Source organism: Oculina patagonica, chromosome 7 (assembly GCF_052425735.1).
Source record: "Oculina patagonica isolate OP01 chromosome 7, crgOcupat, whole genome shotgun sequence".
NCBI classification, from domain to species: domain Eukaryota; kingdom Metazoa; phylum Cnidaria; class Anthozoa; order Scleractinia; family Oculinidae; genus Oculina; species Oculina patagonica.
Genome location: NC_135764.1, coordinates 30,612,475 through 30,751,093, shown reverse-complemented (window position 1 = coordinate 30,751,093; position 138,619 = coordinate 30,612,475). Strand labels below are relative to the sequence as shown.

The 138,619-nt window shown below is 39.5% G+C and overlaps 12 protein-coding genes, 1 long non-coding RNA gene and 14 other non-coding genes across 33 annotated transcripts in view; 12 read left to right on the top strand and 15 right to left on the bottom strand.

The window, feature by feature from the left end:
• The window catches only part of LOC144660375 (chordin-like protein 1), an 8,193-nt gene extending 5,562 nt beyond the window's left edge, over window positions 1–2,631 (top strand). For all 3 annotated transcript variants that reach the window (XM_078520984.1, XM_078520983.1, XM_078520985.1), the window contains 2 exons: window positions 2,064–2,235; window positions 2,472–2,631. In XM_078520984.1, the coding sequence (XP_078377110.1) occupies window positions 2,064–2,212 (149 nt within the window). In that variant the 3' untranslated portion in view covers window positions 2,213–2,235; window positions 2,472–2,631. The remainder of the gene's footprint in view (window positions 1–2,063; window positions 2,236–2,471) is intronic.
• Window positions 2,632–6,041: 3,410 nt separating this feature from the next.
• LOC144659795 (kielin/chordin-like protein) lies at window positions 6,042–15,277 on the top strand. Its single transcript, XM_078520305.1, has 10 exons — window positions 6,042–6,199; window positions 7,183–7,268; window positions 7,507–7,549; window positions 8,081–8,404; window positions 10,286–10,531; window positions 11,289–11,525; window positions 12,286–12,516; window positions 13,433–13,666; window positions 14,566–14,700; window positions 15,132–15,277. Exons 2-10 carry the CDS (start codon window positions 7,185–7,187, stop codon window positions 15,134–15,136), a joined length of 1,539 nt encoding a protein of 512 aa, XP_078376431.1. The 5' UTR covers window positions 6,042–6,199; window positions 7,183–7,184; the 3' UTR covers window positions 15,137–15,277.
• Trnat-agu (transfer RNA threonine (anticodon AGU)) lies at window positions 11,634–11,707 on the bottom strand. Its single transcript has one exon. It is a non-coding gene; the product is annotated as a tRNA-Thr (tRNA).
• A 3,811-nt stretch (window positions 15,278–19,088) lies between the features above and the next one.
• Window positions 19,089–27,828, top strand: LOC144660046 (uncharacterized). Of its 2 annotated transcripts, none has more exons than XM_078520601.1 (8): window positions 19,089–19,364; window positions 20,676–20,764; window positions 21,383–21,410; window positions 21,579–21,887; window positions 23,333–23,548; window positions 25,447–25,623; window positions 26,899–27,056; window positions 27,676–27,828. In XM_078520601.1, exons 2-7 carry the CDS (start codon window positions 20,702–20,704, stop codon window positions 27,042–27,044), a joined length of 939 nt encoding a protein of 312 aa, XP_078376727.1. In that variant the 5' UTR covers window positions 19,089–19,364; window positions 20,676–20,701; the 3' UTR covers window positions 27,045–27,056; window positions 27,676–27,828. The 2 variants fall into 2 exon arrangements, with proteins under 2 accessions (XP_078376727.1, XP_078376725.1); XM_078520599.1 differs by having other exon boundaries at window positions 19,093–19,364; window positions 26,899–27,054; window positions 27,672–27,828.
• A 131-nt stretch (window positions 27,829–27,959) lies between these two features.
• LOC144660811 (uncharacterized) lies at window positions 27,960–32,657 on the bottom strand. The gene is made up of 6 exons (XM_078521538.1): window positions 32,524–32,657; window positions 31,264–31,285; window positions 30,372–30,545; window positions 29,479–29,601; window positions 28,526–28,599; window positions 27,960–28,210 (listed from the first exon to the last, which is right to left on the bottom strand). The coding sequence occupies exons 1-5, from the start codon at window positions 32,602–32,604 to the stop codon at window positions 28,532–28,534; spliced, it is 468 nt and encodes a 155-aa protein (XP_078377664.1). The 5' UTR covers window positions 32,605–32,657; the 3' UTR covers window positions 27,960–28,210; window positions 28,526–28,531.
• A 4,070-nt stretch (window positions 32,658–36,727) lies between these two features.
• Trnag-gcc (transfer RNA glycine (anticodon GCC)) lies at window positions 36,728–36,798 on the bottom strand. The gene has a single exon. It is a non-coding gene; the product is annotated as a tRNA-Gly (tRNA).
• A 473-nt stretch (window positions 36,799–37,271) lies between these two features.
• Window positions 37,272–37,342, bottom strand: Trnag-gcc (transfer RNA glycine (anticodon GCC)). The gene has a single exon. It is a non-coding gene; the product is annotated as a tRNA-Gly (tRNA).
• A 381-nt stretch (window positions 37,343–37,723) lies between these two features.
• Trnac-gca (transfer RNA cysteine (anticodon GCA)) lies at window positions 37,724–37,795 on the top strand. Its single transcript has one exon. It is a non-coding gene; the product is annotated as a tRNA-Cys (tRNA).
• A 220-nt stretch (window positions 37,796–38,015) lies between these two features.
• On the bottom strand, window positions 38,016–38,086 carry Trnag-gcc (transfer RNA glycine (anticodon GCC)). Its single transcript has one exon. It is a non-coding gene; the product is annotated as a tRNA-Gly (tRNA).
• A 1,038-nt stretch (window positions 38,087–39,124) lies between these two features.
• On the bottom strand, window positions 39,125–39,195 carry Trnag-gcc (transfer RNA glycine (anticodon GCC)). Its single transcript has one exon. It is a non-coding gene; the product is annotated as a tRNA-Gly (tRNA).
• A 2,191-nt stretch (window positions 39,196–41,386) lies between these two features.
• Trnag-gcc (transfer RNA glycine (anticodon GCC)) lies at window positions 41,387–41,457 on the bottom strand. The gene has a single exon. It is a non-coding gene; the product is annotated as a tRNA-Gly (tRNA).
• Window positions 41,458–41,897: 440 nt separating this feature from the next.
• On the top strand, window positions 41,898–41,969 carry Trnac-gca (transfer RNA cysteine (anticodon GCA)). The gene has a single exon. It is a non-coding gene; the product is annotated as a tRNA-Cys (tRNA).
• Window positions 41,970–42,599: 630 nt separating this feature from the next.
• On the top strand, window positions 42,600–42,670 carry Trnag-gcc (transfer RNA glycine (anticodon GCC)). Its single transcript has one exon. It is a non-coding gene; the product is annotated as a tRNA-Gly (tRNA).
• Window positions 42,671–43,210: 540 nt separating this feature from the next.
• Window positions 43,211–43,281, top strand: Trnag-gcc (transfer RNA glycine (anticodon GCC)). Its single transcript has one exon. It is a non-coding gene; the product is annotated as a tRNA-Gly (tRNA).
• Window positions 43,282–43,894: 613 nt separating this feature from the next.
• Window positions 43,895–43,970, bottom strand: Trnac-gca (transfer RNA cysteine (anticodon GCA)). The gene is given in 2 exon segments: window positions 43,895–43,930; window positions 43,935–43,970. It is a non-coding gene; the product is annotated as a tRNA-Cys (tRNA).
• A 759-nt stretch (window positions 43,971–44,729) lies between these two features.
• Window positions 44,730–44,800, top strand: Trnag-gcc (transfer RNA glycine (anticodon GCC)). The gene has a single exon. It is a non-coding gene; the product is annotated as a tRNA-Gly (tRNA).
• Window positions 44,801–46,019: 1,219 nt separating this feature from the next.
• On the top strand, window positions 46,020–46,090 carry Trnag-gcc (transfer RNA glycine (anticodon GCC)). The gene has a single exon. It is a non-coding gene; the product is annotated as a tRNA-Gly (tRNA).
• A 2,884-nt stretch (window positions 46,091–48,974) lies between these two features.
• On the top strand, window positions 48,975–52,105 carry LOC144659997 (uncharacterized). 2 transcript variants are annotated; one of them, XM_078520538.1, is made up of 4 exons: window positions 48,975–49,098; window positions 49,482–49,567; window positions 50,717–50,749; window positions 51,179–52,105. In XM_078520538.1, exons 2-4 carry the CDS (start codon window positions 49,501–49,503, stop codon window positions 51,826–51,828), a joined length of 750 nt encoding a protein of 249 aa, XP_078376664.1. In that variant the 5' UTR covers window positions 48,975–49,098; window positions 49,482–49,500; the 3' UTR covers window positions 51,829–52,105. The 2 variants fall into 2 exon arrangements, with proteins under 2 accessions (XP_078376664.1, XP_078376665.1); XM_078520539.1 differs by lacking the exon at window positions 48,975–49,098 and adding an exon at window positions 49,295–49,407.
• Window positions 52,106–53,683: 1,578 nt separating this feature from the next.
• On the bottom strand, window positions 53,684–56,592 carry LOC144659924 (uncharacterized). The gene is made up of 3 exons (XM_078520453.1): window positions 56,474–56,592; window positions 55,709–55,810; window positions 53,684–54,667 (listed from the first exon to the last, which is right to left on the bottom strand). Exons 2-3 carry the CDS (start codon window positions 55,803–55,805, stop codon window positions 54,057–54,059), a joined length of 708 nt encoding a protein of 235 aa, XP_078376579.1. The 5' UTR covers window positions 55,806–55,810; window positions 56,474–56,592; the 3' UTR covers window positions 53,684–54,056.
• A 1,531-nt stretch (window positions 56,593–58,123) lies between these two features.
• On the bottom strand, window positions 58,124–60,087 carry LOC144660032 (uncharacterized). Its single transcript, XM_078520578.1, has 3 exons — window positions 59,955–60,087; window positions 59,580–59,651; window positions 58,124–58,808 (listed from the first exon to the last, which is right to left on the bottom strand). The coding sequence occupies exons 2-3, from the start codon at window positions 59,641–59,643 to the stop codon at window positions 58,402–58,404; spliced, it is 471 nt and encodes a 156-aa protein (XP_078376704.1). The 5' UTR covers window positions 59,644–59,651; window positions 59,955–60,087; the 3' UTR covers window positions 58,124–58,401.
• Window positions 60,088–61,692: 1,605 nt separating this feature from the next.
• Window positions 61,693–63,852, bottom strand: LOC144659647 (uncharacterized). Its single transcript, XM_078520133.1, has 3 exons — window positions 63,765–63,852; window positions 63,329–63,428; window positions 61,693–62,746 (listed from the first exon to the last, which is right to left on the bottom strand). The coding sequence occupies exons 2-3, from the start codon at window positions 63,420–63,422 to the stop codon at window positions 61,908–61,910; spliced, it is 933 nt and encodes a 310-aa protein (XP_078376259.1). The 5' UTR covers window positions 63,423–63,428; window positions 63,765–63,852; the 3' UTR covers window positions 61,693–61,907.
• A 4,329-nt stretch (window positions 63,853–68,181) lies between these two features.
• On the bottom strand, window positions 68,182–79,551 carry LOC144659840 (uncharacterized). Of its 2 annotated transcripts, XM_078520370.1 has the most exons (8): window positions 79,444–79,551; window positions 78,944–79,100; window positions 74,174–74,797; window positions 73,410–73,733; window positions 71,640–71,678; window positions 70,865–70,939; window positions 69,798–70,019; window positions 68,182–69,353 (listed from the first exon to the last, which is right to left on the bottom strand). In XM_078520370.1, the coding sequence occupies exons 2-8, from the start codon at window positions 79,041–79,043 to the stop codon at window positions 69,025–69,027; spliced, it is 1,713 nt and encodes a 570-aa protein (XP_078376496.1). In that variant the 5' UTR covers window positions 79,044–79,100; window positions 79,444–79,551; the 3' UTR covers window positions 68,182–69,024. The 2 variants fall into 2 exon arrangements, with proteins under 2 accessions (XP_078376496.1, XP_078376495.1); XM_078520369.1 differs by lacking the exons at window positions 78,944–79,100; window positions 79,444–79,551 and adding an exon at window positions 75,744–76,811.
• Window positions 70,443–70,516, bottom strand: Trnag-gcc (transfer RNA glycine (anticodon GCC)). Its single transcript has one exon. It is a non-coding gene; the product is annotated as a tRNA-Gly (tRNA).
• Window positions 79,552–80,719: 1,168 nt separating the features above from the next.
• On the bottom strand, window positions 80,720–101,003 carry LOC144659715 (116 kDa U5 small nuclear ribonucleoprotein component-like). The gene is made up of 34 exons (XM_078520211.1): window positions 100,850–101,003; window positions 100,260–100,328; window positions 99,662–99,712; window positions 99,515–99,551; window positions 98,277–98,355; window positions 97,697–97,772; window positions 97,088–97,153; window positions 96,428–96,463; window positions 96,223–96,313; window positions 96,002–96,084; window positions 95,794–95,868; window positions 94,886–94,977; window positions 93,602–93,729; window positions 92,720–92,786; window positions 92,432–92,522; window positions 91,986–92,034; window positions 90,821–90,907; window positions 89,953–90,011; window positions 88,687–88,755; window positions 88,493–88,580; window positions 87,255–87,331; window positions 87,142–87,170; window positions 86,793–86,904; window positions 85,799–85,939; window positions 85,619–85,712; window positions 85,250–85,340; window positions 84,551–84,637; window positions 84,298–84,424; window positions 84,006–84,093; window positions 83,634–83,752; window positions 83,217–83,311; window positions 82,741–82,894; window positions 82,162–82,269; window positions 80,720–81,397 (listed from the first exon to the last, which is right to left on the bottom strand). Exons 1-34 carry the CDS (start codon window positions 100,958–100,960, stop codon window positions 81,302–81,304), a joined length of 2,922 nt encoding a protein of 973 aa, XP_078376337.1. The 5' UTR covers window positions 100,961–101,003; the 3' UTR covers window positions 80,720–81,301.
• Window positions 101,004–101,050: 47 nt separating this feature from the next.
• Window positions 101,051–105,788, top strand: LOC144659709 (putative ATP-dependent RNA helicase DHX37). The gene is made up of 2 exons (XM_078520202.1): window positions 101,051–104,189; window positions 104,844–105,788. Exons 1-2 carry the CDS (start codon window positions 101,180–101,182, stop codon window positions 105,326–105,328), a joined length of 3,495 nt encoding a protein of 1,164 aa, XP_078376328.1. The 5' UTR covers window positions 101,051–101,179; the 3' UTR covers window positions 105,329–105,788.
• Window positions 105,789–106,246: 458 nt separating this feature from the next.
• LOC144659712 (integrin alpha-4-like) lies at window positions 106,247–125,862 on the bottom strand. Of its 2 annotated transcripts, none has more exons than XM_078520206.1 (32): window positions 125,609–125,862; window positions 123,233–123,369; window positions 122,361–122,479; window positions 121,261–121,405; window positions 120,886–120,993; window positions 119,878–119,958; window positions 119,739–119,783; window positions 119,594–119,637; window positions 118,571–118,645; window positions 118,253–118,305; window positions 117,898–117,979; window positions 117,457–117,568; window positions 117,129–117,217; window positions 116,844–116,934; window positions 116,496–116,541; window positions 115,629–115,739; window positions 115,280–115,335; window positions 114,743–114,927; window positions 114,503–114,631; window positions 113,470–113,549; window positions 112,314–112,476; window positions 111,450–111,545; window positions 111,101–111,171; window positions 110,620–110,703; window positions 110,171–110,276; window positions 109,582–109,695; window positions 108,964–109,014; window positions 108,708–108,776; window positions 108,348–108,461; window positions 108,052–108,147; window positions 107,423–107,548; window positions 106,247–106,945 (listed from the first exon to the last, which is right to left on the bottom strand). In XM_078520206.1, exons 1-32 carry the CDS (start codon window positions 125,776–125,778, stop codon window positions 106,871–106,873), a joined length of 3,123 nt encoding a protein of 1,040 aa, XP_078376332.1. In that variant the 5' UTR covers window positions 125,779–125,862; the 3' UTR covers window positions 106,247–106,870. The 2 variants fall into 2 exon arrangements, with proteins under 2 accessions (XP_078376332.1, XP_078376333.1); XM_078520207.1 differs by having other exon boundaries at window positions 111,450–111,542.
• A 12,343-nt stretch (window positions 125,863–138,205) lies between these two features.
• The window catches only part of LOC144659723 (uncharacterized), a 31,725-nt gene continuing 31,311 nt past the window's right edge, over window positions 138,206–138,619 (top strand). The window contains exon 1 of the long non-coding RNA XR_013571950.1: window positions 138,206–138,300. This is a non-coding gene — a long non-coding RNA (uncharacterized LOC144659723). The remainder of the gene's footprint in view (window positions 138,301–138,619) is intronic.

The following is a 138,619-nucleotide window of genomic DNA, read 5'->3' as shown; positions in this document are numbered from 1 at the left end:
AATCTGGTTGTAAGTGAGCGATTTCATTCGAAGATTTTAGATTTGTAGCAGGCGGAATTGGTGAGTTGTGAATTAACCCCGGATTTGAAACGTATTTTTCATCACGCTCGCCTGCTTACAACGCACACGCCGTCAGCAAATTGTTATTCGAGCGTTCGTAGGACGGCCAACGGGCTAGTTTTGCTGACCGTATTACAAATTGCATAAACAATTTGCACAAAGCAGATTTGAAGAAAAATGTTCGCATTGTGATGTTAATAATGTGGGTATATTTACAAAGAGTCGTAAAAATGGTAACGAATCTTATTCAGAGTGTGTTGTGGCCTCTTGTTTAAGAGTTTAATTGTGACAAGGAAACTTCCTAAGGCTGCATTCATTATGTATGCTACAGGGGGGGCAGAAGATTTTTTTTTTCAGCGGCTCGTTTTTTTATATCTCTCCCCCCAAGGTCCATACAAATTTTCATAAACCCCCCAAGCAATCAGCCGAAAAATGAATACCCCCACCCTCCCTCACAAGAAATATCAAAATAAATATCTGTATAAAAGTACACTATATATGCTTGAAATTTCAAGAGACATGTTTAACAACAACATCGAGAGAGCTTTGACTGTTTATGTCATACCTATGCCAGCCAGTCTAAGTAGCGCGAATTAGGTATAGATAGCCTGCCAGCTCGTGTACGAGTACTACCAGGAGTATTGACAGGAACCTCCGTTTCACTGTCACTCTCGTCGACAAAAGCAACAACATCATCATCATCACCACTCTCACTATCACTATCACACTCATCCACGGATTCATCTCCGCTGTTGCCATCCTCTTCACCCTCATTTTCCGGCCGTTCAGCATCATTCCACTCAAGTGCGACATGTGCCATTATTCTCCTTATCTTATCATTTTGCTTCCCAAGGAGAGAAAGTTTATGATGGTCTAAATATTTGTTAATTTAAGTTCTTCGACGTATAACTTGTGCATATTTGCAAATGTAGATGCGATAGTTTTCCAGTCATATTTTTCGTATCCTTTCATTGAACATTTAAGTGCGCATTTGTTGTTCAATTTCATAAAACTGTGCACTGAATTACATTGTTTAATTTTGCATTCATTGATTCAATAAAGTTGCACTGCTTAGACTGAGGTTGCATTAAATGTTTCCATTTTAGATGTTTTACTTTCTATACTGTATCGAAACATTACATCTACAGGCCAGGCACACTACTTGAAAAACTTCAAAATAGGTACTTTAGTCTCTCAGAATAATAGAGGTACCCTTGTTGCTTACGATCCTTGAAAGAAGCTGCTGTACTTATCTTTTTTTCACTTTTTAAAACTATTACAAAAGCTAGACAGAATCTTACAAAAAATAAGCATCCCCCCAGGAAATACATTTAAACAATTTTCATATCCCCCTTTTTTTGCTCTAAAAATTTGAGAACCCCCCTAAAATCCTCTGCCCCCCCCCCCCCCCCCTGGCGGATACATAATGAATCCAGCCTTAAAAGCTTTCCAAAAAAAGTGTTCTTTTATTTGATTCATTTATTACTTCGTTTGTCGTCTCTGTTCATCCTAAAAGCATCAAACTTGGTCAAATGACCAATCTCCCCGTGATCTTATATGTGGTGGCGTCAGATTATCGATTACTTAAAATTAAAAACTCGCCCCAGTTCCCTGCGCAACCTCGGAGTGGTCAATCACGTTACAGTTGTAAAAAAACTAGCAACAAAATAAGCTCTAACAGAATAACAATGTGCCATTTCGTAACAAATTGACAATTAAATTAGTTCTTGTTTTTAAAAATGATAAAAAAATTACTATTGAACGAAAGAGGTCTGACGTAGCAAAGTGCAAGTACAAATTGTTTTGTCTGAAAAATGTCTCCTAATAGTAGTAAGGGCTATGTAGTCAGTGATGCACCATACCCATGACCCAACTCCCAGTCTCACCCCAAGCCACCCCATAATTGAAAAAAATAACTCCGGCACGCTGAGCGTGCCTATGTTTTTTAATTATCCCAAGGTATTGATAATTCTACTCATTAAAACACTATCACTTCTGCACAGCCACTACCACAGAAGCCCCATTCACGATTCAGCTGACCACAGAAAGGCCGCCGCCAGTATTTCCCTTTCCATTTGGCAAGAAAAAGCGTGACGTCACTGCACTTGATAAACAGTTTGATGGCGAAGAGTATGACGAGACGGAGCAGTAAAAGCCTCGTGACTAGTGACGTAGGTTAGTAAAAGACAGATCTAGAGGAAACTAATTCCCAAAATGATTAGCTTTAGCTCACTTATTCCAGTAATGGCCTCCTTTCTGTTCTAATAAATGCTCTCTTTTGAAAGTTGGTTTTTAATAAGCGTTCCAGTTGTCAAACAGACATCCCTATCCAATATTAGTTTTTAACAGCTTATAGCATTTTTTCTTGTCTTCAAGCGGTTAAAATTAGTAACGTTTTTTCATGCTTGCAGGTAGTTCAAGATACTGTAACAGGAAAAGACGCTTGGACAAAGACAGGAGTCATCATAATTTTTGAAAACGAAAACTTTAGGGAAAACAACTTGACATGTGATTTCGTAGCTGTTTACTACTTAATTGAATAAAATGGCAATAAACGTGGGTTTCACAGTTGTCATGGCCTGTGCCGTATTCTTGGTATCCTTTTATACTACAAAAATTTACAGATTAAGCATATGGTCTTTGAACGTCTGCTACTCTGAGGTCCTCTGAGACTACTGCAAAATTTGTCGAAGTTTGATGAAATCTACAAGGTACGACCCCCAGTGTTTGTGTTGTGGTTTAAATTTATCTTTGATTGAAAAAAAAAAAACCATACCGGTTTGACTTTTATTTTACATTGTCTCAAATTTATTATTATAATCTGAAACAAAGAGAATGAAAATCAAACTAGTTTGAAACATTTTAAGCCAAAGATAAATTTAAACCACGTGCACAACATCTACATTTACCAAATCTGTTGGGATTGGGCTTCGAATACATTGATAATTGCAGTCGCCTACTGGACTTGGCAAGTTTTTTGTGAGTTTTGAAATAAAAATCAGACGAGCACTAAGCAATGGCAATAGGACTGAGTGGATGTAGTAGTCCAATTTGGGCCGTAATCATACGAATGACTATCAAAGTTGGACGACCGCGAAGCGGAAGTCCGATTTGTTAAATCAAGAGTATGATTACAGACAGAATTGGACGACACAAAGTCCTATTACCATAACATTCCAGGAAAATAAATTGACAAAGCGAGGCATGTTGACAATTTACCCTGACAAAAAAGCCATTTTTGAAACTAGAGGTTTTAGCAATCTCTAGCAGTATTCAGTAAATAAAAAGAAAGAAAGAAAGTGCGCGCCCATGCGCATCAGGCGACCCTTGTTTTTGGACATTGTAATTGGACACTTTAGCTGCGCATGCTTAAATTTGGTGAAAAATAAGGCTTGCTAAGAGTCAATCAGATTCGAGAATGTTGTTATAGTTATGATTAAATAACTATAGAAAATTGTATTGATTAAACATTCATTGTCAGCAAACGTTCGCGGCATGCAGTGGCTAAGTCACGCAGTTATACTGAGCACTTTCCTTAAAGTTGAACAAAGATTATCGGCCAGGCATAACTAAGTAAACTAACCCAAGATTAGGTCTATTTAAAAGAAAACATTTTTGTACAGTGTTTCATAGAAGCAACTCAGTGAGACTAATTCGTAAGAGGTTTATCTTCGGGTACGTATTGCAAAATTGGGACGGCTCAGGAACCCTTTTACTAGTAAAGTGAATACGTGGTTTTACCTATAAAATTAAATTTTTTCAAACATTTAGAACATTTTCGAGTCCAGAATTACACTCAAGTTTGCTTTGAATTTAAAGGTTTATTAACTCGTTTTTATGTTGAATTGCACTCCCCATAACTTGTAAATTGTTCCCTATTTTAAAATGTCTTGTCTCTTTCACGTGGTCGTCACGCTGTCACACATTTCACTGCCATTTTATAGAATGGCACGCGTGACGCTTCCTTGATGCTTTCTTTGTTGTTGTGTTATAACGTACCCCGGGAAGACTAGAAAAATGCAAAATTCAAGTGGCATCTACTCGGGAAGACTTAAGGCCTCCATTCTGTGACACGCTAATTGTTTACTATAACCAGAAGTGGAAATGCTCTGGACTGTTAAATGAATTTGAAACGTCGAGAGACCTTGGGCACGAGTTCTTGCAATTTATTTTTTGAATAAGCTAGATTAATATTAATAATGGTGATAGAACTAAGCGAAGTCCTGGTCGGTCCGTAATCATATAACCTCAAAGGAGCTCGATTTTGTCAAGCCGGAGTATGAATACAGACCGAATGGGACACCAGAAAGTTATGATACCAAAATTCATAACTGTTGAAAAAATTAACAGAAAAAAGCAACGAATAATTTAATTTTTTGTTGAGGAAGACGAGGACAATAATTGACTTGTTTTGGAGATGCATGAGCCGAAAAAAAGCCAACTGTCCTAAACATGTAAAGCGCGCGAAACTGACGCGTACTGTCTAAGCATGATTCGTTAACTGTCTTATCGCAGTGTACAAATCGGAGCTACAAATCACCATTCAGATTCAAGAATATTGTCATAGTCAAGATGAAATTGTACCTAAAGTTGGGGAGCAATTTGCCATTCATTCTATTGCAAATTTACTGCAAAAAACTGGAGGGAAAGTCTCCAATCTTAACCCGTTTCTAAGCATTTTTGTGAATAAAGTATTCGAGGCATATCGATAGGATGATGCCACAAATAGAATACACGAATGGTGTCCTGTCTTTTCATTTTTTTATTTTAAATGATTCTGTGCAGCTGTTAAAATAATTGTGTTAATTTAAGCCCCGGTAAATGTGGCTGTTTTTCGACAAATCATAATACAATATACGGGTTAGTTATTTCATTTTCGCACTGAGAGGCTTAAAGGGAAAATTTGATTCGTTTATTACGCCTGTCCTCTTGTAATCGGCCATATGCGGGCATTGGATTTCATTTTGCAAGAGGAAATCTTATAGCAATTTTTTTTAAGAAACGACTCAAGGTAAGCAAACAAAGTTACTACTGAAAATTTTAAATCGAACTAAAATCGCAACTAAAAGGTGAATGTTTTTGTGGCCGACTTGCCTCGCTGCGAGAGAACTAATTTTAACTACTTGATTTGTTCTTAGCGTAAGGAATTTTCTTTGGAATTGATCGTTAAACAATCGGAAGCTTCTGAATAAGGGCCAAGAAATATTATCATTTAGAAAAGAATCTAATTTATAACGTGTTCTAAATTTTAAGTGGAACTAGTTAGGCGCCCGTCCTATCAGGTTTTCCTGTTACATTTAAGTGAAGATTCCTTCCGTTCAAGCCGTCATTTTCTGTCAAAAGGCAAACCAATTTCCTTTTGTTTGCCTCTATTCATTTACGTATAATAATATTTATCATCTACTTCCGATATCCCAATTATTTTGGGGGTTAACGATCGAATTTAAAAACATACGCTCTCACAAAAATTTCTAGAATCAAAAAAAAAAATTGAACTCAAAAACTAGTGCTAAATTATAACTGACAAATGGTTTTGAGAAACAGTAAAATACAAATTATAGGCGAGTAATTTTTTTCCAGTCTCAATCGAACCGGAATTCATTTAATTTGTTTTCTTTTTTACTCTTCTAAGACAAATAATTAGTGCCCACTCAAAATGCTTTTCATAATCATCACTGTTATCCAAAGAAAACCCCGATTAAATCAAATTATAATCGCTCTGCTTTTCTGTTAAAGATTTTTATGGATTAAAAATTGATTGGTAGCTGAGCCCTCTTTTTAGAAAGGCTTTTATTCTTCAATCCTCATATCATTTTTGATGCGCCAATTTTCTGTTAGCTCTGGTGAATTAGACATGTTATAATAAGATGTTTGTTTTACAAAGCAAGTGTTTTAATATTTGCCTTCGAAAGGATGGTGCTTGTTTGGTGTGACAGAAAAATAATTTTGTCTTAAAATTTAAATTTCCTGAGATTTTGAGTTTGAAACGTGCTTGTCATAAGAATTAAAGTACTCTGACATCTTTACTAAAGGCCGGTTATTCAGACGGGATTCACACCTGATTTTTGCCAAGCTTTTACCTTTTCACGAACTTGACGAAAACCTCAACAATCCGCTGCCGATAAAACTTTGAATTCCGGTAAGTGGATATGAGATCTCAATTCAGGTGGCTGAAAATGAATTTATTACTGATCTATTCAATGTACCAAATCTTAACAATAATTACGAACAATTATTACTTTAACAGTATTAGGGCTTTTGACGGAAATCTTTTTCACCCCTTTGCGGTAAAATCCTATTTGCTCACTACCTTTTATTGTTGCAATTTGTACGCCTGTTTACGACCTTTTTTTTCTTGTTTTTCAGCGATACTTACTAGCATTACAAGAAAAAAACGTTTCAATTATCAGCAAGGTGCTTATTAAAATGTTCGCGCCAAGAAACCCATTTTCAAAAACTGAGATTATTTACCAAAGTACAACTGTTCAATTTTTGCCCCACAAACAAGCAAAATAATACGCTTAAAGGGATCAGCGTGTCGTTGCGGTTTTATAGCAGACCGGCTATAACATTTCTTTACCCTTTTTTTCTTGCCTTTCCTTCTTACAGAATTTCTTAAAAAAATTCCTAAAAACAATTCGAAACCGTAAATTTCTTTTTAAAGGTCAGATGTAGGAACGTTTTTTTTTTCCTACATAGCAGTTAAACACTGCAAATTCATAAAAAAAAGGTAAAACTAACGAGCCTCGCATGTAAAACAGAACTTATCATTTCATATGTAACACATGGGATAATTGTATAAGTAAGTTTATTGCATTGAAGTTAAGCAGTTTGGAACATTGACGTTTAGGATATATTATGTGGTAATTTTCCAAAGGTATTTTTGTGAACCAACCAAACCCCACTAGCCGTGCTTAGGTGTCAGAAGTTATTTCAATCCGGACACATATCTTCCAGCTATATTTCACTCATTTATCCAAAATTTCATAATTTAGGTTGATTTCTCAATTATGTCACCAGAAAAGATAGTAAAGTTTTTCATCTTCATGAATGGGCACACGGACAATTTTTAAAAAGGATAGATATTCCAAGAATAAAATTATATTCCATGTTTTTTTTAAGGTATGGACTCCAGAACTTTTCTACAAGCGTGCTTGGCGATTTGCTTCATGGTTTTATTAGCTGAAGGAGAACAGCACAAAACAATTGTAAGTAAATTTATGTGAGCGGTGCTGTAGTCTATAAGCAAGTCCGTTAAATTAAGATGAGTGGTGGCCTTATCGTTACCACGGTGGGCCGGAATGTTTAAAATACGGTTAAGTTAATCCAGGATATAGGTGAATTTTGGTCCGAGGTACGAGTTTGACATACGAACAGACTTTACATCTTGACAATGTTATTAATCAGTAAATACAGATTTGAAATTAACTTCTGTCAATTTTTTAGGAGGCTGAGGAGGTGAAGGTTAGAAGTGTCAGAGACGTGGAGGGTAAGAAAAAATATTTAAAGAAGTTTTATTCAGAATAATAACTAGCTGTTGCAGAACTTCACAATGTGGCTAGCATGAAAATGAAATAACTAATTTACACATTAACATGTTCGATGAAAAATTGGAGGCAAAATTTTTAAATTCCGGCGAAAACTTTGTCATGAATAAATGATATGTTTAAGACTTGTTTCACTTTTTGCACGTCGTAAAAATAAGATGGTATACTTAACAATTATTCCACGAGCGCGCGTTGTTTATGAGATGGTAGATAGCCAACGATCTCATATCCAACAAGCGCAAGTGGAATAATTGTTTTATTAAAAACGCCCAAAGAATTGCACTATTTGTGCTCCCCAGTGTTTTTTTGTTGACACGTATCGGCCACCATATTTGTGGTAAATGGTATATGAGCTCATATACCATTGCCTGTCAACCAATCAAAACTCAAGAATTGCAATAAACCATGGCTAGTTTTTATTAATAGCACGGATGGTGCTCAGAGAAAAATATTTTGTTGTTTTTATTTTCCAGTTGAAATCGACTATGAGCCAGTCGGTTGTTATAAAGACAGACGTAAAGACAGAGCATTGGAAAAGATGGTGAAAAACTACAGAAAGCCAAAGAATTTGGGCGGCAAAAAAATTTGGGAATATTGGGAAGACATGAGTTATGTCATTCAGCTTTGCGCTGAAGAATCCTTCCGTCAAGGCTTCACGGCCATGTTTGGAATGCAGTATTATGGGGAATGCTGGTCGGGGAAAGATGCCGAGAATAATTATGAAAAGCATGGAAAATCAGGGAACTGTGTAAACGGTGTTGGAAAGTCGAGCACAAATTATATTTATCGTATTAAAGGTTGGTAGGTTTTTTTGGCATTTTTGTCAACTTATAATCTGCATTTTAGAAGGCGCGCTTTATCTTGAGCACAAAGCGAACCAACCTATGAAGACAACAATCTGTTTTTGCTTGGTATAGCTATAGCCTTGATGAAAAGCTTACTGAAAGAAAAACTAGCTTGTACATATCGTAAAAAATGTTGTTGTTAATCATCGTGGTAGAGTACAATAATAATAAAGTATTTTTCGTTTGTCTCACGACGTAGTGTCACTTGTGATGTAGATCGCGACGTTTCGACTGCACACTGCTAGTCTTCATCAGGCGATAAGGTCGACTGGTTGTGCGTGAACTTATAAAGCACGCTGCTGCGCTGTGATTGGTTGGTTTTCAACAGCTGTGATTGGTGCATTTCGATCCTCGCTGTTTCTGTGTCCTGTTGTTCCCTCTGAAACGGCGGAGGTCTGGATACGGGCGAGTCGGATGTCCGACTCGCCCGTATCCAGACCTCCGCCGTTTCAGAGCACACCCACAACACCGGACACTACCCGCTTTGGAATGAGGTAAAGTTTATTGATCGTGAACCACACTGGTACACACGCAGGGTCAAAGAGGCAATTCACATAAGACTTCACCCTAATAATATCAACAGGGATAGTGGAATTGAAATTCCTGAAGCATGGATGCCCACGATCAAAAAACACAACAACAGGAGAACTGTACGACAGCGGACCGCTGAGGGAACAACAGGACACAGAAACAGCGAGGATCGAAATGCACCAATCACAGCTGTTGAAAACCAACCAATCACAGCGCAGCAGCGTGCTTTATAAGTTCACGCACAACCAGTCGACCTTATCGCCTGATGAAGACTAGCAGTGTGCAGTCGAAACGTCGCGATCTACATCACAAGTGACACTACGTCGTGAGACAAACGAAAAATACTTTATTATTATAGCTTGTACATATTTTGGCCAGGAATAGGATGCCACGAGCTCATATTATTTCCAGCCGCGCGATACACTATGTACAAAACAGACCTCTTGGTTGAGCGAAGCTATGTCCCGGGGGAGCGGGGTTGTCCCTATAAAAAGGACGGGGATAGTCTTTGGAAGGTTTAATTTAAATCCCCCTATATATCTATAAGGAAACCAATATGGGCGTGGTTCTAGCTTTTTCCGATCCCTAAAAGAGACCATTTTTCATGCCTGATTGGTCTAGACAACCAACCCGGTGTGACGGCGTTTTATACTTTGTGCATTCCTAGACGATACCTTGACGGCTAAAATATTGGCGGTCTTTTCAGAACAACCAAAAGACCAACATCCGTAATTTACACCCCTAAGCGAGGCGACAAGCATTCCTGTCCCTTTCATAGGAGTCGCCCCTGGGGGGAAGCTCTGGACGCCGTTTTGAACGGCGAATAGTCTGCAACAATCCATGCATGCAGAAGATTCACGTTGCTCGACCAAGTAACACGGCATTTACATGCATGTGTTTAACGACGTCTAAAACTCGAAAATTCAGTGCGATGACATGAAATGATAGTTCTCAGTTAAATAATACAGAACGCACAAATCGAACAAAAGGCGGTATTATTATCTAAACATCACATGAAGCTAATTTAACAGCAGGCTCGATGAAATTGGTACAAGAAAGTTAAACTTTGTAGAAGCCATAGCAGTCTTTGGCGAAATGAAATCAAAAAAATGTCATAGCCGAGAAAGATCAACATCATTGTATTATCTTTCCTGAACAGTTTTAAAAAACAACCTGGCCGTGAATGTTTCATGATCAGATCCTGCCCTTCGGAAAGACCAATTAGAAAGCTGTAGGCATACCTTGTGATAGAATTAGCCAAAAACAAAACCTTAACTTTCAACGTATTATTTTTTTTTCTAGTAAAGCCGCTTCAAGTGAAAGCTCCGGCTTCGAAATGTAATGTCGGCGGTGACACATACGACGATGGCGACAGCATGCAAGTGTACAAAGGAGACCTGGTCAGCGGTGAATGCCATCAGTGCACGTGCAGTAAGGGGGAGCTGATAGACTGCCACCACATTTTCCACTGTGTTTTAAACGATTCAAGCTGCAACAGTTACTCGATGTCTGATTCCCGCGGACAGTGCTGCCCAAAATGTGAACGAGGTATTGCCCAGCCCAGTCGGTTCTTCCTATAAAGGAGTATTCGGGGAGGCTCCGCCCGAAGGGGGTAACTTTATTTTGGCTGTACGTATATTTAAAGAGTAGGGGTTTCACGAGTTGGAGAATACAAACGAGTAGGGAAAACTGTCATTTAGGTATTTAAAAAGACCTTCTAAAATAGCGAGAACAGATCCGCCGAACGATTGATTAGGTATGAGAAAGAGGTACTAATTTCTTTCGAAGGTATAGGAAAGGGATACGTTTTCTGTCGAAAATGTTATATGAAAGGGAGGGAAGGAGGAAGGGAGGGAGGGAGGGAGTGGGGGAGTGGGGTACTTCCATGTAGACTGTTTACAGTTCCCTATCGTTCCGTGTGTTCGCGAGATCGCATGCGTTACTTCAAAGGGTCGCTATCTTGGTTTCAGTGCAAACTGGGCAGAGTACCTTGTCTAACACACTTCGCCCCTCGATAGATTTGGAACTCTCCTCACTTCCGTTTGAAGGTTAGATAAGATCACGATAAATAAGTAGAAATAAGGGACTAGCTGTAAAAAAATTACTTCTACGACTTTATAAGCGCATTTCGTTGTTATTGCTTTAAATACAGTCTCCTGTCTGGAGCAAGGCGAGCGATTGTCACAACCATGCCCTTTTCAGCATCAGAAATACACTTTTATGTGTGCACAACCTATTCGTCCTTTTCAGTGTGTAATCTGAGTTTTAAAAAAACGTAATTTCATGCCATTTTTATTCACCACAGATGTCCCCAGTAGCGCGCCGAAATGTAAAGTCGAGCCTGATCGTATCTACGACCAAGGTGACAGTATAGAGGTTCTGCAGGATTATGACGAGAAACAGATTGCCGAATGCCACCAGTGTACGTGTAAAGATGGAAATTGGGAGCAATGTCACAGAATCTACTACTGCGAGCTTAACAAACCCGGATGTACCAGCTTCACTAAAAAGCCAGGCCAATGTTGCCCTTCTTGCGCCCGCGGTACGTGATTGATAAAATTATATACATAGCCGATTTTAAGCAAATGAAGGATCATCGCAGTAATGTGCTCAACTTAAGCAGTTGAGAAAAGCAAGCCTGAAAAAATTCAGGCTTGAACGGGAATCGAACCCATGACCTCTGCGATACTAGTGCAGCGCTCTAACCAACTGAGCTATCAAGCCAACTGGGAGCTGGTCACTTGTGAGTACGTAATATTCCCGTGGATGGAGAAGATATGAAATGAATATATGAATTTCAGATATTCATTTCATAGCTGATTTTGTTAAATTATATTTTTATTTTCATAATTGGCTTCTTCTATAAATGAAGAATCTGTAATGAAAATTAAGTTTTTAAACTTTCTTTTAAGAACCTTTTTATAAAAAAAGTTAAGGCTGAGATTTACCGAATTTTACGAAATTGCCGCCCATTTGTTTTCTTTTTAAATGAGCAATAAAATTAAATTCAAAACTGTGGTCTAACAGTTCAACTAGCCCAATTCTTAAACGGACATACCTTAACATTAACAATGTGCTTTTTTTTCTTGCATTTCACACTGTGCAGAACATCTCAGTTTGAAGTCCAGCTGAGGCTTTCTTTCTTTATTTTTGGTCAGGACTAATGAGAGGATGAACATAGCTCTTTGATACGTTTCCTGGTCACATATACATTGATTTACTATAACGTGTAAAAGTTCCTATAAAAAAAAAAGCTATCTGCTTTAGTTAACATCTTTTTATTTCTCTGTTCTACTTTGTAGTGATACCCAAGCCAGCCCCGCCCTATTGTGAAGTAGGAGGACGAACGTATAAAGACGGAATGAGCATGGAAATATTGCACATGTCCGCTGACCAAAAGACTGCATCGTGCCATCAGTGTAGATGTAAGGGAGACCAAGTGGACGGATGTCATTACATATTCAACTGCACGCTTGATGACCCGAAATGTGCACGCTACGAGCAGCGTCAAGACCAGTGTTGCCCCGACTGTGGTATGTCAATATCGTATATGTAGTGGTTTAAAATTGATTTATAGTTTAAAATTGTTCAAGCTTGTTTGATTTTGTTATAAAATGATAAGTGGAATGGAAATTTGGTAAAGTGAAAGAAATGAAGAAGCGTTCTCAAATCAAATTACTCAGGAAATAAAATTTCTGAGGCCTCTAACAAAAGTCCAACCCATAACCTTTCCGAATACGGGCTGGAAGCTCTAACCACTGAGCTATGGGAGTTTGATTTTGTATTTCCCATCGTCTCATATTCATTATCATAATCTTAAACAATTGCAAAGGGAATTGCGAAATAAAATTCAGACTGGTTGAATTTTTTCTTAACCAAAGTTAAATTTTAAATAAAACGTAAACAGGTTCAAAATAAAAATATTTTTAAAAAATAAGTCACTGTACATAACACAGCAACCTCGTTCTCAGGGTCCTCTCTCTTCCTCCCTCGAAGACGGGAGGACCCTGAGAGGCCCAACCGGACCGTCACGCATTTCTTCCCAATGGCGAAATCCATTGCGTGATATGTCCAAAGAGCGCCTGCGTAGGATGCTATTAAAGGGCACTTCAATATCAATTTATTCAATTCTTGTCAAAAAACAGAACGTACAGTAATAACAAATAGACCCTTAGCTTGGAAGGAAATCCGAGGGAAAGCTTTGTTTCTTGCCATTTGAAATTCGAAATCGAGATGGAGGCTGGGAGCTCGACCCTTGACTGTTGGTCTTGTGTCCAAAAACATACGTTTTAGAGGCTTTAATGAGCTGTTGGCTCAATTTGAAATAACCACACCTGGATTCAAGGATTTGGTCCACCCTTTTCAATAGAAAACCAATAGCCCCGAAGGGAGTGTGATTTACCCTTGTTATCTGATGTTTCCTAATTTTTTCATTTTATTTATTTCCAGTTCCAGCTGAGCCAAATCCGCAAGCTCCTAGCTGCAAAATAAATGGCCAGCTGTTCGAACATGGTGAAAGTGCCGAAGTTTTGCAGGAGTCTGCTGACAAGACCAGCATAATCTGTCAGCAGTGCAAATGTGACGCAGGAAAACACACTTGCCACAAGATCTTTGACTGTGACATTCAGAAAGTAGCCTGCGAAAAAACCGTCAAATTCCCTGGACAGTGTTGTCCAGAATGTGGTACGTAAGCGGATTTTCTAACTTGGACTGAATTATGTTATACCTTGTTATAATTACATGAAATAATAGTAAATAATGACAAATTTATATAGCGTTAGATCCAAAAGCGCTATTACATAAAAGGTGAAGTTAGAAGGGCGTACAAGAATTTAGCCTGGGCTAGCGTTATCCTGTGATAATCAGGGAGGCTGCTTACTAGCGATGTGTCAGGTTCGTACTGCAATAAAAACAACAAAATGACGAGCTAGCTTGTGGAAGGCTTATCTGTTTCCGTATTCCGTTATCCAGCGGCCCTGCGGCCCAGGACGGTAGCCCACATTTTCGCTCAAGGCCGGTTTGGCGTTAACGGTGTAAATCGAAGCTAGTGCTGTAATAATCAGCCTCTTTAGAATTGCCAATTACCCCCGATACGTAATTCTTGCTTGAAATGGCACAGATGATCTCAGAAGTATTTTCTTTTAAGATGTGTCACGATCACGATTTAACTTCCTTCGGTGAATTTTTAAAACAGTACAATACTTATCTTAATAGTAGGCAAGGTGTCCTTATGGTTAGTGCGCTAGACTCCGGCCGGATCAAGCAGTTTGGGTTCGAGCAATAACCGGGGCACTGAGTTTTGTTCCTAAGGCAAGACACTTTAGTCTCATAGTAACTCTCTCTACCCAGGTGTATAAATGGATGCCACCGAATTTAATTCTGGGGGTGACCCTGCTATGGACTAGTATCCTATCCGGGAGGGAGTACAAATACTGCTAGTCGCTTCATGCTACTGACAGAATTAACCTGGATTAGCTCGGCCTGATGGGCCATTAGGCTCGAACGCAGACTATACATACCTTAACAATACCTATTTCAGTGTAATCATTGAAAATGGATTAAACTTTTTAATTTCCATCAAGCTTGTTACAACAATGGACAGCACTTGTCACCCGGAGATCAATGGCAAAAGGTTTCTGGAAACGACTGTGTAACATGCACGTGTTCAAATGATGGCACTGCGAAATGTGCAAGAGTCCCTGGAAGCTGTCAATCAGGTCAGTTCTAACCAATAACTGGAGTCTTTTATATGACGTCACGGCGGCCAGTAATGGTGTTCAAAAATTTGTCTTCTTTTACAAACATTTCATCAGCTTTCTTTTTCTGGGAGGGAGGCGGTATATATGAAGACAATTATGCATTTAAAATAAGAGAACATATTTTTATTCACGCATAACTTTACATGTCTGGTCGCGATCGCCCAAATAATATAATTATATTTACGCCCAACCACAACCCCACCCAACCAAATACTATTACATCATTTTCATTTTTGTTCTTAACCTGTTTCCCCCAGATTTTAAATGCTTACTTTACTTTTTTCCGTTCTTTGTTCCTTAAAATTCTCTTTTTATCTTTCACAAAATTAATTCTGATATTGGGCTTTTCAGTTTATTGTTAATTCATTCTCTGTTTTTGATATTTTCAGCTTGAGGTGGACTGTTCGTGCAATGTCAATTATGCAAATACATTGGATGGGAATCAAATGAGTCTTAATTAAATTCTACAGCTGTGTTTAAATCTGTAAAATTAAAATAACTGCAGTCAATAAGAATATAAATGTTTGAAAACTGATTGAATATATCGTGTTGATTGGTCTTGACGTATGTTACGAAAACACCGCCATTTCAGTGAGTCGTACCCAAAACAGTGATCACTCGTTTGGGATTTTGCGTTTGCTTTTCGCCACAAGTGGTTAGAATGTTATCTAATGATGGAATCCAGTCTGATCGTGCAGTACGGCCGGGTTCAAACAGTGGTCAGAGTCAATATTCTTGTATAAATGGGTACCAACGAGTTCTTAAGGTAACGTGTCAAAATGCTGGGTGATAAGTGAACCTGTAATGGATCTATCCCATCCAGGGGGGGGGGAGCAATACTCCTAACCGGTTCGTGATATGGAACCTTCTTATAGCAACTTAGCTCAAGCGAGGTGAGAAATTTTCACTTATAGTCACCAGCCGGAAATGTTTCCCAGAAGCTCTGGTCAGTGATCGGTTCTTGAAAGTCAATTTTATTCTTCACTCTGACTAAAGGTGGCTTACATCGCTGAAACTTATAACGGTTTCGTTTCATTTAGCATGAGGCTTCTAGTCCACCTAGTGTCGCGTCTGCCCCTGGATGAGATGATATGACCATTGTGTTTATAATTGCCTTCAGTTGGCCTCATAGGTTGCCAGTACTCGGGCGACGGCACGAGAACGTCGACAAACAAAAGGTTTAGTAGCAGTACAATAACTGTCCACGTGCGTTATCGATGTTTGTACATTTCTTAGTCGTCCTCTGCAAAAAACAATATAAAATGACCAAATTCTGCGTAGTCAAGAGAACGTGAACTACGACGGGGAATATTTCATGTCTCTCGTTTAATTAGCTCGAGTTCTGACACCTATGAACGCACTCAAGAAATTAGGATAATTGCGTGATTCTTAAAAGTAAAATAAAAATTCATTTTTCAGTCGACGTTGTCGTCAGTGTCGCCGTCGTCGTTTCGTAAGGTGCCTAATACTCCCGATTGAAATGAGGCACGCTCAGAGCCCAAAAACATCCCACAATGACCGTGACCAAACGTTGGAACTCGGTCCTCTTTCGATCCGTAGTCCAGCACATTTGCCATTAGCGACCACGCCACCCACTCGCCGAAATACATAACACAGGAACTTCAGTCGGAACTGATCAATAAAACACGTCTTACCTTTTTGAACTGCATTCTTGTGTTTATTTTCCGATTAAGCACATCATCTTCGAAACCAAATGCACTCATTTGCGGCGGTCAAATGCTTTAAAAGACAACAAAGCCGGTGCGATCGTTCCGAGCGCCATCATTTTAAAAAGTATCGACCGCTGACTGTTGCGACCGTGGTCTTCCATTGGACTTCACGGAGCGTATCGACCACGGTCGCACCAATCAGCGGTCGATACTTTTCCCTTCGAACGATCGCACCGGTTTTGTTGACTTTTGAAGCATTCATCTTCGCGAATGAGTGCATTTAGGTCCGCAGATGAGGTGCTTAATTAGAAAAAAATACACAAGAATGCATTTAAAAAAGGTAAGACGTGTTTTATTATTAAGTTCTAACTGAACTCCTTTGCTCTGCGCCATGCACTATTGTCTGCAGACTACAGAGTGTCCTTTAAGATAACATGCCCAGTGTCACATAACAAGCGCACTGGCCTAGACAGGGCTCGAATATAGGCTTCTTCATCCACAACCATATAAAGTACATATAAATCGCGGTTGTTAGTAATCGGCGTAACGGCGGAACAAGAATCGGCGTAACGAGATTTTTTTCTTTTTTGTAATTACTTTAATAATTTATTGCTATCACGAAATTTTAAAATTAATAAATTCTCACTTTCCAGAACTGCAGACAGCGGTACCTGGAACCTATTTTTTTTTCTTTTATTTCACACACATAGGCCGCAATATCGTTTATGGCTTATATCGCTGTTATATGATCTCTGGACTTAATTACCTAAAACTGGGCAAAGAAACAAAGAAACAAACCGAGTAAATATATTCCACAACATAAAGGGCACCCACATCTTCTTAATCCGTCGAAGTAGATCTAGAGCCATTATTTCGAGTTTATTTCGAGTTAGGATTTCAGGGAGAAGCGCGACTGCCCTTCGGACTTTCTCGCCCGAATCGAGACAATGAAACGTACAAAGCCGAAGCAAGTCAATGAAGCCGTTGGAAAAAAATAGACAGGCCTGAAAAGTTGCTGATTTTTGCCGAAAAAGTCAATGAAGCCGTTGGAAAAAAAAAAGTTGCCGAAAAGTCAATGAAGACGTTGGAAAAAAGAAAGGCCCGAAAAGTTGCTGATTTCGTAAGAAAAAGAAAGAAAGAAAATGAAAAGCCCGCAACAAGGGGTATTTTCAGTTGGTCACCCATCCAAGTACTAACCCCGCCCATCAGGGCTTATCTTCGGCGATTGGACAAGAACCGTTGCTTTCCATGTGGTAAGAAAGAGTAAAAAAATTAAAATTGCTTTCTTATAATAATAAAACTAATTCTGTATTACGATTTAGATAAACATAAATATGCCGCTAATGGCCAAGGACTGCTTCATTTCCTGTGCTAAATGTGAATGAGTTTCCGTGCATTAAGTACAAATAAATTCACTGTCACCCACTTAAATAAAAAAAATCGTCTTAGCGCTGATGTTGCATGCTATTCTACACGGGAATAAGCATTCTGCCTTAAAAGGCCCTATGTGCCACGAGGTACGAGGAGGATAGGTGAATGAGCATTCTGCCACAACTGTCAATCAACAGCAAAAGTACAGCCGAACAGAGTGTACCTATTAAAACAAAAATAAAAACTGTCCGTAATTAGATGGGCTCTTCTTTTCAAATCATGAGCTCCAATGAACAAACAATTTAACAGTGTGAGAAAATTTTTTCCTGACTCTTGTCAGTTCGTATTAATTTTTCAAATCTTTTACTGATCTAGGAAATTATCCGTTAGGACATATAATAACACTTGAAGCCGCAGAAAACATTCAAATAAAATTCTGATTTAGTCTATTGAACCAACAAACTGAATTTAGAATTGATTCATGAGTTTATCTCTAACTTCCGTGAAGGGCAGTAAAATTGTTTAACAATTTTCTTTCGATTCCCCTAGAGAAAAAAAACGAATTTAATACTTTTATAGTAAAAATAATGACTGCATTATAAATGCTGTTAGCCTTGTTTTCAAACGTATACCTAAATCTCTGAAAGCAACTTAACCTTTGAAATAAATTATTTTTAATAATGGCGTTCAAACATGTAAAAATAGTCATAGCCGAAATTGGATACTGGGGAGTCGTTGAATTAAATTGGCTTTGCACTTGAACGCAAACCATTCTATTCAGTCAAACTTAGCCATGGTAATACAAAAAGAAAGTAATGTCTAACTCTCTAGAAAAAGAAGCAATTAACTTGCCTTTTCACACCTAAAAGTAAAAACGTAGAATAATTTTATTTTCCAATCTGAGTCATTTACAAAGTCAGAGGACTTAATGATTCAAACTAAGTCACTCCGAGGCTAAAACAAATTAATTTTACATGCTGACGATTTTAAGAACAAATTTAAAATGAAAATAGAGGTTATTTGTTTTCGCCTGCGTAATATTCCTTTAAGTGTTCATTTCTCTTTGTCCTAAACACAAAAGCTAACTCTGTCAAAGATCATTGTCTGACGTCACACATTGAAATCGATTAGTTCCACTGATTGATTCAATGTCAACTTTCGGCGCTGATTTTTCTATTTTAATTAAAATCTAAAACAATAACCTGAATAGATTTCCTTGATCGGAAATTTCCGTACATTGGGAAGATATTTATCCCCATTTACCAGCCGACTAATTCGTTCTTAATCATTATTCTGTCTCGCTTTAATTTGTGCAAAAGCCCGCTCCTCTTTCAGGTTCAAAATTAGATCTCGTTAATTAAGTCGATTGGACATTGTTGGCAAAGGAGGCACTTTGTTGAATCAAAAATTGCGTAAAGGTAAATACGAATCAAAAGGTCTATTTTTTACTATTGAACATACTTAACTAGTGAATGTGGTAGCTCGGCTACTGTGTTAAGATAGGACTCTCCGCACGCGAAGAACGAACACAGTTTGCGCCGAGAGAAGCCGGTCAAGAGCTGCTGCGAAGGACAAAATTAGGTAAGTTGGCTATCACCTTTACGGCATGCAATCATCCTGTTACAGATATCGATCATCATGATAAATTTTGCATTAACTGAAAAACTCGGGGAAAAAATCCGAGTTCCAGATGGGAAGATGGGATCTTTTTCCGAGTTTTTCAGTTAATGCAAAATTTATCATGCTATATTTCGTCAGAAAGACTCACTTGATAGACAGATATCATCAAAATGATATTTAATGCTGAGAACGATTTGATAAAACAGTTAATTGTTCAATAGTTAATCGTTCCGGGGGCAATGATAAAAGTTTTAAAGAAATCAATCTTTTTTTTCAAGCGTGACTATAAAAAGGAGCATGAAAATGACGCTAATTAAATGAGCACAAGTTTTATCGAAAAGTAATTTTAATCAATTTTGTCGTCGTCTTTCTTTTTCGATTTGTACATTTACAGACTTCAAAATAAGTTATTGCAGACATAAATATATTAGTGGTATTTTAGAAGGAAAAAGCTTCTCGCTTACACTTCTCAATCAGATTCAGCTATTTTTTTCGAAATCATAACTTGTCCGAGTTCAGGATTTTGCTGCAGTAATCGCGGTACTTTTTGTTTCTAGCACATTGGTTTTCTTACCAAGATATTAAGAGCATTTTGATATTAAAGTTTTTGACTTAATTTTCCAAAGATTAAGATGTTTATTTATCTAGGAGAAATTCAATTTCGAGGCTTATGTGAAAAATCACTGATAGTTTGTTTAAGAAGAATGCGCGTAATAGTAGATTTACAAAATAAACAGTAGATATTGACTGCGAGGGGGCAGGCGAGTGTGCGCAGCTGCAAGCACTGCTATAGAAAGATGCTAGATAATATTTGATACTGCATGAAATAAGAATCCGTTGATATCGAGTGAATAAGTAATATCCTAGAGACGCGAGACTCTGACAAGGTATCAGTGTCCGCGCGTAAATTCCGGTCTCTCACGGTAAAGTGTAGGAGGCCCTTTATTTTACTGTGAAGGAGGGGAGTGAGCGTTATCCCTTATCCCAATAATTGTGAGGGCAGTTATCCCTTACTCCCAAAGTTACCAAAGCTGTTATCCCTATTATTTTGATTTTCATTATCCCTTATTCCTAAAGCCTCTAACAGGGCCTCGTACAGCTATTATGTGAATAGAATGCTAGCCCATCCTAGTTTCCCCTGTATTTTTGCAGATTTTCTTTACAATTCATCGCTGTCATAGTAAAACTTTTTTTTTTAATTTCATCACTTGCATAATGCGAAGCTTACCTTTTCGTTGCCTTTTTTTCTTTTTTTTTTTTGGGGTCCGTCAGGACCATAGCAAGTTAACAACTTCACGATGGACTTTATGATAAAAGCAGTGGTTCTTGTGATAGCGTGCGTAACCTTTATGGAAGTACAGGTAAGGAAGCATTCTGTCTGCACCGAATTTAAGTACTATTCAGTCGCTTTTACCAATATAATGTTTCCGAATCATTATCTGGGTCAGGCTAATAAATAGTAGGGTTTAATTATGTCACTTAGAGACTTGAAACATTTTCGCTGAAACTAGGCCACGAAAATACTAAAACTCGTTTTCTATCTTTAATAACCGAGAATTGTGCGAGAAGGTCGTTCGATTTTTTATTTTTAGTATATTTAATACGATAGAAGAAACCTCGAGCTTGCAGTCTAATTGTTAATGGACAACAATGGAAGAACTGTATCAATCAGATTCAAGGATTTTCGAAAAAACACGTTGGGTGTCTTCTAATTAACAATTAGACTACGAGCCCTTCTATGAGCAAATAGTCACGGGCGCAGCCGAGTGCTCCTCAGCGGGGCGGTGTCTATTGTTTTGTGAACTCGTTGAGTCCAAAACCTTGCACTTTGAAGACAAAATCAAATTACCGCTTAAGGCTCGCGGCGCGCGACTGTTTTCTTCGGCGATGTCAGTGGGAGAACCAATCAGATTCGCGGATTTCCATTAGAACACAGCTGAGTTTCTACTAATATCTGTTATTGCGCATTAAATTTGCAGGCCGCTGAAGACATTTTAACAAGTCCTGGTAAGGAATGTATAAAACAAAAACTTAAGGAAAAATCCTTCTTTTGTTAGTCCGTTTAGGGCTTAAGCTTTTTTCTTTTCATTCATTTTTGCAATTTTACCGTTATTTTGTAATCTTTTTTCCCTTTGTTTGCCACTAAAACGCTGGCAATGCTTTCCTAATTTACAGAAGGTGGATTTCGTTACAAATATCTTGGCTGTTACAGAGACAGGTCATCGCCTCGAGCCCTCCCCGAGCGCTTATATAACGCCAAACAGTACGTTAACTGGAAAGTTGAAGGATATAACTTGAAAAAAGTGATTGATGTATGCGCTGCGCATGCGCGTAACAGAAGCGGCGTCTCTTTATTTGGTGTACAGTTCTATAAAGAGTGTTGGGGAGGTGGCAAAGGATCACAGTACGATATCTACAAAGAATCGAGCAACTGCTTCTTAGGAGTAGGAGGGGCTTGGACCAACGCTGTGTACGAACTCATTTGTAAGTAACTGCTTTTCGCTTATTTTTTAATAACTAACTCAACTTTGTTAAACGAAGGTCCGTCGGACGTAATTAACGGTCTAACAACTGTCGTACTAGCTTGCCTAGCAGACGAACACAAACAAAATAGTGATTACTTAAGCTCATCTGAGACGCAGACCTCTTACAAACTTCGTGGAAAACTGGAGAATCCCAAAAAAGAACGACAACGAACAACAAACTCAGCGCACATATAACGCGGGGGAGGCGAGCGCTCTCACCTCTGTGTCAAGTTTACCTGTAACTCTCATTAACGAATCCTTTCGCAGCCAGAATCAGCAGTCAATGATAAACACTCAGTTATTCACTCGGGCTTGAGATACATGTAGGATGGGTGGAAATTGACATGATGAGTAAAACAGCTGAAATAAAAATAAACAAAATCTATGGAATAATAAATTACAAGCAGTGGTGAAAACAAGCGAACCCACAAACTACAATCGGCGCTGTGGCCGGGAGCTACTCTGATAAACAGGCTGGACTGCAGAAATATGCGATTGTTGGAAAATAACGGTGAACACACGGTAACTACGAACGACGTTGAAAATTGAACAAAAATGCAAATGATGGCTAACACGCAAAACTCCTATGAGAGATTCCTTTGTACCTAATTAATAAACCAAAACTGTGCACCGGGTATTAGATCCAACAATATCTACTGCTTGGGCAAAACAACACAGGCTGGACATCGATCTCTACAAAAACTCAAAACAAAAAGAAATTGAGCCATTTTGGAGAAAACGCCAAACTGTTACGTCTGAGAAGTTGAATCAACTCTAAGACGAAATTAGAAAAGCCAACGGCTTGCGCCTTACTATTGTGGTTTCATCTCATATTTGATTGGTTGTGACTCGACATACCTTCCTGCTGCGAAGAAACATAGGGCGTGGCGCTCGCGTTGAAGGAGTACGCCTGCATTTTCTCTAACTCGCCTTTTGCTTCTCTTAATCGAGCGTCCAATTTATGCTTAAACGTGCATGCTGTGCGGACGTTAAACGAATCAACTAGCGCACAAACGTGGTTTAGATAGTTTAATTTTCGCACATTCTTGGGTAGCTTCTTACGCAGACGTTCTTTGGACTCGTCACGTCTTGGGGAAGGAACGCGTGATTGAGCCAAAGAGGAGTTGCCCAGGAGGCTAATTACTGAGAGAAATTCTCTTTTTTTAAATAGGAGACAAAATTTTTATGCTTTTATCCAATATTTCTTAAGGGCTATTGTACATGTGTTTAGGTATTTTATCAAATGTTTGTATTTATCTACTTAATTCTGTTCATTAGGACTGGAAAGCCTTGATTGGGAGAATTAATAAAGTTTTATCATTTATAAAATTTTTATCATTTATAAAATTTTATAATTTATGTCTTATAAAATAATACTAACTTGTTATTTTATCAATTCTACAGCTGATTGTGAAGTCAACGGTTTCACGTATAAAGATGGAGAGCCGTTTTACATTCCTCAGAACCCGATACAGAACGACGTCAACATAACCTGTCAATCATGTTCATGCAATCAAGGCGCTACAAGTTGTCCGAGCACAATCAAATGTGATTTGTTCTCTAAAGTTTCCTGTGAGAGGATAAACCCCGCGCCACAGGGAAAATGCTGCCCTACGTGTGGTAAGTTTATTTCACGAGTAAGGATGAGCCCCTCCTACGGGGGGGGGGGGGTTATGTTCCCTTGTTCCCCCAAAAACTCCCCTGTGTTCCCTTCTTCCTTGAAAGTATTTTGACAACTTTCTGACTCCTGTTCCCTAAAATATCAGAACCAAGCTTTGTTTTTTTTTTGTTCCCTTGTTCCCAATTATTTTATAGCTATATTCCCTTGTTCCCTGAAAACGCAGCGAGGGTCTAGAGAGATACCCACTGCGTGATATGAGCAACGCGCTGGACTCAGGATCGAGCTGTCGTGGGTCGGGCTCTGTCCGGGGTGTTGGTGTTGTGGTCTTAGACAGGGTACTTTATTTCTGACTCCAACAGTGCCTCGATCGTTTCCATTCAGGTTTATTTATGTTTAGTCAAAAAGTTTCCATCAGTAAGACAAAAATATCATCAGGTAAAAACCCACGAGGAAGAACCAAATTTTTAAAAACCCGTTAGGCTTAAATTTGTCTCTAACTGACAAATTTAATTAAGCCTAACAGGTTCTTAAAAATTAGGTTCTTCCTCGTGGGTTTTTACTATACTCCTAGTTGGTTGCTATTGAAATGTAAAACACCGCCACCAGATGGGGCCACAGAACGAAAACCCGGGAAAATTAACATAGTCTTGTATAAACTCTTTTTAAAATCCTCGCATTGAATTTTATGAAGCAAAAATACTTATAGATGCATGCCTCTAGAAAGAAATTAAATTTGTTTTTCCGTAAGCATGATGTTATTTTTGTCCTAGTGTGGAAACTTTTGACTAAACACAAATATCATCTGGAGCCCGTGTTTAGCGCGTTGGAACTGTGGGCCCAAAATAATTATATCACACTCATAATATGTCACACCTTAAATATTTTTCGCCTGTTTCCTAGACGCATTACCGAGTGTCTTGTATACGCAAATCCGTAGGTGGGTTTTCTGCAGAATGTAGAACAGGCCTTATGCATGATAACTTCCTATGCTTAAAATTCACCACCAAGCCTCGTTAACGCAAATTATTCTCAACCTTTCTCCTCCATCATTATGCAGTTTTCACGAGGGCATTCTTTTCATTTTTGCTGCTTTTGGAATTCGTTCATGATAATATTTACAAGTTTATACTTCGAAAGCGAGGCTTGGTGGTGAAACTAGCCAGTCTGACGTAAAATGCATAATTGCTATTGCGTTTAGGTATACATACAGGTATACTTGGTTGTATTGTTTATTTCCCTAAAGAATAAATAAAACAAGTTTTACAACTCAAGTAGTTCGCTAAAGTGTTGCTCACTGCCTTTACTTGTTTACAATTTTTTAACCCTCGGACGTACAAGGGGGGGGGGGGGATGCCACCCCGTAAGGTTTTTTTCCAATTTTGAAAAAAACATTTACCCTACAATGCTGAAACTTTGGGTAGTTGTTCATTCATCCTTTGCGAAAATTTTGATATGTCAACCATGTGTCCATGGTATATGACGTTGCCATGGCAACGTCATAAATACAAGCAGGTCTTGCCAAAAATCGTCATTTTTAACATTTTTCTTGATTTTTTCCAGTTTTTTAAAACAGAAGTGTAAGATTTGTTTTTTTTTTTTACATTTCATAAGCATTCTAGCTTGATTTTGCATCAATTTCCGTTATTTTGACGTCACAGCCAAATAAAATTATGTCAACTTGTAGAGTAAGCTAAGGGCTTTCTTCTCAGAACAAAATAATTCCGCTACGCCTAAATATAACGAAAACTCCGGGGAGGGGTTCCATCCACCCCCCTCCTTGTACGATGATGGGGGTATGAGTTTGCTTGTACGTCCGAGGGTTAATATCATTTCTTCGGCGGCTGGGATGGTGTATCGCTGGGGTAGCTTTTAACTTTATAGCGTTTATTTCTTTCAGCTTGTTATCACAAAAACACTCAATACAAAGATGGTCAGACTTGGGTTGCCAGACCGAATATAGGTGAATGTTTTGAGTGCACATGCGTCAAAAACGAACCAAAGTGCGAGCAAGTACACTGTCAGGCGGACTGCCCGAATCCAGTTTACGAGCCTGGGAAATGTTGTCCATTGTGCAGTAAGTATATATGTTGCAGGTTCAATTAGCCATGTTCAAAACGAGCAGGGGACTGGGTACGAATATTCAATATCGATTGCACTGAAAAACTGGGCCTGTCATCTGAAAGAGCATCCAAAAATTAGTAACTCAACCAAGTTTGAGAGTTATTGGTTAAAACGCAAAGGCATGGAACTCTTTTAAAAATCGTTAAAATAAGAGAGCTTAGTATGGCTGGATGGACAGCTGTCCCTCCAATCCACACTAAGCTCTCTTATTTTAGCAATTTCTAAAAGTGAACCATACCTATGCGTTTAAACCAATAACTCTCAAATTTGGTTGAGTTACTAATTTTTGGATGCTCTTTCAGATGACAGACCCAGTTTTTCAGTGCAATCGATATTGAATATTCGTACCCAGTCCCCTGCTCGTTTTGAACATGGCTAATTGGTTTTCAGGTAAATCCGTTTCCAGCCTTGTTCAAGGCTGTTCACAGTCCCCTATTTTTTTTCGTTAAGTGGTTGAGATCGATCGTTGAGTTCGAGGGGCCGCCATCTTGGTTTCTTAAAGCTGGGGAGCTGACCGCGTATAATTTATTCGGCTTCAGACCACCAAAACTTGCTGACCGCGTATAAGGAATTCAACATGGCCAATTCGAAACAAAGACCCTAAGATCCTTTTATCTGATGTGAGGGCCTCCTGTGGGTAGGAGCGCTGGGTATTTATAGCATTTTCAATGACTTTTGAAAATAGGAAGTGACGAAGATTTGTGAATACAAAACGTTTTTTGATGGAGCTGCCATTTAGCTGCCAGACAAGGAAACGTATTTCACGGGTTTAAGTGGACTTATCACGAATATAAAGTAACAGCTAAACAACTTACTTACTCTGTTCGATTCAAAGTTATTTTTCATAGACAGGAATAATGTGCATACTATCGACTCCTCTACACTGTGTACACTCTACAGATCCCATTCTTTGCGGCAAAGCATCATCATTTTAAATTGCATTCAAAAAATGTAACTTTAAAACAACTTTCGTGAAAGCCAATTGAACCGAAACCGTCGGGAACCGCTCTAAGCTGCTCTAAATTCAAGATCGAAAGTAACCAATAAAAAAGTTTCCAAAGACGCTCACATCTGCCGCAAGCTTGATGGATTTTTAAATTTTGTTTTGTTTGCATTTTTCAACGTTATTGGTTCCTTTAATTGTATCTTTAATTTTTCCTGTCGTATACTAGGGTATTACCCACTATCTTTAAACTCGTCATTTATTTTTTATTTTTTCTCTCTCCAGACCCTGGCGCGCCTGTCACAGAAGCCTCCTTTACAATCCCTGAAGCCACTACTAGACCTGCTCCGAAATTCCCGCCATTCCCTGGTTTCCCTGGCAACCAGAAACGTGGTCTGAAGATGAAGCATAGGGGCAAAAGGAGCAACTAAAAACAAACAGGTCTGTTACTATTCAGTGCAGTAAACGTTTATGCTATTACTGTTATTATTGTGTCATATATCAACCTAGTAAAATGGCCCTGCTCACAACGAGTCTCTCGTAGCTCAGTTGGTTAGAGCGCCCAAACGGTATCTGGGAGGCCATGGGTTCGATTCCCGTCGGGGACTCAGATTTTTTCTTTGTCCCACGCTCGTGTCATGTTGATTAATTTCTTCACTATTTTTAATACCACCGAGCTTGAAATTTACCATCTTTATTATTTATTATTGTTGTTGTTGGTAATTGCTGTAGATGTTTTTTGTTGCTGTCACGGTTGCTGCAACTTCGTGGTAGAACATTCTGAAGCCATTGAGGGCTCAAGTGAGGGGAGGAGAAGAGAAGATGTTGTCGAAATGTTTTTGGTGCCCAGCTTTCATTAACTCTGAATGAGCACGAGCAAGATTTTCAGAGTCTCGATACTGATATGGTGTTTTACGATTTAACGTGCAGCCCTCTTGTGCAGCTTTCTAATACTATCTATCAATTTTATCATCATTCTTTCTACCAGCCTTTTAGTTACGTCCAGGATTTTTTGTGTTTCATGCATGTTTTAACAATTTTTTGTTTTTCATTTGCAGAAACGGTTTTGTAAAAAATGCACCAGTCCAGTGGAACAGAAGACTTATACATTATTGTAATCATATACTATGTGCGTCGATGTTTGAAGAAAACAATATTATTCCAGGGAGCAATCTCGTTTGACTATGAAAAAATAAAATAACAATATTTAAGCCATTAAGTTTTGAAATTTTGTGTGTTTTTGATTGAGGGCCCTACCTCTGACAACCCAACCCCCACCCCCTGCCCCTTCCACCCACTCCGTAGAATGACTCTTACTGGTAGTTAATTAACACGTCACACTACACTTGTAGGCATTCACATCATGTTTAATGTAGTTGTATAGTTCTGTTAATTAACCATGACTGTACCACTTGCAAACCTTATCATAACAGAACCATTTATTGACCACTATTTACTAATTTTAATTTTCATCCTATTCACCATAAAATAAAATGACATCTATTTTGTGTCAAGCTATAACTCTAGATCTACGGCTATAATTATAATTTTAGCTGAAGACGTCAAATCGCCAGAAATCGATCCACCGAGGTTTCTCCTGCGAGAAAGAAAAGATGTTTTAGCAAAAAATAAGTCTACCTTTTTTAAGTGCAAATAATTATTATGCGAGCTTGTTGACCGCACGCAATTCAGTTCACAAATTGTCATGATTTGGGCTCGAGCAGTCAGAAATAGGAATCAACAATAAAATAAATTGTATTGTGCACATTCTCACAAACAAAATAAAAAAAAATACAAAGGGAAGTACTAAACTTATAGCGAGAAGCAGCTTTCTTTAGGTTTTATTTTTTGCTTCAATATTAAACTATTACACATGTGCTCTATTATTTTAAGTTTCCAGGCTCTTACTTACCGCGTCTCATTGGGGCGGGAATAGTCCGGGTGGAGGAAACACTGGTGGGGGCCTGGGCGGCTCCTTTGGTGGAACTAAGGAATGACCACACAATTATAAAATCACTCGAGGGTAGAATATCATTATATTTTATTTATTGTTCCCATCTGTCAAAATGGGAAGTGCAGCTTAAATAAGCGTTGAATTATCGACAATATTAGCATATTGGCTAGACTATCTTAATATTTAGCGTTGTACGTGTTATACATAAAAAAAGATACATACTTTAGATAATTAAATACTTTAACTATTTTATCTACATAATTTATTTAATTAATCAACAAATTTTATTTTTTATTTCTGACTGACCGACCGACTAACTGACTGACTGATTGCCTGCGTGCCTGCCTGCCTCCTCCTGCCTGCCTGCCTGCCTGCCTGCCTGCCTGACTAACTGACTGACTGACTGACTGACTGACTGGCTGACTGACTGACCGACTACGGACTGACTTACTGACGGACTAACTGACTGACTGACTGACTGACTGCCTGTCTGGCTGCCTTCCTGCCTTTCTGCCTTCCTGACTGACTGACTGACTGACTGACTGACTGACTGACTGACTGACTGTCCACTGACTGTCCGACTGACTGACTGACTGACTGACTGGCTGACTGACTGACTGACTGACTGACTAGCGGACACGGAAGGTTGGATGAGATAGTTTTGGCTTGAATTATAACTGTTGCCCCTTGTTAATACCGCTGTCCCCACCCCGGTAAATAAGCCCATCAGCATTTTGAGCACAATAAAACCACTTTTCTCGGATTCAGATTATTGTTCAGCTTGAACTATGCAAAACTGGATTTAAGACAGATACCGGTGACAGCATGTTTGGAAATTAGCATCTAGGATGTATGTAAGTATCTAATGGAAAACATTAAATGTAGTAAAAAAAAAAAATCCTGACACTTACCAGTAAAGATAGGTTCACATTTTGGCACTTCGTCCTCACCACATTTGCATTCCCACTGCTCGCGGTCTCTAACAACTTTGAATGTTTCTCCAGGTCCGTACTTGGTCTTGCCATCACCGCAGACTTTTAAAATATACAGACAGAAAATAAAAGGTAATTATAAATTAAATGGAATGGGAGTTTGAAACAGAATAGTTACTCGCAGCAAACGCAGGCATATGTAATTTTCTTTTTTCCATTTCGTTTTGTTACAGTTGCATTTATTAATGTTGTTACGTGAAATGTGTATCCCTAAAATATTTTAAAGTGCTCCCTTACTTACTTTTCATCATCCCATTTGCAAACTTTTTGGAGGCATTTTCTTGGTGTTGAATTGAGGCACGGCGCTAAAAAGGAAGGGCGGTGCAACACGCTTTAAGCTTGGAAAAAAAAAAAAAATTTTTAAAAAAAAAAAAAGGGGGGGGGGAAAAAAAGAGAAAAAAAAAAAGGGAATTCAAAAAAGGAGCGGGAATGGGGATACAAAAATTGGGCGATGCGTGATGCGGAGTCGGACTAGGTCGAGTGCGCTTCACGGCAGCAAAGTGAAAAACATGGCGGCGAGTGAGATTCGATTGCTGGTGGAGAAAAGTGATTGCTACGCGGAAACAGCAAGAGATTTCCACAAAATTATTTTGGGAATAGAATGACGATATGTTTCCTCAACTCTCAGAAGTTAAAGAGTAATCGATTCTGTGAACAGTAGTGTTCATTGGTTGCTTATTTGGTTAGCTATTTAGTTGGTTGATTCGATTGGCTGTTTGATTAGTAGGTTGGTTAGTTAATACGAATGGTTTGTTGGTTGGTTGATTGGTTGGTTTACAGTTGTTTATTTTGTGTTCCTTATCATTCCTTACCGCATTTTTCAGGGCAGCACGTCGCTGCTTCGTCCTTTTCTTTCATTGGGCAGCGAACTGGAAGTTTATTGCAGTGATAATACACGAATTCAGGTCTTCCATGTATTCCATCTGGACATGTTTTCTTGTTACATATTGGACTGCTTGAAAACACCTTTTCTTCACAATTGTATTCTGCATTAAAGAGATAAACCCAGTAGTGATAAATGAAAACCCATGGCTAATAAGAAGGGAGGTTTTCCGATATATTGTAGAAAGATTAACGTTCCTGATACTTAAGCGTTTTTTATGGGATTCCTAGCAAGTAGCGCAACTTAAAATCCTACTTTTTGAACAAAATGTATACAAAGCCACATTAAAGTACTTTTCCCGTTGGTCATCGTAACAGCGCAATTTTTTTTTTTGCGGATACAATCAATTTTTCGGGAAGTCTTTTTTTGCAGATCTCCGGGAAGATTCGTACGATATGGTGGGGTATCAAAAAAATTGGAAACAAGTTTTAAAGTTTTTTTTAAGCTAAATGTTTGTGAAGTGTAAAATTGTAAATTATAACAAACAGCACCCGTTCTTTGGTATTTCCTTTTGTATTTTTCTATTGTAATACGTGGGACAAAGAAAACAACTGAGTCCCTGACGGGAATCGAACCCATGACCTCCCAGATATATATACCGGTTGGGTGTTCTAACCAACTATCATTATTATTATGTCCATCCGTACTTCTTATCAATCGACGACAGTAACCGTATCCCTCGTAATGTCAGTTTTAAAAATGTCAGTGTGGGAAAATTGCCTGCACAACCGCGCTGCGGAACGTATCTCGACAAAAATGTATCCATGTCGGTCTCGTTTTGTATCGAAAAAATAACTCTTCATTTATCTTTCACTACTCACCGTATGATCTCTTTTCCCTGATCTAGAGGAGAAAAAAAAGAATAAATGAAATCATGTTAAAGACCGCATACCATAAAATTCCGGTTATAAGCCCTGAGTTTATACAACTTCTTAAGGGTTCTGGGTGGGCTTATAAGCGGAATAAAAATTTTGCTTTGAAACGAGCCACGTCAGTGTTGATCAAAATACGTTTTTAAGTTAAAACTCATAATAAAGAAACATTTAGTCATGTTCAGTACTGTCATCCTGCAGAGGTGGGTTTATAACCGGAATTTGTTTACGGTATGCTACAACAGCGTGTCAAAAACCTTAAGATTGCTTTTAATTAGGCCTCTTTTACGCACCTTTTCGGCAAGTCGCGTGCTGTTGTTCTGAGTCAACGTGCTACTCCATGTCCGCACGAGCCCTTTGCAGTTGATTATTTTGATTATAATTTTACGACATTCATTTGCAAACCTCACTTATGAAAGATGAAGGTTACCTTCGGGTTGCCATGACGATTGTAGGTCGATATTACATTGAGGTTAGTCAAGTAGCCCCTATTTCAAAGATGTATAGCTTGTATGGAGATCATATTTCGTCTCTTCCACAAAACTGAAACTGAATTCGGATTTTTTTGTTGTTTCTTTTTTCTATACGACTGTGACAACTCAGTTGTTTTAATCATTAATTCTTGCTTTTTAATTTTTGATCTCAACTAGCAGGAATGCCAAAACGCTGAAAAAAGGCCTTGCCTATACAAAAGAATCCTTAAGCAATAAAGTCAATAAACAACCATAAACGCGCCTGAAAAAAGACTTGCCAATTTTTTGATCATTTTTATCTTATCTTCTGTCATTTATTTGGTGAAACACACCGCGAGACCATTATTTCCCATCCTATTGTTCTGTTATATATGCTTCAGTCCTTTCAGCCTGCGGTTTCGAGTAACTAATTGTTTTTAATTGATCGAACAAAGCCCGCCAAAAATATTGGCTTTTCGGTGATTTGAACTGAAACTTATAAAAAGCCAAAAGCTTTCTTTCTTGATTCTCTAGACGTTTCGTTGCTAAAAAAGAATAAAGCAAGATAAATTAAAGTTTACATATGGACCAATGTAAAAGCTAAAATCGATTTCAGTTCTATCACAAGACCTTTAAACAATATAGGAGTCAAAACAATGATGTCGTATCCCTTTTTTAACCTTCCTTGTTAAGTTCCGCTTGTCGTATGGTTGATTGGCATAGCAATAAGTAAAAGAACGAAAGAGAGTTAACAAACCTTGTCTGAGATTCTTCCAGCAAACGTTGAGTAAACTGCAATGCTGGAAAACAACAAAACGATGGCAAACGGGAGCTTCATGTTGGCCGTCAAACTCAGATACAATTGTGAAGAGGTACTTCGCGCTAACTCGTTTTTAAATGATCAGAATGATAGATATATAGAATTTCTAATTACAATCTCTCTTTATTGTACAATGTCGATCATATTAAAAGACAGCTTCGATGACCGGAATTAATTTCCTTTGATGTTGTTAAACAGCGGTTTAAATAGTTAGATAAACTGCGATAATTAATTTCGCTTTGAGTAAATCTAATCCTTTTGCGTGATTTCACTTTTCGTTAATTAAAATCTAAAAGGCGGAAATTCTGAAAGAGTTCTTAGGAAATCAAATCCATCAGAATTCTGGTTTTGTTATTATCCAATTGTTCTCTTAAATCCGGTTCTAAATATCAAATATTGAAACTGATTAAAACTTGGAAACTGAAAATGGATATAACTACAGAGTATCGATGTTCTTAATATAAAGTGTTTCCAAAAAGCTTTGTCCCGACTAAAATATGTGTATATTAGTTTAAGTTTGGTTTTCTAAATTACTTTTAGCTTACTTGTCACAAATGAACATTTGATCAAAATATATTATTTTCGATATTGGTTTTCAATGCATTGGATAATTATCTAACTACAGAGAAAAAATACACGAATCGCGTATTTTGTTTTGGATATATTTATTTTGATTAGTCGGTTTTTGTTTAATCGTGATAAGGTGTGACTTTTCCTTTACGATTGTTTGATTTGCTGCCCTTCCTTTTTTGTGAAAACCTTACGCTCAACAGGCAAATTTTAATTTAATTGAGATGAAAAGTAAGGCCGGCGCACGTTTCCAAGGAGACCTTAAATTCATATTGAGCTCCAGTTTACTTGCAGTCGATTAAATGCTTGTTTCAAAATCATTCACACCGCCTCATGTGCGTCATAGAAGGGTAAAAATAAAAAGTAATAATGATTCAAAACAGTGACGACCTATTATCATTATTAATACGAAAAAGTACGTCAAAGTTAACTAACAAATAAAGCCTAGTGTCAAATGACTGTTTAAACAGATCCAAGACTGTCTGTAATCCGCGTACTACACATTTGCTTCTTGCAGACATTTCTCTGTATGTTATTACTTTTAGAAATATCATTAGCTGCGTTAATATCGAAAAATCTTTCCTGTTTCTTACAGTCAAAGAGTTTCGCTGCACATTTACTACATATCAAACAACTGAATGAAGTGATGTCTGTTACAAGCTCTCAGTCTACTGGCCTTCCTTTTAATTGACGATATTCGCACAAAATACATTAAGAGCATCTTGCACAGAGAACACACTCGGCTGTATGGAAGTCCAGTAAACGTGATGTTACACGAGGCAAATTTTAGGGGGCAACTGTATATGTTGAACTAGTCGATTTTCAACACTCAACATATCTAGTATGTTGCAGGTTTTGAAAGGAGTTTTACGTTGGAGCAACAAAATATTGCCGTTAAAAATCATTCAGTGCGCCAAATTACAACAAAATTTAGTTCTAAAGCATCGATGTTGCGTTAAAAATCGTCGCTTTAAATCGTCTCGTCTCCAATTTAACGACCAATTAGTCCGAACGCAGTCTGGGTTAAGATAAGACTTTCACAAAGTCCTTTTAATTTTTTTTCTTTGGTTGGTTGCTCGCGACGAGGTCGACTTGGAGCAAGTCTAAGTTAAGACATGGTTTGCGGCTAAAATAAGGTAATAAGCTAGCACTAGGCGAAGCCTAAGTTGTTAGTTTTCTTTTTACAGCGCGATTCACAGTTCACGTGGAACACGTCATAGACCCGTGACGTGGGCAATAAAGTTGGGTGAAACCCGGTTAAGACCACGAATTCCTTAAACGCTGTCAGGACTTCGTTTTAAGACTTTAAATATCGGCCCAAAGAGTCCCCAACACTTGGAACTTTCAATTCGAGCAGGGTTAAAAAGAGAAACATAATCCTTTATCTGTTAGTTTCCATGACTACACAAATTCTTTGACCGGAAGAAGCTTAAGGATCTGCTGACATTCAATCCCTGACTCATCCTTAGTCCCCTAAAGTAAGGAAATTGTGTAACGTGTTTAGAGTGGACTGGGAACAAGGCAGAATGACGGCAGAATTCAACCTCGGTAACTGCAAACTTCGGCTTTAGTTAAAAAAAAAAGTCACACTCGTTCTTTCCTTGGCCATTAATTTTTTTGTCTCTACATTTTTTTGTTATTCGCTGTTTTCACCGCTCCCATAATACATCTTGTTTACCCCCCTAAATTTTTGCATAAGCATTGTTTTCAATCGGTGAGGGTAAAAAGCGGAATGAGTTTGCGGAATGGCATGTGGCATGAGTTGCGGAATGGCATAATTATGCGGAATGTAATTTACGCGGAATGATTCATTGATATAAATTATACCAAAAAGCGCGCCAAATTTTAAAAAAGAAGCCGCCTTGTTAAATACTGCTGGACGAGGAAACTTCCATTGAACATCGTTGTAAAGATCATTTCCCCGTTGAAATCAACGATTTACGCCGAACAGTACCAGAGAAATTACTTTTGCTATATTTGCCGTGACGCTTCCGAGGACTTGAATTTTCGACTAGCTGGCGTTGGCTGAGTACAGTGTGAGCAGTTCTGTAAACGTGAATGAAATCTCTCGTCTATTTGCCTCAAAATACAGAACGATATTCGTTCTAAAGCTACGTACTTCAAGGCAAGACACACAACTGTCAATTTCAACCCATTTGAAGAGAAGTTTTTAAAAAGACAACGCATTTAAATAAATGAAAGCAAGTGACGTGTTGTTAGTCGCCTGCGAAATAATGTGTGACCGTGTCACTGCCTTGTTCCAGGAATCGTTTCTTTCTAAATGAAAACTTGCTTGGTGGGAAAAAGGTAGTGGCTTCATTGAAGACAACTACTTTTGGTATATTTCTAGCTTTTTATTACAGCGATGAAAAGATCGTGACACGGCTTCTCCGCTGGTGTGACACTATTTACACCGCAGTGGATTTTATCGTTGTGCGTCTCGTGATCTTTGCGGTAAAATAAAATGTATATTTAGCGAATGATTTTCTTTTCGTAAGAGAAAGCCAACAAGTAGGCAGTGATAATTACTCGCCGGATTCCTTATCGGTAAATCTGCAATGCGAGCTAGATCTGAAATACGATATAGCTTGTTTTTACCGTGCAGTGACTATAGTCACTATATGGAAGTTTCGCTCTACTCGTTCGGTCGGTTGCCGCTTTTTAAGTTTATGTTCAAGTCTTCCACTGAGTTTATATAGTCTTCATAATGGCAGGCGAAAAGCTAGTCTCCTTCGGAGCCCGGCACTCGGGCCGAACTGGGAGCGTTGCGTGATTTCAGCCCGAGCGGCTGCGAAGGAGACTAACGAAAAGCAAGGCTAGAAGACTTCTAACAAATACGCTGTAGTGTTCGTAATCTCTCTGCTTTGTACCCTGTACTTACTGAGGCTGAGATAACATCCGCCAAAACTCGGCTTTCCGTCTCGATGTTTTGTTTAACTTACAGTATTAAAGGGTCGCGTGTAAATGGTAACCGCTACATGAATATTAATACAAAGATGTATCCGAGGCATTTTTCGGTTCGTAAAAAGATCTACGGTCGGATGCTTTTCCGTCGCTGTTTTATCTTTTGACTAAAAAAGCGATAAACCGTCCACAGAATGGGAAAGCCTTAGCATTGGGGAAACACTGGCCGCCGGAATATTTTCGTTGAATCCGTGAAGAACATCATACATGAAGTCAAAGACTCTATGCTATCTTCAATCGATTGTCATCACTAAGCCCGCAGTATTTAATAAAGCGGCTGCTATTTAAAAATTGGCGCGCTCTTCAGTATAATTTATGTCAATACGTCATTCCGCGTAAATTACATTCCGCATAATTATGCCATTCCGCAAGTCATGCCACATGCCATTCCGCAAACTCATTCCGCCTTTTACCCTCACCGGTTTTCAATTTCTCTTGGGATTTACAATGACGTACAATCGTCCCAAGAGAAATTGAAAACAATGCTTATGCAAAAAATTTGGGGGGTAAACAAGATGTATTATGGGATCGTGAAAATAGCGAATTGCATTTCTGTATTTTTTTTTTACGAAAGGATCCGTAACAATTCTAGCAAAATGTAAACTCTTGCACTGGCCGGGAATCGAACCCGGGCCTCCCGCGTGGCAGGCGAGAATTCTACCACTGAACCACCAGTGCTAGTTGAATTTTTCGAAAACTAAGTAAAGATATGTTAAGTATAAAGCGCGAATTTATTTCCCATGCTTTAAATTTAACATGATATCAATTTCCATTTCCACTTTTACGATGGGGACTAAATAAAAGATCTGATTGGGGTTAACCGACCAGAGACAAAGGGCGAAAAATATAACTGACAACCGACAAATTAAAATAATTTAATTTTAACTGACTACCGACATGAGAGGCCCCTTTAATTATTTCAATTCATACCCGACTAGCGACGAAGGGCGAAAAAAAGAACTGACAACCGACAAAGTAATAAAAATTAACTGACTACTTTTCGTGTCCACGTCTGAAGAAATACAACTCAATGTGGTGGGCAGATAACTCTAGAAGCAGATAGTGAACCTTAAAATATTTTTCCTGTTAGAAAGGGTATCAATAAGAGTGTTAAGCTGGAGATTATTGGAACGTTTAGTAAAATAAGATTTTGCACTGGCCGGGAATCGAACCCGGGCCTCCCGCGTGGCAGGCGAGAATTCTACCACTGAACCACCAGTGCTCCATAGCTGACATTTAATTTTGTTTTAGAAGCTAAGACCTCTCTTCTTTTAAGCCAGTGTTTCAACAATAAGGAAAATATTTTCCATTTTTTTACTGACTGTAACATGTACGTGTGATTCCAGTTGTTGAGGATTTGCGCCCATTTCCATGTCTGCATGTAGGTGATCATCGCTAGCCTAAGGAATTTTAAATTTTGTTCACTAAATATATACTACGAGCGCTTTTGTTTTTATTAAATATCAAACTTAATTTTACAATGTCATATAATTAATGAAATATATCTAGATAGGACAATAATAACGACAGACGTTTCTAACGAAGTAGGAAGTATATAGAAGTTCATGTTAAATGCTGGAAGCCATTGTGCATCAAGTGTGCAGGGGGCATAGCTCAGTGGTAGAGCATTCGACTGCAGATCGAGAGGTCACCGGTTCAAACCCGGTTGCCCCCTTTAGTAATCGATTATCAAATTTCAAAAAGGAAAAAATTATTTTAAAAGGCTGACAATTCATGATTTTTCACGCTCCTAATTGTAATACGTCACGACGGGGTGCTGACATCAGTGGTCAGGCAAAATTGATAAACACCGCAATAGCTGATAAGTATTCAAAGGAATATTCATAGCTTTAATTGCAAATTAATTAATACAAAATAAAAAGCAAAATAAACCTTGCACTGGCCGGGAATCGCACCCGGGCCTCCCGCGTGGCAGGCGAGAATTCTACCACTGAACCACCAGTGCTTGATAGACTGAGGTGTTATTACTTAGAGAAAATATCTTCTTCATTCATGACAGTGTTCAGCAGAACAAACAAAACTATTCCTCCAGCCTTGCGTGCGACTCATGATCACAAGCTTTTATCACGATCTTTTCTAATTGACGCCACTTCCGTACACTCCATGCTTCCTTCAGTATACCCGATGTACACTGACATGTTTACTGACGAAAAAGGAATCCTGCTACAGGTCTATAAGACCCTTCTATTTTCTTGGCCTAGCCTGACGTATACTGATCCTTAAACGGTCCCTTATATACATCATGTCACGTCCTAATATATCACCCGTACACGACTTTGTGTACTGACTGTAGAAGACCTCAGATACGGGACAGTATTCGCATTATTTTGCGCTGTGATTTTTAAAGCATCGATGTTGCGTTAAAAATCGTCCCATGTAACATCACATTGACAATGGTTTCATCGACCGATAAGTTTTTGCAGTCAAGGTTAGGACTTGGTTTGTAGCTAAATTAAGGTAATAAGCTAACACCAGGCATAGACTAAGTTGTTAGTTTCCTTTTTACAACACGAATCATAGTTAACGTGGAACACGTTTAGACCCGGTGTAACAAATTAAAGTTCCTTTTGGCTGAAACTCGGTTAAGACCACAAATGTATTAAAAGCTGTCTACACTTCACTTTTTGTATCGTTCCAAAGAGTCCTTTATTTCGAGCAGGGTGGAAAAGGAAAACATCCACCTTTATCTGTTTGTTTCCATGACTACACAAATTACTCTTTGACCAGATGAGGGGACTGCTGTAAAGCTGACTCATCCTTAGTCCCCTATAGTAAGAAAATTGTGTAACGTGTTTAGAGCGGACTGGGACAAGGCAGAATCAACTTCGGGATCTGCAAGCTTCAGCGTTAGGTAGTTTAAAAGGATTCCTTGGCTATTCATTTTTCGTCTCAACATTTCTGTTATATCCTTTCTTTCTTTCTTTCTTTTTTTACAAAAGGATCCGTTACAATACTAGCAAAATGTTCGAAAAATGTAGGCTCTTGCACTGGCCGGGAATCGAACCCGGGCCTCCCGCGTGGCAGGCGAGAATTCTACCACTGAACCACCAGTGCTTGTTGAAATTATTTGGAAACTAAGTAAAGATATGTTAAGTGTAAAGCGGGAGTTAGTTTCCCATGCTTTAAATTTAGCATGATATCCATTTCCATTTCCACTTTCAAGATGGGAATTAAAAACATGTATTCTTAAGGGGGCTCACAATAGTTTTAAGGTTTTTTAGCACTTTTACATTTAAAGGATTCAATAAAACAAAATAACATTTCTTTTTACAATTTCTTGGGAATAGCTACTAGTTCGATCGTCAGTGAACCGAAATATAATCATATGACGTCATCACCTGTTACCATAGCAACAGGATATGGGTGTAAATGGGAGCCATCATGGAGCTTCTAACGGTAATAGCGCAAAAATTAACTCGGTGACCCCTATTTTTCTGAATCTTATCCAATTCTACATTAAAAGGGCAGCAATTATAAAGAGTTTAAAAAAATTCTCTGGAGCAGATTTTATGTAATTACTCAAAACCGTAATTTTTGACTGGCTAAAAATCCGGTCCAGAGAATTTTTTTAAATTTCACCTGTAGTTTTCTCTCAGGCCACATTACCTAATTTTGAAATAAAAAAGTGGGGTCACCGGACTTGTTTTTCAGTTAAATTTAGGCTTTTATAGATTGTGCTAGCATAATTTTTGGCATAATTGGAGCTAAAAAGCATAATTTGTGAAACGAGCACTGCCACGGCATAATTAGCAATTTTTAGCACTTTTTGGAGCATAAATTCATAAAATGTAGTAAATATGGTGTACTTTCTACAGAAATAAATGAAATTTAGGTAGTTTGTTCTTGCAATGCGTGTTTTAGCTATACAATTGTGATTGTTAAGTCGTTGGAGGCATTTTACAAACGGTTTAGAGATGCGAGCAGCTAATTTGGACAGCTGACGGCCGTGATAAACTGCCATAAACACAAATAAATTTACAACAACAGTTTATTTAAAAAACATCATAATTTGGTGTCGTTATTGCGCACCTCTATGTATAGAATCTACGTCATTTTGTGAGCATAATTTCGGAAATCAGAAGCATAATTTGGGAATTCTGGCATAATTTTTGCATAATTTGGCAAAATTTTGAGCACTGCTAGTAGCATAATATGCCACTTTTAGGAGCACAATCTATAAAAGCCTAGTTAAATTACTTCGCGTTTCAAGAAAAGCCACGCGTGATCCACGCGCGTTTTAAAATCTGGCCTTTACAAGATCCCATCTTTCGCATGCGTAAACGTTGTCCGCTGGTCAATGCCCTCGATTTCCTTAGAAGAGTCGCTTGCTCGCTTTAAGTTGGCATGTAAATCGAAGTGCCGTTAATAAATGCAGTAAACTAAAGCCACAGACAAGGCCGCTTAAGGAAAGATAGAGAAGTAAACGTGTATTGCATGCTTTAGTTTCGGGAATTTCGTAGGTTTGGTTGGAAGTCCACTCCGGGGTCTACACGATCGATCGCAGCGTATACATAAAATTTTCTCCTCGGCACCACGTATGCTGATCGACAAACATTTTTTTCTTCAGCTAATAGTAACAATAAAGACTCTTTGCGGCTAAAAATGTCGTGAAAACGCGATTTTCTCTGAAAACTGGATAAAAATAGACTTCGACAAAAAATTTACGCGCCGCCATGTTTGTTTTTCTTTTTCATGGCTGAAAAATCCCGCGAGTGACGCGCGTGATTCGCGAGGTTTCGACCCAGGCCTCAGGCGACCGTAAAACTATTGTGAGCCTCCTTTAATTCATTAATAATTCATCACGTTAAACAAAACAAAAATAAATCATAACCATAAAGGAAGTTCGGATTCCCGGTCTTAATTAGCACAGATTTTTAGATTTTTTAGTAGTTTTTCTTTCGATTAAGAAGATATATCAAACACTCGAAACATTGTTTCATTGGCTCTCCAAACACCTTGAATTTCGTCAAAAATACTCCGCTGCGCGTCATATTTTCAACAAAAAGAAGCGTTTAGTACATAAGAAAAGACTTGGTACACCGACATGGCCGCCGTTTTATTGTTTTGGAACACGTTCCATAGCATTCATATAAAGACTGAATTCATGTCCACGTCTGTATGTTTATTAACAATGTAAAAATTCTAGAAGCAGAAAGTGAACATAGGATTTTTTCCTGTTAGAGAGGGTCTCAAAAAAGAGTGTTGGGCAGGGGACTTTTGGAACGTTTAGTAAAATCGAAGATTTTGCACTGGCCGGGAATAGAACCCGGGCCTCCCGCGTGGCAGGCGAGAATTCTACCACTGAACCACCAGTGCTTCTTGGCTGAGACTCTAATTTGTTTCAAAAGAATTCTTATTCATATAAGCCAGTGTTTCAAAATAAAGGAAAATGTTTTCCATTTTTTGTACTGACTGTAAAATGTACATGTGATTCCAGTTGTTGAGAATTCGCGCCGGCATTTCGGCATTTCTGCATGCAGGTGACCACGTGTGATACTGATCGCCAGCCTAACGGAATTTTAAAAGTGTACCTAAATTTTTAGAATGCTATCAACTCGGTGAATTATTCACGAAATACACTACGAGATCTATTGTATTTTTTTATTGTCGAACTTTATTTTACAATGCCATAATGTTAAATATCTGGGTAGGACTATAATTATATAGACGATATTAACGTAGAGGGAAGTAAACAGAAGTTCTTGTTCAATGCGGGTAGTCATTGTACGTTAAAAAAATTTCCACTAAGTGTGAGGGGGGGTATAGCTCAGTGGTAGAGCATTCGACTGCAGATCGAGAGGTCACCGGTTCAAACCCGGTTGCCCCCTTAAGTTTTAATCAATCCAATTTTTTTTAAAAAAATAACTTCACCTTTTTACAGGGGCTAGGTCATGCAGTTTGTTGCAATTCCACGGGTCTTTGCTACATATTTGTCGCGCGTGAGTTGAAATGAAATTTAGTTGTGTTTAAGTTGTCATGATCGATAGATCTGCATTCTGAAATGGAAATGAGCGTGAATTCTTAACGAATGGAATTACATTTTGCACTAAATCTTTCTCGTCCCCATAGCCCTTTCGATTCTCTTAGCCGGCTTGGCACGAGAAAACGAAGGGCTCTGGAGACAGGATTTTTGAATTAATTTGAATTTTTGATTGGCTGTTTGAAACAAAGAATTCCTTAACGGAAGTCGAAAACGTAACGACTCTCTCATACATTCTTTTGAAACATCATGACTGCAAACATGAAGAACGGAAGTCCTAGAATCTAGGACTGGAAATCCTGTGTCCCCAGAGCCCTTCGTTTTCTCGTGCCAAGGCCAAGCGGGCTAAGAGAAACGAAAGGGTTATGGGGACTAGAATGGCACTCCCTCAGTAAACAAGGATTTTTTTCTTTATTTTAAAACACTGGCTTGTATGAATAAGAAGTCTTCTAAAACAATTCGTTTTGTTAGCCATCAAGCACTGGTGGTTCAGTGGTAGAATTCTCGCCTGCCACGCGGGAGGCCCGGGTTCGATTCCCGGCCAGTGCAAGTTCCATTTTTCTTTTTGTACCAGGAGCGGTCGCCCCTGTTTTGTACTAATTAATAATCAGCAAAGCTATAAATATTCGTTTGAATGCTTAGTTTGCGGCGCTCCGAAATTTTAGTAGACTGCAAAACAGTCGCATTTTTGCGAATGCGCTCGGAATTCGAACGAGAGGTCGGCAGCCAATGTCAAATCTGAGAGTGAGACTGGGGAGAGACGCTAAAAACTGAGACTACAAAACACTCGCATTTTTGCGAATGCGCTTGGTCTTCGAACGAAAGCTAGGTCTGCATCCAATGTCAAAACTATGAGTGAGAGAGTGCGAGACTTTGTGCCTTCGATAAGCGATTTTCAGATAAAGAACGACTGTTTTGCAGTCTGAAATTTTTGCTACGTTTTCTTTCATTTATTTTTCAAGTCTATTGAGCGTCAATTAAAAAAGATCGTGATACATGCTTATGATCATGGATCGCCAAAAAGACTGAAGAACTGCTGAACACTGCCCTGAATAAATACAATGTGTTTTTAATCTCAAAATACATCAAGCACTGGTGGTTCAGTGGTAGAATTCTCGCCTGCCACGCGGGAGGCCCGGGTTCGATTCCCGGCCAGTGCAATTTCAATTTTACTTTTTGTACTAATTAATCAGCAATTTAAAGAAAAAGCCATTGATATTCGTTTGAATACTCATCACATATTGCGGTGTTAATCAATTTTGCCTGACCAGTCAGCAACCCGTCGTAACGTATTACAGGAAGGAAAGAGAAAAATTTAGTTGTCAGCCTTTTCAAGATTTTTTCTCCTTTAAAATTTGGTAGTCGATTACTTTTTGAAAACCACTTTATATCAACATTTTTAAGAATTTTGTCCACACAGGCATTTTCCCAAATGTCATTTGACCGAATTTGGACCGAATTTGCTTTTTTAGTGTTTTTCAATCTCTTTAAGAAAAAATATTGTTATGTAATAGCTGACAATGAACAGCAGTTGACTATTTCACTGCGAAACCACAAGACTGAACTACATAAAAGCTATTGACAGGGATGTTGAAAGGACAGTTAATAAAAAGATTGTAAATGAATCGCAGTTAAGCTCCTGATATACAATGCCTTTCCCGAGAACGTTTAGTTAAAGGGGAAGAAATCGTGCGATATAAAACATTAAAAAATCGACGATTTTTAATAACAAGCGACACTACTTAATTAAAGGACGTCGAAAAAGTAAACTAAAGGGGGCAACCGGGTTTGAACCCGTGACCTCTCGATCTGCATGCAGTCGAATGCTCTACCACTGAGCTATGCCCCCTGCACAGGAAAGACGGTGCATTTAATTATCATCACTGTAACCGAAACCACCGAATTTCGGGTCACCATAAATTTATAAGTTCCTTCAAGTTGGTGGCATTAGGCCATTTCCGAGTTACCCTTTGCCTCTGTTTCAAAACGAGTGCAAGTGCGAAACCATTCAAATGAAAATGAGTTTGATTTGCATGAAAATGGACCTGTAGGCGAAACTCATTTTCATAATAATGGTTTCGCACGTAAACTCGTCATGAAACAGAGGCAAAGGGTAACTCGGAAATGGCCTATTCCAACCCAATCCTGTAATAACGATTTCAGTGGGATCGGGTTTTTTCGATCTCTTACTAACATTCATTAGAGAAGTACAAGATAATATTAAGTACTTCATATTCTCTTGAGATCAAAGTTTTTTTATTTCGGTGCGTAAAACTTGCCAGTCCGCTACATTGTTACAGGAAAATTCAGATTTCTTGAACTTCCCAGGGAAACGAATATTGGCTGGAGAAATCGGGAACTCGTGAAATCGGGGTTAAAACTGCAGTGTTCGACTTAGTGAAGGATATCCAAGGAGAACGACTTTTGGTTCAAGTTATGCGGAGGTTAGAGAAAACGAGTGTTCAAAAAATCGGGATTCCTTCGTATAAATACGTATCTATTAAAACAAATTTAAAAGGCCGTTCCTGCCATATCATCTTTGTAACAGTAAGAAAGCTTATAGCAAAATTTATAGGTTAAACAAATCAATGTCCACATTTCTAACTAAGCACTGGTGGTTCAGTGGTAGAATTCTCGCCTGCCACGCGGGAGGCCCGGGTTCGATTCCCGGCCAGTGCAATTTAGATTTTGCTTTCTGTGCCAATTATAATTTCAGTAACGCTAAAAATTTTCGTTTGCACTCTTAATAATTAAGTTTAAGTCGAACATCGTAACTTTATTTTTATTTTTGGTCGATAGGCTTTTTTGCTTTCTAATTTTGCCAGAGAAACAAACAAATACCATGCAGAATAAACCATAACAAAACCAGCTGGCAAACATCCCATGACATTGATCAACTTGTATAACGAGCGGCAACACTTATAAAAACATGTTAAGATTTAAATCTAAAGGGGGCAACCGGGTTTAAACCGGTGACCTCTTGATTTGTAAGTCCACTGATCAATACCCCACCTGCTTCCCCCCCCCCCCCACACACACCCCCGGGGGTCATGTACAACCGTCTACGTTAGCCCTTTAGTCCACGATATGCACATACAAAATCTCCTTACTGATCCTCAAACACTTTCCTATACATAGTATTTATTGGGAGAATTGGTTAAAAGATCAAAGCAATTTTCTTTGGTGATCATTTTATTAATTCTCATAACCTTTTATCTTTACCTGTAAACTGATAATTAACAAGTGTGGCACACCTAGTGGTATTTCTAATGATTCTAACAGTTTGTGGCGCACTGGATTGAACTTTGAGTTGATTTTTTATTTATTAATTTTTTCAAGTATATCGAGTGTCAATTAAAAAGGATCGAAAGATAAGCTCACGGTTAGTATCCCTCGATTTCACTGCAAACCGCCGCCTGGTTAGCTCAGTTGGTGGAGCGCCGGACTGCTGTGCGGGAGGTCGTGGGTTCGAACCCCAGACCGGACCAACACTCAGGGTCTTCAAATAACTGAGGAGAATGTGCTGCCTTTGTAATTACATCTGCAAATGGTTAGACATTTTAGTCTTCTCGGAAAAGGACGATAAACCGTAGGTCCTGTCTCCTGTATCTTCAGTCTTCTAACAGGGGACGTTAAAGAACCCACACACTATTCGCAAAGAGTAGGGCACGAAGCTCCCGGTGTTGTGGTCTGGCCTTTACAATTGTATCTTAAATTACAGTATGTGTAAAAGCGCATTTGAACATATATATATATGGAAAATGCGCTATATAAGTGCATTATCATTATCATTAAACCTGGGCATGTATCGCCAACAAGACAGCTTTGTTTGTTGTGCTGAACACTGCCTCGAATGAATAAAATGTCTTTTAAAACAAGTCGCTCAAAGAACCATCAAGCACTGGTGGTTCAGTGGTAGAATTCTCGCCTGCCACGCGGGAGGCCCGGGTTCGATTCCCGGCCAGTGCAAAGTGAATATTTTCTTTTTGAGGGACATTTTTTTCTAAAATAGTAAAACAATATAGTAAGAATATTTTGTGGAAGCTTTCCGCGGGGAAAACAAATGGCATTCTCGAGGCAGAAATTATATTTTCGGTAGTACAAGCTTAGTTCACGTTTCGGTTGATTATATATTTTTCTGCGGAAAAAATTGTTTATATTAATTTTATAGAAAGAAGGTGATCGCTATTTCTCTTGCGAGCCACGCTTAATAGGGTATTCCAGTAAGAAAAGAAAAGAGTGGATCTCAGATGACACGTGGTCTTTAGTTGAAGAAAGAAAAGAGTTAAAGAAACGCATGCTTAATAATACCCAAAATACCCCAACCGAGGACCTTCAGCAACAATACCGGGCTAAGGATAAAGCTGTTGAAAAAAGTGCTCGCCAGGACAAAAGGAATTACATCGAGAATAAGGCGGGAGAAGCAGAAGAAGCAGCGAAGGTAAATGATAGCAGAAAGCTCTATAACATCACAAGAAGTCTCTCAGGCAAAACCCACCAAAGCTCTACAACGATTAAAGATCGTAATGGCGATGTTTTAACAACAATTGAAGATCAACTGAAACGGTGGGCTGAACACTTTAGTAAAACACTAAATAGAGACGATCCACGCAACCCGCCCCGCCTTGAGACTAACGTGCCTGATCTAGACCTAAATTCAGATGCCATTAGTAGAGATGAAATCCGACAGGCAATCAAACTGCTCAAGAACAACAAAGCCCCTGGTTATGATGACATACCCGCAGAACTGCTTAAAGCAGACATCGAAACAGCTACAGAGGTGCTCTTCGTATTGTTCGGGCACATATGGCAAGAAGAACAGCTTCCGGGTGACTGGCGCAAAGGCCTCATTGTGAAAATCCCAAAAAAGGGTGACACTACAGAATGTACCAACTGGAGGGGAATAACTCTTCTATCTGTGGTGTCTAAGGTATTCACCAGAATCATCCTGACAAGAATTCAGAATGCAGTGGATAATCAGCTACGGAAAGAGCAAGGAAGGTCGTAAAGGAAGGTCGTGCACAGAACAGATTTTCACTCTAAGGAACATAATAGAACAATGTATGGAATGGCAGGCATGCATCCCTGCACCTGAATTTTATTGATTTTGAAAAGGCTTTCGACAGTGTTCATCGGATCACCCTATGGAAACTCTTGCGGCTTTATGGCGTCCCACACAAGATCATCAGGATGATACAAGCCTTGTACAGAGATTTCACATGTAGCGTTCTCCATGAAGGAAATTTAACACCATGGTTTGCCGTGGAAACTGGGGTCAAGCAAGGATGCATGATGTCACCTTTGCTGTTTTTGATTACCCTAGACTGGGTGATGAAAGAAACAACAACTCACCAACGTACTGGAATCAGGTGGAAATTGACAACCGTATTAGAAGATCTGGATTATGCGGATGACCTCTGCCTTCTATCCACCCATGGAACACATCTAGGCGAGAAAACAGCTAGATTACAGAACAATGCGCGTAGAGTTGGGCTTAAGATTAACACCAAAAAGACCAAATGGATGAGCACTGGATGCAAAAGAAATTGCCAAATAAAGATAGATGGACATGAGATAGAGAAAGTAGAACAGTTCTCTTACCTTGGCAGTGTGATTGATGTGCAGGGAGGTGCCGATGCAGATGTAAAAACGCGTATCGGCAAAGCTAGACAGGCATTCATAGCACTGAAACCAGTTTGGAGATCCAAAAGGATTTCCCTTAAGACCAAATTAAGATTATTCAACTCAAATGTAAATACAGTGCTTCTCTATGGCTCCGAAAGCTGGAAAACAACACAGGACGTAGTTAAAAAGTAATTGAGGGTTTTTATCCACAAGTGCCTTCGTATTATATTGGGAATAAGATGGCCACAAAAAATATCCAACCTAGAAGTACGAAACATCTGTAAACAAGAGGACATCATGGTGAGCTTAACCCGCAGGAAATGGAGATGGATTGGGCATGTGTTGAGGAAGGAATCGGGGGATGTGGCTAAAGAAGGTTTATTCTGGACACCAGAGGGAAAGCGAGCACGGGGAAGGCCTAGAACAACTTGGCGAAGATCGGCCGAGAAAGAACTTAAGTCCCTGCACCTGACCTGGAATGGGATCCGGAAGGCGGCACATGCAAGACCGCTCCCGCTGGAGAGAGACTGTAGAGGCCTTATGCGTCCAATGGCGCGAAAAGGATCGATGATGATAAAAAGCCATCCCATGCGGTATATGTAAATTTTCTCATTTCAAAATGGAAAGAATCTAAAATTTCCTATTTTAACACTAAGCCTGCATAATTTTAGTCAAAACAATATAATGAAAGAAGGTCATTTGCTATATTTATCCTAGATATAAATAAAATCGACTTTGCTGTTTTGCAGTTCGTTTATATAAAGATTAGAATAAACATAGAAATATAAATATTATCTGAAAGTTTAGTGCTCATGGTGAATTTCAGTGGAGTAGAGTAAATAATCCTGTACTTAAAATGTTTTTCCTAACCTTAAAAAACTGTCCTCCAAGAAATTATAGTTAGCCAATCAATGGCGATCATTTGCTATCACCTGCAGTTTTGTTGACTGTTTTACATGTGGTCGTAGTTTTAAAACCCAGCAGAGAAATCACCGATTTGTTTAAACACGATATCTAAAATATTTATCGTTTTTAGAGATTCTTGACCATCAGATGAAGCGAGCAATACATTTTACAAAATTACTGTATTGTGAAATTCTGTTGAACAAAATCCATCTGACGTGAAAAGTGTTATTTTTTTTGCTGATCCAATGTTTTTTACACTTCCGCGCCGCGTCTTTACACTTTGTTATGATTATGCGACAAAAATGGAATTCCACGACATTTCTGAGCTGAGCTTCTGTTTAATAAATAAATAGGTACTGCAAGGAACCAACTGGTATTGTTTTTACTTTGTGAAACAAACATTCAGCGAAGTTCTGTTGGAGAAAGCTCACTCATAACGCTTTCAGGTAAGAGAAAATACTATTTGTTTTACACTCTCGTCTCAGAAGTGAAGTAGATTGTAATTAATATGGCTTTGAATGGGTAAGAATTATCGAAAGAAAGAAATTTTTACTAAAGCAGTGTGAGAAATCAGGTATTTTTCTTCATAGAGAGAAGAATTATAAATAAAATGTCATGAAATCAATAGCTACCGTGAAAAAGGCTGTTCCTTCGTATTGTTTTTTTTTTTTCGGATCATGGTTCGCTTCACACAATCCGGATCAACCGAAGAAATCACCATTCAGAATCTAAACACTTGACGAATCACAAAATAGGTACTGCTGTTTTATTCTAAAGCACTGTTGAAATTTACTTTTCTCTAAGGATGTAAATCTCTTTTGTTTTTAAGGTATTTTTCATTATCGAAAATGAAGCCCCGGATTATGATAATCGCCGTTGTTTTAGCTGTGGCAATCCAAGTAGAGAGCTCTGTGGGTGAGTTGTTTCCCGAGTTGTTGTATTAGACAATCCTTAAGATTAATTCTGTTTTGTAAATTACGTTAATAAAGTTTAATAACAATGCATTCATGGCATCTTACCATCATTTAACTTTTTTACAATACAGCAAGATTTCTGTGAAATTTATAAAGTAAAACGGGTGTAGAATTCGAAAGAGAACTAAAGGAATATCTTCAGTAATGAACTGGCAGAATACCGCCTTGCATTCAAGAATCATAATCTAACTACCGAATTCAACGTCTGTAGTTGTTAACAGTTTAGGAGTCAAATAATCACTTTTTGAGTCCGCTTAATCTCTTGCAAACGGTCCAAGTTCTTTTTTTTGTAATTGCTTAAATTTGCGTTCCATCGGGTAATTTAATTTCAGTGATAATTTACGTGCCGGTAAAAAATTTTGTGCTTGAACAATTTCATTAGTCACCAGTGATAAACAACCTGTTGCTGGCGAACGAAAGTTAAAAACACGGAAGCTATCTACTTGATTTTAAAGCAAATTATACCTGAAGATCTGCCTGTTTTGTTTTTACCGAAGAAGAAATGTAATGTGTATATCATTTTCAGCACATCGAGTTTCTAATGTCTTATTTAATGCAGCCAGTTCTGTTCAGAGCGTGGCCATTGAAATTGCAACCAAACAGTTTAAATATGGCACCAGTACTGGCTTGTAATTTGCAGTTGGAGGGGGAGAGGGTGGTATGAGACAAAGTTGCCTGAGCCCTTGTTTTTTGCAAGCGATGTTGCTGAGCAACAAGACTTGTTCTTGTGCTATGCGTGGGCGTGATAACGTCTGCTCTGCGTGCTTGTGCTTGGGTTATTGTTCTTGTTGGAGAAAAGAAAGTTTTCTAGTATTTTAAAGATTTGTCAAAAACGACACTTTTTCTGTGTGCTCGCAACAGGAAAAGCGTTCATCGCTTAAACGCGATATCTTACATTTAAAGCTATTGATTGGGTCCGGGCAAACTGCTCTAGAAGACCCTTTTTATTATATTCTGATAATTCACTTTCTATTTTAATGCTATAATTCACATGCTCTTCTACATTGTATTTGGGGGTTATGCCGGTAACTGTTTTACTCAGAGTTCCGAACAATGTTTCCTAGCTAATTGTTTTTTTTTTAATTCTTAGTTCAAACAAAGCTTGCTGAATTGAGGGCAAAGAGTAAGTATCAACATTGTAAAGAATGTAAGCAATGAAGGAATTGTGGAAAGAGATTGTTTATCTTTATTTCTTTATTGGAAATGGGAATTTTGATTCACACCTGTGATTTGTAAACAAAGAATGAATAGTTTAAAACGAAGTGTACAATTTACAATCACCCCACCCTTACTTTACAGTTTTTGAATAATACAGAATTCTTCTGGCAGAAATCTCTAAATTAGGAAAAGATCTCAACCGCAAATCCGTTTGCGTTTATTGTTTTAATGCTGTTTAAAATTGCTTATACTATACCTATAATATCAATAAAAGATAAATAGGATTCTTATGGCTCTTAGGGCCAATCCGTGCTATCCCCAATTACGTAAAGTTCTTTTTAGTTACATGGAACATAAAGCCGTATAACTTGGATGCACTCTTTCTTTTTTCTAGGGAGTCCATGTGGGGCGACTTGTGCTCCTTCCTGCGCACCAATGTGCCAGCCATCATGTTGTGCTCCTCCTCCTCCACCACCCCCACCCCCACCGCCTGCTCCGCAGTGTCCAGCCCAGTGCTTGCACTGGACAACTACTATCAACCCAGCAGGAGGAATGCCTCAAGTGTCTCCAATTCAGACAACACCATGCCCTGCTCAGTGTCAGCAGGTCGGCTGCTGCTCTCCTCCTCCTCCCCCGATGATGATGCCTCCTCCTCCTCCTGTAGTCGCTCCTCCTCCTCCTCCGGTTCAGCCACCACCGCCCTGCCCCGCAGGATGTCCTACAGCTTGTTATCCCGCCTGCTCACAAAAGTGCTGCAATCCACAACCTCTTCCACCGCTTCAACCTCCAATGCCTCCTATGATGCCTCCTCCAATGATGCCACCGATGCAACAGTGCCAACCGTCCTGTGCTCCTCAGTGTTGCCAGGGGCCACCTCCACCCATGATGATGCCCCCACCTCCCCCAATGTACATGCCTCCTCCCCCTCCCATGATGATGCCTATGATGCCTCCTACACAGTGCCCAATGCCATGCGCTCGATCATGTGCGCCATCATGTAAACCTGAATGTTGTGACAAGAAGAAGCGTGACGCTGAATACTAGTTTGGCGTATTAGTAACGCAACACATGATATGATAAGACGTTGATATGACAATGGTGACGCACGGTGCGTGATGATCACTGTAGGGAAAGTCGAAGTTCAATATATCTTCGTTTCCTTTTTCCTTGCTGTAAATATAATAAAAAAACCGTTTGTTTATGACACGAAGGAAACTCATTTTGGGCGAGATTATGCCTGCTTACCATATCATTTAATGCAAATTCATTCGACAACAAGGTTGTACTACTAGGGCGATTAATAAAATTGTTATTTGAGTTACCCTCAGTTTTATTCATCTATAAATCCATCCAAAACGATCTAAAAAACTTGCTGCGTCGGTGGACAAGTGGGGTTCTAAGTTGATTGTCAACTTGAAGTTGAAATAAGTTAATTAATTGCCGTAGTGAAGTTGGAAAACCCGCTGACGTTTCGAGCGTTAGCTACTACCGTTCCGCAACGAAGAACTCCAAGGAACTGGAAGAAGACAGACCAGAAAATGACGTATGGTCTTGGGCGTTAAAATGAAGCAACGCTTACAGAAAACATTTATTATTTTTAAGAGCAGAGTAAAGAGCGCTCCATAAGTGCCGCTTATTTGTTCTTTTTTCGGGGATAAACGAATAAACAAACAGGACTTGCTTATCCCTTTCTAGTCTGTGTACAGCCGTCCCGCTCCCCGATTTTTTAGGGGAGCGAGACGGCTGTACACAGGCTAATCTATAATCCCCTTCCTATAAAATAAAATACTACCCATGCTTTTCATGGGCTCAAAGGAAAAAAAGTCAAATTTTTATTAGCTCAACGATTAAACTGTTTTCAGTTTTGAATTCCGAGTTGAAATCGTATGCTTAAACATCACTACTTTGTAATAATAAATATTAAAAGACCAATTATATCATCTTGCCTTTTATCAAATGATGCTATGAAGAATGCATTGTGAAATAAAATTACCCGGACAAAGGTTTCAGATTTAAAAGCTACAAAGCACAGGTTATAAACGCGTATTGCCAAGGAAGAAAAACAATACTTTGTCTCTTGCATGCTCGCTTGTCATTTTCTGGCCCCTCTCCTTAATACCTTTCCAGTCTCAGAATCGATAATGAAATATTCTCACTGACTGTTCTTGCATGTCTTTAAGAATTTGGTAGTAACTCTAGACAACTTCCCAGTGTTTTTACAAAAGAGTCACGAAGAACAGTTCGAGCTCTTTGAAACACTCCCGACTACTTCCTTACCAAGACCAAAGGATTCCGAGAATAGCACGAGCACTCCCAAGTACTCTCTTACCAAGACCGAGGGATTTTGAGAATACTACGAGAACTTCCGAGTTCTCCCTTACCAAGACCGAAAAATTCCGAAAACAGTATAAGAGCTCTAAAGTTCTTCCTTGCCAAGACCAAAAGATTCCGAGACTAGTACGAGCGCTCCCAAGTTTTCCATTACCAAAACCGAAGGATTCCAAGACAGTACGAGAGCTCTCGAGTTCTTCCTTACCAAGAACGAAGGATTCCGAGAATAGTACGAGCGCTCACGAATTCTTCATTACCAAGACCGAAAAGTTTCGGAGAAAATTGCGAGTCCACCCGAGCACTTATCAAACATCACTTTGCAATGCAAGACGCGTTTCGAAGCCTACCATACCCAAATTCGGAATTCAGAAACTATATTTTTGGTTTTGTCAACCCGGACACGGTTTGGCAAACTCTGCACAATATTGTGCTGAATTTAACGAGCCAAGATATCGTATTCCTAAATACTCCTAACGTCTTCACAAAGTGCCGTATTAGGATACTTGCTTCAAGGCAAACATACTTGAGTTCTGCCTGGTAATATGCAATGAAAAAAGGCAACTACGTATACGTTTGTGTTTGAACACAATTTAATTGACAACATCACATCAGTTGTATATAATACTAAGCTGTGCGTTTTACATCTGATCTGAAAACAAAACGATCACAAGAGCTCGAATCCCATCTTTTACTTGTAGTCAAGTTCCATTTCAAAGCAGTGGAGTAATCCTTATTTACAAAGACATTTTTCCTGAATTCGAACTCTTTTGAAAAAAACTGACAGCAGTTAGTCTTCTAACTAAGTCTTAAAAACATGTTGTCAACACAAAGTTACACCGCCCCAACATTCTTCAACTTGAACACGGGGTGTTCAACCGCAACTTGTCTTGAAACATCGTCGTCAGTTCGTAGAATAAGCAGTCGTCGTTGAGTCTTCATATCTACTCTTTGTCGTCCTTTTCTTCATCGTTCTTCTTGTCCTTTTTCTCTTCCTTCTCTACCTTGGCCTTCTTGCAACAGGTACTGCAGGGGGGCATGCAAGTAGGTGGGCATGGGGGAGGGCAGGGAGGAGGGCATGGTGGTGGGCAGGGGGGTGGTGGGAAGTGGTGCTGCTGTACGTGGACTGTCTGGACAGTGTGGCATGGGGGAGGGCATGGGGCAGGAGGTGGGGGTGGGGGTGGTGGGGGTCCAGGGTGGCTATGGTGGACATACACGTGAGCGTGTGACGCAGTTGAGAAAGGAGGAGGGGAAGGCATGGGTGCTGGAGGGGGACCTGGTGGGCTAGCGTGGAAGACGTGGTGGTGCACGGTGTGGCCAAAGTGGCATGGTGGTGGGCAGGGAGCTGGTGGGGGAGGTGGAGGGGGAGGTGGTCCTGGATGGAAGTGATGGTGGATAAGATTCGACTGGCTACTTGTGCTTATTGGAGGAGGTGGTGGGGGTGGGGGAGGGGGACAGCATATTGGTGGGGGAGGTGGTGGTGGTGGTGGTGGCGGGCAACAGGTTGGTTGACAAGGACAGCTTGATGGGCATCCATATCCGCACTTCTTAGCTCCTACACAAAGGTAAAAAACAAAAACAAAAGTGAGGAATACAAATGGTGAATTTCAAAATTTTAAGTAGAAGAAAGTTAACGAGTAATTATCTTGAAAATTAAACACCTTTATTGCAGAACAGGAACCATTCAAAAGCAAACTATTTTTTAGCTAGACAGACCAAGCAATCATAGACGGGTTACTCCACTTACCAATCGAACTAATTGACAATTTACTGGAGGCTCGATTCTTCTCACAAAATAACACTCGTTCGAACAAAAATAAAATATTATTGACATTTTCACAAAAATTTTACAGGTAGTTATGGCTTAAGTTCAAACTCTGGGAAATCTTCGTTTTCGTTGTATAGAGTTTGTAAATAACAACTAACTTAGCTATAAATTTAGCATTATTTTTTTCAGTTCATGGAATTGCTAAATGAAGTTGTCGTTAAGAATGGTGATCAAGATAGACACGCTATCGCACGCTTCCAAATTGAAAAATTTAAAACGTTAAGTTCGAAAGAATAAACTTTTTTCACCAGTTTGGCGCGGTGTCTGCGAACTGGTGGTGTGGTTCTTGTAGACAAATGACGATAGAAACAACCTGCTACGAAAAATGATGTTATTGTCTTTGATCATTTACTCAGTTTTGCTAGAAATAAACGAAATTTGATCAGAAAGATTCTTTTAAGCTTTTTACAAAACGTATCACTGAAGAAATAACCGAACTAGCGACCTATAGCGAAAAAAATTTTGAAATTACTGAATGGTCGAACAAGTTGTACTTGCATGTCATTGTTTATAAGTTTACATCTTAACACAATTTCGTTGGATATAACTCTTCGCATTTAGTTTAAACAAAATCCGACCCCTCTAACATGTTCAATTTCTGCCATTTATACCGAGAATATTTTCAAAACTTTCTCATTTTAAGTTAGGTTTTGTTAAAATTTGTCGGCCTGCAAGCGATAACTTATCGTTTGATGACCACATTTTCGATGAATTATTTCAGTTTGAGTAAATCCAACGTATGTAGGTTTGTAGTTTCTATTTCCTTACCTTTAAGCTGATTCAGCTTTTTCTTGAGGATCTTCTTTTTAGCTTCAACAGTGAAGGCTACCAGCACAATAAGTAAAAGAAAGATTCGCTTGTCCATGTTGCCTGGAAAAGAAAAAAGCAATATTAGCTACACTTCTCAGACTTCATTTATATTAAATTGTGGTTTTCGTGCCTTTATAACAAGGGCGTCGCCCATTTTATTAAGCGTCTAGGAGATTTAAAAGTCCTCACAAATAGAAAATTTATATCGTTAAGAATACCTTGGTGAATTTAAGTATTCTTAACGGACTATTTATTTTATTGCTGGTTACATTTTCTATATTTAGCACAATGATATGGTAAATCTTATCTGAAGAAAAATTCTAACCAAAAATATAGATGCGAATCTTAAAGATGGCAGTACAATTTCACAAATGCTTGCTTATTATAAACTTGCGATTATGTTTCTAAACGATTTGGCTAGAGCATTTGCCACCAACAAACTAACAAGAACAATACAATTAAAACAAGACTCTTGATTTCAAGCCAGTTTCAGCGATAACATTTCAATAACCCCTAATTTTAATCTTAGTTTACTTGGTTCAAGAAATAATATAATTTCAACGAGAGAAGAAGAAGAAGTCGAATGGTTGACTTTTTGAAACAAAACAAAACGGCCGTTGAATAGATATACGATATGGCAAGTAACCTTCAGTTCTGACTCACAAAAAACAACCTGATTAGCTTTATGATATTTTAAGTAAAGTTTACGTCGAGCGGCCTTACCTTTCTTTCAGGAAAACCTAAAATCCCTGATTCCTCGGGCAACACAATCAAGAAATTGCTACTTTGCTTTAAATGGAAGACCTTGCGATGCGTTAATCGTAAGGACTACCCGTTCTGGTTTGTCGAATTTGATTGGCTCTCGCGGGCTTACTCATGCATGACCCAACGATCCAATGTGACGACGTAATCGAATGGTTTTGGTGTTTGACACGAGGGGGCAGTTTTCACCGCCGGCGATTAATTTTTTACGCCTCGCAGGTAGGTTGTCCCGGAACACTGACTTCTATGTCAAGAATCCTATATTGAAATCTTTCATAATAGTTTCCCGGCACTTTCATGGTGTTTGGATTGACACGATGAAAGAGACCTGTAAACTGTGAATCGCTGTTTTCTTGAAATCTTTTGAACCATGAACGAAGCACACAAACCGTTTTCCTAAAATAACGCCTTTTAGGAGTTGTTTGGTGTCACCTTTCGTGAAGTTCGTTCCGCAATATTCCTAAACCATAGCTTGAAATATGCGGTATTGTAGCTACAGACATTGGTTTTATTGACCTGCTGGTGTTTGTCGGCTGATATCTGTTCACCCGTTATCGCCTGCGTTTCACATAGGATAACTTTATTTGAAATTTACACTTATTTTCTCGAGAAAGTTGTATAATATTCTCTTAAAACATTAGAGTTGTCTGGTTTTGAGTTCAGAGGCAATGTTCGTGCAAGCAAACAAATAGTATTGAAACGTTCGAATAAATTAACAGTCTTAAATAACGGCTGACAACATGAACAGGCTGAAGTCTATAATTATTTGCCTGTGGCTTACCAGGAAATAGCTGTGAGAACGGGAATTATTTAATCACTACCGTGTGATCAGAAATAATAATAATTCTCAAAACCCCTAAACTTAACTTAAGTAGCCAGAAAAAGCTATTTTGACGAAGTGACTTCGCAAAAAAATAATTCTGTTCTCAAAGGGTTCTCTAACTTACATAAGTTAACTTACTATATTAAATGACTATATATGACTATAACTTGCATAAAAACGTCTTGAATATTATAACTCGGCAACTTCATGAGATTTTACTTTTTCGATAGCGGCTCTTGCATTTTCACAGAATATTATCAGCTCAACGGAAAGGGCCCGGTAATTTTTTGTCACCCTCGGAGAAAAATCAGCGGCTATTTTTAACCAATGTGAAAAGCCTCTGTGAATTGATATAGTCTTTTGTAAGATAGGACTGCTGATCGGCTAGCTTCTAGGGATTATAGCCGTGACTTGGCGAGAAGATAAGTAACATTGCATAAAATACCGGTTGGTACTTCAAATGAGCTGGGAATATTTTTCTTGTTTGTTTGTTTGTTTTTTTGCTCATTTTGTTTGTTTGTTGTTTTTTTTTTTTTTTGCTTGCTTCTCATTGTCTGGAACGTGGAATAAGAGGTTTTACTGCTCTTAAATGTAATAACTGAACAGTCAAAAATCGTTAATTATAAACTATAATTCAAGCGGGGATCATGCGTTTTCTATCGTGTTGGGACAGGGCAAAGATATCAAAAGGTGAATGGTAAGGGAAATTGGGCAAAGAAGTCTGTCAACTCAATTGCTTTTTAAGGAGCAAATGGAACGGTGGACAATTTAAACACACCACAAAAATGTTTCTCATTAACAACACTTTATTTAATTACATGAATTCCGACAGGAACATTTAGCTTCACAAAGGAGCTAGCACACAAATTTGTCACTAGAACGCAAAATATTCTACAAAACGTCCGTACATAGATGTTATTATTACGTCAACGTAATTGTTTTTCCCTCCGGTCGTTTTCCAGGCGAAGCAAAGTTCACCGCCGACGCCATAAAGATACACCATAAAACAACCCCCCATATAACAACATCTGGTCACGCATGTCCTCGTATGTACACCGCTGAGGCTTTATCCTGATCGCTTCTTGCAGCACATAGGTGGGCAGGCTGGTGGGCAGACTGGAGCGGGAGCACAGCATGTTGGTGGGCATGGTGGTGGGCAGGGTGGGGCAGGGACAACTATTGGGGGAGGAGCAGGCATTGGGCAGGGGCATGGTGGTGGTGGTGGCTGGTATTCCCATACGTGCTGCATGCTCTGGACAGTGGCTGGTGGAGGGGCTGGCTGAGGGGGAGCAGGCATGGCGGGAGCCTGAGGACCCTGGTGGTGGACGTGGTGGTGGTGGACAACAGTGGTGTGGTGGATCTGTTGGGGAGGGGGTGGTGGTGGTGGTGGTGGGGTACAACAGTAGGTTGGGCAGCTAGGAGCACACATCGGGGCCATACATTGGTATCCACATGGGATTGCGCCTCTCTTTTCTGTAAACAATAAATACAAAGGACACATTAGTGACGATAACATGAAGCCTGTCTTCTCTCTAGATGACGAAATCGCCATTTTTTTTAGACGAGTCGAAATATTAGCAATCTCGATAATCAATTCTAATCTTTCAACCTGAGCGCTTTGGATATTGCTCCGGAGAAATCTTTAACCCGGCTAATAATTCTTCCGAAATCAGATTTGTTTGTCTTAATACGCTCAGCAAAATTCACCGTCTTTGTCGTCAGACGTTCTTTTAAGTATAGATTAAAGGGCAAAAAACAGTCTTGTATAGGTGCGAATTGTCTAGACGGTCCGAAACAAAAAAATCCTTACAACAGAAAAACTGTGCAATAAAATTGAATTTCATATTCATTGTTACATCGCTACGGGTTTGATAATTTTGTTTTGAATTGTTTAGCTTACTTTCGTGTGTCGTCTTAAAACTTTTACGTCAGTGAAAATATCAGAAAATTTAATTTAAATTCTTCTGTAAATAGATTAAGGTCGTAATGTTCTAAACTATAAGAAAAAGTTGTTTAACTTCTCTAAAAATGTTTCATGGTTGTGATAACACAAGCATAAAATATTAACTTGTTGAGATCTTGAAATAAAATCCGTTTTCAAGAGGAAAATTCGCTCCGGATTTTGTCAATCCTTTGCGATTTTCATGGCTATCAAACGGCGATACTGTTTTATAAAGACTTGTTTGAAATAAATAAACTAAATTTAAAGGATATAGCAAATTGAGACTCAAGGTTGAGACTTACCTTTGAAAGATTTTGCGCTTACGCACACGACGGCGGCCAAAAGAAGGAAAACAAATCGTGCCATTTCTGCAACTTGAAAATAAAAAGGAAAAGTTCGTTAAAAAGGTACTCACAAAAGCTAAAATGATTTAAAACATTTACCGCTGTTCTCGATTCTAAGATTAAGGTGATCATCTTACAGCTTTGAACGCGATAAATAGCCTCGAGGATATTTGCTACCTCAACTTGAGAAACAACGTTTAAAACGTTTTAGTAGAATAGATGAACTTATAAAATATCACAGACAGATGAAAGGCTGAACAATAAAACTTCGACTTCAGAGACTATGTGCTATCAGCGTTATGGTTATAAATAGATCTCATCTGGTTACCTTACCTTCTAGTCAGAGCTCGAATCGATCTACTGAGCGCGCTGAGAAGTGATTTCCAATAGAGGATCTTATTAATTATGTCGACGTTTGACCAGCCGCAGGTCTTAGTCCATGCAGTCGCTTCCTATTGGCTGCCGATGACTACGGATCACAGGATTTGAAGAAAGTCTATAAGTTATTCATAGTTTTGGTTGATTTCATTGCACACTTATGAGCCCTTGTGCCAGTCCTGATGACTAAAAGATGAAGTCATCGATGTCATTGCGTCAGGAAAAGCGCGCGCGCTTGTTTCGCGCCAAACTCGGGCACGCAACCTCCAAAAACATCCCCGATTTCTTTCGATTCTTGGAAGCGGATAGTACTTTATTTCTGTGATATGGTTTATTTTTTCTCGATTTCGAAAACGCATAAGAAATAATCTCTGTGGTACCTGGTTATTTTTTGACAGTAGCCAAAACATTTTGTTACGAAATCCAGGTACCCGTCTAGACTGTGAAATCAACCGTTGCATCATTTTCCCTCCTTGACTGTCAAGCCCTTCAAAATCTATCCTACTGAGATAAAGTTTTCGGAAATATTAACTCGTTCAATCTTTCTCTGTTTTATCGCGCCTTTATGCGTTTAAAGTGTGTTATTTACCAAGCCCTTCCGTGTGGTGTTGTGCTATTTTGTTTTATTGACCTCAGAAACAGGTGCTTGTATTTAGAAAACTGATAAGGCGTTTAAACGCTGTCTGACCTTACAAGATGACTACAATAGAATTTTTATGCTTTTAAAAACAATATCCCTTTCGGTTATTTTCCGCGCGCAATTGACCAACAAACATATAACGGATTAAATCCCCTATAAACCCAATACCTTTTTAGGCCCTTTGTTTCAGTAAATAAGTTTTTAACTTTCTGAGAAAACTATATAAAACCATAACAACCATCAAAGAATACGGTTGAACTTGAAACTCCAGCTTCCGAGAACAAACTAGCACTAAATTAAGTCACTTTTAGGAAAAAAAATAAAGCAGGAAAGAACATGAAAACAGACATTCCAACACTTGTTAAAATTACTCGGTGCGTGTTAGAGGTTGTTCTTTTATAAAGTTGCTCATTTTAATAAAAACAAATATCTATATTGCTTCGTTGGTTTATGACCCATGTTAAATTGACTGTTACCGTTATAGCGCCAATGAGCAGAATAAACTAACAAGGGCCGATACGTAGAAGATCTATCGAGGAAATTATGTACAAGAACATGGGCACCAAGTCTTTGTGAGTTTAATTGTGAGTCACTTATTGTGCAAATAAAAGATAAAAGAAAAACGTTCTATTCCGGCCTACCAGAGAACATTAGGCCAGGGGAAATAAGGTTTATACAGTTGAATTCCTCATCGGATGCTGAGTGTTAGGTAGCGAACCATGTTGTATAAACTTATCTACTCACTCTGAGTACCGACGAATGTGTACGAGCGGGGTAGAGTAGGGCAATGGTACCGGGAACAACTTGGGGTCGGGTGGGTTAGTAGGTTTCAATTTTTATGCATAAAAGACCTTTTGAAAGTGTGGGTAAAATGGGAACTTTCGTTATTCCTTAATACTAACTCCTGTAGTGTGTAGAGAGTTCTGAATATTGGTTCGTTTTTGTTGTTATTTATGTTGTCGTTGCTAGGGCTGTTTTTCTTTTCATTAGCAGATAATTTTTAAGCAAAATTCCAATTATGTTACAACCAAGATATAATGAGGAGGCAAGTAATGTAGTTTAAAACGCTTCACCTTTAATTAAATATCAATAACCACATGTACAACTTTTCTGAAAACTTCACAATGGTGAATCGACGAGTGCGTTTATTCACAGGCGTACGAGCATGCGTACTACAGGTAAACCGCATCACAAGCGCATCGTTCAGGACGCTAAACACGTCGTGTAACATACACCGAAATGAAACCTAACTATGAAGCTCGGTTAAGTTAATCGTCATCATCGTCGTTTTCTTCCTTCTTGTCTTCCTTCTTTTCCTCGGCTTTCTCTTCTTTTTTATCTTCTTGTTTATCTTCTTGTTTGTCTTCTTGTTTCTCTTCCTCCTTGTCCTCCTGCTTCTCAACTTCATCTTCCTTCTGCTCCTCCTTCTCGTTTTCAACCTCATCCTCTGCAGAGCCGTCATCATCAACCTTCACCTTGTTCTTCTTGCAGCAGGACACTGGGCAGGATGGAGCGCAGGTCACGGCACATGGAGGTGGGCAGGGGGGTGGGCACGGTGGTGGGCAAGGGGGTGGGCACGGGGGTGGGCAAGGGGGTGGTGGTGGTGGTGGGTGGACGATGTGGTGGACGACCTTGTGGATGTGGTGGATTCTCTGTGGTGGGGCCGGTGGTTGGCATGGAGGTGGGCAGGGTGGTGGGGGAGCAGGAGCCCATTGGTGGTCGTGCGTGTGTTGAACACTAGCAGTGTGGCATGGTGGAGGGCAGGGAAGTGGGCACGGTGGGGGTGGAGGAGGCAACTGATGGTGATGTGTTACATGATGGATATGGTGAACTGACTGTGGAGGGGATGGAGGGGAGCACGGTGGCGGGCATGGTGGTGGGGGAGCTGGTGCCCATGCGTGGCTATGAGTGTGTTGTACACTAGCGGTCATGCAAGGTGGTGGGCATGGAGGAGGGCATGGGGGAGGGCATGGAGGAGGGCATGGGGGAGGGCAAGGTGGTGGGCACGGTGGGGGTGGTGGTGGGGCACAGCATGATGGCGGGCATGGAGGTGCGCATGCGCTTGCCATGCATGGGCCACATTTCTTTGATCCTTGACTGCTTTTAACTAAAGAAAAAATAAAGAGAAGAGAATGCGTTTTAATGGTTTTCAATTAGTTTAAATCTTCTTGTCTTCAAACACCCGCCAAAATAAGTCCAGTCGTAAAATGTGTCTATTTACCTCACTTAACAGGTGGTTTTAAAGGTGGAATGCGTGTGGCCAGAATTTTTTTGTCGGTTCCCGTTAAGAATATCCGAAAAACTTTCCAAATAAGTTTTTTCTTCTAATTGATCCCTTTTCTGATAGCTTTGTGAATTAAACCCGGCTTGATATTGTAAATTAAATTTACATCAACGAAAAACAGTACTTAGTTAGCATTCTATGCGTCTTTATCTCGCGAACGAAGCGATCGAGAAATAAGATGAAATACAGGAACGCGTATTATAACTCATAAAATCCTGTTTATTAATACCAGTCATCCGGGTTATGTGAACAACAATAAGTTCCTTTTATCCCCTTTTTGCCATTTTAAATGATAAGTTTGAATTTCATTCGATGTTTCACAATATATCTTTTATTTACAGTGATTTATTATCGTTAAATCGTGCGATCTGTGTCGCTAATTCTAAAGAAAATAAAAACCCTTACCTTTCTTGATTTTATTAGCTTTGGGGTGTTTTCCAGCCTGGACTAAGGCAACCGCCACTATTAAAAGACATACTAACAACGCCTTTGGAGCCATGATGGGCTGTTAAAATAATACATGAATAATAATAAGTTAGGCTTTTGAACAAATGAACAATTTAACTATTTTGTTGAATTTAATTCTAGCAGATACCAACTCCAGACTTACTTCAAGGTAAATCAGAGAAGTTATCTACCATTACCTAACTAAACACTTCCTCTCTCGATCAAGTCTGAGGTAAGGGTTTGGCGTTTTCTCGAGTAATTATATCGTAATAATAAAATATAAACCACGTTTTTCTCGCTTTTCTACTTCTATTAGTGGCTTTGTTTATCCCTTTATTGGTTTGCGTTGAACCAAAACGAAACAATTCACTTTAAAAACGATTTGTAGACTTACCGTCTCTCTGAGGCTAGATCCTTGAACACGGATTGAATTCTGATAAACTGAAATAAAACGTTTTATGCCAGGGCCCCTGAAACGTTAAATTATTCACCGGTCTTTGTAATCTCTGATTCACTCAGGTCAGGACGGTGGCGTGTTAATTATTCACGGCTTGTGAGGTGATTTGGATTTCGCGCGTAAGTTCTTATTTTTGGACGAAAACAAAATCTTTGGACGCACACAAATTATTTGCATTTTGTCAGAATTATTCAACGACGTGATCCTGTTTTCTAGTGATGGGATACTTACGATTGTTTCTCAAAAGGTCACTTCTAAATTCACTCTCCTCGTATCAGATCAGTGCGTGTTGTTAATATTTCAGTATTCACCAGTTATGTCGTTAGCAAATGACAAGGGAGCACCAGAAGTTTGTGAGGAAAAACACGCTTTAGAAGTTTATTTACTATCTAGCGCGTCTTTAAAACTTTCAATTTCTTTAAATATCTTTTTAAAATCTTGCACAGTAAAACTTAATTGCATATTAAAGAAATGTAAGCCCGAAATGCTTCGTGGTTATGTTTCCAACGCAAAGAGAATTTCGCGCCAAAAAAATTCTTGTTTTGACTTCTAAAGGCGTAGATACCCGCACTTGAAATGAAATACATCGCTTGTTAACGTTATTTTAAAATTAGAAGTGGTTTCCCATCTCAGTGTCACTGGGCAAAAACTATTTTCCGCCGTTTTTATGGGAATGGCGCAGATCTCTGCATGTTCACGCCCTTTTGTCAAACCATAGTAAATAAGTTTTCGACAAAGGTCACTAGTCACTGAATATCAGTCAAGACAATAAGGCAGTCTGTACAGGAATTATAGCTTGCGGTAATAAGCCTGTGAACTGGGTTGTTTGTCTCATTTAAGCTTAAACTATCGAAAGAGTAAACTAACTCTTAAAAACAAACGCGGTTAGAAAAAACGTTTCAGTGGCTAGTTCCAAACAAATATGATAAAATAATCCAATGCAAACGGTAAAAAAAATTCGCGATGATTAAACGGAGCGATCCTTAAATTTGCTTGTAGCGTGTTTGTAGTCAATTGCTTACGGTGTCAACATCGATTGAAATTGTTCTGTGTTAAGAAACGCTTTCATCATTCAAGGACACAATATGTTTTATTCGCAACAGTTTCAATAAAAACATTTTCAAGCTATTTTGATTTTGCACACCATGTCGGAATTGTGAAAGATTAAAAAGTATTAAGGGTGTTTAAATGGTTAAGAACAATTTAGGAAGAACATTTAGGAATATTTTAAGAACATTTTTCCAGAAACATGTTCGAAGGATAATTTTAATTAAAATGTTTCAGTTTGAAAGAGTAAAAGGAAAAGTTACTGTTGCTTCGATTCTGCAACAAACAATAAAACGGCCAAGACTTAATAAATTTATTTGCTCTTAAGTTTGTTTGGGCGGGTTAGGGTGGGGTTGGTTAGCAAGTGCAAATGGCCAGACCGTTCATAGCACACTAATGGCCAAATGTTTGAACAGACAAACTGGCTCTCTAATCTTATTCCCATTAAAACTGCATGACAGCAGTTAAGAAACTTTTTTGACCGAGTCAAATCGCTCAACATTTCAACTGTCTATGGCCTCTACAAGTTCCTGGGTGATCGTCAGAGCGTTTAGGGGTTAAAAATCATGGTTTGGTACCCACGTAAGGATCTAGAGCACCGTTAGGTGTTATCCCGGTACGTTTTAAGGTGTTAAGCCGGCAATAATGGACAGAAACATTTTTAAAGTTTTAATTAAATTGTTGCCACTTAGAGGTGGAAATCAAAGCTACGCCCACAAAATGAGTCTGGTATATTTTAGGGGTTGTTTTATATGGAACTCCCTCCGACACCATCAAAACTGATTACAGTGCAAATTACACAGATAAGAAATTAGAAGAAATCACTTAAACTTTCAAATTATGTTACTAGTTTGCCATCCTCTGTCTACCTCTCAACCAAACTCCTTTAAGAGGAAAGTTATTTTGAGAACTATAAGAGCTAACGAACGGGACAATTTTATTAGTTGGCTAAGCTTGAAGTGTCCGCACATCACAGAAAACATGATTGAGGTAGACAAGTCTTATGCGTGCTCAATTCCAGCTGGTACTCTTCAATTCTGGGAAAACTGGGACGACTATTGTTCACAATGACAGCAATGCAAGTAACTTGAGTTAAATGTCATTGTCACTTTGTAGCAAATTGTTAAAGAGAAAATTACCGTTAAAGTCACAAGCTGGTATTTTGGGTTTCTCTGAATAAACATCGAGACGATTTACAGAAAGAGAGTACCCGGTCGGTCACCAAGTAAAAATTTGGCCGAAAGCATTTTCATTCATCGTGTTGGGCCAAAGAGCGAGAAATTCCGGTTGTTCTTTCGTTGATTCATTCTGTAATTTTTCTTTAGCCCTCGACAAATAATGTTAATCGCGTAAGGTGTAACGAGATTTCGCCAGACAGAGCATAAAATAAGAATCGGTTATCAAATAAGACAAAAAACAAATAAACAAACACCGTCTGTCAGACAAATGGGTGCTGATGTTCATAACGCGTGCGAGTCACAATAAAATGAGCTATCGACTGGTCATTGAATAACAATTGCAAGAACATCTTAACAAGTTGTTCCCAGTTTTTAACCGTGAGCGAAACCAATACTTACTAAGAAAGCAAGCCGTTATGTTTATGATGGCTCTGTGATGGGTTAAAAGCAATTTTAATAATTTTTATACATTGTTTATAAAAGGAAATAAGTTAGTGACCCTAGTCAAATCGTCTGAGATGATTCGGGTTTTTCACATTTACGCTCTACGCACTTGACCAAGGACCATTGAAACAATCTGGCACCTGTAAGAAAAGTCCATGACCCCCGCCCCCCCCCCCCCCCCCGGGCGATGACCCCAGAATAAAGTTATTAGTTTCTAAAGCAACTGTTGTGCTGCGTCCTCGGGCAAATTAAACGCTTATTTGATATCAACTGGGAATTGGTAAAGGTATATAATTAAATAAACCGCAGTAGCGAATTTTGGAAAAGCTGACATTTCGAACGTCAGCCCTTCCCCGTCGTAGCAAAGTGATGAACCCAGAAGCTTTGAAACAAAAGCAATAAAACACATATACAAAACAGAATTATACATTTAGTGCATGTTTAATGAATTTCTGTTTTCAATATATGGTGTAATCAAAGCAAGACACCATTTTGAAATTTTTTATTGCATATGAGATACTTGGTCTACAGGGTCACAGAAAAGTACTTCTCTTTCGATCTCTCGCTGACTAACAAACGTTCAAAAGAATAGCTAACTTGAAGCATGGGTAATTAACAAACCAACTAACGCTGAATAATGAGAATAGTTCAGTGGCTGATATTATTGATAAGGTTTACTGCTCAGTTTTTGAATCCATTAAAGACTAATTTAGTTTGTGATACCAGCTAGCAATATATTTTGCGAAACTGTAACGGGGTTTTGAACGACCATGCTATCATAAATGTGTGGTTTCAAATTCAGTGTTTTAACACCACAGTTTTGAAAGTTAATGATGCATACAGAAGATTATTTCCTTAAATCATAGTAGGAAAACATAACAAAAAAAAAAACATGAGAAAATTCGCTTTGGAAATTCTAGTTTGAGATGGGTTAACTAAAGTAGGAATAACAGATATTTTAGGTCTGAGAAAAGGTAGAAAATTATAGGTTACAACAGAAGACTAATATCTAAAACAGGGTACAATCCTTTCACTCTAGATGGAGAGGGAAGAGGTGTTTTCTCAGGCATGGCTAGGGGAGAACACGGACAAGAAGTGAGGTTACCCTCACTCGGCCCGGGGGGGGGGGGGGGCGGTATACAGGGAGTTTCCGCCCCGATGTCCAATTCCTTACATACACCTTCCGTAGAAAATGTAGCCTTTTTCTCATACCTTCAGTAGGGATACTGCATCTGTTTTTTTTTTTAATTTTCACTTCAATAACCTCCTTAAAAGACTTAAATGAATCGGCTGTTCGGTGAGTTTATACAAGATGAAAGGCCCCTTTAAATGACAGTTTTCTCTACCCTTCCCTATACTTCAACTCCTGAAACCTCTACCCTTTTACATAACCCCAGCCTGAAAGAGGTACCCCTTCTGGGTGGAGCCTCTCCCACTATTGAGAGTAGAGAACCACCCCCTAGGGGTGGGGTTTTTTGTGTACGCGATCACTTTTCAGCCATTCATTTTCAATCTTTCAATCTTCTTGATTTCGAGACGGATGAGGACAAAGGAAAAACTGGAACGGAACAAGCGGTGTGAAATATTAAGTGGAACTGTTGTCTGTTCCATTCCACCCGAAAGGAATTGAAGGGACAGTCCATTATTATAATATAACAAATAATGCTACTGTTCTCAACGCGAACTGAAAAGTTTGCAGTGGTTTATTATTAAAAATATAGTTCTCCAACCAACATCTTCATAACCGTTATTTACAATAATTTAACACGAAAGCAAATAATAGTTAACTAACATCAGTAATGTTCTGATCTTTAACTAACACTAAAATAGCTTAGCAGATCCAAGTCAATAAGTTTTACCTCTGTTTCAAATAAAAAAAATAACTTTTTACAACGTAACATTGTGTCTATCTTTGAGTTTAGAAAAATCTGCTATTTTTGTGGCACCCCGCATTGGTTGTCACGCTTCTCTGCAGTGTTGCGTGACAGCACAGGGACCGCAGAGCCAGGGGGGCTGGGGTGGGGTTTAGTCCCCCCATCCCCCCAATATTTCCGAAAAAATAAAGACTTTCTAAGAGAAAAGTCTCTTAAGCCCCCCACTACAAGTCACTCGTCATCCCCTCTAATTGAAAAAATGCTCGGCGGTCCTTGCAGCACAACTGAATAGCACCAACAAACGAGTGAGTGTAATATAACCTAAAGCTTTCAGCTAATTCTGATTCATTCCACACTTAAGATAGCACTATTATTCTAAAATAACATTCATTTTCTTTCGCGTTTCTAGTGCTGTTTTTTAAAAGGTCTGTCTTTCCCATCCCAAGAACCGGCAAATACTTGCAAGTCGGTGTTCTCGCGACTATCTTTATCCCAGATTACTTTTACTGAGGTAAAAAATAAAGTCCTTTATGTGTCACAACTTGTCACACAACATTTCTAAGCGTCACATTTAAGTGTCACACAACATTTTAAACTTCCGCAGGGAGAGGGGCTGGTTTCAAGAAACACTCAGAGTTTTTCTATCTCCGAACTTCATGTTGATGAGCCGCTGCTTGCATCTCCCGAAGATACCATCACGTCACTGTTTCGAAGGAACCCTTGCTCGCTCTCTTCCTTATTATGGGCTTTTTTATGCGCGGTCAGGTTAGTCTTCTTCGATTTTTGCTGTGATTTTACTCGCTGGATCCCAGACCTCTTGCTGGCCTCGTACAGAGCATCTTCGTCAGTGGTATCGTCGCCTGACTCGGACTCAGACCCCTCAGCTGCACCTGACGCCTCGGTTGTTTCCGGTGCTTTGGTTGGAGCGGCAAGTTTTGAGAGAGGTGAGATTATAAGAGCGGCCATTTCCATTCGGCTCATGTCTGGAATTAAAGACCGGCAAAATCGCCTCGGATCTCAATAATTCTTATAGTAAAAATTAACTGCCTAGTATAACTGTTGAAAGTAAGCAGCATCGCATAGTACTGATTTTGACCAGTTTTGCTGTGATGATTTCGACGAGCCCGTAGGACAAGCCAAAATACAAACAACGAGCAAACATAATACAGTAAACATATAAGCTTGGCTGTCTATAAAACGATTCATTATGATTAAACTAATTTCAGATGTAAGCATTAGAGAACGAGAAACGTGCATGCTTAAGGTTTCCATGGAAACTAAATAACTAGCGCTACCTCAACAAATTTATTACCAGTACAAATATCGTGCGTCATTTTCTTCCAATGAGCAAAGCTTGTTAATAATAATAAATTAAATGTACAGAAGAATTGGTATATCGAGTTTGGAAATAGAGTATTTTCATTTACCTGCCGTTCTTTCATTCCATTGTTGCCACAGAGGTTGCAGTTTAGCTGGGAGACGCGGAGCGCACGTCAACATATGACAGCTCTGAGAACACGGGCTACAGACTGGTAACGAGCACTGCGCGCACGTGTTACACGGACTGCACGGGTCTGGCGCTGCATACGGGCTTGGCGGTAAAAGATTTGGGAGTCCCATGGCAGGGGCATATGCCTGTGGGGGTGGGGCTGAAAAAAAATGAAAGTATGAAAGAAACTACATTTTATAGTTTCCACTGGTGAAGCAGCTCCAGGTCTCAAAAGCTTGTAATTTTATTGGTTCTCTAGGGGAATTGTTGAAACTGAAACTTTATTTACCCTCGGTATTATGAGCCGTGGTAGGGCTCTAGCAAGTTGCTAATAAAACCGAGCATTTCACAGAATACAACACAATGCGCAAAGATTGACCACAACACCGGAAACTCCGTGCCCTACTCTTTTCGATAAGTGTGTGGGTTCTTTAACGTCCCCTGTTGATTATAACACTGAAGATGCAGGAGACGGGGCCTACGGTTTATCGTCCTTATCCGAGAAGACTAGAATATCTAACCATTTGCAGATGTAATTGCAAAGGCAGCACATTCTCCTCAGTTATTTTAAGACCCTTAGTGTTGGTCCGGTCTGGGACTCGAACCCGAGACCTCCCGCACGGCAGTCCGGCGCTCTACCAACTGAGCTAACCGGTCGGCGGTTGTTGATTGTTCCTGTTGTTTTTTCAATAGTTCTCTCGGAGGATACTCGACGAACCGTTCGTGTGAGACGTTGCAAGAGCTGCAAACCGACCAATAATTTACAGCAAAGGAACAATTTTTTAACCAAACAGAAGAATAACCAAAATTAAAATCAATTGTGTCTTCGCGTTTCCCGCGCCTAGTGCCGGTTGGATATTTTTGCTTTGCGTTCCGAATGGTTCATATCTACGTTAATTACATTTGTTGTGATTCAGGCCAGCTAGATGTGATTATTTTAGTTATTGTTTCATGGCACCCGTTTAGAAAGTGCTCTAGATCTGAAGCTTGTACTCTGCTACTCACCTTGATAGGGAGCTGGGGCATAGGCGGCCGGGGGAGGAGGAGGATTCACGTACTGTGGAGCGGGTTGGTAACTAGCTGTTAACACAATAAAAAAAATCAAGTCAAGTTAAAGAAGGCTTAACAACAAGTCAAGAAGGCGGTGATAAGATAAAAAAATCACAAGTTGCGTTACAAGGTCAAAGCACTTTTTAAGTAATTAAGTTTTGCTTAGAAAGTTTGTTGTCAGTAGGAAACGGAAGCAGGCGACCAGAACGGGCGAAATGCATGTTGCGACGAAAAAAGGTTTGGTAAACATGCAGTTGTCATGCATAAAGACCACGCCTAAATTCAAATCGTTGTCCTTAGTCTTGTGCAAGTTAAAATATACGTAAAATATACATGCGAAAAGATATCGGTGCTAATCTAGTCTAGAAAACCTTAATTGTCAAGAGAATGCATTGCAAAAGTGTCGATTCATAATGAAGTAAACGTTACGCGAGAAAGCATGTACGGAAACAAGTTTAAACTGTAAATTGATAACTGCACACTAGTTATTTTGTACTTAACCTGGCTGATATACCATTATAGTGCTATTACAACTACAATTTACAGTTTTTCTTATATTGCTTCATGGTAACAATAAAGATTTCATAATTTGCGTCTTATTAAACTGCAGCGCAATTAAATAAGATCGGACCCCAAAAACACCATTTCTTTTATAAAAGATAAAATTAATAACAGTTATAGTTAAGAAAATCTCTACGAATCACTACGAATGAGCATGAAATCTTCATACCTTGGTTATATCCCTGAACAGGAGCTGCCGGATAGGGCACTGTAAAGAAAAACACATAAAGAGATTTAAACACTTCAAATAATCACAATTTAACGGTAAAACGTTAACAGGCGTACGGACAAAAACAAGACACCTTGAAAGATGAACTTTGGTAATTGAACAATCGGCTGAAGACCGGGTGAAGATTTCTCGACTTGTTGAGGTTGAGAAGGAGGCTCGTACTTTTTGCGTGCTATTAAACATCAACACAAAGTTTCCAAACATGTTAGCTGGATATTTATCATAAACGAAAGCTTAAGATCACAAAAGCTGTGTTTTCTGGTAAAACGTGTTAAAACCTTGTTCGTGGTGAGGTTTAGAGTGATATTTCCAAAGATCGTACCATTGAAGCGAAGGAGCTACGAAATTGGAAAAATACGACAAATTACATTAAACTTTTTCCCGACTTCATTGCATGATTCAGCAAAACAATGACTCCATAGCGAATTTTGTAAAATGACATTCCAAATACCTGCGAAAACAACGTTTAAAAAAGAAACGGAAACAAAAAATGCAAAAATATCGACGACTGAATTCTTCATTTTGTTAGTTCGAAGCACTCCCAGATCGAATTTCCAAACTCCGGGATTTTAGTTTTAAGCGAGGTTACGTGTTTCACCCAAGTGTCTATTTTGCAGGTAGTTAATGTTTTATCTCGTCTGTGATTGGCTCCCGGAAATCAAGTCATAATAAACCTTTCTAGATGACATTATTTTAGACGCAGGGCGGGTCTGGCCAGATTTCTTGGGCACAAAAATGGCGCGAAACTATTGTCGTAAGAGTAATATTAAACGAGGACGCGGTCAACGAAAAGCCAAGAACGATAACAAAGACCTCTATAAATATTGATGCTTAATCGAGATTTCAGAACTATTCAGATTAAATGGTCACTTATGGGAAGTGGTAGCGCACGAGAAGTTTCGCTTATTTTAGTTTGACTGCTTTAAAGCAATTTGGGAATTTAGGGCCGGGAAGTTTAACTGAAATTAAAATGCAATTCGGATACAAAGAAGTATTTTTAACACTAGTCACTATAACACGCCGTAAGGTTCGATAACAGTTTTCCCTTTAAGCTAACTTAATTATGAAACTTCTTTCGTTTGTTTTTTATAGTGGAAAGCTTGGTGACCTTCAATTGCCCTAATGCGTCGATAACAAGAATTTGAGCCTAGCTCAGGTCCTCGCCCAAAGAAATGCTTCTCAGTAACCAGTAGTTTTGTTGAGCGACATTTTGTTAGTCCACAAGCCATCTACTAGCTAAGCTCAAATCCACTTTAATATTCCTGATTAGGGAGGCGCAAGTGTTTTTCACCTTTTCCGTGAAATCTCTTTTCCACAACATTTCTTTCTTTCCGTCCCACCCACACCAAACTGACCCATTTCACACCTTCAGCAACATTACGTTGTTTCCAGTAATTTTCCTCTTCATACTTCCTCGTTTAGGGGACGGAATTAGAAGGCCGACCACGTGACTACAAAACAACGGCCCTGGGGCCCGTTTCTCGAAGGTCCCGAAAAGGTTTCGCCATAGCAAAATCTCAAACCTTATCATTTATAATTACAGAGCTGTTTTATTCCAGAGGATTCCTTTATACAAAGTTTCGGGCCTATTCACTTCTCTGTTTTTAAGATAGAGTTAACTAAAAATGGCTTTCCGGGCCCGAAAAGTTTCAGGGGCTTTCGAGAAACGAGCACCTGAGAACGAGATCGAACAGCTTCTAATCAACTTACCCGGGTTATTCATGCATTCGTAGTTTACATCCAGATACTTGTTTGCGTCAGGGCACGCGTCACCAAACACGCCATTACTAGCATACAAATCACAGTCTTCCAAGCCGTCACAATGTCTCTTCACTGTCTCATACGCGCCAGGCGTGCGACACACACCTGTCGGCATTGGATTGGCTTCCTTCAAACACCCGACATCACCCGTGTCACCATAATCAGCATTTAAGATTCTTATCCTCTGCTGGGGTGGGCAGGAGATTTTCTGGGTCGTGTCCTTGCAGATGACTGTTCTTTGAGATGGTGATGAATAAACACCTCTTTGACGAGCTAAACAAAACATAAAATTAAATACAAATTTGGCTTAGATTGATATCTGGAGTGATTAAATGTGTTGGCTGAAATAGTTTGGTTTGAGTATTGCAAAGGAAAACAAGTTTTCTTCCGGTTTATTTAATTACTTTAATATCTACTTATCGCTACGTTCTTAAGACTTGCCATAAGTTAACCAATCAGAAGAAAAAACCGCTTGTTTCAGTTGTCCAATCAAAAGCAAACCATGCACAACCGCGCCAGGTACATACTTTCCCGCTCTTGACACTGTTTGCATGTCTAACTTCAATTTCTGTTGGTTCATTGCTTTGTAATTTGCCGGTTCTAACTGGACAAAGGTGACTTCTTAATTGTTTTTAAGAGATCTATTTCAAAAACATTTCTTAAAACGTCTAAGTCATTTAAAGGCGGATGATAAATAAAACTCAATTTTTTACCATTAGAAAGATAAGCCAAAGCTTTTTCCTTTTGTTGGTCGGCGGCGTATTGTGATTGAGCCTCGTTCATTTGTTTGGTCTCATCTGGTGGTGGCGTATCGTCGTCTTCTTGCTCAGTAGAATCACTTTCTTGTTTGTCGCTATCAGGCGGTGGAGGAGTCTGTGCATTAATGTCCTCAACAGTTTCATCCTGTTCTGGCTCGCTTTGTTCTTTCAGAGCATCTTCTTTATCTTTAAGCGCGTCGCTATCGTCTTTCTGGGGCGGGTTGTCTTGCGTTGGAGCCTGGATTTCTTCTTTTTGCGGCTCGCTAGCGAGCTTCTGTGTGTCGCTTTCTATCTTCTGTGGCTCGTCTTCGCCATTCACTGTAGCTCCGTTGTCTTGGCTTTGTGGCTGGGCAACCGGCGCTTCTGATTGGCTACCGGAGGCTTCTACGTCACTGATATGTTGGCCGCTCGCGACTAGTTCTCCGCTGGAAGCAGCTAGAGCTTCCTTGACGTCCTTATCAGTAATAGTTACGTCATCGTCATCGTCATCAACTTCGTCAACGTTTTTGGGATCGATATTGTCCCCGTCGACACCTATGACGTCATCACCTGAGGCTGCTGTGTCATTATCTATGTTATCTGAAAGAAGAACAATAAACACGTTCAAAGTCAGAATTGATTTTTGAAAAAAGGGCACGGTCCACACAGTCAATTGAAATTATAATAATAATAACTGTATTTGTTTATTTTGTGAGGTATTTTAAAAATAGCAGGTAAACAGTGTACAGTAGACAGTTGTGGCTTGAAGAATGGCTTGATCGTAAAGATGTCGTATACAGTACAAGAGGACAACGTCGTAACTCAAGTTTCTTAAGTTTATTTCAATACCGTCACAGTAACTGGGTCAGTTTTTGCATTGTCTATAATTCTTCACACGTACTCAACTGAGCAGTGACTGTCAACGCTGTCAGTATAATTATCGAAGGTTTTTCGATACGACATGTGTTACGTTGAGAGCATTAAACACAGACGTGAGGTGGAACTTCATGTCATCCTCTGTCGTCATGCAGTCTTTGCAGTACGTGACAACTGAATTGTAGCGTGTCATCCTCGCTACTGGTGAGGTTCTAAGTGCTTCAGTACTGTCAGAAGACATTTTCTGCTTAGCGTTGTTTTGCTTTTTCCTGTTTTTGCTCTGTTTGCTGTTTTTGTCTGAGTTGTATTCTTTAATCTTCGTTTGGTCTCTGTTGCGTCGTATATAGCGCTGTTTCTTCGTAGATATTTCCTGTAGGTAAAACACGATGTCGATGAGACCGAGAAAAACTCACGTGGAACAATAAATAAGTCTTTAAAAATTGATCTACGAGCTTTAAATCATTCCCTTTTTCGCTTGGCCTAGAGAGTAATAGCTCGTGATGGAAATGAGCGGCCAATCAAAAACACTCCTCTCTTCCTGACGGAATATACTTATTCATTGACAGCGTAACTTAACTTCATTCACTTTTGCCTGTCTTAGGAGCACAAACCGGGTGTTTTTGTTTATTAATGATTCAAGGTCTCATCGTGCGTTGTGTTCGCCACTCACCTTCCCGTAACAAGCCAGCAAAATACAAAGCTGATTTGTAAATATCAATTGCTTGTTGCCGTGTTAAGTTCATCGGAAGACCGGGGACTGGAAATGAAGGCGGCTTATTGCGGTGCGTGCCTGCTAACATAAAAGCCACATTAGAAGTATCCCCATTCAAGTCTTCGTCGTCAATACCACTTCCACCGCCACTAAGCTCCCGCGATTCCTGAATGTCAGCGGTATTGTCCCCATCCATGTCGATGTCGTCAGATTCATCAAACCCAGATCCTGAGCCGGAGTACGGGGCATTATACACCGGGAGGGACTGGGTCGTAGGATAAGTACTTTTCCTGACAGCATTCTCTGGGAGTTTTCTTTGTATCGTTGATGGCTTTTGCGATGGCGTGTTATCGTGTTTACTGTCTATGTTATTTTCATTGTTATTTGAGTTTCCTGGCACTGACCATTTCTTATCCAAATGCTCTGGAACACTTTCATGAGATTCTTTTGTAGCGGGGTAGAAACTTTGCTGCGACGCTCCCGGATAATTGACTTGGTAGCCAGGGCTTCCTTGGTATCCACGCCTCCACTGCTGCTGCTGATAGCTTGGGTATCCTGGATAGCTATAATACTGTTGGTGGCTGGGTGAACTGTGATCCATTTTTTGTGGATAATTTTGATAACTGCGAGCATATTGGTCGGGTTTAATAACTCCTGACTTTCTTATGTTTGACGATGGTGGTGAAATATTTCCATAGCCATTGACATTTCCTCGACCGTAGTAGCTGAATGTCGGTGAAGTTTTATGGTAAATTTTATTTTTCCTATCATAATTTGATGCTGGCTGCCTGTACAAATTAGTAAATAAACCACTCCGGTCTTCCTGAGAGATTGGACCGTCGTTTAATGAAGTAGGAAACAATGAGGCACCAGTTTGCTCTGTTTTTGTCAAAAACTTATAAGCTGGCTTCGTTGTGTTCGTACCGAACGGCGACGAATTTCCCGCCGAAAGATTTACCGCTGGTTGGTTTCTCGCCGCTAGGCTTCCAGTTGACGGGTTTCCCACCAGTTGGTTTTCCATAGGTGGGTTTGCCGCCGCCGGCCGGGTAGGTCCGCGGGAAAATTTCCCGCCAGATGGGTTGCAGCCGGTGAGTTACCCGGCATTTGGCTTCTTGGTGGGTTTCCCACCATTTGGTTCCCCACCGGTGAGTTTCCCGCCATTTGGTTTCCCGCGGGTGGGTTTCCCGCCAGTAGGCTTCCTGTAAAACTAGCTGCCATAGGAACATATGACCTTCGACTGTTTTGATCGTTTACTTGATTCTTTCGAGTCATGGTAGCGTTCCGTGACAGAACTGTCACGTTGTTCGAATTAGACGTGTTTCGCACCACTAAACTTTCATTTACTGTATTGCCAATGGTTGTCGTCGGAACAAATGATTTTCGAATGTTTTGATCATAATCTTGATTTGCTTGACTCAAGTTCCGTAGCCTTTGGGCTACCAGGTCGAAAATACCTTGATATTTGTCAATATTTTTGTCTGCGAATAAATCAAATGCCTTTAACATGGCTAACACTTTGCGTTCACTAAAACTGTAAACTGTAAACCACATTAACAGCCGAGTAGCTGGAAGAGAGGCCTAAAGCGATAAAATGGAAACTGGGGTTTGGGCCCCCCCCAAATTTGGGATACAGTAGCCTGGGAAACTAGATTTGGGCAAATGTGGGTTGAGAAATAGAGGATAATACATGGTGGCGCGGAGATTGTCTTCGAGTGTTCAAATCGATAGCTTACGAGTGAGCGCAGCGAACGAGTGAGATATCGGATTTGAACACGAGAAGATAAATTTTATATCTCCAAGCAACCAAGTATTATTCTGTTTATTATATAAACCTACTAATTACGATGTTTTTGACGATTTTCCAAAGATTTCCGACCATTTTCCGAAGATTTCCGAAAATTTTCAAAATGTATTACGAAGGTTGTACGAATGATTCCGAACGTTTTCCAAAAATTTCCGAAGATTGCCGAAGATTGCCAAAGAAGATCCGAAGATGTTTCGACTTAATATCGATTTACTTTGGCTCATTGAGCATTGAAAGATGGCAAACTCTGCGAGCTGATTGGTCAAAAATGATATCACAGATGTGTGGATATCATTTTTATCCACACATGTGTGATACCATTTTTCTCGATTTGCTACCACACGCTCTGAACCACTGCAGTTTATATAATAAATAGGATTTATACCCCCTTCCCCCTTTCAGGACCCTTCTAGAAGCTTACATACAAACATTAAAAAATAAAAAACTACAAGAAAACTAAACAATATTTTTGTTCAAAAACTTTTGGTCTGCCCGGGAACAAGTCGACCTTTTCCAAGCTCAGAATAATACTTCTCCCTTACTAATAGCCATGCGTTTCTGTTGATGATGGTTTTGAGAATTTCATGGTGCATCAAGACAATACACTCTAAAGTTGATTATCTTTCATCCTCCAAGAACTAGAGCCTGTTTTTTGCTAGTGGAGCAAGCACAGGAGCAAACACAAGACCTTATCTTACTTACCACGATCCGTTTCCGATAATTTTACGAAGTTTCCCGAACTATTCCGTATGTGAAGCGAAAACGGCTGTTTTCAATATCTAATATCTCGGTGACGTTTATCGTTTAAAACTGCAGATTATGATTATTCGCAGTGTTTCCTTTTATTTTAGCTTAAAATCAAAATAGGTCAAATTTCGTAGAATATGTACCCACAAGAAAAAGGATCAGAATTTTTCCATTTTCTTGCGCTTGTGCTTATGATTGCTCTTGTTTGCGCCTGACTAAGCAGCACAAAAAATAAGCACAAGTGTGTTTGTTTCACTTGACATAAATCTATCAACCTTACACTTATTTATGTGCTTGTGTTTAAGTTGCTGGTGAAAACCAGGGTTCAGATGTTTGGTCAAACAACCAACGAATAAAGACAAACAAATTTTATCGTTAACGTTGTCTTAATTGGGGAGAGAGAACCAAAAATAGATTAATTGTTGCTTTCAAAATTGTTGAAAAATTATAGGATCGTAAGGGTTCTTTTGTCTTAACCTCGCATGTCTATGAAAGCTGCGAAAACTGCTTAGCAAGCCCTGAAACTTGAGAAGCTACATCAGCGTGCAGGTAGATGATAAACAAGAAACAAATACACGAAACTTAGACAACTTTAAAACACTCTTACCTCCCTCAATTGGCATAGCAGAGGACTGTCGAATTTCAACAACCAAAATAAAAAATCCTAGAAAAAGACTGAGTGTTGCAAGGAACCTGAAACTATACATGGTAAGGTAGTTTTGTGCTCGTTCGGTGTGCTACAAGATGAGATGAAGATGTCCAACCTACAAGCAAAGGAGAAATCTCGGATTAAATACCAACAGGTAGTGAAAAAACAACTAACCTTAACACCTAAACAACTCAGTTTTCGATCTAAAGAAGTAAGACATATTTCTACAGCTAATACCTCTGGACTTGGCAGGCAGAATATCTTAAAATAAATCTAAAGCGATCACAAAATTCCAGAAGTAAGTAAACAAAATGTCCACTGTTGAAATGACTGTGATCATTGAAGCGTGTACTTCGGGGTGTAAAACTGGTACGCCTCTAAAACTTGAAAGTCAGTGAGATAGTTTGAATTGTTTCAACTAAAATCGAAAGCCTACAAAATGAAATCGCTAGCCTTACCTTTAAATGGGTTTCTTGTTTCCAAATTTCGTCAAAAAAGATATTATTTTCACTTATAACATTTTATTTTCGAAATAGCCTAACATCCACCAGAACGCTTGAAAGCACTAGAGGAAATAACTGAAGTAATCTTTACTGGTGCCGTGAGCGCGAACACTAAACAGTGACATCATAGCGGAGTTATTCCAGTTATAACTCGTCTTCTGATTGGCCGGATTCAGCAAGGGTGAAAACACCCCCGACACCTTTGTTTTCGACCGACACAGAAGTTTTTAATCGCTTGACTTCTCTTATGTACAACACAGACCATTTAGCTAGCCAACAAGGTAAAGATTAGGTGTTCAGACTTTCTCAAGCGTTTGCGGAATTGTTCAAATTATTGTATCAGTATACACCGGTCAATATTGTCGGTATCTCACGCTCTGATTGGTTATTTGACCTCGAGGCGTACAAGTCAAGACAGTCGCAACTGATGTCAACATTCAACAGCACTTAATCTTAATTTATAATCTAACAATCCGAGATGATTTGCCACTTTAAAAACAATATAGCCATCCTTGTTCTAGAATACAAGCACTTTTAGTTATGCGTGCGGTTTGACGAGCTAAAGGAGATTTTTTCAAGAACCGTACAAAACAAACACTGTACTAGATTTATCTTGAATTCTCAACAGGACGCAAGAGCCCTTGATTCCAAAAGAAAAAAAATTGGTGTTATCGACAGAATTCTGCGGGGTCTTACGCCTCAAGCGGCTCCGGGATCAAGATTGGGGCGAAAACAATACCTTCATGTTTGTGATAAGTTAGAATTTTTCACCACCAGGCTCCCTTATGATACTAGATCAAGGGCGACCAGGGTAGTGTGGGGAAAAAACGACTATCCTTAAATTTTGCGCGCAAAACTGCAAATGTTTTGTTCGTGACAAAAAGGAAACAGAGCAGAAAAAAATTATATTGTTCGATTAGAAGAGAAGTGTTTTAGTTAAAAACAAACATTCCGTCGCGCGGTGGCCAAATGGTTAGCGCAAGAGTTCGGATCAATTGACCTTGGATGAAGGGCACTCTGCGATTGGATTTTCTACTAGGTTAGCGCGCAGGGGTTGAACTCAGTTCCCAGTAAGGGGCTGGATGCAGTGTCAAGCAACCTTTCCTGCAACTTCTCTGCAATCAACACGACTCGCAAGGTATCCAACTGCAGCAGTTTTACACTTTCCCAACGACCATGATGTAATGCTTTTTTAGAGGGCAATATTCCCCGTGCAAATTGTTCAGCCACCTTGAAAACGTACAACGAAGCAGGTGTTTAATAAAATACAAAGTTGTTACAAAGGCAGTATTTACACGCTAAAGAAAGTAGAACGTAAATGACTGTGCTACAACTCAATTACATTTCTTTTGAGTTCCTTAAGAGAAAGAATGCAGAGAAAGCTTTCTCTGAGATTATGCATAATTATATATAACCACGGACGCAGACATCCTTTTGGCTCGTCGCCCCATCGTTTTTCCAAGGAGGTTGCATGAATTTGCATGAATGGGAAAAGAAGCGCTTGCGAACGAAGTCTAGCGGTGTTCAGTTGCAACACTACTACAGGACAAGTTCGCTACTTTCTCTGGAGACTTGTTCAGACGAGGAGACAGTTCTGGTTTGGCAAATCCTTGCGATCGTGTTGTCGCCATGACGATATGCTGTCACTAAGCAACCGTGAGCTCATTCATTTCCCTTAGACTGGTTCAGCTCATTGTAGTATGAACAAGCTGTAGCGTTGAATCCTTTTTCAGGTTTGCTTTACAAAATGTCAAGGATGTTATCCTGTTATTTGAACAGAATACATTGTTCGAAGGTGATGAACACAGGTAGATTACATTGGATAGTTGAACATGACGTCTTGTCGCGCCAACTCCAACAACATAGGATCGTCGAAGAATTTGTTGATACTGACATCCTCGCTCAAACCCTAAAAAAAAAACACAAACAAGATTAAATATCTCGTTACTGGAAGTTTACCCAGTATCGTAACGAACAAAGTAATGGTAAGCTCGAAATAGCCGTGCCCGTGATAACTTTTTACTACCAATTCAGTACCATACAATTCTCTCAAAGTAAGTACTGAGAATTTGGCAGTAAATCAAGACAATTTCTCCCATTCTCGTTCCCACTGCCCTTTTCGCTTCTCTTAGCCAGCGGGAAAACGAAAACGAAGGGATCTGGGGACAAAGAATTTTTGAATTCAGATTTATTTTGATTGGCTGTCTGAAAACAAAGAAATCCCTTGGGGTAAATTTTAACAAGTTTCTGTTCGATTTATAATATTTGTTTATCTATTTACAGTGTCCTCAATTAGTGCAGCAGTGCTTAATACACTCCCCATACCTCGGGACACTTAAATAAAGAGATTTGTTTTTATTTTTTTATCTTGAATGGAAGTCAAAAAGTTTTTGACTGTCCCCCAAAATATAAAGAAACACCATGACTGCATACATGAAGACCAGAAATACCAGAATCAAGGACTAGAAACCCTTTGTCTCCAGCACCCTTCGTTTCTCGTGCCAAGGCCCCACCGGCCCCTAAGAGAAGCTTGACCATTTTCTGTATTTCATCACCTGTCGGCTGCATAAATTTTTTTTTTTTTGAAAATGAAACGGTAAATAAGATGTTAATCAAACAATCCACTTAATAAAGACAAGAAAATCTTATCCTGAAAGCTGTTAGTTGGCTCACCTTTCTTCTCCTTGTTTTGATCATAAATTCTCTGGCCAGATGCGTGGCTGGTTGCGGTTCTAACGGACGAATAGTGATGCTCTTATCCAGAGGATCACCTGGGACAATCTAATGGACAAACATGAAGTATTAAGCGATTTTAAAGGCGCAGTGATAAAATGTGATGTCGGGAATGAGGCGGCTTTTCTACATAGTGATTGTCGCAATTTGTTTCAGTTTATTTCAAGTCCAGGGATCCCATAACTAGAGGAAGCCGAGGCGCCATCATATTCAAGCATAACAACACATGATAAAAGCACCAAACACGTGTGAATATAAATGAAGTTCAACAAAAAAAAGTGTTGTTAAGTTGTAGCGTTAACGACATCGAGTGAAAAATAGCAGTGGCTCTATTACTGTTCTTATCTTGTTGGTCAAACCGACTGAGTTTGCGGCAAGCACAGACAAGTTCAAATTTAAAACTCTTTGAAATTCTTTCCTGAACTTTTCTGTGTATATCAAGACAATTATTTTATAATTAGAATAATTATCATTATACCAAGGAAATAATTTACCAGTAATAAAGGTAATGCCGTTTACCTGCCAGTGATGAAATACCGAGAGACAGAAAGCTTGTCCTTGAGTGTGTGTTCTCAGATCCGTTTCAAATCCAAACGAGTCGATAGCGGGAATGAAAGCTTTCACTGTGTACAGCGGTGAGCCGGGCACTGGAGCATCTTGAGTGACATGACCTCTGAACAAGACGAAAACACACAGTGGTTACTGATTAGCAAACGACCATGCGGAATCCGGGCAAAATGGGGCAGACTGGGGGCCGGGGTAGATTTGACCGATGTGGGGTTAGCTGTTAAACCGCAACTAATTGTTAGGCGGGCTTATGTCGATCTATACGCCCCTACTGTAAGGTTTCCATGTCAGCAACTGAACTGTTATCTCGGGACAGGTTTTTCAAATAACACAGAGCAGCTAGTTAAGGCTAGTAAGAATTACTTCACGCAGCTTAAGGTATGGAATTTTTTTACTCAGGCTTGAAAATGAAAATATTTCAAACTCACCTTCGTCGAGCAAGTACGGTGTAGACAGAGGACACACAATCTGCAGGGGCCTGGACCTCCACAAAGAAATATGGCTCCATTAGACGAGGAGTAGCCTGAAAAAGAGAAAAATAACAAACTTTTGAATTTTTTTTGAATTTTACAACTTTGTACTCTACGACACCAGAGTAATTTTCAGGCACGTGCTAATACTTGGCTGATTTCAGATCGGACTGACTAAAAAAGACTTTCCTTGATCGGTCGGAAGAATGAACTAAACAAAACTTTTTAACAGATCAAAAATAATGCAAAATGAAGGAAACAATAAACACAAACAGAACAGAAAAAATATACATTGTAACTAGGGGATGGTCGAAACGAAGGTTTCAATTAAGGTAGGTTGAAGACTGGGTATAGTTTTTTCATGCGTGAACTTACCATGAGGAATGCAGAGTATGCGACCCGTCTGGCTGTCGGGATGATCTGTCCTCCTCCTCTGTGGATTGGTTCACCAGCGATCACTGCATCCAAGATCTTAAACTTCACATTTCTTATCGCTGCAAGCATTAAAGATCATAAAATCGGTATTAATGACAGATTCTGCGACAAACATGTTAAAGAGAGCAAAACTTCTTTTAGGTCTTTGTCTCTCACTTGTTGTCTTTATCCCCGGGATCTGAAAGCCTTTGAGAGGCAGTTATATAATGTACACGCAAACCAAAATTTAAAACTTCACTAGCACCTCGATCAACAAACGCTGTTATTGCCTTTACTGAATCATGCACTTAAAATTATTATTCTATTACTCACGTTCGTCGCATAGTGGTCCCTCTCTCGTAGCCCACTGGAAGCCTTGAATAATGGAGTCTTTGACAGTGTTGAGCAAACTCTTGTCCACCTAAAAACAGAAGATAACCATACGTATAACATAACTTACCAGTAAATAAACAAGTAAAAAATTCAGAGCTCAGATAATATCAGCAACTGATTTCGTGCTAGACTTGTTTAGGTGTCGTGTCTTCAATAAATAATTCCTTATCATTATTTTTGTTAATGTATTAACTAATGTTTTAAGCCAAAAAATAATCACTTTTCATTTTACCTCAGAAGGTAGTGTGTCGTCCACTAGAATATTAGGTCCTGAGTTATCAGGCCCAAAGGCCCAGATTGAACGAGCGGCCAGCAAATCCCAATCATACTTGGTTTGAAAGAATTCTCCAAGTTTTTTTCTGTATAGTTGAAAAAAATACAGCAGACGTTCAACAAAAAGTTACATGTGCAACTAGACGAGCTTGAAATAAATGATACAAGTAATTGGTAACAGTTGTTTGTTGTGGTCGTTGTTGTGAACTTACTTGTTCCATGTAATTAAAACTTTTTCGTTCTCTATGTCCTCGGCTAAGCCTTTCTCCAAAGGTTCGGCGATCATAGTTACCTTGTTCCTAGCGACACAAAAACGCCAACATCAAACACTCATTTGCACGAATGAGAACAGATCTTAAAGACACGTTCAATGTAACGGAAATTAAAGTGGTTTTCAAGTAGTAACCAATGAACCCGAAGCATTAACGTGTTACCGGCCCCAAGAACAGGAAAAATGTAACCGGCGCAAAGGGCGGGAAAAGATGCAACCGGCGCAAAGGGCGGGAAAACATGTAACTAGGGCCAAAAATATGAAACCAGTGGCAAGCCCGCGAAAACACGTATCCGGTGTCAAGGGCGGGAAATCGTGCAACATGCGCCAAAGGCGGGTAAAGTGACGTAACCGAAATCATGATTGGTTTGGGTTCTGTACTTGATTTTCTGAGATAACAGTTTTGCTGTCATTGGACAGAGCATGCTATACTAATTACCTGAACCAATCACAAAGCACTGCGAACGCTACGCAAAATGAATAAAAAATGCTAGTTGGAAAACAGTTAAGTAGAAAGTGAATTTCTTTTTTTTGGAAAACTTCCAGGAAGGCTTTTCGGAGAGGTAAACTGTTTCTTGCTTTGAACTGTGACAAGAATGACAAGCTACTACTACAAAGTTAAAAGCGATGGACATCTCACTTCTTATTTGGTGTTTCTGCGAAACATTTTAAGGATGAAGTCTCCACCACCGTCTCACAGAACGCCACAACAGGATCAGCAACTTTGATATCTGTTAAACAAAAATTGAAAATGTGTTAGTGAAAATAGAAATCTGAAGTTTGCGCCTTCTAGTCTTGAGAGCAACTTCTTTCAGTGGCCCTCAATACCCCTTGGAAAGAACAATTGTAATACAGGTAGCGAATTTAACTAACTGGAAACCCTAGCAGCATATAAATTTGGTAAATGACGCCCCTAAATTCAACGCTTTATCTTCAAAGAGTAAAAAACTCCTATTTTTCCCTTACAATAATAAAGAAAATTATCAACTAAGATAAACAAAGCACCCACCGATCTCAGAGTACATCTTTCTCAAGTCGTGCAGGACACAGTCCAAATATAGCTCTCCTGTACCAAGGATCACGTGTTCTCCCGACTCTTCAACCTGAAAAACAGGATTAATACCGGTAACAACAGAATTGACACCGATTCTCCACGATCCTGACGAGCGAAGTAAGGAATAAAACATACCTTTGTCGTGAGCAATGGATAGCTCTTATTGACCTTCCTCAGACCATCCAACATTTTTGGCAGCTCTGATGGGTTGTGAGGCTCAACGGCGATCTTGATGGCGGAACATGTGTTGAATTTCAAAGGTCTGAAGATGTACGCCTGAAAATAAACAGAATAGAGCAGTTTTCAATTGAGTGTCATAAAACCAAAACCAAAGTAATCACTCTGGCCAATCACAAAGGACACAGACAATCAGGTAAACCAATCAAAACTCGAAGCAAATACATGTTTCCGACACGAAGCGCGGGAAAACGTGCGCAAGCGAGTCACGATTATTTTTGGTTTTACTTCTGATTGGCTGAGAAAGTGGCGCGTGAGTTTTAAACCAATTACTAAGCGTAGTAATGCAAAACCAACGAATTACTTTCGACACTCAAGTGAAAACCGCTCTACCATATATAAAACATTTTCCATATCTTTAATCTTCGACCTGTGGGGAAAAAAAGGTCGCAAGGGGCGGCTACCGACTGCCTAGGAGCGAAGTGCCCCAAACACTAAAAAAAAAAAACAGCAGGAGATTAAAGGGACTGTGTCACGGCTAAGTTAAGCTTATTTTGTTAAGTTTTTCCAAATACTCGCTATAAAACTTTATGTTTGCAAAGAGATTACTTCTATCGATCTAAATGAAATCTATGCAACCAAATGTGTCTCCCGGGTGCTATAAATTAAAGTTACAAGAAAACAAGGTTAACTTTGAAAGCTGTTCAGCCCAACAATATTTCAAAAACCCATATCGCAATCCGTTTCAATCTTCGTCACTTTTAGCCATCCGTACCTTCTTTTGTATTTGCTGTGTTATTGAAATGTTTCTTCACTGTTTCAAGAGGTTATTTTTATATTTCACCGAATATGACGGTCATTTTCCATGCATAAATTTTGCTAAAATCCATGACACAGTCCCTTTAACTCCAGCTTCTGTGGTCTTGGTCTAATTTTGCTGTGTATTTCATACCTCATCGTTGCCTTGCACTTGAGTGATGGTTGATGTCTTTACAATGGGTTCATCAATTCCTTCGATTAGTACCCAGTTTCCAGCTGGCACGCGGTTTACCTCAATGTTGTACCTGCGAACAAAATCAGGCACATTCAATCAAATAAGCCCAGAATTCAATAATGCTACACTTCGAATTTTCTAGCGATCTTCTCTTATTCTATATTTTTGGTGCTGCCCTTGTTTCGAAGCATTGACCTGTTAAAATACGGAATACACCCGAGATATTACAAGTTAAGGGGTACTAAACAATCACCCTTGAGTTAACATAAAATGAAAGTGGGAAAAAATAATATACAGTAGAAACTACCTTGCTTCTGCGATCCACAATCTACCAACCTACAAAGGGAAAAAGATTAAAATTATTTAAGCTGTTGAGATAAACGAGAGGTAAAATATGGAAACACAAGGGTTGATTCTCACCGTTCCAACACGAGAGTCTTCCTCGTCTTCAATCGTGTAATTCTCGCCGAGAATTCTAGCTTGCTGACCAGCATAAACTACGATCAAGATAAATGACATTTTATAATTACAGTAGAACCCCGGTAACTCGAACTCTGAAGGGAAACGAAAAACAGTTCGAGTTAGCGGGGTTTCGAGTTATCGGGGTCGATTGCATTCTTAATTTGCCAAGTTAATAATTGATAGTTAACCGATTTTTCAGCACTTCAGTACACGGTACAGTGCAAATTAAACTTATTTTGTCAGAAACTCTAACAAGACCATACATTCTTATGATAAGAGTGGAAAATGACTGTCAAATACGTGATCTGTTCGTTGCTCTAATCAAATGGGCAACCGTGCCAAGTTGCAAGAACCGGAATTCGAGTTATCGGGGTAAATTTGACCCAAATTTTGTTCAAGGGAAACAAAATTTAGTTTGAGTTAGCGGGGTTTTCGAGTTATCCGAGTTCGAGTTAACCGAGTAAAAATGACTGGAAAGTGGGGGTCAAATCCAAGGGAAATGGAAGTTCGTTCGAGTTAGCGGGGTTGTTCGAGTTATCTGAGTTCGAGTTACCGGGGTTCTACTGTATGACAGCTGGACAGATATGGAGGCAGCGTGGCCGAATGTTTTAGGGCGCCAGACTTGAAATCCAGAGGTCCCGGGTTCAAGTCCCGTTCTGAACATTGCCTGGAGTTGTTTCACGGTTTAAATGCTCGACCCCAGTTACCGAGGTAAACAAAAGTCAGGTTTTATAAGGCAAGAATCGTCCAACACAGCATTAAGATCCTACATGTACCTTATTCTTACTAAATTTCGCGAGTACTTAATTTCGCGAAAAATCAAGAGCCATATTTCGCGAGTACTTAATTTCGCGATTTTGATAGGCAGGTACAATTGGAGTGTATTAAATTTCGCGATTTTTATCTTTTCTTCAATATGAAGCTTTGACCTCGAAACTTTAGCAACATTAATTAATATGAAAGTTATCGTAAAAACAGCAAACAAAACAATATACACATAAAAAAAAAAACAACGTATTCAACAGTCTAAATCCCTAGTAGGTGCAAGAGCGGGATTTTGAGGAACTTGGCGGCAGACAACAGCTCGAACAGTGCGACTGATAGAGTGGGAGATAGGACAAAATTAAACAAAAACCTCTCAACATGAAGCTCAGACATTTAGTACTCGCGAAATTTAGTGAGAATAAGGTACTCACTTGTTCCACTCATAACGCGTCCAAACACGTGAAAAGCTGTGGCATCTTGTGACGGATACTGTTTAGATGTGTGAAGCATTAGCGGTCCCTAACAAAGAAAGAACACAAACATCAGCTAACGCAAAAAAAAAAAAAAACATGAAAAACCGTAAAGAAAAATTCACAGAATTTCAAGACGGACACATGTGCCTTACATCAGGGTCACAGTCATTCATAGAGTCCACGACTTCTGTATCCAGCGGTCCTGTGTATACATGTTCAATCTAGAAAAAGAACAAAGCACAAGCATTGCAGCAGTGCCGATTATGACAACAAGTGTGTTCGGATTTTTGTACACTTGAATGGGCCCTATGCAGGTTACGATCACATGATACAAATTATTATTCAACAGATGCGCACGGTGCCCATATATGGTCAAAATGTTAACGATATCTGTCATCCGTACATAACAGTTATCCTGCGATATTCGTAGGTTGCGAAGATTCGTCCGAAATCTTGTAAAGCGCTGCACAATAACAGTTTTTCTATGTGCAAAATGTGTTTCGTTGACAATTTGTTGAATAATAAAAGAATTATCCTGCTCAATCTTGCGGAATATCGTCTGATTTTAGCCAACTCGGCCTACGGCCTCGTCGGCTAAGTATCATACCAATTTCGCAGGATAATTGTTAAATAACACCTTGCTGGAAGGCAAGCATTTCGCTGGGACATCCAAAACGAAGCAACTTCAACCAGTCACGCCTGACTTTCCTTTGTTTAGAACCCGGGGAAAACTGTATATTTTGGAGAGGGGGGGGGGGGGGGGGCTGCTGGGACTCTAAAACCCTTACCTTATACCAGACCATAAGTTCAGCTGATTTTGCAGCCCTAATAGTATACTAGACTAGACACCGAAAATCCCTTCCCTATCCCAGACTTGCTGGTGTTTTATGTTTTAATGGAAAACCATCTGTAAGCAACGATGCCACAATGATTTTATTTACGTTTTGGAAAGCCCTTTTTCTCTTCCGAGTTTCTATGTAGAGTGGAGCTCGCCCTCTGGCATGGTGGATTTCGTACCATGTGGCTGTCACTTTTAGAGCAGTTTTTTGATTGAGTGTCGTAAAACCAAAACCAAAGTAACCACTCTGGCCAATCACAAAGGACACAGACAATCCAGTGAACCAATCAAAACTCGAAGCAAATACATGTAGCCGGCAAGTCATGATTGGTATTAGTTTTACTTCTCTGATTGGCTGAGAAATTGGCGCGAGAGTTCTTAACCAGTCATTTACACTGTAGCGTAGTAATGCAAAACCAATGCATACGCGAATTACTTTCGACACTCAACTGAAAACCATTCTATAATAGCAAAGGAAGTGTAACAAAACAGGTTGTGTTGGTTTCTGCTGATATAGCGGTTTTCTAAACCGATTGTAAAACCACAACCGACGAGTTACCGTAAATGTAATTTCTCTTACCTTTGTCCTGGCAGCCTCTTTGGGAGAAGGTATATGTTGAACACAAAGGTCTACAAATCCTGATAAAACAATTTATTAAGTGTAAGAAATGTGTAGGACATGTAGCAAACAGAGAAATTATTATTATATTAACTGCAGTGGTATAGCGAGTGGCAGCCAATCGATAAAAATGGTATCACACATACATGTGTGATATCATTTTTGACCAATCAGCTCATAGAGTTTGCCATGTTTCAATGCTCAATGAGCCAAAGGTTATCGATATTAAGTCGAAACATCTTCAGATCTTTCTCGGCAATCTTCGGTAATCTTCGGAAATTTCCGGAAAAGTTGGGAAAATGTTCGGAATCATTAGTACGACCTTCGGACATCATTTTGCAAATCTTCGGAAATCTTCGGAAAATCATCAAAAACATCGTAATAAGTAAGTGTATATAATAAACAGAATAATACATGGTTGCTTGGATATATGGAATTTATCTTCCCGTGTACACTCAAAGATATAATTATTTCATATCTACGCTCAACCATGTATTATCCTCTATATCTCACTTTTAAAAGATCCCCTATCGCCAAGTAGCTTTACAATGTATGTTCCATTTATGAGAACTGATTGAGTCTACGGTTTTCAACAAAATTCTTGTAGTTGCTAAGGCAAGCTCCACCATAATTTTTGACAGAGGAACATTTAGAGAACTCGAACTCAAGATTGGTCGTAAAAAAGAGACACCCTTTTTTTTATTTGAAAAGACAGTGTCACAAAACAATTTAACAGAAACTCTTTGTTAAAATGAAAACCAGACTGCTTCAACATACCTGTAAAAAGATTTGTCAAAATAACGCTAAACTTTTGCACTTTACTGCATACCTGTAAAATCTCCAAAGAATCTCCTACAAACAAGACTAAGAAGGGGCCTAATATTCATTTGCATCTCAGACTTTGATAAGTGAATACCTGAAAAAAAAAGACAACTACAATTCAACACTATTAAATTTTAACATCTGGGAGGGTAGTTCATGCCTTAGCACGGTAAGAAAACCAACATGTATCTAACTGGTCGTCAACTTGCAGATAAAGTGGGATTAAAAGTACAGGGATTAGGAAGGAAAACGGGCAAATGAGCCCATGGCCCCTGTCATTGGAAAGTTATGGGCCATTTATAAAAAGTTTGGGCCATTAGGGTAAATAAATGGGCCAGAAAAAAATTCAAGAAAGGTTAAATAATTCTTTATTGCTTGTATTTTACACTGGTTCAAGCAAAGTGTAAATGCAAAGTCACAGATCTTATAGAGCTAATAAAAATTACATAAGTACTGCGTAACTTACACAAATGAAATTATACAGGTTTAACGTTATTCCATCAAAACTAACAATATCATTGAGATAAAACTATAGATTCTGAACTGGAACTGAAATTTTCGCCCCTCAGAACTAGAATGCTTGGAAGATACACTTTGTTCATGAGTCGTTTCACCAGACCTTCGTTTTCATCATTGTTTACAGAATCACGATTCTGCTCAGTTGTGGCGGACTTGGCGTTCGTGGTGGAAAATGTCGACAATTTTTTCTAAGCGCTGTCCAATTTTAACACTTTTTTGGGAGGCATGTTAACTTAAAACAAATGAGGCTAACAACAGATGCAATTAAATTCAAAGCAGCCTATTAGAATGACGATACAGACGAAAACACGAAAGCCTCGAGCGAGAGCCTCGTTTGCAAGCAAAGTCCGGGTTGAGGATCTGGGAACAAAAATAATGTGAACGCGAATGAAAGAGTCGAAAAGAGCGAAGGCACCGTGGGTTTTCGCTTGTTAATTTGTGATTAAACTGAAAATTTTACACATTAAAATCCTTTTCACAAAGGAGTGTATATTTTACTAGCTGTTTGGCGGCTTGGGCGCATCACAGGCCCGGTAAGTACTTTTTTAATGCGCCATTTTGTAGCTTTATACACCATATGCGCATGGCACACGTCCTTCCTACATTGTAATCCCTGAAAGTAGTAAACCAAGGAAAAACAAATAGTTACAAACCAAGTTCATCAAGAAGTTTTGGAAAACTGCTGTCTGCATCACCGACAACCTGAAAATATAATGGCAAAGTAATTTATTTACTAAATAAGTAAAACATGGCTACCATCTTTGGCATTGCCTATAATTTTTTTTGCCCAAGAACAAAATGTTAGGGTAAAGGTGAGGCTTTAACTCTCAAACTACATTATATTGTATGTTTATCTCTTATTTAATATAATTGTTTTTCAAGACAGTTTAATTTTTTTTGTCTGATATTCATTATGATGATTATCACGATCCAAATCAAACTAAGGAAAATTTCATTTGAACTGGTGTGAAAAATTTAAAATTAAAGATAAATTTAAACCCCAACATAAACATCAACCACCAAGCCACATCACACAAATTATGCCTCAACGTACAGTTTAAAAGTATTTAATTCAAAACATACACAATACACCCATTACCTGTGCAAAGACCTTGTAAAGAGGTTCCAGGATGAATTCTACAAAGCTTCTCTGAGATGTACTTAAGGGTGCTTTCTTAGAAAACTTGCGCCTGTCAGAGTGATGAAAAAACACTTAGAAGTGTTGCACTGCATTTCCAATAAACTAATAAAAATAACAAATCTTGACACCTCTCAGGCTACCACCTTAATTAACACGACAAAATTTTTCCATCTGTATTTTACTAGCTTCTAACCTGGCTAAAATGAAGTACAAAAATTTATGCGTATAATAATTATACTGTCTTACGATTTAGAATTGAAGTACATGTCACCCCATAAACGCTTGGCAAAGTCTTTTGGATCAATTCCTCCACCTAAACAAAGAACACAATTTCAACTACCGTATTTATTCGATTAAGCGCCCTGGGTGCTTATTAAATTTTTGGTCTTTGGGAGTGGGCGCTTATTCGAGGTGGGCGCTAATTTGAGGCTGGGCGCTAATTAAATTTTCACGATTTTCAGCAAATATTAAGTTTATTTTTGTAGCAAAACAATTAATAATAATGGGTAATAATAAAAGGGGAAGACGTACCAAACCAGAATTTTAACTGTTCATTGAAAGATTCTGTAAAATACTAAGAAAACTCTATCAAGGGGGAAGCCTTCTTACATAGTCAATTTTAAATAATCAATACTCCTCTTATGGTTTTCAGGTTTTTTTGGTGGGGTGGGGGGTGGGCGCTTATTAGAGGCTGGGCGCTTATTAACTTTTCCTACCTTCAGGGTGGGCGCTTATTCGAGGTGGGCGCTAATTCGAGGTTGGGCGCTTAATCGAATAAATACGGTATCTCTCTGTTTCAAAATGTAAAAGAAGAAAATTCACCCAATCTACCTGATTGAAACCGGTTATGAACCGAACTGGACTGGATTGGCTTCTGTTTACATGGACCGATCCAGGTGTTTACAAGGGATCTTTCTGGAACTGGTGTACTACAGATCCAAAACTGGACTTGCAAAACAGCAGGTCTGGACAGTTTTGCATCCGTTTGGATGCAGACCGGTTCCATGTAAACAGAAGACCTATCCGGACCAATTTTGAGAACAGATACATGTACATTTAGTTTCGATTGGAACTGGTCCCATGTAAACATAGCCTAAATTGAGGTACATGTAAATGTCCGTTACTCACCAAAAGTGTCGACATACAGAGATGCAAAAGAATAAAGCGTGAAACAGAATCTGTACTCTGAGCTGGCAAAACAGACATTTCCAAGGTAAGGTGACATGACATAATCATCAGCACCATCTGAGTACACACTGCAAGGAAACGTGAACATCAGGGAAAACTCAGACAGTTGACATTGTATGAGTTCATGTGAGATTTGTTAGCATGACATACAGTGTAAATGCTAGTTTCTGAGAATAAACGCAAAGAAATGTTTAATCATCAAACAATTTTGGGGCCACTGGCACAGTGGTGGTTTTATTAAGGTTTGGAGCAGGTAGGCATCAGGGCTTTGCACCTGGGCAAAGTATCAACAAGATCCAACCCTGAAAGTGATAAATGATCATTTATCACTTTCATACATGTTGTATCCATCCGCAGCTCATATATGAATTATTTCATATACATTACATCATTTCACTCCTCTCACGGGTAAAATACGAACTCACAATTTACCTCGCTCCCAATGTGTGGCTTCAATAGCTCAGTTGGTAGAACATCGCACCGGTATCAGGGAGGTCACGGGTTCGAATCCCTGAAGCCCTGAATTTTTTAGGGGACTTTATTCCAATTGCTTAAATTGGAAATTCACTGCGATGATCATTTATCACTTTCATATCCATCCGCAGTTCATATACTGTATGAATTATTTCATATACATTACATCAAGACCCAACCCTCTTTGGTAAACTGAAGTTGGTTCAGATGTTGAAAACAGCATGGCAAGGTTGTGTTCCCAGCCAGTCAATTTGCCTGGTGCCTAGCTCTTAATGTAACCCCTGTGGCCAGTAGAAAGAAATCAGCATCTTATGGTTACATAAATGCAGAAATTTTTTTAAGTTTTGAAGAAGGCAGACAGCCATAGGTCATAAGAGAGTAGACAGGTAGAAAACAACACTTTTTCGAATTTCTTCATGTCCAGTTTGAAAGTAGGCAGATAATGGCTCCTGTGTATCCTGGTAACCAGGTTCCGTCTACAGTGTGATAGGAACCCTGTTGATCTCAACTAATTTCTTCTCAGAACATCAAAACAAGTCAGACACATGGGTTGGGAGGGTAAAGGCACTGGTCATCATCTACAGGGAATTTTCTCACACAAATTTCCCTTAACTACATGTAACTATAGTGTATATGAAATTATTGAAACCAGTTACGAACATTTGTGTTATAATCAACTGTCCTTTATAAAGCACCAGGCAACACATACACTAATGTAAGGCCTCTGAAGAGGGTTGAATGTTTATTTACCTAAGCAGTCCATTGACTTCATCCACAATGTGTTTTAGTTTATAGTAGGCATCTGTAGGGGGCAGCTTCAACTCCAAAATCAATCTGTCAATCTGATAAAAGAACAATAAAATCCAAATTCATTATCACAGTGATTACACTCAGCCTCAAATACATCAGTTCAAAGATTTTAATACAAAGATCTATCACATTCCCTGTACACTAAATGTACATGTACATAAATGTAATGATAAGGGGTGTACTTATCACAAAATATAACAGCGATTATAATATAATTATGGTAACAATAATGTTGAAGATGACTTGATAAGACAACAACGATGACAACAACAATAATGACAACAAGATAACGACAATGATGATGACAATGAAGATAATGGAGACAGCAGTTAAGACGGTAAAATCCTCTATTTCAAAACCATGCAAGCAAGAGTCTAGTACAGTCAGCTCTCGTTAAAGCGGACATATATTGGGGCATTGTTTAGTGTCTGTTATAGCAACAGTCTGTAATAGCCGGAGTCATTTCCAGTCAAACCTCTTTCACCAGGATCTGGATTTTGGCTGTAATAGAGAGTGTAATACAGTAAAACCCCGTATAGCTGGGGCCACAGGTTCTAGGTTAGTGTGGCGGTCGGCCTCGTGATAGATCTGGTCTTGTAATCGGGCTTCGGTGCATCTCTATTTTTCTTCGTCTTAGTGTCAGACGTGTTATAAAATTGAGGATTCTAATTTGAGAGAATTTTTTCTTTTTTGAGCCGTTTGGAATTTGCCTAAATGGTTCTTGTGAAGGGTGCTTAAAAATGAATTAGCTAACAGGTTCTTAAAATTAATGTTAGGTTCTATACGCGGGTTTTTACTGAATAGCAGGGTTGAGCTACATATTATAAGCCTTCCTATTCACTCTGTACCTTGTTGATACAAATAGTAACTGCAAGCCTTTCTTGAACAGCATGTTTAAGAAGTCGCTCTGTGTTCAACATAACCTGATAAAACAGAAAATAATATCAAGAAAATACACTGTATTTCAATCTATTAACTGTTTTCTACCTTTGCTTATAATAATAAGTTTTTAATAAATCAAAGTTAAAAATAATGAGACAAACAAAAATCACTAACCCCCTCGGATGCATCAATAAAAATCATTACTCCATCACACAATCTCAAGGCTGCCGTAACCTCATCTGAGAAGTTTACATGCCCTGTGGAGACAGAATCACTAATTTATCACATGTAGCTTCAACGCTTACTATTACTTTACGAGCTTCAAAACACTAATAATAATTTAATATTATTTAATTATTATTTTTTCTGTAATTAAAATACATTGTCCAAATTACCTGGAGTATCAAAAACGTTGACCAGAAATGATTTTCCTTTGGTGTCAGGTAGAACAAGGGACACTGGAACACTCTTTATGCTCAAACCTCGCTGAAAGGAAACAATTAATTGGTATCAGGAATGACTGCTTTGAAGAACTTTCAGTTCTTCACATCATGGGAATCACAATAATGACCAAAGATGCATTTAAAACTTATTTCTCACCTCTTGCTCAGTAAATAATGTGTCTGTGTAACGAAGCTGTAATACAGGAAAAAACATGTTTAGTTAATACATGTATAATATTTATTCTTGTTAAAAAAAAAAAATAAATGCCTGGGACATAGCTTTTCAAGTCTAGCATGTTGCATTTAGCACATGATGGCAGATTTCAAACTAGTTTAATTTTTCATTTTTGTTTCTTATTATTGTATTGTTGTTGTTGTGGGAAAATAAAGGTTTTGTTGTTGCTGCTGCTGATGGAATGAAGGAAAATACAAATTAAACCATTTTAAAACTATTTTAACCTGAAATTCAGTTTAACTACTACAACACTGTATGTCTGAAAATATAATGAGGTCAAAATGTATGACTGTACAACATACAGTAAGACCTGCAAGTTAATTGTTCACACCAACCCTCCAAGTTTATTTTTTTTCCTTGGTGGCCATTTGGCCACCGACTGCTCAAGTTTGGTCGCCAGTGAAAATTTTAGTCGCTAAATTAAGCTCACACTTTCAATCATTCTTCTCAATTTTAGTCGCCAGGCTGGCGACTTCGGTTCCAATTTAGTCACCAGCTCCAAAATTTTAGTCGCCATGGCGACTAAAATGGTCTTAACTTGGAGGGTTGCACACACTCTCAGAAATTATCAGCTGTACTTACATCACTTCCTTCCTTCGCTTGGATGTCCTGGTGAGTTTGTTCAATCAGGCAGTCCACAAAAACTGACTACAAAAATAAATTAACAGAAGATGTTTGTAGCAGAGACCCACACCCATAGAAAATTAACAGACCCATGCTTTTGGTTTTTCATGGTTATCATGGCTAGCGGCATGGTTCGCGGGCGAGTGTACCCTAGAGACCTTGCCCCAACGTGGCAGTCATACTCCAGAAATAGGTTTAAGGTAATGGTTAACGTCAGCAGTCAGCATAAATCTTTGATATTGGACATCCATGTCATGGTCAATTGACAGCTGTCAAAACAAGGCATCTGCTGACCAGTATCACATGACCATATCACCGGCTCTGATATACAAAGTCATGTAGAACTCATCAAGGTCAAATGGTTTTTTTTTTTAAGTTTACCGCTAAACAAGTAATGGTTTACATTTGGATCGCGGGCTCAAGTGCTACATTTTTAGCAAATTGGGGTTTACAAAAAAGGGCGCAGTAAATAACCGGGAGCTCCGCTTTTAGGCTTGGTTCAATCTATTTAATAAGCTTAACAGGGAACTAGAAAGCTGTATACGATTGGCACATAAGTAAGGTTACCTTTCCTGTGTGCAAATGTCCTGCCAAAGCAACATTTCTGATGAGGACTGGGTTATCCATTAAATCTGCCAAATATCTACAAGGACAAGGGCACATATTATCAGATTCTCTAAAATACATACATGTACACTGTACATCAGGTAAAATTAAAAATTAATATGTGTTGTTAAAATTGGAGGACTCAGGGAAATTTACGCAATATGCAGACTAACACACCAACACGCCAAGTTTAGAAGGTACAGAGTTGTATAAGAAAGCAATTTTGCAGAGACTGGCAAGGGTTAATACATGTACACGTCAAACTTTAAAAAAGAAAGTTTACACCTTAGGTAAAAACATGCCATTCGTCACTATCTGTTCAGCATTTATTAGTTTATTTTATTGGACCATTATTTTTACGTTTTCCTATGACACAAATACAGTATAAATTTTGGCTGTTCAAAAATCTGTTAAAATCTGTCACATAGTCCCTTTGATTCACATTAATTAATTTACATGTATGTCTTTTAATGATGGTATAACTATTTTAAAATAAAGATCTTATTTAGTAACTACTGTATCACAATAGTGTAGTACATACTCAGTATTATAAGTTGTTGTGGGTAGATCCTGCTCGGCATGAAAAAACTTCTTTTTTGACACTGGTTTTATAATTGGTTCTGCAAAATACAAGACACAGAAAAGTAGTTATTGATTACTAACTGAACTACAGCACTGGCATAGTAATTTGCACTAACACTACCAGCAAAATGAATGTGCTTTTCATCTTTTGCCCAAAAAAACACTGGCATCCTTAAAAGTCAAATGCATACCCAACCTTCACTGTACTGTACATGTGAGTTTACTTGTTGTTTAAGGTACAGTGTAGGAGTAAAACAACTAAAGGCCTCTTCATATGATCCCGATTGACCGGGCTGGCCCAGTTACCGAGATCTCGGCTCACTCCTATTGTCTTTGTAAAATTTTCAATGTGTTCATATGAGAAGGCAGAGCAGCCTGGTTACCGATATCTCAGTTTCTGCAACCAAGATCTCGGCAACCGGGGAGAAAATTTTCCCACATGAACACTCCAGCCTGGTCATCAGGATGCAACTTTTTTTGAGAAAATAGCTTCCCATTCGTAACTAGGCGGTCAAAATGGCATAATGCTGCCTTGTTATTGTAGTAAATTAACCAAAAGTTCCCTGGTGTATCTGTACCCGCTGTCGGAGGCAGTTTGTTTGTTTTTGTTTTTGTTTTTTTGTTTTTTTTGGTCCTTTCATTTGTCTAGTTTTCACTGCGGCTGTTTATTTGTATTCGTTTGTGTCTGTGCATTGTCATTAGGTTCTTGTTGTTATTGTCATTGTATTCTAAAAAAAAACAAAAAAAAAAATAAAATAATAATCTGCCTTGTATCTATTTCCACTTTAGAAATATGCAAATTTAATAGCTTTATTATTAAAGTTACAAGTGTCAATAAAGCTATGATAGTCGCAAACAATGCAACTTTTATTATATGTTGCCATTTTAGTTTCACCCCTTGAATTTTATCCCATCAACCAGGCTAAAATTTTCCATATGAAAAGATGACAAAATTCATCCTAGTAACTGAGACAGCCCATTTACCAGGGCTCGTGTGAAGAGGCCCTAAGACCATACATGAGAAAAATGTTACATTCATAATGTCACAAACATGAGACAAAAAAAAAAACGGAGTCCCTGACAGTAATTGAACCCATGACCAAACACCAGGTGGGTGCAGTGGGTGCTCTATCTGCTGAGCCACAGAGACTCGTCATATTTCTATTTCATGGTCATTATTAACGATTGACTACAAACCTGTCAGAGGCTGTGTATCTTCCTCTTGTACAACAGTCTGAAAGATAAAACCATAAGTTGATTGTGTACACTTGCACATTTTATGCTTCCACATAGAAATCGTGATGTTCAACTATGACTGTATGATAAGTGTGTTTGTTGCCTTACCTCGACCTCTGGACCAAACACTTCTTCTGCAGTAGGATAATACTTTTTATCCTGAAAACCAGTAATACATGTACAAGTTAAATACCGGTATTACATGTAAGTGTTTTAAACCCAGGAGAAACAGTATTCTGTATCTAGGTAAGGGCACTTCTGAAAAGAGCTGTAATATGTTGTTGGCAGGGCCGTGCCTAGCGTGGGTGGGGCAGTTGCCCCCGTCATGAAAACTAAAAAACTTAGAAAACTAAAGAAAAAAAAAAGAAAACTGAACTAAAAAACAGTTGCCCCCCCCCCCCCCCGCCTGGTTGGTGACTGCGTTTGCCCTTCGTCTCTTCGTTGTCTCTGTTCCTGTCTCTCGGCTTGCTTTTTCGCCCCCCCCCCTGTTGGGCGGTCTTTCTTCTCCCCTGTCCGTCTCTCCCTCTTCCACTTCCCCCTCGCCCCTCCCTGGCTCCCTCCTCTCCCCCCCCTCCCTTTTCCCCCCCCCCCCCTTCCCGTCCTCATGCAATAGCCCTTATTCTACTAGGCTTAACAAAGTACAGTAACAAATTTTTTTTATAATTTTCACACAATCTATATACAGTACATGTAGTTGTTCTCGTACCTCATGTAGAACAACTTGCATTTGAGGCTCTTCATCCTGGTCCATCTGTTCATCTTCATCATCTTCTGCCTGAAAGACATTGATGTAAATAAACTAAGCTTAATTATTTACCACAGGGGATCATTGAGATGGGTGACTCAAAATGGGAAATCTTGACATTTCAAACCATCAAATAGACACTTGACCCCAGTGTTATACATGGGATAGAAACCTTCATAAAAGCACATGTCTAAAAGTTTAATTATCCAGTAACTGCGAAATGAAGCGTTTGATTGTGAATCATGCAGTAGTAAAGTTAACAAAAGCTTACCGGTGAAAGTTTACCAAAAAATTATTCAGTTGCAACACAATTCCCAAAAAATGTAACACGTTCGTAGTGTCTACTACAACCAAATAGGCGCCAAACACTTGTTACTGATGGCATTATCTTAGTCTTAAGTTCGTCACATGTGTTAGAATGAACGAAAACGCTCCTGAGAGCGTCGTTTTACTGACGTTTCGGCTACGTTCCAAAGACAAGGCGCAAGAAGAGTTGATCATTTTACTGCAGTTTTCTTACTTTGATAGTCAATAAAAACTGCTTCACTTACATATTCTACGGCGTCCTCTTCGTCAGCCTCCTCCTCTTCTTCGCTTTCTTCGTCGCTATCAAGTTCTGGGCCAATGTAATTTCCAAATTCATCGTATAAATCGGCCTCCATTTTGGAAAACGTGCAGCGAACGCTTTGGAGTAAGCCTGGAACGAGCTTCGTGTCTCGTTCCAGTGCTACTCAAATGATTGAGCCTGGCCTATCAGGTCAGCGAGCTTACCCATGGGAGGTGATTTTGCAATATGGCGGATTGATTTGGTTATCCACGTGTGTTTGGAATTCGATTTTCTCAGACTTGAAACAGCCTGATTTCTACAAGAAGGCGAAGTTATGGGTCGGATGAGAAAAGGACATAACTGGAAGGCGAGATTGCAACCAGAAGCATCGAAGGAAGATAAGAAATCAACTCAAACAGTGCCCCAGAAAGATGTCCTCGAAAAAACAACAAAAGATGAAGAATACAGCAAATCTCAGGACGATACAAATATCCTCGTTGCTCCTAGCAAGAAAAACAAAGTTAAGGTGATACATAAAGATCCGAATGAGAAGCGAAAAAAGCTCACGAAAAATCAACGAAAAAAGCTGGAGAAAATTGTCGAGACGAAGAGAAAGAAAGCGAAGCGGGCAGATTTGCTCAAGGCACTCTCTGAACACGCTGTGAGTGATAAAGAGCTATCTCAAATGAGTTCTACAACCGATCTTGGCCAGCTGAACACAACTAGGAAGCGAACGTTGTCGGAGGCTGACAGTGGCGGTCAAACAGACACCGTTCCAAGGGGAGTCATCTCTAGTATTCGCCGTGGTCGAAAGAAAGGAAAGAAACTTCGGCTGGAGAAGAAAGCTCAAGAGGCTGTGCCTGCTAAGATTACGAAGGAGGAGGAGGAGGAAGAATTCGAATCTGAAGACTCGCCTGAAAGCGATGACGAGGGAGATGAAAGCCATGATTTGCCGGAGAAAAATCAGGCCATGGAAAGTAGACAATCAAGCGAAGATACAATTGAACGCAAAGAGGAAATTGAAAGTGAACTGACAAACTCTAGAAAGAGTTTAAAAGCCGAAGCTAGTGAGGTTACAGACGAAAAAATTTCAGAATCAAAAGAAAAAAATGTCACAAAGAAAGTTACGCCCGAGAAACTGGAGTCTGAGCTAGCCATTTTTAAGGAAGTAAAAAGAGACCCAGAGATACAAGCCGCAAGGCTTCAACTTCCGATTCTCGCTGAAGAGCAAGCGGTCATGGAAGCGATCCACGATAATGAAGTAGTGATCCTTTGCGGCGAGACCGGAAGTGGAAAGACCACCCAAGTGCCTCAGTTCCTGTACGAGGGCGGCTACACTACACGCGGTCTGATTGGCGTGACAGAACCCCGTCGTGTGGCTGCCGTGACTATGTCACGCCGTGTTGCTCTGGAGTTGAATATGAGCACTGACCTGGTTTCTTATCAGATCCGTTACGAAGGCAACGTGACGGAGAAAACCCTTATGAAGTTCATGACAGATGGTGTGCTGCTAAAGGAAATCGAAAACGACTTTTTCTTGTCGAAATACTCTGTCATTGTGATAGATGAAGCGCATGAACGCAGCGTATTTACAGATATTCTCTTGGGTTTACTCTCCAGAATTGTCCCAATGCGTAATACCCAAGGAAACCAGCTCAAACTTGTTATCATGTCTGCTACACTTCGCGTGGAAGACTTTACAGGGAATGCGCGTCTCTTCCCCTCCCCACCCCCGGTAGTAACTGTAGAGTCCAGACAGTTTCCCGTCACAGTGCACTTTAACAAGAGGACACCAGACGACTACTTAAATGAAGCGTTCCGCAAAGTATGTAAAATTCACCGCACGTTACCCCCAGGAGGAATTTTAGTTTTTGTGACTGGCCAGGCTGAAGTGCATGGATTTTGCAAGAAGCTGAAGAGGACATTTCCTTACAACTCGGAGAAAACAAAATCAAAACACGGCGCGGAGGCGAAGGGTAAAAATTCCGATGATGATGATGATTTTGATCTTGATAATTATCCTGTGAATCCGGCCGTGGAAGACAGGGACGCAGAAGATGAAGACCTCGGAGAAGATATCGCAAACGAAGGCGACGACAACAACGAGTTTGACCTCGACGACAGTGCGTTTACATCGTTGATCGACAAAAACCTCCCCATGTTTGTCCTTCCCTTGTATTCGCTCCTCTCAAGCCAACAACAAGCTAAGGTGTTCCAGCCACCCCCTGAAGGGACACGCCTTTGCGTCGTAGCAACCAACGTAGCGGAAACGTCATTGACAATTCCTAACATCAAGTACGTTGTGGATACAGGCATGGTGAAGAGGCGATACTATGATAAAAAGACTGGAGTCTCCTCGTTTAAGATCACGTGGACATCCAGGGCCTCAGCGGACCAGAGAGCGGGCAGAGCTGGTAGAGTGGAGCCTGGGCACTGCTATCGTTTGTACTCCTCGGCTGTGTTCACCAACGAGTTTGAAGAATTCTCGGCGCCGGAAATTTCGCGTCGGCCAGTTGACGATTTGGTGCTGCAGATGAAGGACATGAGCATTGACAAGGTTGTGAACTTTCCCTTTCCCACCCCGCCAGATGAAACAGCGCTACAGAGCGCGGAGAAGCTGTTGTTGAGTCTAGGCGCGCTGGAGGAGAAGAAAACGGTGAAGGGGAATGTAAACGCGGTTATCACTCCGCTTGGTCGCGCCATGGCAAAGTTTCCGGTTTCTCCCAGGTACGCGAAAATGCTGTGTCTTGGGCATCAAGAAAACTGCATGGAATACGTGATCGCTATTGTATCTGCTCTCACAGTGAAAGAGATCTTCGCTGATGACAACGACAGAGAAGCTGGTCAAATAAGTAAGGAAGAAAGACGCAAGATATCGCGGTTGCGCCGGACTTGGGCGGGCCAAGGCGATGCGCAGAAGCTTGGAGACGCAATGGTCCTTTTGAGAGCTGTTGGAGCGAGTGAATACGCAGGCTGCACCGAGAAATTCTGTTCAGAGAACGGGCTTCGGCACAAAGGCATGGTTGAGATCAGAAAGCTACGAGCGCAACTCACAAATTCGGTCAATCTTGTGAATGCCGATGCTAAAGTGGTGCTTAATCCTCGAATGAGCCCGCCATCCCCTGTCCAGTGTAAGGCCCTCCGACAGATCTGCCTCTCGGGCCTTGGCGACCACCTAGCTCGTAAGAGCCCCTCTGGAAATAACCCCCAGATGAAGAACGCCTACAGTTGCATGTCCCTGGATGAGCCCGTGTTTATTCACCCGTCGTCTGCGTTATTTGACGTGTTACCAGATTACGTTATTTACCAGGAAGTTGTGGAGACCTCGAAACTTTTTATGAAAGGTAAGTTTGTCGTACCACAACAAAAAACTTTTAATGAACTTAAAAACTTGCGTCCCTTTGCGTCTTCCATTTGGCCAGGACTTGCGTACGCTTGCGTTTATTTGTGATGACTTGCGTTGACTTTTGTCGAGATCAAATTTGCACGCAAGTCAATGCAAGTTTTTCACCGTTAAGCCACCCAACGCAAGTTTTGCTTTTTACTTCAAGTACTGAATTGCAGCGCGCGCAGTAGCATTGAAATGGCTTTTTGACAACTTGCGTGCACTTGCGAGTAAACTTGCGAGTCCGTTTGGCCAGCCAACGCAAGTCTTACACAAGTTCAACTTGCGACTATTTCATCCACTTGCGTTACCGTTTGGCCAGGGCTTTTGTGAAACCGATTTTTTTTTATTGGTAAGATGACCAGTTTTGCATCTTTCGAGATATTTTAAAAAGCATTGTGAGAAGAAATCTGCTGTTAATCGTATCACTGTTGTGTTTGAAAAAATCGAAAAAAAAATGTGACGCAGGTATTTGTTTAATTGAATTTGACCAGCGGGCAAAGAATTGCAATAACTATTCCTTAGGATTGATCTACACTCGCGTCTTCTCGGCAATAACAGAAGTTGAAAATTAAAGCCTTTTTCTTATTTTTAATTTTTCTCCACTTTTAAGGTGTTACTGCTGTTCAATCTGAATGGATTCCAGTTTTGGTCCCGAGTATGTGCACCTTCTCCAAACCTTTAGAAGATCCTCCGCCTCGTTATGACTCCGAGGCTGGCGTTGTCAAGTGTCACATGACCTGTACGTTTGGAACCAAATCCTGGCAGGTGCCAGCTCAAGAGCTTGAGTACCCGGCAGGACTCGACAAGTACAAGTGGTTTGCCAAATTTTTACTTGAAGGAAAAGTGGTCCCGGCACTTTCAAAGTTTGTGCCCTTCCTGCTGGGCGCGCCTGTCACAATGATCAAGTCCTGGGCAAAGTTACAGCCGAGGACCGAAATCTTGCTAAGTGAACTTGTGAGCGGGAATGCCGACAGCAAAATGGCGCTGAATGCAGCTTGGAAGAAAAACCCGAAGTTTTTAATGGCTGCGTTGAAACAGTGGATTCCTCAGAGCAAACATGCTGAACTGACGCTGTTGTGGCCGCCTAAAGAATAACAGTACTTGAGCAAGAACGTGTCTTCATTCTAGACAAAAACGCTCTCCAGATTCATCAGCTCCCATATAGAGACTTGTTTCAGTCGGAACACTGTCCCCAGGAATTAACTGACTGAGCCTGCGGTTTTTGTCAGAGGTGTTGCTATGCAACATGACGTATAAATATGGCGCCAAAATGACGTGGCATCTTTGGGAGCCCTCTCAAGTTCCCACCCTTTTTTTTTCGTGAAGAAAAGTAATCGAAAAATGTAGTAGAGTTCTTCAACAAACAACTCCCCAAAATTGCTCCCTTGTTTGACTTTTATCGGTGAAGTTTTTTCCAGTGTTTTGGAAAACGTCTGAGGTAACAATACAAAAACTTGCCGTGTTTTTAGATGACATTCTTTGTCTTTGCGGGTAAACGTTCACTTGCAATGTAGGTCACACAGTCAGGGTATCTTTGAGCCTGAGACTTCGCAGTTTATTGATAAGTTGTGCGATCATATTGTTGCCGGAAATTCAGCTTAATGAGGCGATATACGCGTTCTTTGCAAATTCGTTGTAAAATCGCCCTTGCAATGTTCGCAATCCTCTGCGTGCCCGCTGTTATTTAAGTAAATCTTTTACATTTATCAAATCACTCGGACTACTGTGCTGATAAAAAATGAACTTATTTATTTACAGTTTCGTTTGCCTCTAATTAAATACTTTAAACTTGTACAAGGGAAGTCTAAAAAATAGCCTGGAGGTTTACAATAATTACATCGGCATTCACTTAATAAACGATTTTTTGTAAGGAAACTTTTAATGTGTGACTGCCTTTAATTGCTGCCATATAGCACATCGTAAAGTGCCTCTTAAAAGCCCTGAGACCAAATATCTTTAGTAACTAAAAGAGTTCTGCAACGCGAGAACAATATTTTTAACACAAGCCTTCTCATTAAGAGCACCAGAAGTAAAAATTGCTTTTTTTTTTTTTTTTTTTTGGGGGGGGGGGAGACATTGCTTGTATCCGATAAGCAGTACTGGGGGAGGGGGGAAGAGGATGGTACCCGGAAGGAGATATTTTTTAAACCAAACCCGAGCGGCTTTTAAGAGGGATTTCACGGGTCTTAAAATATAACTTAAACCAGTAATTGCATTAACATGTTAGTTACTAGTATCCAAAAGTATTTTACAATGGTATTTCTGTAGATAGCTTCACTGTCCATCTACAGGAGCTAAGTCGAAAAAATATAACATATAAATAAAAAAATAGCTCTATTAAAACTCAGCAACGGCCAGCTTCGTCTAGTAATAATTGTAAAAAGACCTTTCGCACGGACTAGTGCGCTAAGTGAAGTCTACTTACTTAAGTAAAACACAACCTAGCAAACAAGAGGAAATTAAGAAATGGATTTCACTCGCCAGCATGCAGCTTGTTACTTCATTATTGCGGGGTTGTTTGTAGATTCATGTTTTTAATTTATTGCTAAAAACGTTCCTTTGATAAACATTTTGTTGCTTCGGGATTTATTCATCACAGAAGCAGGTCTGAATTTGAGCTTTCGTCATCACCTCCATTCATACTTTGTTCATGGGTGCGGCTTCTTCGGCTGTGGCCTCTAATGATTCCTTCTTCCGCTTGAAAAAGCCAAGCTAAAACAAGAATTAAAAAATAAAATTTATTATATGTATCACACATGATGTTCGCCAAGAGCTCTCACTGAGGTGAATACAAATTATTTGCGAATATGCCAAAGTTTGCGAATGACATTTCCGTTTGCGTCAGTGTGTCACCTGAAACCGACAAACGGCTAGGATTTAGACAGAAAGAAGTAGTAGGGCAAACTGCTGAAAATGCCCAAACGCGACCGTGATCCTAGTAATAACAAAATATAGTTGTAAACAAAGATGCCTCACAAATTTGAAATTTTAATACCTTATACGACAAAATGATTTTCCTAGGGTATTTAATTTTTTCACAGCATTTCTCAGTACAAGAAATCCTTTGCCCAATTTTAAATGATTCTTCGCGGCCGTGTAATAAGTGCCGTTAACCTTGCAAATGCGTTGCGTATCTTCTGATTAAAAAAAAAGCGACAGTAACTCATAGAGACAACAAAAAACACTCACCTTATACAGAATCAAAACCGCGGCAGCCAGTAAGATGATTCCACCAAGCACGGATACCAAGTATACCCACCACGGGATCGATTTGCCAACGCCACCAGTTCGCGCAGGCTTGGCTGTCAGAATAATCTGCAACAGAAAATAAACGTCAGGATCACGGTAAGGATCGTTTACGTGTCCGTTAATGAAAAACGCGAGGTAGAATAGTAATGTTACATTCGAACTAATGACTAAAAGAATACACGATACTTTTTACGATGTTTGTAGCCTTGAAAATTCGTTGCCGTATAATTAATATTTATGATGATTTATTTCCCACGAAGCGCGTACTTGTTTAACCACATGCTTCTAATGATGAAACAAATATCTTTAATGACAACGACATCGTTTATAAGAGTTACAACTGACAGGATGCTGATTATTTGGCTATTTTACATGGTGAAGCCGATGAGTTGAACACGTAACCATTGAGAAAAAAATTCAGTGAATGGCAGGGTAGAGGCCTTGGACACGAGACCTTCGGATTTCAAAACCAATCCCCTAAATCACAAGGTAGCACTGGATCTTTACAGTATTGTAAGAAAGGATTTGAAATAAGAAATTAAGAAAGTCGTCCATAATTGCTGACTTACCGTTGCAACATCATTTTCTTCGTCTGGCTGCATAACTTTAGAGGGAGGTTGAACTTGTGCGATTGTTTCAAGTTCTACTATCGCTGGCTTACCAAGCTGTCAACCAACAAAGAAAAAATTAATACTGGCATTTTGAGAAATGGCAGTGGAAATGGAGGGGGGGGGGATTTGTTAATTCGCATGGCCAATTAACCCTTTCCGAATTGTATAAAGGATAATCTTAATTGGCTCACAATATTTCGAATTAAAACAAAAATATATTTAATTCTGAATGTTATTACAATGACATTAATTACCTTGAGAAGAGTGTTTTGCCAGAGTCGTGACGTCAGTTTGATTTCTACCTTGTCACCCTGCCTCAGTCGCCCCAGTCTACACTGAAATGATTGGCACCCGACCTCGCCGCATCCCTGCAAACGAAAAGGACAGCAGCGTTTAGATTCCCCTGAACACGTGCACATTGCTCTTGCCTTCAAATACGTCAGAGATGTACAGCAAACACGACATTCCAAATTTAATTTATAAGCCAAGTCACTACTTAAAATGGAATTGCCCACGCATTTTGTGACTTGCTCTGCCAGATTTTGCAATCCGTGGACCTGCGGAGTTGAAAATAAAAGGAAACACCACACGCGCACATGCGCTTTAACACTTACCAGCCTCGTGACGTCACGCCTCTCTCGTTTGGTATTCTGGATAATGATTGAGTTGTTTGTGCTTGCAGACTACGAGAAATGTTTGAGAGAAATTATAAAGTTAGTTTAATGAAGCTCAGAAACAGTTTATATACATGCATCCAGTTGCATTGAGCAAGAATTTCTCGCGCTTTCATTGGCTAACAGTATCGTTACTAACAATTCGGCTTGCCAAATAATGTAGCATTAAATAGAAACGTTTAATATGGTAGCTTACCTTTATATTTAGATGATTCACGACAGCATTACAGCTTCCAGAACCAACAACCTGTCAGAAACAATGTGTTAAGGTAAAAATTAAATCGTAGAATATTACACATTTAGTACACTTTTCCCAAGTGAAAATTAGGGGAAATGGAGAGACATTGAGGGCGTTACCAGGATAGCTAGGTCAATTTGACTACATTTATTTATTGTTGGCTCTCGAACGTAAGTCTGTTCTTCAGACTTGTAGACCGTTCCACCCTCTATTTTCTCGTATTTTTCTTCCATTTTTGGACGCGGGAAAATCGCGAGAGAACTGGACGCCAGCACAAAACGGGAGGCGCGAGGCCCGACCCCAGCCCACTCATGCTTTGCACCTACGCTTGCTTCGCTCGCTTTTTCTCTCGCGCGTTCTTTTGCGTTGAAAAACAGAGAGGCTGTGAGCAGTCTAGACTTGTACCCAGTTACTATTCAGCTAAGGATTGAACGGATACGGATAATGCACAGCGCGCAAGGTGTGATGGGAAGGGAAGAAGGACAAAGCAATATGAAGGACGGCATCTTTAACAACGCACACAGCTGATTTGTTAGAGAGACAGAAAAAGTTTATTCTTTGTAAGACGTTTCGTACCTCAACCTGAAGTAAATACATGAGAAAACTGTCAGGTTCATCCTTCTTCAATAGATTTGGAACCGTAATCGTCACTTGTGACCATTCGACCACACTAGGGCCATAGTTACTGACCTACAACACAAGCAGAATAACAGATGAACAATTTAGCAATGGGTTTTTTCTTGAGCTGCGCGAAATAAAAGAACTGATCTTAAAGAATTTTGTAACTCAAACCGAAGTTATCATAGAGCTATAAATCAATATAGGGGCGAAAAAGTACAATAAATCAATCAAATAGGCCATTTCCGATATATTAAAATTCTAACTTGGCTCCGAGGCTTGGGGGAATAAAACAAAAGATATCACATCGAGGTTCAGAGATGATTTTTTTTTTTTTTTTTCCCCCCCCAAAAAAAAAAAAAGGGGGAAAAAAAAAAAAAAAATCTGGCGACGGTAAAGAAAGTGGGCTTTCTGAAAGTGCTAGTAGGGCGGAATAAAACAATCTCGACGGGATCTGCCATTCCAGCTAGCTAATATCGTCTGTATTTACTAGTGACTTAGTTTGGTCTAGAACGGGGATTACGTAAGTTTTTTTTTATCGGCCTACCATGATGGTCTGAACAATTTGTGGCCCAATTTCCTCCTGAAACTCCTCGATCTTTTCCCTTTCTTTGACTGCTCCTGAATAAATGACCTGGTCTGGTTTTGAAGAACTACAAAGAAACAGAATAACACGAGTGAACAACTCTGCGTCACAGTACATGTATTTTGACTGTAAATGTAGTAAACATGATTTCTGGTGTCAAAACTTTTTTATTGATCGTTCAAATAAATTAACAAGGGAAAAAAAAAAAAAAAACATATTTAAAAAAATTTTTTTTTGCCCCCCAAAAAAAAAAAAAAAAAAAAATTCTAAAAAAAAAATTTTTTCCTCGGGGGATTTTTTTTTTTTCTATAAAAATTGCCAAATCTTTTTGGTAACTTTATATTTGCCTGTATTGCTCGAAAATTGTGCGGAAACCATCTTAATTGATCAATTTAAAATAATGTACATACCCTCTGATCACTAGATCTGCTTCATACTTCACGGCAATAAAGAACTCCTTGCTGTTATCTGCTTCATTAGCATCTGCGGCTTGACTGAAAGCAAATTACAAAACCTCGTAAAAAAAATATCCAAATCTCGCCAAAATCCAGGTTCTCATAGCGTACAAATTATCACTAAACTAGTAATAATCATAGATTTGCAAAGTGCGTTCGAGTTCTTGTGTGCCTTAAATCCGCCCGCTTTACGCGATAGATAACCTACACAATTCCAGGTTCTCATAGCGTACAAATTATCATTAAAAAATTCAAACACCCGTTTTAATGTGGCACCTACGTGTTAACTTACAAGACGTTAAATTAATTACCACGTAACGTCTAACAAGCCATATATTTCCGCAGTAAAAGTTGATCGTCCTTCCAAGGTGCAGATGGTGCACATATTATAGCGTTATTTTCTGACAAAATCGTTAATTTAACACGTCTATCTTACCTTTCAGCTTTGACGAGAATGGAGAAATCTTCTTCTACTGAGGCTGCTGAAAATTTGAGGCTAAATATTTTCTGAGATAAGAAAATGGTTAAATATTAGTCCAAATAAACAAATTTCTAGCTACATCGCTACTGAACTGTTAAAACGTTGCGAAATTTTTTGAGAGTGAGCGACTTACACAATTTTTTTACTTGGCGGGAAACTTCCGAAGGGCTTCCAGAACTTTCCCGCCACTGGGTGACACGCGAGCACGTACAAAGCTCCTGATTGGTCAACATCTTGTATCAAAGAGATTTTAACAGAGGAAGTTCATAATTGCAAAGGAGCGATAAAGACACAAGATACTCACTTTACTTAGTCCTGGAAGAGCCGTTCTTCCCACGTCACAAGTGATAGTGAGCTGGGACTGAGTGTCGTTGTCTGAGCTGTGGTCATGTTCACACTGCTAGAAAAATCAAATGGTTGGGACAAAGACGATGAATATCTGCTTACCAACCTACTTTTTTGTAAATTTATGAAAGACGTGGATGGGAAATGGGGCAGAAACCTGAAATGAATGAAACGATCTTCGCAGTGTACAAGCATTTTGTGTAGTTGCCTTTTAAGCCTGAAAACATTTCAAGACTGCGATGGGATTTCACGGCCATGACCTTCGCAATACTTGTGCGTTGCTCTTACAGCTGAGCAATGTAGATCGTTTCGCTCATTTCATTTACTTTGTGTCATAATTATTTTAATTTTTTTCAAAAAAGATGCGATTAAACTTTGTGTTATTTAAATATAGTGTCAGGTAAAAAGGTAAATCTTGCTGTCGAGCCAAATGGTTCATCAGGCCGGAGCTTATCCCGGTTTATGTAACATAAGCGGCTAGGAGTATTTCTTCTCCCCGTGGATAGGATGCTAGTCCATCGCAGGGTTACCCCAGCAGTAAATTCACCGGTACCCATTTATACACCTGGGGGGAGAGAGGCACTATGAGAGTAAAGTGTCTTGCCTAAGAACACAACACAGCGCCTTGGCCAGTTCTCGAACCTGGAACGCTCGATCCGGAGTCCGGAGCACTAACCATTAGGCCACCGCGCCTCCCTAGTAAAAAAAAAAAAAAAAAAAAAAAAAAACAACAACTATTTATCCTACTCCCTAGTCAAGGAGATATTAAACACAAACACACCCAATACAACTTTACAGTTCATTTGTCTCTTTGGCTACTTACGTCATCACTGGCTCCTTGATATCCCAGTGATCTCGGGTATTTCACCGAGATTTTGGAGTAATAAGCGTAATCGATTGCCTTGTTTGACACCGTCAGTTGTAAAATAAGTTCTTTCACAAGACCTATCCGCAAATTACGGTCAAACATGCGATTGCGGTCATACCTGTCAAAAAAAAAACAGCCAGTATTGAATAAAGAATTGACATCACGCATGCGCTTAGCATTAAACTAGCCTAACGTACCACAAGGAAGATGGCAAACAAGGGGCTCAAACTTAGGGGGGTGCGGGGAAAGCGCAGTGGTGAGAGCACTCGCCTCCCACCAATGTGGCCCGGGTTCGATTCCCGGACCCGGCGTCATATGTGGGTTGAGTTTGTTGTTGGTTCTCGTCCTCGCTCCGAGGGTTTTTCTCCGGGTTCTCCGGTTTTCCTCCCTCCGCAAAAATCAACACTACTAAATTCTAATTCGATCTTTAACATCCTACGTCTTATACATGAGCCTCTGGCTCGGACACTGAGGGTAACCTCGTCCTGCGTTGGACTTTAAAATTGTATTTACATTTACATTTACAACAACACATAACAACCTTATTTATTCTGTTAAGAGGTATTGCCGAGATAAAACGGCGAAGACAGCGATCATTTTTACGCTTGCACTTTAGTTGGTGGTCCAGATACATAAAATGAGGTGCACGTGGTTCTTCGCTGATTTGGCAAAATTGAAATTCGGTGTCCAAGAGTAATCCTCTAAAAGTGCAATTAGCCATTAGTGAAACTTGCAAAATGCTCACAGTTATGTGACAAAACGTGCTCCAATGTCACGTGTGGGTGGCTTTCGCGTGTAATTGCTCTTGGCGCGTGTGAGCCACGGCTGGGGTTCCCATCCATTGTTTACTCGCAAATCTTTTTCGGTTTTCTGTTTTGTTTTGTTTTGCTACATACTTAAACGAACTGTTTCTTTTTCATTTAACTTTGAGTGTTGCGCCCCTCAAAAAAGCTTCCAAGTTGGTAAAGCAATACTGAAATCAAAGACGTATTTTTATTTCGTGGCGCATCTGAAAACTAGCTTTTTAGCTAAGCGTGCAGACCACGTAAATAAAAATGGGGTTGTGATTGTGATTGTGATTGTTCCACAATATTCATATTTTTCTACTTACCCTACTAAAACCACATCTCCGTCGACAGCTAAATCAGGTACACAGATTTTTCGATTCTTGCATCTTTTAATGAAGAAAGCCTGTCAAGTATAAAAAGAAAAATTACGAAGGAACTAATACTGCTCACACACTGAGAATACAAGAAGTTAATACAGAAAAATGCTATGAAAAGCGCGGGAGAGGAAACACGCGGTTGGGAGTTGGTCTGGCATATGATTGGCTTAAGTAGACAGCCACTTTGTTTTCATTGGTAAGAGCTCAGTCGATAGGCAAAATGAAACTAAGTTAGCATCATGCTGTACGGCAAACGGAAAACGCCAGTTTGTTAATGATTCTGTCTATTTTTTGTCCGCAATTATTATTAATGAATCCACAGGCGGCCCAAGCGCACTATGTGAATTATTCATAAAGTTTTAGCGAACGTGACCCTTGCCTTTGAGCGGTGTTGTGTTACAAAGATGCGATTTATAAGGGTTTGTATGGGAACTCAACGATTTTCTTTCAAAAAGAATAATATGTAATGTTTCGCTAATAAAATCGACTAACCTTATTGCCTTGTTGTATTCTTTGTTGTTTGTCCGCTTCTCAGGCCATTTTGAAGCGTTTTCGGTGAGTTAGCGCTGGCTGGTGGTGTTCCACTAACACCACCAGCCAGCGCTAACTCACCGAAAACGCTTCAAAATGGCCTGAGAAGCGGACAAACAACAAAGAATACAACAAGGCAATAAGGTTAGTCGATTTTATTAGCGAAACATTACATATTATTCTTTTTGAAAGAAAATCGTTGAGTTCCCATACAAACCCTTATAAATCGCATCTTTGTAACACAACACCGCTCAAAGGCAAGGGTCACGTTCGCTAAAACTTTATGAATAATTCACATAGTGCGCTTGGGCCGCCTGTGGCATTACAAACCCTAGACTTGCACCAAGTCGCCCCCTACGGAAGTGGTGATTTTAAGATTAAAATCTCTCTTATATTCTGAAACTCTTGTGATAAATACTTTATTCTGAAACTCAAGTGCAAATCTTACCTTTGCCGTGTATTCGGTGTGAAGTGAATCGTTTAATACTGGACACAAATCTCTGCCGCATGACTTAACCAAACCAAAGTCAAGATCGAATGAAAGTGAAGAAGCGACGTCTCCAAGATTGTCCTTTCCCTAAATAGAAAAACAAAATAAAACAATTATCAACTTTCCACATTCCTTAAAAACAAGATTCAAACCTTTAAACATTACAAAAATGCAAATGCGCTATATTTATAGACGTACCTTAAGGTAAACCGTCCTCGGTGGAGCACAGAGACTTTCTCCTCGTTTAGTTAGATTATAAACACCATTTATCAGAAATACTTTTTCCTTTGTTTTGTCGTCTATGAAGAACATGCGGCGAAATGAGTCTGTTCCGCTCACAATTTTAACTCGGTCCAAGTCCACTGTATAGGATAACCCCAGACCTACAACAAATAAAAAGGTTAAACAAATGAACCGTTCCCGTGGTAAAACGAACGATTTTCACGGAAACGACTCCCCCCCCCGTGCAACCTGCACGCGCGCGACAAGTGCGTTATCTTGACACAAACAGTACTCAAACAAAATACCCATAAGGGTTTCTATTTCAATTCAATAGATTTCTCGCGACGTTATTTAAAGAGACTTTTAGCTGTATTTCGCGTCGTCTACCGACATGTCGCGGTGCGACATTGTGCCACAACCGAAACTTTTGCTTGGCCGGACAATTACATGAATTGACCAAAGAACTGCAACGAAAATATTGGTGCGCACAAGAAGCACAAGAAGAAATGTTACCTGTATAACTTGCAATGCCACGATCTTTGTTTGTAAAACACACTGATAGGTTCAAGCTAAAATGAAAAGAAACAAAATGCATTTGCTAAGAAACTTTGGACATGCTCACAGCAGACCTCGCCCTGTTTAGGAGGGAAGGCGGAGAAGGGACAGGAGGTCTGAACTTCCCGCTTCCCGCGAATTTTTTTTTTTTCAATTTCTCCCGGTTCTTGCTACCTTAGGAATCCCGCCCTTTTTCTCCCGCCTCCCCTTCCCCTCCCGCCCCTGTTCTACAAGGCTCCTGCCCCTGTCCCTTCCACTGTTTAATCTAAAACAACAAAAATGCGGCTTTCTTCTTTGATCAACTTACCATTTGTGGTAGTATCCGCCATCTAGACGACACAAGCTGTCATTGCTTTCAACAACGATCTGATTTCTGCTAAGCTCAATCTTTCCTTCCACATTAACAATGGAACGTGTCCTTTTAATTAAAACATGAAAAATATCAAAATTTGGTGATAGCTTACAAATAATTGTCATAACGCTAAAGTAATCGCACAGGCACCAATAATTATGGTAGAAGAAGTGCAATAAGCCAAGCAGAGAGCATATGTTTGACTCGTCAGCAGTCCTCATCTCGCGTGTCTTGGAACGAGTCAAAAATACGCATTTAGCGTTTGCCTTTCAGACAACATTTGTTGCTTCTTTCCCCGGGGGGGGGGGGTACTCCCATATATTTCGGATAGGGGTGTGCCGCCAAGGTTTTTAAACCCTGACCCTATTTAAGGATAAAGAAAGCGAAAATTGATACCCTTTTTAAGGCCCCAGACTGTAAAATGACACCCTATTTAAGGGAAGGAGAAGCGTTCCATGACGACCCAAATAGCGGCTAACCGCGCACGGCCAAACGCAAATCTTTATAAAATCGCTTTACTAATACTTGAACAAGTAGTTCAGTTTTGAGATACCGTTTTTCGTTCATCTGGGTGTTTATTAAAGCTGAAAGAATATAGGTACCCTATCTAAGGATCACACCAGGAACAACATGCCAAAAAGACCAAAAATGACACCCTATTTAAGGACCGAGAACCTCAAAAACCATACCCTATCGGGCGGCACATACCTATATAGCCCATATATGGGAGTACCCCCCCCCCCCCCGGGGCTTCTTCCGGCAACTTTCACTTGCGTTTAAAACAATGTACCTGACAAAAGAAGTATGACATGTTTCACTTACCTAAAGAGGACTGCTTTGTTTGACCCGTATGCACCAACGGCAATGTCTGTGTGAAAAAGGGAGAAAAGAACGCTTTGCTATATAATCAATCTTGATGGGGATAAGTGTTCGCAAGGTCTTCAAAAAGCCACTCATTAATAAGTGCAATGGAAAATGTCTGCTTGCAGGATCTTATAACGTACAGATGATGAAATACAGTTTCTGTACAGTGATTTTTTGGATAGATTTTTGTAGTTATAATTTATGGCTCGCCAGTTTCCTTTCACGCCTTTTGACAATTTTTTCCAATTTGCAAAAGTCAAGGGAGCTGTTGTAATTTCCCTTTTTCTAAATAACTTTATAGTTTACCTGGATACCCATTGCCGTCCATGTCAACATCTCCAGCTACAGAGTAGCCAAACAATCGTAATCCAGGGTCCACGGAGGAACCTGCGAGTTTCTGCCAAAAAAGAAAGAGAAAACTCAGAATAACACACCAAAATTGAATGCAAATCTGATCTGAGAGTAACCTATAGATAAGTTGACTAAGCCGCAACAGCTAAAATGACTGTTAGTGAACTGGACCAGTAAGTAAGTATGATGATTGCAGCACCAACAAAACAGATTGCCGGGTCAATCTTACAGCACGCATACCTGTTTATAAGTCGGGTTTATTCCATCTTTTGAGCCGTGATAAACGTAAACGGCACCATTTTCTTCAAAGGGTGCTCCAATTGCAACGTCTGTTTATCAAAATAAGATTTAGTTAGAAAAGTTAGAACTTAGGACTACTCCTTCACTTAATCGTTAAGTTTTCAGTGGAAAGATTTTGATGGCACGTCACACCATCTAATTGATGATTATATCTTCTTATTCTCAACGCTTGTTGACATCAATATTGAAGGAAGGGAGAAATAAGGAGTTGATGATGGTCACTCGACGCTAAGAAATAGTTTCAAGTAATGGCGCCAGTAATACGTACCTTGGAAGCCATCTTTGTTCAGGTCTCCCACTCTTACTATCGCCCTGCCGAACTGAGCATATGGAATGTTGTCACCCATCAAGCCAAGTGGGTCTTGTAGATTGAGTGCACCCTAAAACAGAGAATGTAAAAAGCTTTTTAGTTTGTGTCATAAAATAGTTCATCTCGACGAAGATACATTTGAGAGCAAGGTTGAAATAATGAATAAATTGATCATGACAGACACACAGCCAATCACACAACCGTCAGACAGACAGACAAACACTGCGCAGTCACACAGACAGTCGCACAGTCAGTAAGACAGACAGACAGTCTGGCTGACGGACAGACGCATTGACGGAAGAATGGAAGCAAAAACATGGATAGATGGACTGACAGACGGACTATTAAACAGACGCATCGATACGCTTTTGGAAAAATAATATATGCTACAAAACTTACATTTTTGTTGTTAACGTAAACAAATACTCGTCCTTCATCCCTATTTAAGGCCCTTGGAGCTCCAACTAATAAATCTGAAAACCTAAAAAAGAAAAAAGGCTACCCTAATTAGAATGAATAGTAGGGTTAAATGATTTGCTAAATTATACGAGCTGTTTAAAAAACGATTTTGGGTGCATTCCGGGAGTACAATAGCTAGGGACGTTCTCGAAATTCTTAAGAGCACTCGTACACTTTAATTTCAAAACCGGTCGACTGCAACATTGTCTATTTCTTCCCTCCTCCCTACTGAACCTGAATATTCAAGCTTTCCTGTTCACACTAAAAATGTAAAACGAAAAATGAAAGTACTCACATATCGTTGTTAAGATCAACTACACAGAGTGAGCTTCCAAAGTAACTTCCAATCTGCAAATGGAATTAAAGCAAACAGAATATAACTATGTCGTTCATTTTACATTTGTAATCGAAAGCGCTTCTGACTCCGGTTTCTGTAACAAGAAGTGGCTGGAGATATCACCCCTCCCCTCTTGATAGGATTTTAGTCCATTGCAGGTAGCGCTGTAAGAGTCTCAAACCCAAGAACCCGGCCGGAGCTCTAACCAAGACCTCCTAATGTGGAGTCTAAAGTAATCATCATTCGACCCCCAGCTATGTGTCTATTTTCACTCACCGTGATTCCCGGCGGAGGAGGAACTTCCGATGTCACTTGAATCACAGAGTTTTCATCCATTGAGTACATGAGAACCTACAAGAATAAAGGAAAGAAAATAATTATGATCCAAAACTATAAACATTTATCTGTAACACAACACCTCACTTCTCCTCCTCCCTCCCCTATAAAAAAGACGGGGGTGCTCTTCGTACCCCTCCTCTATAAAAATGACGTACTCCCCTTGTAAAAATGACGACGGTTGCTCGTCAGACCCCTCCCTATAAAAAAACCGCTTAGGGTGTTAAAACTTAAAATAACCGCCGCTAGAGTTGACGCGGTACCTTTTAGGGGCTTTTAAGGTTATCAATCTGAAAAAAATGACGGCAGCGGTAACTGTATCTATTTATACGCAAATAACTATTATTTCAGAATCATTTACTTGAAAACAATTATCCAGTCATCAAATTGCCAGTGCTTATTTTATACAGTAGAACCCCGGTAACTCGAACTCGGATAACTCGAACAACTCCGCTAACTCGAACATACTTCCATTTCCCTTGGATTTGAACTCACTTTTAAGTCATTTTTACTCGGTTAACTCGAACTCGGATAACTCGAAAATCCCGCTAACTCGAACTAAATTTTGTTTCCCTTGATTTGATTAAAATTTGGGTCAAATTTACCCCGATAACTCGAATTCCGGTTCTTGCAACTCGCGACGGTTGCCCATTGATTAGAGTAACAAAACGGATCACCTATTTGACAGCCTTTTTGGCTTTTTCCACTCTTATCCTAAGAATTAATGATCGTATTAGAGTTTCTGACGAGATAAGTTTAATTTGCACAGTGCTGTATACTGAGGTGCTGAAAAATCAGTAAGCTATCAATTATTTGCTTGGCAAATTAAATATTCAATCTACCCCGATAACTCGAAACCCCGCTAACTCGAACGGTTTTTCGTTTCCCTTCAGAGTTCGAGTTACCAGGGTTCTACTGCAATTGTAACCCAAAACATTACGCCTACTTGCAGGTAGTACTTACTTTTCCTTGAAGACCGTTACCTCTGGGTCCACCACCAACAATTTCTAAACGGAAAACAATTGAGAAAAGGTCAAATTTTAAATCTTGAGATCAGTTGCAAAAATAGTGCAAACGAACATGTTTAACGACCTTAAATAAAGCGTACCTGTTGATTTTTGACTCAAAAAATGTCCGCTAGAGACGGAGTAGCCTGAAAAATATATATATGTGTGTAAATATTATTACCACGATGTTAGAGATAAAGCATGTTTATACAGAATTAATTGATACTTATTTATCCTTACCCATATAGTCACCTCTTCCCACAGAAACATTGGGAGAGAAAGTCGTTATCTGTTCAAAGATATCATAGGAAACCAATCCACCTGGTGAAAGACAAATGATAAACTCGATTAAGGCACAGCGCCCAGTTGGAAAGACTCCGTATTCGGGTAATAAACAACGGCAAGAGAAGATGAGGTAAAGCAAGGTATTTAGCCTGTTTTTTTTTTTTTTTTTTTACAGCCACTACGTTTTACATTTTTTTATTCTCTACTCTATAAAGCTCCTCTATTGGTTTTCCAACGGTGTCAAACGCGAGGAAAACATGCAACCGGTGCCAAGCACGGGAAAACATGCAATCGGTGCCAAGCGCGGGAAAACATGCAATCGGTGTCAAGCGCGGGAAAACATGCAATCAGTGCCAAGCGCGGGAAACATGTAACCGGTGTCGAGCGCGTGTGCATAAACATTTTGACAATGACAGAAACAGGCTTACCGTATTTACTCGAATAAGCGCCGCCCTCGAATAAGCGCCGCATTTGGAACAAAAAACTTAATAAGCGCCGCCCCCGAATAAGCGCCGCAGTCCCGATGCGGCGCTTATTCGAGGTATTCCTTTTAACTTAAAACAGCACTACAAAGCAACTCTAAAACAAACTTGGACATTCTTTCTATCAATAGCGATGTTTTGCAGTTCAAAGTGACTGTTTAACGCTCGTTCATTAGTTTTCTATCCAACATTCTTACAATACGTAGTGCTGTAAATGTTGTAATGGCCGCGAACTTTTCCAAGACAGCTAAAGCCACATCTCTATTCAGCAAAAGACGAATACTGACAATCAAAAGACGCTATTTTCAATTACTGTAAAAAGATGAGATTCGCTGCGGTGTCCAAATTTTAAATAAGCGCCGCCCTCAAATAAGCGCCGCCCTCGAATAAGCGCCGCACTTGAGGCGCGAAAAATTTAATAAGCGCCGCGGCGCTTATTCGAGTAAATACGGTAACTATAAAAAACATGTATATTTTTTACCTCGGAAATGCTTAACTCCAACGGTTCCCATGAGTACATCCTCGCCATTAGAAGTGTACTCAGCACTAATTCCAGCCTGGCAATATCCTTTAAGATATCCTACTTGACCTAACAAAAGAACAAAAGATTTTCTAATAATTGCGAGCAACCGAACAAGCAAAGCGCCGAACTAACGAACGAACGCACTGAGGATAAGACACTTTAAAAAAGAAAAAAATACCACCTTTACGCTTATATTATACAGAATTCCAAACATTCAGGAAAAAAATACTTAATACCAGTATTTCGCCAAAAAGATACTGAATACCTTGGTAAAAAACACCCCAAGATACCGTATACCCAAAACCCCTGCAAGATTTACTTCAGAATACGTACCTTCACACGGGGAAACCGCTGGTCCTTGAGGTCCATTAAGATCTTGCCTTATTAGGAAACACTGTCCTATTAAGGACATATATCGGTGATCTATTATTCCTTCCCTGGCGGTGAAAGGCGCATAGGAGTATCTTGGAGCACATGTCTGATGTAAAGAAATTGAAGTCGTTAGTAGTCATAGTTTTATAATAGCATTGTACTTAGTAAACTTTTAATTAAAGAAGCTATGTCACGCAATTTTAGGCAATTTCGGCTCTGACAAACTCATCATCGATCCTTATCGCGCCATTGGACGCATAAGGCCTCTGACAAACTGGTCAATAAGAATTAACTGAAATATCACAATAAAGGCTTAAAACTGTAGAATAACTCAAAACTGAGAAACACAGAAAGGCCAAAAAGGGGCATGGATGAGCAACATTCGAGAAGATTAAAACGGATTGCGTTCGGGTTAACTTGAAAAACGTCGGGCCGACGTTTTTCAAGTTTATCTCAATTTGAATGAAAGTGTCATTAACAGTGCTCGAATATCATCCTTGTTTGTTATGTGTCCGTGATTTTGCCAGATAAATGACTTTTGCTCTGCTAATGTTAAGTTTACAGCTCCTAATTAGCCATGTTCAAAACGAGCAGGGGACTGGGTACGAATATTCAATATCGATTACACTGAAAAACTGGGCCCGTCATCTGAAAGAGCATCCAAAAATTAGTAACTCAACCAAATTTGAGAGTTATTGGTTTAAACGCATAGGTATGGTTCACTTTTAGTTTTAATTGTTAAAATAAGAGAGCTTAGTATGGATTGGAGGGACAGCTAGCAGCTGTCCATCCAGCCATACAAAGCTCTCTTATTTTAACGATTTTTAAAAGAGTTCCATGCCTTTGCGTTTAAACCAATAACTCTCAAATTTAGTTGAGTTACTAATTTTTGGATGCTCTTTCAGATGACGGGCCCAGTTTTGAATATTCGTACCCAGTCCCCTGCTCGTTTTGAACATGGCTAATTAATGAAAATAAATATTATTACCTAAAATACCGTGACCTAGCCCCTTTTATTGGCTATGCGTACTGACGAATTTACAAACAATATGTCGACTTACCAACACATGGCCGTTTTCTCCAGTGCTATGTAACGTCGCCCCAAGCCATTGTTCGGTTTTCTTTTCTACTTCAACTATGACTGTTTCATTTCCCAGTCGATGTTGTTCTCTGAACGGGGCTGCAAGAGATATGTCAAGTTCCTGAGTTACTTTCGATTATAGATCTATTATTATAGATAGAATACTAGAGGGAAGAAAGAGTGAGTAATTATAAAATGCGGAAGGGGAAGCCTCGAGTCATGGGGCCCATACTGCCGGAGCTTATCCCGGTTTCCATAGCATTAAGGCGGGGGTTGTGCGGGGTTCACGTGAAAGCCGTTTTTCTACCATTTAATGTGGGTTTAATGCGAATATCTCGAAAGCGTTTCACGGCAATCCGAAAACTCTCTGCTCATTTCACAACTCTATGTTTTGCGGTGTTTTGTGAATTTTGGGATTTTTTGGGAGGAGATCTCAAAGGATTAGTAAAATTTAGAGAAATAAGAAATATTGGAGATTTAATGTGATTTTAAAATTAGAAAATGAAGTTTAAAATTGGTAGACGGACATCAGTTGCTCCCTCTGACAACCTGGAGTGCTCTTGCGTGGGAGTCAACTGTGTGGTGGTATTCAAAAACAATTTTCTCTAAAATTTCACTCCAATTCACATTTACCGCCGCCTTAAGCGGCTAGGAATATTTGTACTCCCATCCCGCCCCTAAATGGGATACTAGTCCATCGCAGGGTCCCCTTTCTCGAGAGATAGTCCACTCCATAAAAAGTAGAGTGAAAACATTTTCTAAAGAGACTTGTAGTTTAGTGATTGAAATTCTAGAACCTGTATCGTACTTTTAAAAACTGAATTCATAATACAATGTTTAAAATTGACTTACGGTGAGTATCCACTGGAATTTCCGTGCATGATTTTGAATCAGGTCTGTATTCACATTTAAACACAGATCCGTACTTCACTAACGTCTCCCCTCCAAACGATGACGTCACGTTACTAAGCGGTGCTCCAACCAGCAGCCTGTTATCAGAAAATATACAAAAACAAGGTTTATGAATAACTGATACTTTGACGCTAGGGTGGAGTGCTTATTCGCAGGCGCATTTCGGCCGGCCGCGCGCCTATTTTGCTTTCGCTGTTTCCACGCAATTGGAAGACCGAGCGATAGACTCTTCTTTAATAGTCTCATAGATTTCACGAATGAGCCGGGCCTTGCCTAGTTCCTAGGCTTCTATTTTCGTCTCGGTCGACCCGTTTCGGTTCGCGTGTTACGAGCAAAAAGGTCACCTCAGCGGGGGAATACGTTATCGAAACGAGTAGTGACGTCAGCAATACCGTGAAGGACCTGGGGAAAAGCCGTACAGGAACTAGGCAAGGGTAAGGCCGGGCCTGACCAAGCCTCCTACGCAGTCGCTCTTTGTGCGTGTCACTCGTCACGCGTTCTTCCCTCCACGGGAGGAACGCGTGACAAGCCAAATTAACGTCTGCGTGGGAGACTTGGCCTACAGTAACCCGAGAGAAACGAGGGACAGAGGGTCTGATTAAAATGATTAAAATGACGAGTTTCTCTTTGCTTGCTGAGTTTCGCTGCTACTGTAATTTTCTTGGGGTCTGGGAGCAGCTAACGAGACTTTCGGCAAAAACAAAATGGTCGCGTATTCCCGTTTCTCCTGGGCGTTTCTTGATCGGATGATCTTGACAATCTTCACTGTAAAGATATTTTAAGATCTTTTAAGGCAGTTCATTATCTGAACATTCCTAGGATTTTCTCTCATCGGTCGGACATGTTTGTTTGGCCATCAGTGTAGTCACACCATCACCAAAGTAGTAACAAGATCAGAAATCGCCCTCTCCCACTCAACATGCCGGACGCGGGCCGGACGCTACGTAGATACCACCCTGCGAGAAGACCGCGCGATTCGATTTCTTTTCTTTTTTTGCGCGCGCGCGCTGTTAAAAAAGACACCGGAAAAGATTGATATGCCCTCACGGCATACAAATCATTCAAACACTTCCTGAATTGCTTGACTACGCCCAAAAGTGTCACGCTATTAAAGTTCACGCGCCGTCTACTTTTAACTTATTTCAAGCGTGAATGCGTTAAAAATCGCGCCACAGAACACAGCAATTTGACATTCCTGAAAAATAACATCTCCTCCGGAGTGCTTTAGTTTAGCTGTGATACAACTACTAAAAGAACGCCGCATTCTCCTTGACAAATGTTTCAGTCATTCGATTTGCTTCAGTACCTTTCAAAACCATTATCTGAAAACCATTACAATGTATAATTAACTCATCAGCCGATTAGTAACACGATAAAAACAAAGCGCTTACTCGTATCAGGTCGAAACATTCCCGATGAAAGACACACCAAAAAAATCTAATTTTGGGGCTCCAACAGTCACTTATTTCAAACGGTTACTTTGTAAAATAGACCTTTTTTAGCTTCGTTTGCTAGTTTTCCCATTTCAGACAATGCGATGTTACCCTTGAGAATTGTTTCTTTCAAATTAAAAAAAAAATCCACGTCGAAATGAATGCATAATAATTTTCAAAGAGATGAAGGAAAAATTCTCTAGAGAACATCGCATGATATCTGAAATGTGCAATTTACATACGAAGTTGAAAAGGTTTATTTTTACGGTTAAAGAGATCAATAGACGAATTAAAAACAAAACTAAAAGAGACAATGGCTGAAAATTTGCATGCGCGAGCGACGGCAAATATTTTTCAGGTTGGCAAAGGCCGCGCGAAGTTCACCGTAAGCGTATTAAGACAAGTTTCAAGTTAAGTTTCAAGTAGATAAGAGTAAAAAAGTGCTAGTCATAAAGCTGTAAGCAGCTTTTCCGTGCTTAAGCATTTTTCAGCTTAAGTCGTTTTGGTCACGAATTTTCTGACAGCATACATACATCTCAAGTTTAATTTGTTACTACTTGTTTTGTCGACAAGAAAAATTTCTTTTGGGATTTCATGGTTAAATCATCTGACAGACTAAAAATCGCCTTAACCAGCGGGCCTGTAATGTGTGCATCTTAATCAACAGAGTTTTATAAAGTGAAAGTGCTTAACAATAACTTCAAAGACAGTCAGCTTCCATTCGGAACTTCCCGTCCGAAATATTGGACATAGACAAACAATACGAAAATCCAAAACGGAATATTTACAAAAAAGACTTAAAAGAGGATATAAGTTAAGGAAAACCTCAGAGAAGTTTTTCTTAAAACGCCAACAGCTTATTAAACAATTTAAGTAGTCTTACCACTTTCTCCCGTTATAGGAATGAGTTGCGACTGTGTAGCCAAATAGATCGCTTTGGACTGGTCCTTCATATAAAACCGCCGACTTGATATCCAGGTTAAAACCCGAAACCTTTCCAAGTGTTAAAATAAATAAGTAAATAAGGCCAGCCGTAAGCACTTTGTTCTTCATTGTAGAAGGATTAATACCGAAGTTTTGAGTCCCCGTGTAGATCGAAAGTAAACGATGTCTGAAATAAACAAAGCTTCCACCGATCTCAAGTACATGTTGGTTCTCCGCAAATCACGACGTCACATCCGGCGGAATATCATAAATGGCCTCGCCAAATCGTGGGCGACATCGCCAGTTCTATTATGCTAATTATTTGTTCAAAAATAAAATATATTAATGGGATACTCTCTATATAGGGCTTGTCTGAGTAATGGCAAATTAGTTGCATTATAAATTGCTGCAACGAAATTGTATTAAAATTACGAATTAACTTTTGAGTGCCGTCCAAAATGTTTCTGGCAGTTCAAAGTTATGACCACTCCCGCTTCCTCCGGCTGCGTGACTCCGTTGACCTTTGACTAAATAAAGACGCGCTTTTCTTTTAAACAAACTCCTCATTTATAAAGTAAACGTAGGTAGATTCTGTTAATTGATCCCGAAGGATATCCCTGTAACTTATATAATTAATATTGTGTCTATATCACAATTCACCAAAAGTCGCAGTAGTCTGGAAGTCATGCAGCAATACATTCTTGTGTCTGATTTTTGAAACGGGGTTATCGTAAAACTCGGAGTTTCGCCAACTCGTAGCTCGGTAAGTTTTGGTCACGTATTTTTCATTTAGATCTTGGGTGCTCTCCAATAAAGGAGGAGATTTTTACAACGATTGAAAGTGTTTTTATGTAGACAGCGGATGGTAGCGAAAACAGAGGTTTTTTTGATATCGTTGCGTTCGACTATTTCCGAAAAACTTCGTTTATCAGTTGCGGCGGCATCTTCGCGAAGACAGTTTCATTCGTTTTCAATCTTTAAAAATAACACTGTAATAAATGTTTACGCGTTCTAGGCGCGAAATGCAAATTAGAAGTCTTTTTAGTGGTGTTTCGTTGTGAAGTAAAGCGGCCTGAAAGAAAGCATGCTTTAAAATCTGACAAAAACTCGTGAAGCAAAAATTATAGATTGCAAACTTTTTCAGCAGAACATTATTATAGGAAACATGGGAAATGAAACGAAGAAAAGCCCAGCGTTTTACTCTCTTGCAGTTGATTCTGACGATTGAGAACGGCCCAGCAAAGAAAAACCCTTAATATTATTGGGCAGTAGCCCGATACCTTATAATTAACCTAGAAAATACGCCTTATCAAGCATTGTATAAGAGATACCTGTTAGATAACAAGGTAAAATCGCCAATTTAATATCCCCACGAAAATACCCCTTGAACCTCGTTGACTGTTACTATTATCTCTGAATTCTTGCCCTCCCTGCTTGGGTATATCGACGTAATTCTTTAAGTAAGTTACGTAATTAATTCAATGTTTCGCCCATGTTACTTGAGCCTCTGCGGCCGCCCTTTCTTCACGCAGTTTTTCCTCTTCGAGACTAGATTGTGTGACAAGCGAGAAGATCCTCTGCGTAGCTGGACTGTTCACAGCCTCTCTATTTACCCACCCCCCTCGCGTCTCCCGATTGGCCCTGACGTCCCTTTTTTCCCGACTTTTTTCCCGCGTTTAATGATCGAATAAAAATAAGAGACAGTGAATGTCTGTGAGCAGTGTACAACGTATACACAGGTATTGGAGGTAGATGAACTGCATTGGATGGCATACACAAGCCTTTTTTTAACAAAGCGGTTTTTTTTTATCTTAGACCATTTCTTAGCACGTAGTAGTGATTCCGATGCTGCATCGCTCGGAATTTTTCTCTTTAATATCAATTTTGCTTGTGCGCGGTGCGGTCGATTTCGAGCCTGTACAGAGCGAAAACTTAGAACCTGAATAGCATAGAACCTGAGTGGTGACCTTGTCTTGTATCTTAGGGCAAGATCCTTCAGTGCGATTCTCTCAAACTCCAGCTAATGTACCTGATAAACTTAGAATATCTATAAAAACTGAGTTCATTGACGGTTTCAGTGGTTAATCGTTTTGACAAGAACTGAGATGAAAAATCGTGCGGAAGTATGCTCAGAATAGTTAGCTACTGGATAATGTTTGCCTTTCTCCCCTTTAAATTTTCTAACACTATCGTTACTCGCCATACCCTGCAGGCTTTTCGCTGACTGCCCGCACCCGTTGACAGTTTATTCAGGAACGCAAAGCTTGCAAAGGATGCTAGGCATGGAAAGCGTTTCCTTCCCACGTCTCCTTGTGCGCCTGATCCGTCCCGACTGCAAGAGGGTCTCAATGGGGTGGTGGCCTTTACGGTTAACGGTTAAAATTTTGGCTTTTTTACGGCTAACGGTTAATTTATTTCCATAACGGTTAACAGAAGTTAAAACTTAATTTTCATTGTTTTAAAAAGTTAAAAATAATTTCCATTATTAAAAAACATATTAATTAGGTCTCAGGGCCATTCTGGGACGATGAAGTGAACTAGTTTGGTTTATTTATAATTACTGATCGATTTTTTACGGTTAACATACTTTACGGCTAACGGTTAAAATGTTCCAATTTTTACGCCTAACGGTTAAATATTTGGCCGTTTTACGGCTAACGGTTAACCCCATTAAGACCCTCCTGCAAGTATGCGAGGATCCGTATGGGGTGTAACTGGCAGATGAGAATTGGCCAAAATTTTAACTCTTAGCTTAGAATAACAGGTTTTTAACTGATACCTGAAATCTGATATCTTCAAAATATACTGATAGCCGAAAAATGGGCGGAAATTTTCACTGAGAGCTGAGAAATCGCCGAAAATGTAATGATAAGTGAGGTTTCAGGATCCCCATCCACACCTCGGGCACCAGGGGTATCAAATGGTCTTTGCGAGCATTTGCAGCACAGCGTTTTTCTTTGCGAGCATGAGCACTTTTCAAAAACTACCTCCACTAAAAACCGAGCATGCGAGCACTTGTAAATTTATGTGAACATGAGCAAACGAGCACCCACTAAAATTTTGCGAGCATTCCGAGCAGAATCCTAATTTTGCGAGCACTGAAAAATTATGGTGGACCATTCATGACCTACTGTAGCCTACGTCGCAGACAGAACCTAACCCCAGCCAGTAAATCAAGATTTAGTTTCGTCTGCGGCGCAGGCTATTCATGACCCCTCACACCCTCACATGTGTGAAATATTTTACAAAATTACGGGAGAAAGCTCGTCTCCGCTTCCGTAAAATATACAGGAAAGAGATTAGAATTGTCTCGAACGCCTAGCACAACTTTGAATTTCCGAATGCTCAACTGAGCGGCTAGTAAAACAAATTCCACTGAACAATAGAAGCAAATATTGTAAAGAAAATGTCGAGAACAATTTATACATGATATATGAAAAACTAATTTACTGGTACATAATGTTTTTTTTCCACCGACCGGCAATACAATCTGCTTATTTTCCACTTGAAGGAAATTATTCACACCTGTTCAAGCCTTCCTTTGAGTTCGAGGGTAAACTTTTAACCGAACAAAGTTGAATCACTTAGAAATGAGTACATTGTCTATGGGTTATAGAGCGCGCGCGCGCGCCAGAAATGGAGTAATATTATGTACACTTCTCCTCTTATATCGTTCGCTATGTCGCCTCTCACCACTCCAAAAACACTTTAAATTCTTTGGGAATCCATCAGATGATATTTTTACATTTTTTTCTTCAAAGTACCGTCCAGTAGCCCGAATATAACGACTCCCCCGCCCGCCCGACAGCCAGTTGGAGGCGACTTTCCGAAGGAAGCTAAAAATAGAGCATGACCCTCAGCTCAGAAACGGAAAGTAAAGAACTCCGGCAACGTTACTGGGAGTTGTTTTGATATGAAGAAACATTAGAAATAACACACAGTAAACAAATACAATTGAAGCAGTGCGAAGCTGAACTGATGTTTTTATAATATCATCCTTAATATTGTAAAGTCTCCAAAGGCAGCAACCGATTACTCTTACTTTATTAAACTCTTGCTCTTACAGTACAGTGTACTCTTACTCTAATTACTTTTACTTTCATTCCATTCCATTTTCATTTCATTTAAATATTGTCAGCAAAATATACATATTAGTTCAATAAAGGGAAGGAGAAGCCACGAGCCAAGCGGCCCACACTGCCGGAGCTTATCCCGGTTTCCGTAGCATTAAGCGGCTAGGAATATTTCTACCGGCCCGGCCCTCTGAATGGGATGCTAGTCCATTGCAGGGTTCCCCCCAGCATTATGTCGCCGGTACACATTTATACACCTGGGTGGAGAGAGGTACTATGAGAGTAAAGTGTCTTGCCCAAGAACACAACACAAGTGACCCCGGCCGGCGCTCGAACTCGGACCGCTCGATCCGGAGTCCGGCGCACTAACTATTAGGCCACCGCGCCTCCCATAATATTAGTTTAATGCTACCCGCAAAATAGCAACAGCTCTTACTCTTACTCTTGCGAGTAACATCTACAGGACATTCAAGCAACATTTGCCATCTCAGCTGACACTTCAATCAATGCCCGGCATTTTTCAGCAAGCTAAGATTTGTCAGCTTTCAGTTAACCCCAAAGTGAAGGATTATTTTTTTAACAAAAAAGGAAATATTTCAAACAACGTCCTATGAACAAACCAATGACGTGACGTAGAACATGACGTATGTAATCACCCGTCCAATAGCTCGATACAGAATTTTTAACGCCCACAGATCACGTCCACTGGCTCGTCACGAAATCCTTTCTTTGATTGTTGGGGAAAAGATTGCGTGACGACGCAAAAGTTAAAGAGAAGAAGGATCAGAATCAGATGGTAGAGTTGAAGTCGCTTTTAATTGTGAATATATTTAAAACGTATTCATTTAACTTGTTTATTTTGCATTCTTTTGTTATTCACATTTTACTTCCTTTTTTCTATTGTTTCTATTAATCGATGGCGGTCAGTGTCTGTTTTATTTGAACGTGTCAGTGCCACACGATAGCATATGCTTCTTTGGTCACTGAGCACATTTTATTTTGGCTTTACCATTGTTATATTTTCCTTATTTTAATTAATGAATTTTCTGTAAATATTGTGTGATAGTGAAAAATATTTGTAAATAGTGTGAAATCTGAAATCAAATACTTAAAATTGTCAATAAAACAACAAAAATCTTCTGATTGAAAGTCCACAAAAAAAAGTTAAACCGTCAATGATAGGTTACCATTCAATCGTTGTCTCAAGCTCCTTCAACTTTTGAATATGCCCCAGTTGTCCCTTCGAGTTCACAACTCGGAATGCCTCTCCTCTGTCGCCGATAGGGCTTTCCACAAGTTGCTCGGCAACTTTTTGGCAACTTTTCATGTTTCGAGCAACTTTTTCCCTTTCGAGCAACTTTTTTCGTCTCGAGCAACTTGTTGCATTTTGAGCAATTTCCAGACCGAAGATTTCCGAAGATTATCCGAGTGTTGTTCAAAGGCAATACGAACGTTTCCGAAGATTTACGAAGTTTACCGAAGATTTCCGAGGAAAATCTGAAGACGTTTCAACTTTCGGCTCATTCTGCATTAAAACATTAAAGAACTCGTCATCAAACATGACGTCATCGATATCTTCACGATTTTTCTCAGTTAAAGAAATCCTTGTTATTTAACAAATTTTATCCACAACGGCTTAGAAATCTTACCCTTAAAGGGAAATAAGCATGTATTTAGAGAAATTCTCTTGATTAGAAACAGCGTTTTGGATTTTTTGGAGCAACTTTCGAGCAACTTTTATTATCAGAAGCAACTTTTTGGGATTTTTGGAGCAACTTTTGAGCAACTTTTTGAGAAATTACGAGCAACTTTTTGGGAAATCTCGAGCAACTTGTGGAAAGCCCTAGTCGCCGATTCTTTTTTCTCGAGGACAAATGATTCGGCTAAACCATAAGACCACTAACATTTTTTCGAAATGAGGACATTCAATAAAACCCCCGAGTTTGAACCTAAACCAGTTTAAGAGCCATCCTCGGAGACCCCAGAGGCAGTTAGTGGGGCGAGGAAAACGCGAAAATGCGGGTAGAAAATAGCGCGAAACTGAGGAAAAAAATCGCCATATAAAAGTTGGAGCGACTAAAAGTGTCCCTGGGGAAAGAGTCTTACCAGACCAGTTCAAAAAGCTCTCAGAATACTGCCTCCTGATTGGGCAGAAAAACATGTCTTTTGTATTGCCTTTGTATTATTCTGCCCAATCGGCGACAAGTGGTTTACGGTCTATTCCCTGTATAAAATTTGTATACCACATAAGTGCTTATGTAGCCTGAAAATGAACAGTAATCATTTAGAATATGACATTATGTACATGCACAGTAATGCTTTGTCCAAACTCATTACACAAAAGTAAACATTTATATGAGCGAATAGTCAACGAGGCGCAGCCGAGTTGACTATCGCTCGTAGAAAACGAGGGCGAGTAGTCAACTTGTTTAAGTAGAAACTCTTTAAGGACTGCAGTCCAAAAACCTACAATTTTATGTACTTCCCGGCCTGACCAATCGATGAAACCGATAATCGATGATAGTCGATACCAATCGATAATAATCGATGCCAATTAATCGATTGATATTGAAAATCAATGACCAATCGATGACGGAAAATTTTGTGACTTTTAAGGGACTGGTCAATAAGTATCAGGGGGGGGGGGGGGTGGGTGGGCCGGAGCAATTGGAAAAGTGGTGGCTCGAAAATTTATGACCCACCCCTTCCGTCTGGCTCAAAACTGACTAACCCACCCCTGACAGGGGGTTGAAAATTACATTACCCACCCCCTTTGCTAAAAATGCAAAGGGGGACCTATCATTTCTTTATCATCTGTTAGGGGTTGGAGATTTTTTATTTGACTTCAGCTTTTAAAGTGAAATTCCCCATGTATGTCTTTTTCCATTTCTTAAAAGTGAAAGCAGGATGAATTTATCACTTCTCATACTAGCCTTTTGTAAATTTTCCACATATTTGTGTGTAAAGTCCATGGAGAAATTTAGACACAACCATATGCAAAAAACTGAATTAGTATATGATATTAATTCATAATCAATTATTGAAGAGTTCATATTTTTATACAGAAATTAATAACTTAAAATACAACCACTGTCCATCATTAATATTTGCAAATCGTTTGAGAAAAGAGTTTACTGGTATTAAAAGGCCTAACGCCCAGCGTGAATCTATGCAGGTTGAAGAGAGTCAGGTAAAACTGATGATATGATTACAAGCCATCTAGGGAGGTCAGGGGGTATGCTGGGGGTATTTTATATTTGGGCTTTTTGAAATCGCTAGAAATTCATTTAAAACTGCTTACATGGAGAAATTTATCAATTTTATATACTGATGAATACAACTTTTCTTGGAACTATAACAGTTAAAAGTCAGTGAATAAATAAGATGACCCACCCCTACGTGTAGATCAAAACTACATAACCCACCCCTTTTCGAGGGTTCAAAAACTGATGACCCACCCCCTTTCTGCTCCGGCCCACCCCTAGCCTGCGAATACAGCCGCCTCTCATTCGCGTCCCGCAACGAAGAGCGAAACACGAAGAAAGACGTCTGCGATTCACGGCCAGAAATTCCATACTGATGACGTAAAGCTGTCCAGGAGCGCTAATTGGTCAGCTAGTTAATTTACATAATGTATGCGAAATATAACACTTCATTACACGAACGGTAAAAAACCGGATGTTATTGCGGACTAAAAGTTGACCGGGGGAAGGGTCGTGAAACATATATATAATTCATATGTAATTGGGAAACAAAAAGAAACTGCTTTATAACAAGATGAACGACCTCAAAGATGTAAGGACGCGCCACAGCGGCCGTTTAAAATAGATCAATTTTGTCACCTAACTTTTATTGTTGACATGAAGGCAGCCGGCAAAACAAACAAGCAACAAAAATGTGAAATACAGATAACCTGAACGACCTGAACCATCCACAACCAAAGAATAAATGCTACAGAAAAACAGAATTTTAATTTGACAAACAGCGGGAAAAGAAGAAACTAACTCAGAAGAATTGTTATGATCGTTGCGGTATCGGTATTTACGGCCCAACACCTCCGAGAGTTGCGCTCAAGTTCCAAAGCAATGTCATCTAGTGATTTCGCAGCTTTCCAAATTTTACTAATGTGCAACTCGTGTAGGGATTTCTAATTTTCGCGATGAAGTTGTCCGGTGTAAATGACCCCTAAATGTGTCCTTGACTGCCTTGAAATCTTGAAAGTGTTTGTGATCAAGCAAGTAATGTGCGGCTGAAAACAAAAAATATAATTATGCAAGACCAACTGCGTGTGGTGTGGAAAATCTAATTAGTGGTTAACGTCATCAGTATGGAATTTCTGGCCGTGAATCGCAGACGTCTTTCTTCGTGTTTCGCTCTTCGTCGCGGGACGCGAATGAGAGGCGGCTGTATTCGCAGGCTAGCCCACCCCCCCCCCCCCCCCTGTACTTATTGACCAGTCCCTAATTTCATCGATTTTCATCGATTATCATCGGCTATCGATTATCATCGTTCATTGCTTTATCCCCGGCTTTATCCGCTTCTTCAGACATCGTGCGCTCAGCTCACGATCAGTCGTTTTAGGATTGCGAAAATCTATTTCCGGATATCCTGTAGAATTATCCTGGGGATGCCCAAGTACGCCGCAAGATATCGATAACAATCGATTGTCATCGATTGCTATCGACAATCGATAGCAATCGATGACAATCGATGTAATTAAGGAAATTTTGGTCATCGATGGCAATCGATATCAATTAACTAACCATTATTGATTGATATCGATTGATTGATTGATTTCCGATCATCGATTTTCATCGATTGGTCACGCCGGGTGTACTTATAAGCCAAAAATGAAGGAAAATTAATCTTTAAATCATGAGCTATAGGATAAGTGGAGTTTTTTCTAAATTAAAAGCCAATATCACTAAAGTCTTTTCTTTACTACTCTGTTTTACTACTTTGGTTGTTCGATCGCAACACATGGGTAACCAGGCTTTTATTTAACCGAGAAGACCTGGATGCTAAACTAATTTGCATTTGGTGTTACGGCGAATAATAAAAACACTGGGTAGGAAAAACTTTTACTGTTGCTAGGAGATTTTGGTTTTTGGTCAATCACTAAACCGAACAAACAATGGGTATTGTTTTTTAATTTCGTGTTGAGCTCGTAAGATCAACGAGCACTCTCAATCCCCTAGTGAGGTATGAAAAAGGCGACAAACTTGAGCCTTTCCCCACATGGACGAAGAAAGGTTTGGCAACCGGAAATGAATTTTGGTTTATTTTAGAGGTGTTCGCAACTCAACGGTGAAAAAAAATGTAAATTTCGGATAGTTTTGTGGTCGTTGTCGTTATTTTTGAAGGCTTTCGCTAAGGAGTAAGCTGGAGTTGTCTTAGATTGCCTAAACAAGCAACGAGTGACTTTTTACCGGTGCAGCATGAACGGGAAAACACAGGCGTTGAACTCTATGCGTGTGTTTGTGTGGTCACAACTTACAAATATGAATATTCAAATTAAATCTATTCACTAATTGTTGTTGTGAATATTTACGCTTCGAAAAATCGGCTTTTACGACTAAGTTTTTGAAATAAAATAAATAAGAAAAGTGTCCGCATAGGGTGAGTTAGTTTTTATGCAGGTTTCTTGACGAATTTAAGCTTGTAAGAGCGCTTCTTTGTTTAATGTTTTCGACTCGTATAAATAATACAATTATTTACATGCGGCGTGCAATTTATTATCGTCGGAGAATCCACTACTGTTTCTGGAATGTAGCCGATAAAACTTTATTTTCTCCACTCACTACTTCTCAGATTATCTTAAGATTATGACAGTAAAATAAAAAAAAAGTAGTAAGAGCGGGCGAGCCCGTATTATTTCAATTGACTTCAAAGGTGATGTTAATAGTTCTTAACTCCAATTCATAGTCGCAAAATTCAACCATTTAATTAAGCAAGACTCCAACGACTTCGGGGAAACCCATGTTCACCTCATCCCACTCCCTGTGTGAATGAATGGTTTCCTATGTATAACCCCCAGGTGGGCCACCTTTACATTCCTTATAAGGAAAATGGCCACCTTTGGATCTTACGAGCTTCACACGAAAGAAGGGATTATCTTCCTACCCATGGTATTATACACATAGTCCCAAATGCAAATTAGCTTAGTGGTCCACATGTAGGTATACCTACCCCCAAAGGCATGAAATGGTGCTTTTTTTTCGGGGAATGGCCAGGGGCACTCCAAATGCAAATTAGTTTAGCATCCAGGTCTTCTCGGTTGAATAAAAGCCTGGTTACCCATGTGTTGCGATCGAACAGCCAAAGTAGTAAACAGAGTAGTAAAGAAAATACTTTATTGGTGAGATATTGGCCTTTAACTTAGAAAAAACTCCACTTATCCTATAGCTCATGTTTAAATGAGCACCGAACGCGCGATCGTTTTCTATCAGCGATTATATAATAACCTGAATTCTACACGCATTTTGATTGGTTCTTACTTATGGTATGGACACATAGATGACGTCACGCGGTGGTGTGACTCGCGCGCGTGATCAGAGTTCATAGTCCAAATCAGAGTTGTCGGCAAAGTTTTTCAAACTCGCGGGGCCACAACAAAGCAAAAAAGTTCAGCTTAAGGTCGCGCAGGACCCTTGCAATCATTAGTATGTATTTATTTAAAGAGTATGCACGAACTGCCGGACGACTGAAGCCGACAAGTAACGAAATATTCATGAGAATGTTTGTTTTTAAACCCTTTTGTACAAGTAATTACTAGTAATTGTTCTCAGCTATGTGCACGTGCGCTGGAACATAGGGAATTATCATAATTAGATTCACAGCTTTGAATATATATCACACGTTGTTGTAAACATTGATTCGGAAGGTCTTCGGAAGCCTCAAAACCTGCAATTTTGTGTCCAAGTTTTCTCCGCCGATATAGGATTTTAAGAGTTGATTCGCGAGGAACATAAACTTGGTGAACTCTATTGTGCTATGACTAGAGCGAATTTTTAAATTTCCTTCTCAAAATGAAGATAGCACGTTTCAAAGTTTAGATTTCCCATTTTTGCTCTCTTAGAAGCCATTAACTTGTAGCAGTTTTTGAAATCGAAAATTTCGTTCTAGCCATAGCACAAAAGACGTTATGATTTACCACTAAGCTATATAATCATTTAATTCGGTGCGCTGTGCTAGCTGAAAACTTGGACACAAAATCGCATTATCTGCAGTTAAACTTTTAAGGGCTTGTAACATCACAGACAACGGTCATCTCTCAGTAAAAGGACAATCATGATGTAATTCCATCATACCCGAATATCCTTGTTAAACTTTAGAGGAATCGATGCTCAAAATGTAGTGAATTAAAGCTTTACAAGATAGCACTCCGTCAAGAAATTTGGCTAATGAATTTATTAATGAGCAAGGGTCCCGCGCGACCTTAAGGTCGCGGGGGATATATACAGCATGAATAAATTCATGAAGCGAAATTTTGCTTGACCTGCATCTTTTAAAACGCTTATTCCTCGGCTGTTATGAATGCGATTAAGCTCAAATTTTACAGAGACATAAAGAAATGTTAAAAGATTATGTATGTCATCTTTTATTTGGTAGATTGTACCTACGGCGATGTTATAGCCACGATACTGCCAAATTGAGAAGAACTTGATTTCGTGGCAGAGTTTGTAGAACGAGTAGGAGACAGCACACTGTGATCTTGTCAAAAACTAATCAGTCAATATCTCTAGAGTGTCATAACAGAAGCGGATTTTTTAATTTAAAGTTTTCCAGCAAGTTATGGCGGTTTAAATGCGCAAATTTTAATTGAATGCCTTCTACCTCTTTCTAAAAGCGCTCTTTTAAAATTCCGCCTCTGTTATGACACACTACAGTATTCCTAGTTTACCTCTCTGCAGTGGCAGCTCATGAAGTTCTATATCCGCGCTAAGTTCTCTGCCACAAAATTGTCGGAAAAGTCCAAACTTTGAGATTTCCGAAGATGTCCCGATCAAAAAACGGTTTCAAAATGGTAATTATGGTAATTATATTCCACGCTTTTATGATGAGAACAATGCGTTTTCAAAGAGACAAACAATTCCAGACGCAAACACATCAAATCACGCGCGCGTGCTCGTATTTTTTATGCAAATATCTCGTCGTAAAGTTCTCGATGTCAGTCGTTGAACTTCGTGCATAGGCTTTAAATAAATGCATAACGATGAGCCTAAGGTGTCCCCCGCGACCTTAATTACAAATCTACATTGAGAATTAATACGCCAAGCATCGTTCACCTTTCAAAGCAATTAACTGGGCTAAACAAGCTTGAAGAAGACCGTGAATTATCCGAGAACTTATCGAAGGCGGTTTAACGTTTACGTTGCGAGCCTCAAACGGTAATCAGTCTGTCGCAATGTCAATACGACGCGCCTCAAGTTTCAGTTATTATTAACTCTAATAATAACTGAAACTTGAGGCGCGTCGTATTGACATTGCGACAGACTGATTACCGTTTGAGACTCGCAACGTAAACCGCTCTGATTCAAATCGCCCCCAAACCGATGAAAAAGACACAGGAACGCAGGTAAATAAGAACATTTTTATTTTACGATTATGAATAACTAATACAGCTTCTGGGTACCCTGTGCAGACGCACGGCAAAATGGAATCTATTTGTTAAATGGTAAACAGTGGGAGAACCAATCAGATTCGCGGATTTTCAATAGAACACGGTTGAGTTTCCACTAATTACCTACTAGAAGCTACTAGAAGATGGTTTTCCATGCTCTATAAGAAAATAATGCACGCTTGAGGTCTATAAAAGCTGCTAGTGGATGCCCGAGCCGTAAGGCGAGGGCCTTCAGCTGCTTTTATAGACCTCAAAGTGCATTATTTTCTTATAG

Bases quoted from the DNA above. Each gene is read 5' to 3' on its own strand.
- LOC144659715 (XM_078520211.1), bottom strand. From the start codon at position 100,960: ATGGAGGCCGATTTATACGATGAATTTGGAAATTACATTGGCCCAGAA. The intron at 99,713-100,259 runs GTACGAGAACAA...ACTGGTTTTCAG, and splicing joins TGCAAGTTGTTCTACATGAG to GATAAAAAGTATTATCCTAC. The intron at 96,085-96,222 runs GTAATTTGGACA...CTGTCTCCACAG, and splicing joins CAACGTTTTTGATACTCCAG to GGCATGTAAACTTCTCAGAT.
- LOC144660811 (XM_078521538.1), bottom strand. From the start codon at position 32,604: ATGAAGCTCCCGTTTGCCATCGTTTTGTTGTTTTCCAGCATTGCAGTT. The intron at 31,286-32,523 runs GTTTGTTAACTC...TTTCTCCTCTAG, and splicing joins CTGGAAGAATCTCAGACAAG to ATCAGGGAAAAGAGATCATA. The intron at 28,600-29,478 runs GTAAGTGTCAGG...GTCATTCCTTAG, and splicing joins ATGTGAACCTATCTTTACTG to TTCCACCAAAGGAGCCGCCC.
- LOC144659647 (XM_078520133.1), bottom strand. From the start codon at position 63,422: ATGGCTCCAAAGGCGTTGTTAGTATGTCTTTTAATAGTGGCGGTTGCC. The intron at 62,747-63,328 runs GTAAGGGTTTTT...TTTTTTCTTTAG, and splicing joins AGCTAATAAAATCAAGAAAG to TTAAAAGCAGTCAAGGATCA.
- LOC144659712 (XM_078520206.1), bottom strand. From the start codon at position 125,778: ATGAAGAACAAAGTGCTTACGGCTGGCCTTATTTACTTATTTATTTTA. The intron at 116,542-116,843 runs GTAAACTATAAA...TTTTTCACACAG, and splicing joins GGACGGCAATGGGTATCCAG to ACATTGCCGTTGGTGCATAC. The intron at 113,550-114,502 runs GTAAGATTTGCA...TATACTTGACAG, and splicing joins ACACCGAATACACGGCAAAG to GCTTTCTTCATTAAAAGATG.
- LOC144660046 (XM_078520601.1), top strand. From the start codon at position 20,702: ATGGACTTTATGATAAAAGCAGTGGTTCTTGTGATAGCGTGCGTAACC. The intron at 20,765-21,382 runs GTAAGGAAGCAT...TTAAATTTGCAG, and splicing joins TAACCTTTATGGAAGTACAG to GCCGCTGAAGACATTTTAAC. The intron at 21,411-21,578 runs GTAAGGAATGTA...CCTAATTTACAG, and splicing joins AGACATTTTAACAAGTCCTG to AAGGTGGATTTCGTTACAAA.
- LOC144659924 (XM_078520453.1), bottom strand. From the start codon at position 55,805: ATGGACAAGCGAATCTTTCTTTTACTTATTGTGCTGGTAGCCTTCACT. The intron at 54,668-55,708 runs GTAAGGAAATAG...ACCTTTGTGTAG, and splicing joins AAAGCTGAATCAGCTTAAAG to GAGCTAAGAAGTGCGGATAT.
- LOC144660032 (XM_078520578.1), bottom strand. From the start codon at position 59,643: ATGGCACGATTTGTTTTCCTTCTTTTGGCCGCCGTCGTGTGCGTAAGC. The intron at 58,809-59,579 runs GTAAGTCTCAAC...TATTGTTTACAG, and splicing joins AAGCGCAAAATCTTTCAAAG to AAAAGAGAGGCGCAATCCCA.
- LOC144659709 (XM_078520202.1), top strand. From the start codon at position 101,180: ATGGGTCGGATGAGAAAAGGACATAACTGGAAGGCGAGATTGCAACCA. The intron at 104,190-104,843 runs GTAAGTTTGTCG...TCCACTTTTAAG, and splicing joins CTCGAAACTTTTTATGAAAG to GTGTTACTGCTGTTCAATCT.
- LOC144659997 (XM_078520538.1), top strand. From the start codon at position 49,501: ATGAAGCCCCGGATTATGATAATCGCCGTTGTTTTAGCTGTGGCAATC. The intron at 49,568-50,716 runs GTGAGTTGTTTC...TTTAATTCTTAG, and splicing joins CCAAGTAGAGAGCTCTGTGG to TTCAAACAAAGCTTGCTGAA. The intron at 50,750-51,178 runs GTAAGTATCAAC...TCTTTTTTCTAG, and splicing joins TGCTGAATTGAGGGCAAAGA to GGAGTCCATGTGGGGCGACT.
- LOC144659840 (XM_078520369.1), bottom strand. From the start codon at position 76,806: ATGGAAAACCAACTGGTGGGAAACCCGTCAACTGGAAGCCTAGCGGCG. The intron at 74,798-75,743 runs GTGAGTGGCGAA...TTCTTCTTTCAG, and splicing joins TGCTGGCTTGTTACGGGAAG to ATAACATAGATAATGACACA. The intron at 70,020-70,864 runs GTGAGTAGCAGA...ATTTTTTTTCAG, and splicing joins TGCCCCAGCTCCCTATCAAG to CCCCACCCCCACAGGCATAT.
- LOC144659795 (XM_078520305.1), top strand. From the start codon at position 7,185: ATGGACTCCAGAACTTTTCTACAAGCGTGCTTGGCGATTTGCTTCATG. The intron at 12,517-13,432 runs GTATGTCAATAT...ATTTATTTCCAG, and splicing joins CCAGTGTTGCCCCGACTGTG to TTCCAGCTGAGCCAAATCCG. The intron at 13,667-14,565 runs GTACGTAAGCGG...ATTTCCATCAAG, and splicing joins ACAGTGTTGTCCAGAATGTG to CTTGTTACAACAATGGACAG.